This window comes from Ovis canadensis, chromosome X, assembly GCF_042477335.2.
Source record: "Ovis canadensis isolate MfBH-ARS-UI-01 breed Bighorn chromosome X, ARS-UI_OviCan_v2, whole genome shotgun sequence".
NCBI lineage: Eukaryota > Metazoa > Chordata > Mammalia > Artiodactyla > Bovidae > Ovis > Ovis canadensis.
Window position 1 is genome coordinate 121,553,947 of NC_091727.1, and position 144,179 is coordinate 121,698,125.

The 144,179-nt window shown below is 36.4% G+C and overlaps 1 protein-coding gene and 1 non-coding gene across 2 annotated transcripts; both read left to right on the forward strand.

The window, feature by feature from the left end:
• Positions 1-14,222: 14,222 nt before the first annotated feature.
• LRCH2 (leucine rich repeats and calponin homology domain containing 2) lies at positions 14,223-119,766 on the forward strand. Its single transcript, XM_070290869.1, has 21 exons — positions 14,223-14,618; positions 48,103-48,247; positions 51,961-52,087; positions 56,397-56,502; positions 56,585-56,721; positions 66,251-66,384; positions 73,235-73,322; positions 73,646-73,757; positions 74,200-74,297; positions 74,394-74,452; positions 79,336-79,443; positions 85,078-85,143; positions 94,787-94,835; positions 94,910-95,026; positions 104,668-104,712; positions 106,743-106,793; positions 109,033-109,090; positions 109,838-109,950; positions 110,123-110,260; positions 110,413-110,490; positions 117,024-119,766. Exons 1-21 carry the CDS (start codon positions 14,270-14,272, stop codon positions 117,141-117,143), a joined length of 2,298 nt encoding a protein of 765 aa, XP_070146970.1. The 5' UTR covers positions 14,223-14,269; the 3' UTR covers positions 117,144-119,766.
• On the forward strand, positions 107,124-107,252 carry LOC138931274 (small nucleolar RNA SNORA35). Its single transcript, XR_011446520.1, has one exon. It is a non-coding gene; the product is annotated as a small nucleolar RNA SNORA35 (small nucleolar RNA).
• Positions 119,767-144,179: the final 24,413 nt, after the last annotated feature.

Below are 144,179 nucleotides of genomic sequence, written 5' to 3' on the forward strand. Positions count from 1 at the left end.
GGAAATCCAACCAGTCCATCCTAAAGGAGATCAGTCCTGGGTGTTCATTGGAAGTACTGATGTTGAAGCTGAAACTTCCATACTTTGGCCACCTAATGGGAAGAGCTGACTCATTTGAAAAGACCCTGATGCTGGGAAAGCTTGAAGGCAGGAGAAGAAGGGGACAACAGAGGATGAGATGGTTGGATGGCGTCACCGACTCAATGGAGATGAGTTTGGGTGAACTGTGGAGCTGTTGATGGACAGGGAGGCCTGGCGTGCTGCAGTCCATTGGTTGCAGTCAGACACGACTGAGCGACTGAACTGAACTGAGAGGCAAGACCAGAAGCAGGGACACTAGTTAGGAAGCTGGTGTAATAATTCAAGGGAGAGACAACTAGGGTCTATTTCAGATGGCAGAAAGGGGACGGATTTGAGTTTGAGACTATTTAGTAAGAGTTTTGTTGTTGTTGCTCTTTTGTTTTGATCCAAGACTGAATTTGATCTTGAGGTCAAAGGGGTTAATGTGGTGGCAATAGGAAAAGAGTAATGGGATGGCGTGATGCAGCGTCAAAAAAGATTATTTCAGAGAAGATATTTGTTGAAAATTTCTTCTGAAAGTGTTATTTTCAAAAAATATTCTGCTCAGCTTTCGAGGTAACCATTTACTGGAGATTGTTGCTTAGACTGTTGAGGGTTAATAACTCACATGTTTTAGCCTGCTCTATGGCATCTGGTCCCATCACTTCATGGGAAATAGATGGGGAAACAGTGTCAGACTTTATTTTGGGGGGCTCCAAAATCACTGCAGATGGTGACTGCAGCCATGAAATTAAAAGACACATACTCCTTGGAAGAAAAGTTATGACCAACCTAGATAGCATATTCAAAAGCAGAGACATTACTTTGCCGACTAAGGTCTGTCTAGTCAAGGCTATGGTTTTTCCTGTGGTCATGTATGGATGTGAGAGTTGGACTATGAAGAAGGCTGAGTGCCGAAGAATTGATGCTTTTGAACTGTGGTGTTGGAGAAGACTCTTGAGAGTCTCTTGGACTGCAAGGAGATCCAACCAGTCCATTCTGAAGGAGATCAACCCTGGGATTTCTTTGGAAGGAATGATGCTAAAGCTGAAGCTCCAATACTTTGGCCACCTCATGTGAAGAGTTGACTCATTGGAAAAGACTCTGATGCTGGGAGGGATTGGGGGCAGGAGGAGAAGGGGACGACCTAGGATGAGATGGCTGGATGGCATCACGGACTCGATGGAAGTGAGTCTGAGTGAACTCCAGGAGTTGGTGATGGACAGGGAGGCACACGACTGAGCGACTGAACTAACTGAACTGAGGCTAAATTATACAGTGGGAATAAAGAAAGTTAGGGTTAGTATGAGGGAGCCAGGCTCTGCTAGCTGTCTCCTTTCCCTTTCTCGCAAGGCACAAATATCCTGTAAGCAATCTCATACACACACAAAAAGGAGCTTTCTGTGCCAGAAATGTTTATTTTGCAAAGGAAGAGTCTAGAAGACCATATGGAATCCAATTGATAATATATCACTTCAGAATGTACAAGAACAGTAAGAAGTAACTAGAATAAAAGGTAAATTGTTAGTGATTTACACTGAGTCACAGAGAATTAAGTTTAAAATATTAACTTTTTTGAGATACAGGTTGATTATACATTGGAAAATGAATCTTGTGTAAGAAAAAAGTCAGAATAAACAGTGTATCAGATTATGAGATAAGGTTATAGTAGAATGTAATTATACAAAGCACATCAATGAAAATGAACTCAGAATTCTTAATACTGAATAAATTAATCAGGAAGAATTAGATGATATATTATGCTTGGAAAAGAAGAGAAAAAATCCCAGGCTTAGATTACATAAATGTGACTATGCAATTATTATTGAATATAGATGTGAAAGGAGATGTAAATGTTAAATTAACACTAAATATCTATTAATGTCAAGGAAACAAGGAATAGAACTAGGGAATAAATGTTTAATCCATCTCCAAATCCTGTTAAGTCTTCCTGTAAAACCTCTCTTAAATTTGTCTCCTAAACATTTCTCTAACACCACTACCTTAGTCTAACATCACAATTAATTTCCCCCACTCCAGTTTCCTTCTGCCTAAACTCATTGAGCATAATCATGCCAGATCCTCTGAGAAATTTATCTAATGAATCCAACCTAATCACCTCTTTCTGACTTCAAGACCAACCATAATCCAGTTCTATCTTACTTATGTAAGCTTATTTTCCATTCTCCCCAATATGTGCCCTTTGCTCTGGTCAGGCCATGTTGAATACTGTTCCTAAAACACCACACGCTTATTTCTGTGTTTGCCCTTTCCTGAGGTGTCATATCCCTTCTGCTCTGTCTAGGCCATCACTCTTCAAGATTCAGATCAAGTTCCTCCATAAATATTTCCTTAACTCTATTCTCTGATTTCCCAGTACCATTATAAATGGAATCAATTATTACATGCAAGTCTTGCTTCCACAACTACATTGCAAACTCATCAAAGGGATATAATTGATGATTGCTTCAATAATCTCAATTGGAGCTAAACCATTTTTATTCAAATATTTTAGGCCATTTTGATACAGTAGATAGTTGGACTCTAAGGACATATTTATTTCCTAATTATATACAGACATTTAATTCAGAGTTATATTTCATTATTTTTGTCAAGAAAGCATACTGAGAGTAAATTCACATTGTTGTATGGCATAAACCAACACAGTACTATAAAGCAATTATCTTCCAATTAAAAATAAAAATTAAAAAAAGAATAAACTTAACTCACTCAATTTAATTCTTTGGTCAATTTATATTAAATGCCATTAAAACATTTAACTATTTTTTGTACTAACTTTGATTTTATTGAAATTTTATTCTTAAATCTTTTCCTTGTTTATTTTGCAATGAATAATTTGTCAATTTTAACATTTTTCTAGAGGTATAATTGACATCAAATAAATTGTACATATGGAAAGTATAAATTTGATAATTTTTGGCATATATACACACCCATGAAACCATTATCATGATTAAGATGTGAATATTCTTATTACCCCCAAGAATTTTTTAATGCTCCTTTGTGATTTCTCTGCCCATGATCCCAAGCTCTATATGCCTCCAGAAAACCACTAGTCTGCTTTCTGTCCGTAGAGATTAGTTGGCATTTTTTGAGTTTTATGTAAAGGGAATCATACATTATGTACTTTTTTTTCTGGCTTTTTTATTCAGCATATTTATTTTGAAATCCATTCACTTTGTTATATTGTATCAATAGTTCATTCCTGTCTATTACTGAAAGGTACTCCACTGTATGGAAATAATCCAATTTTTTTGTCCATTCTTCTATTGATATACATTTACGCTGTCATCAGTTTTTGACTATTTGACTAACAGTTTTTGACTATTCCAGACAAATACTCTGTTAACATTCATATGCAAATCTTTGTATGTCTGTGAGCTTTCATTTCTCTTGAGTAAATATCTAGGAGTGGACCAACTAAACCGTACAGTGGATGTTTGTTAAACATTTTAAGAAATTGCCATACTGTTTCCAAAGTGGTTTTACCCTTCTACATTTCCAACAGCAGAGTATGAGGGTTCCAGTTTCTCCATATCCTTGTTAACATTTGATATGGTCAATGTTTTTAATATTAGTAATTCTAATAGAGGTATGGTAGTATCTCATAGTTTTATTTTTCATTCAGTAATGAGTAATGATGTTGACCACTTTTTCATGAGCTTGTTTGCCATCCAGAGATTTTCTTTGGTGAAATGTTCAAATCTTTGGCTCATTTTTTTATTGGGTTGTTTTCTTAATATTACTTATGATTCTCATTACTCTGGAGAGTTAGGTACATAGTGTAATTACGAGTCTTTATCTTATGTATGGTTTGAAAATATTTTCTCTCATTCTGTGTGTTTTTTTTATTCTTTGAACAATGTCTTTCAAAGAGCAGAGGTTTATAATGTTGATGAAGTCCAATTTATCAATCGTTTCTTTTATGGATTGTGCTATTTGTGTTATATTTGAGAAGTCTTTGTCTAAATCAAGGTCAGAAATATTTTCTCCTTTGTTTTAACTTTTCAATTTTACGTAAGTCTATGATGGATTACCGGTAAATTTTTAGATGTAATGTGAAGTATGGATCCAACTTTGTCTGTTTTTTGCATATGGATATTCAATTGTGCTAGCACTATTTGCTAAAACTGTCTTTTTCCTACTGACTTGTCTTTACACCTTTGTCAAAAGTCATTTGCCAATAAACAAGAGATTATTTTTGGGCTTTCTATTCTGTGCAATTGACTTATGTATCTATATTTATACCAGTACAACACTATCTTAGTGTAGCTTTGTAGTAAGTCTTGCATTTTGATAGTCTTAGTCTTCCAACTTTGTTTTCTTTTTCCAAGTTGTTTCCACTATTCTAGAGTATTTGCATTTTCATATGAATTTTAAAATTAGCTTGTCAGCTTCTCCTAAAAAAAGGCCTGCTGAGACTTTGGAGAGAACTGGCACCATAGCAATATTGTCTTCTAATCCATGAAGATGATATATCTATTTATTTATTTATGTTTTATTTAATTTCCTTTAGCGATGGTCTGTAGTATTCAGTGTGCAGGTCTTTCACATCTTTGTCAGAGTTTCTATCCTTTACCTTTGCCAAACTCACTTATTTGTTCTTATAGCTTTATTATAGATTCCATTTATTTTCTAAATAGATGATCATATTATCTGTGAATAAAGACTCCTTTCCAATCTGGATGCCAGCCTCCTTCCCTTCCTTTTTTCCTTTCCCATTTCCCTTCTATCCTCTTACCCTTATTTCCTCTTTTCTCTACCTTCTTTCTCTCTTGCTTTCTTACTCCATCTGGAAACTTTAGTACAATATTCATGAATTGGACACTCTTGAACACCCTTGTCTTGTTCCTGATCTTAGAGAGAAAGGATTCAGTCTTTCGCAATCACAGCTCAGTGGTCAAGAATCTGCCTGCAAATGCTGGAGACATAAGAGAGGCAGGTTGATCCCTGGGTTGGGAAGATCCCTCGGAGAAAGGAATGGCAACCCACTCCAGTATTCTTGCCTGGAGAATCTCATGGATTGCAAAGCACAATGGGCTACAGTCCAGGGGGTTGCAAAGAGTCTGACACAACTGAGCATACACTCATGCACATTTCCACCATTAGGTTTATTTTTAGCTGTAGGTTTTTCATAGATCCCCTTTTTTCCAGCTGAAGAAGTTTCTGGAAACTCACTCAAAACAATAAGATTGGGCAGTTGCAGGCCTTACTTCTTTTGTGTCTCATACCAGTATTACTGTTTTTGTTGACTGATAGTATTTTGAAAGTCATCATTCTATATACATTGTCCAAATTTTTGATGGTCTCAGGTGAGAGGCTAAGTTTTGTCTTTAAAGCAGAAGAACTAACATTTTTTTTTCTGTGTCATATATAATATAGTAAAGATATTTAAAAACTGAACATTCCCAGTACTGGCAAAGGTATTTTTACTTAGAAAATTCCCTGGTGGTCTAGTGGTTAGGACTCTGTACTTTTACTAATGAGGGCATAAATTCAGTCCTCAGTCTGGGAACTAAGATCCCACAAGCCATGTGGTACAGCCAAAAAATTTTTTTCTTGCTTATATTGCTATTGACAATGTAAACTGGTACAAGACTTTTGGAAATAACTTGACAATGTTTATTAAGAGGATTAAAGTACTTCTACTCTATGATTGAATAACTGAATTTCTTAGGATCTAACATAAAGGAATAGTAAGAAAAATTCTTTATTAATAAGAATGTTAGTAGAAAGCTTATATATAATAAAGGAATATTGGTAAGAACCCAGCTATCCCATAGCAGATATACATATCAAGTGGTATGTGGTTATATAATTGGCCATCATCAAAAAGTCTACAAATAGTAAATGCTGGAGAAGGTGTCGAGAAAAGGGAAACTTTCTACACTGTTTGGTGGGAATGTAAATTGGTATAGCCACTATAAAAAACAGTATGGAAGTTCCCTAAAAAACTAAAATAGAGTTAGTTACCATATGATCTAGTAATCCCACTCCTGGGCAAAACTATAATTCAAAAAGATACATGTACCCCAATGTTCGTAGCAGCACTATTTACTATAGCCAAGACATGGAAGCAATGTAAATATCCACTGACAGATAAATGAGTAAAGAAGATGTGGTGTGTGTGTTTGTGTGTATGTATGTGTATGTATATATATATATATATATATATATATGCATGTGTGTGTATAATGGAATATTAGTCTTCTAAAAGTATGAAATAATGACATGTGCAGCAACATGGATGGACCTAGAGATTATCATACTAAGTGAAGTAAGTTAGAGAAAGACAAATATCATATGATATCACTTGTATATGGAAGCTAAAAAAATGATGCAAATGAACTTATTTTAAAAACAGAAATAGACTCACAGAAAAAACACTTTATGGTTACCAAAGGGGAGAAGTGGGGGGAGGGATAAGTTAGGAGTTTGGAATTAACAAATACACACACACACACACACACACACACACACACACACACACATATATATATATATATATATATAATTGTTAAACAATATGGACCTACTGTATAGCACAAGGAACTATATTCAGTATTTTGTAATAACCCATAGTGGAAAATAATCTGACAGAGGAGCCTAATGGGCTATAGTCCATATGGTTGCAAAGAATTGGACACGACTGAAGAGACTTAGCATGTGTGTGTGTGTGTATATATATATATACATATATTGTGTATATATTTATATGGTGTATATATACATATATACATAAAAGTCAGTCACTTTGTTGTACACTTGAAACATAAATTATATTTCAATTAAAAAAAGGGTTGATGTGAAACTTGATGAAAGTTGTTAATGAATAAACTTAATGATTTTATATAAGTTAACCAGGCAGCACTTAGCAACTGTTTTATGGAGATAGTTTGGAAGGAGTTAAACAGCTAAGAATTTTTGGACTGAGAAAAGATACAAGGCAAATATCAATAGATTACTGCCAGAAGTTACAGTGGTTAAGAGCCTCAGTTTAGCAGTCAGGTATATTTCTATTCAAATTTTTGCTGTGCCACTTCTCAACTGAGACCTTGAACTAGTTACTTAATTTCTCTGGAGTGTAGTATCCTCACATGTAAAATGGGGATAATACTGTCCACTGCATAAGACTCTTGTGCAATTAAGAGAGATAATTTACCTTTCACTGCTAGATATTATTAGCTAGTAGAAAATTTTAATGATAACAATAATGACAATGATACTAGCTAAAGTTCTTACCATATGCTAGACTTGTATTAATTTTAATCCTCATAATATCCCTATAAGGTAGGTAGTATTATCATTCCTATTTTTCAGATGAAAATGAAGTCATGAAGAAACTAAGGTTCTTGCCCAAGGCCACATAATTATTAAGTGGTAGAAGGGTAGAAGTAGAAAAGTCAATTAGGAGACAACTGTAGTAGTCCAGAGAAAATAGTGACTTGAGTTAAGGTTGTGGCAGTGGAGATAATGCTAGTAGTCAAACAGTATGGTGTATTTTTATCTTTGGTTTTGTCAGCTTCTCAGAAGTTTATTGTCTATGACCAGTAGGAGAAATCTCAACCAGCTCAGGAAATTTTAAAGTCCTCTGAAACTTTAAGTATGTATCTTGGAAAAAAAGAATTTATTCTAAGTAGAGGTATTTAAGATGAAGATTTTATTAAGGAGAGTTTAAGAAATACAAAATGGAAGAAGGGGATGAAGTCATCAAGGATAACCTAACACTTTACTAATTAGTACCTTAGAATTGGAGAAGGAAATGGCAACCCACTCCAGTATTCTTGCCTGGAGAATCCTATGGACAGAGGAACCTTGCGGGCTGCAGTCCATGGGGTCGCAAGAGTCGGACACGACTGGGTGACTTTGACTACTACTTGACTACCTTAGAATTATTTACTCCATTATTTAATGACTATGGCTAGCTGTTTTAAGAAAGAGATTTTTAAAACCACAAAAGAGTGGCAAAGTATGTTAGTTTCCTACATCAATACACCTATTAAAGCCTGGAAGTGTGAAACATGAGGTCATCAGAACCAATATATTTTCTCCTACTTTGTAGAATCATACCATAATTGTAGACAAAGTACTTAAGCAGAAGTAAGTGTCTTCTTAAGGGTCAGCATTGCCAACCTATACTTATAAGTGAAGGCTGAAATTTCTGACTGCCACACCAAAAAAAACCACATCTAAAATATTCTGCAATACTTCATAACACACTCTCTTATTGAGGGAACAGAGCTTTGACCCTTCTTCTGACAACCCACCAATAGGCTAACTGGGGTCATGATCATGACCATGGTTCAGAAGAAATAGTCTTATTGCTACATAGAGAGAAGCACTGGATTTTAAGGTCACGTGTGACCCAGTTATCGCTTGAGAGCTTCAGGTTAACAGATTCAGCCTTTTAAAGAAATTGCATCAAAAATTTAAAAAAAACAAACATAATTTAGGCACACTGCCACCAGGCCTGAAGTCACTTCAGTCACAGTCCCACAGAGATTTATTTCATATGTTTATTTGATTTAGAGAAAGAAACAAAACCCCATAAACCTCTAACAGACACACTTTGCCATATATAGTGATGAAGATTTGAAGCAAAATTTAAGGTAAACAAATATAATTAGACTTTGGTAGATGCCCAACTTGATTCTTCATCATTTCATTCCAACCTTCATTTTATACACAGATTTTGGTCCAGTATTTCTATTTCATTCTGTTTAAGGAAATACAGAATCTAAACCTTTTTGGGATTCATCTTTTCTCCTGGGGTTTTAATCTATCTTATATTGTAATTCTTTTAACATTGTTGTTCATAAGCTAAGTTGTGTACAACTCTTTGCAACCTCCTCTGTTTCTGGGGTTCTTCAGGCAAGAATATTGGAATGAGTTGCCATTTCCTTCTCCAGGGTATCTTCCCGAACTAGGGGTCAAACCTAAGTCTTCTGCATTGGCAGGTGGATTCTTTACCATTTGAGCCACCTGGGAAGCCCAATTCCTTTAACAGGTTTTACTGAAATGTCATTAACATCTTTTATTTTTTTCCCTTACACATGTATAGCCTGCCATGACAGTTGCCTAGGTCTTCCTTTTAGGAATTTAGATTTTACTTGAAAAGGCCCAATTTCATCATTTTCTCTCACATACTGCCAGCAGAGGAAGATAATTATACAAGATTGCCCAAAAGGCATATGGCTTGTTTCCATGTTTACCTATAAAAAGGAGACTTATAAAAAGGAAATAGGATTACTTTCCAATGTAATACCAAAGAAAATGAAAAAATCTTTCTCAGCCTTATATTTTCTAATTGGACATAAGAGTAGTCTGAATAATTTAATGTGATATTTTATTTACTTTCTTTTGGCCAAGCTAAACTAAGCAAAAATTCAGCAATCTGTATTTTACACACTAATAAGAAATTCTTCAGGATTTTTTAATAGACCTTTGTTGCTTCAGTTCAGTTCATTCACTCAGTCATGTCCGACTCTGTGACCCCATGGACTGTGGCACGCCAGGCTTCCCTGTCCATTACTAACTCCCAGAGCTTACTCAAAATCATGTCCATCAAGTCGGTGATGCCATCCAACCATCTGATTCTCTGTTGTCCCATTCTCCTATCTTCAATCTTTCCCGGCATCAGGGTCTTTTCTAATGAGTCAGTTCTTCATTACCTCCACCATAGTTTGGCCTCAGGTCAAATAACAGGGAGGGAACATAGCCCCACCCATCAACAGAAAATTAGATTAAAGATTTATGGAGCCCTGCCCATCAAAACAAGACCCAGTTCCCCCGACAGTCAGTCTCTCCAATCAGGAAGCTTCCATAAGCCTTTATCCTTATTCATCAGAGGGCAGACAGAATGAAAACCCACAATATCAGAAAACTAATCAAACTGATTACATAGACCACAGCCTTGTCTAACTCAATGAAACTATGAGCCATGCCATAGTTGTATGGCTCATAACAAATCCATTAATCCCAAAGTTAATATTTCTTAGCTCAAAAGGGATTTGGAGAAATATAGAACGATTACTATTACTTAAAAGAGACTATTATATAACTAATCTTTAATGGTGATGTCAGTAAAGCACTATTATGTTCTGTCTTGGTGAGAATCCCTGCTATGATGCATGTATGGCCACCCAAGACGGACAGGTCATGGTGGAGAGTTCTGACAAAACGTGGTCCACTGGAGAAGGGAATGGCAAACCACTTCAGTATTCTTGCCTTGAGAACCTCTGTGTTGTTTACATAAAGCAAAAACATTTAAGATATATTTTAAAGGAGGATTTGGAACAGATATTTAAATTGATTTCATGATATCAGGAGCCCCTTTTTTTGGGGGGCGGGGGCAAGAATACTGGAGTGGGTTGCTATTTCCTTCTCCAGGAGATCTTCCCGACCCAGAAATTGAACCCGGGTCTCATACTAGGAACACAGAGGTCAAAAACCTGGGATTGCATTAGAGACAGTAAGCAAGAATTGGAATCAAGTTACTGAATCACATAGTGAAAACACAAACGTTAGGAGAGGCAGAAACCTGGGGTGAATCAGTAAGGATGTAACTTCAAGAGCAACACAGAGGAAAAGGTCTATTAATACTGGTAGCACAGTAGTACAGAGGAATTTAAGAACTGCTGTGCTGATAATTCATCATTCACTTTGCTCAGTGTTCTACAGGCAAAGTAAACATAAAAAGGGTAACAATCATTATAATATATGTGCTTTGTGTAAATATCTCATGTAATCCTCACTAAAGTCTTCTGAGATAGCTAATAATGTTATGATCCTTGTTTTATAGACAAGAAATCTGAGACTTTGAGAGCTTAAATGACTTGTTTATCTTGCATCTTGTAAGCATCATACCAGGGATTCTAACCAAGACAGAACATAATAGTGCTTACTGACATCACCATTAAAGATTAGTTATATAATAGTCTCTTTTTAGTAATAGTAATCATTCTATATTTCTCCAAATCCCTTTTGAGTTAAGAAATATTAACTTTGGGATTAATGGATTTGTTAGGATTGGTTAAAGCAGTGCAAAGGGGGAATTACCTGGTGGTCCAGTAGTTTGGACTCAGTGCTTTCACTGCCAGGGAACCTGGGTTTAACCCCTGATGGGGGAAGATCCCATCCAGAAAGCTGTGTTTAGTTCAGTCGAGACTATACTCACTCCTCCGATGGTTCCATGCTAGAACAGGGATTTTGGAAGGGACTGAAGATCAGGTTACCACAGAGAGGAAGGCCAAGTAAATTTCTCCTTCTCTCATTTCTCTGATTATTTTAGGTGTACTTCTTAGGGCTTTGTCTAATTCAGGAACTTCAGAACTTCATATCACATTCCAGCAGCAGCTGTGGAATAGTTCAGTATGATATAAATAATATTTTCAGGGTTTCTAATATATGTCTTTTTAAAAATTTTTTAAAAATCTTAAGTGGAGTAGGTTGCCATGCCCTCCTCCAGGCGATCTTCCCGACCCAGGGATAGAAACCACGTCTCCTGCATTGCAGGGAGATTCTTTACTGCTGAGACACCAGGGAAGCACCCCTGATATGTCTTGACGATACTCAACATTTCACTGTTTCTTCTCTCCTGAGTTTAGTATTTCAATTCAGTTCAGTTCAGTTCAGTCGCTCAGTCCTGTCTGACTCATTGCAACCCCATGAATCGCAGCATGCCAGGCCTCCCTGCCCATCACCAACTCCCGGAGTTCACTCAAACTCATATCCATCCAGTCGGTGATGCCATCCAGCCATCTCATCCTAGGTCGTCCCCTTCTCCTCCTGCCCACAATCCCTCCCAGCATCAGAGTCTTTTCCAATGAGTCAGCTCTTTACATGAGGTGGCCAAAGTACTGGAGTTTCAGCTTTAGCATCATTCCTTCCAAAGAAATCCCAGGGCTGATCTCCTTCAGAATGGACTGGTTGGATCTCCTTGCAGTCCAAGGGACTCTCAAGAGTCTTCTCCAACACCACAGTTTAAAAGCATCAATTCTTTGGCACTCAGCCTTCTTCGCAGTCCAACTCTCACATCCATACATGACCACAGGAAAAACCATAGCCTTGACTAGACGGACCTTAGTTGGCAAAGTAATGTCTTGACTGCAGTCACCATCTGCAGTGTTCAGTACTTAACCAATGTTAAATACTAATATTTTCAGGAAACAAACTGCAGAGACTCCCTTGGCTTTTTCCTGCATCCTGATCAGAATTTTAACCTAAATTAATATTATAGTTCTGTCTAGTTCATCCCCAAGTTCACTGCCTTCTTCTAGATTCCAAGATAAAACATCTCACTTTTAATTTATTTATATGCTGATAAGAACATCCTGTAGTCTATCCCAATAATCTTGATCTCTAATAGAAGAATTTGGAGCTTTGGACTCTGCCTCTTCTTCTCTATATTATTTATAAATGTTGGGTAACTACCAATTTGCTTGGTTCTCTTGAATACAAATCACATTTGTAGTTTTCCAGTGCTTTATTCAATAAAGACTGCATATTTTGTTCAAAATTCTTTGTCAAAGAGCTTCAGAATGTGTTATTTTGCCTGATTTTCATGTATATCTAGCCTACCTTGAAGGCTTCTTGTTTTTTCTACTTAGACTATCTTTTAAATTCTTTGAAAGATTACTTTTCTTCTTAAATTGGTTGTATGAGGCCTTCATCTCTTGACAGGTATTCTGAGGACATACTTTTCCTGGAGTCCAATACATTGTTTTAAATAATCACTAATTTTTTTATTGCCTAGTTATTAAATGTTCCTTTCCTAATCTTATCTCTATCTAATGCATTTAGTTTCCCTTTCCATCCTTTTTGATTCTAGGAATTCTCAATTAATACCTAATTTGATTTGTGATGTAAGAAAGATGAGATATAAGGTAGAATGTTCTTTTTTGACACCAGTGAGTTTAAATAATTTGATTTCACTTCCTAATTCATTGTGGAGGTCTGATTTTCAGTCCTGGTCCTTCTGTGGGTCATGCATGTGGCAAATGTGATTTCTTGCACCATAGTTATCTTAGTTAACCTATATGGCCAGAAAGCAATTTAGACAAGTTGTAATTCTTTCCTGTATTTTTTTCCCCAAAGTAGTGATTTTTGTGGAGCTTTCTCCAAGAAAATGAGACTGTTGATAGATTGTTTAAACTGAAGTGGATGTAAAAGAGATGCACAAGATATTCTAATTAATGATAACTGAATATGATCAAGTATTCTGATAGTTTTATTGTGTAACTTTTCTACGAGGGAAAAAGATTTGAATAACTCTGAGTGGGAGTGGAGGGAAGGCAGTGACCTACCTAAATGGTTGGCTTCAGGTTCCAAGAATGAACTCCGAAAATCCAAGATTGATTAGCTTCCTATCCACAGCATTAAATCTTCAGAAAGGCTGTATATCAAAAATAAACTTTAAGGTTGTTTGATGATCAGAGTTTTCCATCAGCCATACTAACATGATAAGAAACTCGAGATATTTTGGAGACCTTGGCAGGACTTCAAAGAGTTATAGAACAGAATGCAGAGAACTTTTCCAAGTTTTGGAAGGCAGCAGTTTGGCTGAGACACACACACACACACTGAAACGAGAGGCTTCCTTGAAAACATTTTAAAAGGCTTTTCTTATTTTGGAATTCTAAATTATGGGAAAATTCATGCAGGCTTAAAAAACAATTCTGCACCCATATTCCTCCCCAAAGTTTCTCTCCGTGTTAACACTGCTAAAGGATTCCTGAGGCATTTGCAGTAAGCGTTTCAATCAGGTAGCTGATAGTCCTTCTAAATGCCGCTTCAAAATATTCTGAAACGAATCTCTTTCATCTCTAATATATTTACTTTTGTTTTGCAGATCTCAAAAGGTGAAGCAACTTAGAGATCTGGGGTCACATCCTTGACGACCTAGAGTTAAGCTGGTGTCGCTTCCCAAGATTTTGGTACCCAAAGCAGCGGAACCGGGGTTTAGCATCCTTCCTCTGATAGCACATTTCTTAAAGCAAGCATTCTGCACGTTTGAACAGCGTCTGTTCCATACCCAACACCTCCTCCCAGCCCGCCCCCTGGTTGCTTCCCACCCTCTACCTCGCACCCCCCACCTCCCGCCCCCAGCCTGCGCATGCGTCCTAAGAACCCCCTACACTCGCGGCACAGGCTCAGAGTATTGTCGGGGGCTATTCTCTCTCCCAGGAACATGGCGGCGAGTCAGGGAGGTGGTGGTAACAGTGGGGGCGGCAGTTGTGGTGGAGGTGGAAGTAGCGGTGGCGGTGGTGGGGCCGGAGGGGGAGGCGGCGGAACCGGAGTGGGAGGCGGCGGCTGCGGCGGGACCCTGGTGGTGCCCATCCCGGTACCGACTCTTTTCGGTCAGCCGTTCCCCAACGGGCCGCAGTGGAACCCGGGGAGCCTGCAGCCTCAACACACCGTGAGGAGCCTGGACCGGGCCCTGGAGGAGGCGGGCAACTCCGGCATCCTGAGCCTCAGCGGTAGGAAGCTCCGAGACTTCCCGGGCAGCGGCTACGACCTGACGGACACCACCCAAGCAGGTGACAGGGCGGGGAGGGGGAGGGGAAGCGGGGCGAGGAGGAGGTGGGGGCAGTGGGTTTCTGGGTGGCTGCGTGGCTGCGTTGTTAGACTCCGCTGGTCGGGGCGGGTGCGCGGGGGCGGCGAGACAGTCGCAGCAGCCAGCTCTGAATGTGAGGGGCAGAGCGGGGAAGTGGCGGCGGGGGGGTGGGCAGGAATGCTGACTGAAGGGTCTGTGGAAACCGGGTGGGATGTGAGGAGTGAAAGAGCATTATTGTTAAAGCGAGTTTCCCCCCTAAAGGGGTGGGGAGGGAGGCATTGACACCTTCCTGAATGCACTTCTTCCAACTCTCGTGAATGTTCCGGTCTTTCCTGGAGGAAAAAAAGACAATGCATAAGACCATAATCTATACATATTCTTTAAAGCCATGCGTGCCTGTAAGAATGGTATATCCCTTTTCCTAGTGCAGCAGCAATATTGCCACGGTTTTTTTCTGTGTTCTTATTTTGTGTGTGTTTTAATCATCCTAGAATAGTCTTGCCTTCTTGTCACGTATGGCTTTAAATACTGAGATTTGTCATTTTCCTGGTGTTGAGGTAGTGGCGCTTAAATTAGTATTTGCTGCAACGGCAAATTAAATCATCAATCACTTATGTGTCTGCTTTACTAAGGGAAAGAATCCTTGTTTTGAGTTGTGCTGGAGTCTTAATTTTCATTACAGATGTAACCAAAAATTGTAAGGGCATTTTTGAGAATCAAAATTAACTCCATTCTTTTTGGAGTTGTGGGTTAACAGTTTATCATTTTGGATGAGAAATTGGCTATTGTAATGTTCTTCATATACTCTCTGGTACTCTTTGTTGTGGATGGCATTTTTTTGTTATGAACAGTCTCCCCTCTGCCTTATAAGCCAAGGCTGATTATTTTAGGTGTGTTTTGATTTGATGAAGGACTTTTCACTTTTCATAATCTTCAAATTTGTTATTTATGTATCTGTTTTCATCTGCTTTGCTGAAAGAAATCGTAGACAAAATGATCTTAATAAATTTAGTGATTTTGAGGCAATGTAGTAAGTAAATTCACTCATAATGGGAGGTAATAAAAGATCTCTTATTTTCAGAATAACACTGTTTCATTGTATTGTGTTTCTAGGTATTAAATCAAGATGTGTGTTTGGATGAGGGTGGGGAGAGGAAGAGAACCTAAAATTGAAGCCTCCTATCCAGTTATTCTCTTAGGAGTTATCCTAAGAACCATCAATGATTTTGTATGTTGGAAAGCATATTTGAGTGTTTACTCTTTCACTCTGAACAGATTTCCTAAACAATATGTTCACATATTCAAGATATATTGGCAAGACATTGTACTACTAGGTATGTTCTTCAAAGGCTTCAAGAAAAATGGTTTCAGACTGCATCATTATAGGGATATGTTGTTTTGCTTGTTGTTAGCTATAAAAGATTTATCTATCTATAGCGCAGAGTTGAAGTATCCTAGGTTGGCATTCTGGCCTTTCACTGTCTGGCTCCAGTTTATTGTTTCAACCTTAAGTCCTCAAATGCTCCTACATAGAACCCTCTGTTCCAAGTAGGTCAGCTCCCAGTTCCTCAAACATAGTTTATGAATTTCGGCCTTATCTTTGTAGAAGATCCATATTCATGAGATTTCCTTTTCTCCACCTATTTAATTTTGTTCAAGCCCCAGCTTTTCCAAGATGCTGTCTCCAACTCCCTTAGTCCAGGGCAGTCTTCTGTTTCTTTGAATTCCCATGGTACTTAATGTCTTTACCACTTACGTGCTAGTGCTGGCTTTATTTTCTTTTTTATGTTTTGCTTTCCCTGGGAAGATGGAAAACTGCTTACAGTCAGGGAATAAGTAATGCACTTCCTTAGTTTTCTCATTATATACATCTTATATTATACTTAATATTTTTCATAAATATGAGTATCATCTTATGTGATTATAACCATTGGCTTTTAAGGCTTTAGTTTGTTTTCTGAGGCAAGTTTTAACACAAACCAGAACCGTATTTATTCTTGGTAATATTCATTCATCATAAATTTTATCAGTGTCTACAGTAACAGAGAACTTTTTAAAATAATTCCACCTCATTTTACTTTAAAAAAAAATTGAATTGGTGTTCCTTGTGGGAACAAGTGAGAATTTAAATTAGAGATCTGTGGGTGATTCATTTGCCATTCATTTTTGACCAAATTCAACCACAACTACTTAGGGGCAATAATCTTGTATGTAAAGAGACTAGTATCCATTATATATAAATGGAATTGAAGAAAAATAGAGCATGTTTGAGATTATACATACATACTTGTATATATACAAACATAAATATGTATATGCAATATAGTCTCTGCTCAATGAAAACAGTTCTGTTTGTTGTTATTGTTATATTTAAAATGACTCTCAGTGGAATAATGTTTCAGTACCAAATTGATTAGTTAGACAGCAATGGTTTATTGAGTTGGGAAGAGACTGGAAGAAGGGAAAATAGGTAGGAAACTATTTGTTAATCTAGGTGTGAGGTGGTGAGAATCTAGGTGTGAGGTGGTGAGAATCTAGGTTAAAACAAAATTGGATTAGAAGGGGAAATTGATACATTTAAAGGAAGGGAGATGGCTCTTCACATTGTTTGCTGTTCCTTTCCATGTACATAAAAGATGAAATAGACCTGTGGCTTTCCACCTTCCCTGCCAGTCTGTGTTTGATACAGGATATGGGATGCTTGGGGCTGGTGCATGGGGATGATCCAGAGAGATGATATGGGGTGGGAGGTGGGATGTGGCAGATTCATGTCAATGTATGGCAAAACCAATACAATATTGTAAAGTAAAGTTAAAAAAATTAAAAAAAAAGATAGCAAGGGAGTTTTTTTGTTTGCTTGTTTTTTAATCTATGCCCGGGCTCCACCCCAGACCAATTAAATCAGTCTCAGGGGCAAAGAGGTGTGTGTGTGTGTGTGTGTGTGTGTGTGTGTGTGTGTGTGTGTGTAAGTATTCCCAGGTGATTCTTCTGTGCAGTCAGGGTTGGGAAACTCTAGAATTTTTTAGACATTTAAGAAATATTTATTGTTTGAGTGAATGAGAACATTGATAAAAGTTTGGTGACTAACGCAAAGCTAATTGTCAAGAAGGTCAAAACCAAAGCTAGGAAGGAACTAAATGTTCAAGTTCTAGTTCAGTACTCTTTCTGATAGACTTGTGTAAAGCAGACTCATTTTTTTCATCATATTATGTCTTTAGTGACTAGGAACTTACAGGAAACTATAGTTTCTCCAGTTCCCTTGAATAACTGTTTTACATTTAACATTGTTGGATAAACTTGTGTTAAAATAATGACTGTAAAATATGTAGCAGCAAAATCTTAATTTCTCTATTAATAGTCTTCCTGTGAGGGAGTGTGGATTGTATGTAGCTAATGGCAAAGTTTATCTTTGGTATCTTTTTTATTTCTCTTTGCATTTCTGGTGTCTGTTCTTCTTCACCTGTCCCCTTCCTCCTGCTGCCCTCCTTATTTCTTTTTCCCTCTTCAGCCTCACTCCCTTTTCTTTGCTAGGATGGAGCTCAACTGCTAATAACTAATTATGGCAGCCTTTCTAGGCGATTAACATTTAAAAGGGAGAGTTTGCCAGTTTACTTGATTCTCCATTTGGTGGTTTGTGCTCATGACCTTTTTTGAATTGATATGCATTCCAGATACTTCTTAATTAAAATCCTCATGCATATAAAAACAGGAAATCAGGGATCTGAAAGTTTCAAGAAAATAGCTAACTCTGGTTGTAATGTCTTATCTTTGCTGGTCTGTGGGTAGACTTGGCAAGACAAAGGGAAACGGCCTAGAAAGTTTTAGTCTATTTGGATACTGTGATACTTGTTGACTTTAAGAGAGCTTAAAAATGATAATGGGTAATGGCTATGCAAACACATTTGGAAACTTTTCATATTTGACTGTCACCAGTACTACAGATAAGTCTCAGTCTATTTGCAGCTGCCCCCTCTGCTTCTTCATAGTTCTTTATGTCCATAAACAATAGGTCTGTGAAACAGATTTAGGAATTCTTTACATACATCAGATTGTGTTGTGTCCTGGTGAATCACATGTTTTCCTGTAAACCTGCAGTCAACTCTAGTATTTCCTACATGTGCTGGTTCACCTCTTCAACTGTGGAGCATGGTGTATTGTATCTGCTTGTAAAATGGAGCCAGTTAAACTTTGCAGCTTCTGATTTTGTTACATAGGTGAAGGCCATCTAAGTGCATTCGGTGGAATAAGCTTGTGATTTTGTGGCCGGAATCAAATATCTGCCTTGCTTTATGTAATAAATATCTTGCTGAAAAGTTGAATATTAAGGACATTTTTGTTAGTTGACTCATATTTTAATTGGTTCAGATTGAATTTGAGTTGCTAAACCTTGCAGTGTTTTATTCAGTGATGAATTCTTCTAGAGCATAAATACTTGCCCTTTAATTTCTTTCTTTTGCAAGTTCACATTTTAAAATGTTAAAAAAAAAATGAACCAACTCAAAACCCATGGTAAATAAGAAACACAAAATGAAAAAAAATGTTATCTTAAATCAGAGTGTATGGTTGTCATTAAACTCATACCATTTATACAGCTCCTTGTAAATTCTAAGCACTTTCATATATATTACCCTTTTGTATCCTAATAATAACCCTGTGGGCTTTGTAGAGTGCATAGTAATTACCCTTTGTTGTTGAGAGAGGTTAAGTGATTTGCCCGAAGTTAAATGGCTAGTATATGGCAGAGTGTGGGTCAGAGGCTAGATTTTCTAAATCTAACACTATTCCAGTGTTATTCCTGTTGCAACACTTTTTCTTCTTATAACAAAGCTATTAATAAACACTGTGCTAATAAATAGGTGATTTAATCTGAAAGATGAATGCTTATTTAGCTTCATAGACCATATAGTTTCTGTTTATGGTGCAGTGTGTTTTGTTTTGCACATGATATTTGCATAGCTTGTCTTCATGGTATTGGTTTTACAATAGGTACATTAAGCAAGCTTTTATTAAACTCTAACTATGGAAACATGATCCTATAAAGGTTTATAAAATAGGTGCATGTGTACAGTAATATATGTAATTATTAGAAAAGAGATGTAGCAATATTAAAAATATATATTTTAATAAATGATACAAATAAGTTATATGGAACTGTGGCATAAGGCTTAACTTTATTGGGAGTTAAGTTAGTTTGAGAAAATTTCCTATAAAGTTAACTCTTGCTGAATCTTGAGTTAAATGATCACTATGGGATCAGCTTCAGTTCAGTTCAGTTGCTAAATTGTGTCCGACTGTTTGCGACCCTATGCATGCCGGGTTGGTTAGGATTAAGCAGAAAGGGACAATTGCAGGCTTTCAGGGGAGAAATTACACCCATATGGCGTTGAGAATGGCATTGCATATTAAGGGCAGATGTTAACTGAAAGTTCACTCTGTATTTTCTCAAACATACTTGGAGGCTGAGAGGATGGAATTGGTGGAGAGTTCAGTGTTAAAGTACAAGAAGGGGAGGGAGGATCTTCATGGACTGGTCGTTAGCAATGGACATGGTCGTTAGCAGTGGACATGGTCGTTAGCAATGGAAGAGAGGGGTTACCTAGTTCTCTGACTTTTGCTAAGGTGGCGGGAATGTAGATCCCTGGGGGTAATGATGTCTTAAATTTTAGTGTTAATCAATGCAGTGTCATGGGAAAACAAGTTTATAAGCATAGGAATAGGTACTCAATAGAGCAAAATGCTTTAAGGAATCATTATGGAGAATAAGCCACAGTTTAAAATTAGGACTGTGTGATAAGCAGCTAGATTAATTGTATTTGAAAAATATGATCTTACCATGTTTTCTGGAAAAAATTACCATATATACTTCATGACAGGTAAAAGAACAGAAGTGGTTGATTGGAATATTTTGGAATTGGGATTAGAGACACTGGCTTAAAGTTTAAAATTTAATATTTTGATTTAGATTGTTTGTAACATAAACTCTGAAGTATTTATTTATCATCAAAAGCATAAAGATATACAAGATCCAGAACCTCATTGACAGCATGAGAAGTGATGTTCAGGACACTTTTCACAAATAAAAGTAATTGAAGACTTAGAGCATGTTGATTTCCTGGGAGGTGGTATTTAAGTTCCAAGGCATACAGTCACACTTTGCAAAAGGGTATATCATTCTCCTAGCCCATCCCAACAGTGCACTCTAAGGGATACTTAAACTGTGTGATGCCCACCCCCATGGTACAGAGACTGTTCATCATCATGAACAATTTAGAAGGGGAAACCTTTTACTTTTCTCTATACTTTGTGTATATTTAGGTAGTTCTTGAAGCATTGTAATACAATCAGTTCTCTGAAAAATTTCAGAAAGTTTTCTCTGCTTCCCTTTTTTTCCCCCATTTCCCTTTTATAGAAAAAAAAAAATACCTTATACTCCAGGGAACCATTTAATGTAATAAAAGAAAACCGTACAAGCGAGTTTTATAACAATAATTTAAGTTTGTGTTTAGTTTCATTTTAAACTAGTGTATTCAGTCTGCTAAAGGTCTAACTTTAAGTCTTTACATTTCTACTGTTTCAAATATATTATATATTGATAGCATTCCACTTATAGACTGCCAGTCAGGAGACTGTAATGGATAGTTAAACAATAGATATTGTCTAATATATGTTTTGATAAAAAATTTATTTTAAGTTTTTTTTTCCAAATAGGAAAATAAAGTCTTACCTATTTGTGGACATTGTTTATCTGTGTACTCTTATAATTTGAGGCATGGATTGGTGTTTAATTATGCTTCTTTCGGTGAAATTTTATGCATAATATTAGGGATTTAAGGGGACACGAGACAGAAATAAAATGATTGTGTATAAACTTTTATTTGAACTGTATGGAGACTAACCAATTCTAGAACATTTGTGAATTTGGATTTGATTCAAAAATGACTTCGTGAAATGCTTATGTCCCTAAGAGACTCCAGAATATGCAGCATAGAAATTTTCCCCTCTTAAAAAAATAATTCCAGTATATAAATCCTTAGTACTTTAGCTAATTGGTTAGAGATGCCTGTGTCAATGGGAAATCAATTACTTTTAAAGATATTTATAAATTTAAAAATAGTAAATCAAACATAGATAACTATCCCCTTAATCTACCTTGATGAGTATGTAAGAATACATTTGTCATATCTATTTTATATAAATGGGCAAAATGGTAAAGTTGCTGCCTTTAGGGAATTTATGATTTTAAGTGGTGGTATAAATTAAGTATTCATGTATCTATTATATAGGCTAGATCATGGTTTTAAGGAATGGGGAACTTGCCCCCAAGAGATATTTGGTAATGTTGGGGCTTCCCTGGTAGCTCAGACGGTAAAGCGTCTGCCTGCAATGCAGGAGATCTGGGTTCAATCCCTGAGTTGGGATGATCCCCTGGAGAAGGAAATGGCAGCCCACTCCAGTACTCTTGCCTGGCAAATTCCATGGATGGAGGAGCCTGGTAGGTTACAGTCCATGGGATCACAAAGAGTCGGACACGACTGAGCAACTTCATTGGTTTTTGGAAACAGTTTTGATTGTCATAACTTGGGGATGCTACTCACATCTAGTGGGTAGAAGCCAGGGATGCTGCTAAGCATCTTAAAATGAACAGGACTGCACACACAACAAAGACTTTCCAGGTCCAAAATGTCAGTGGTGCCAAGACTGAGCACTGCTTGGCTAAAGTAAGATGAATGTCATAAACAAAAACAAAGCAGTGTGCAGATTTGAAGAGGGAGTGGTGACATCGATTATAGGATAGGCTTTGAAGGGGAAAGGATCAGATTTTATACTTAATCATAAAAAGAGGATCCAATTCTCTGCGACCCCATGGACTATAGCTCACCAGTCTCCTCTGTCCATGGAATTTTCCAGGCAAGAATACTGGAGTGGGTTGCCATTTCCTCCTCCAGGGGATATTCCCAACCCAGGGATCGAACCCATGTCTCCAGCATCTCCTGCAGTGGCAGGTGGGTTCTTTACCACTGTGACACCTGGGAAGCCCATTAAAAAAAAAAAAAAAAGAGGATACTACATGAATATTGACATCCCAGAATCTCTTGAAACTCAAAATGTCCAAAAAAAAATCAACTTTTGTATTGACCCTAGGACCTCTGGTCTTGCAGACCGGAAACTTGGGAATTATTCTTGACTCGTCACCTTCCCTCACCATCTATATATGGTTGGAACTTAAGGGCTCTTGATCATAACTCTTTGAATAGCTTTCAATTCTGTTCCATTCCTGTCTAATCTCAGTGTCAGTTGTTGTTGTTTATGTCCTTCTCTCCTCACCTTTAACTGACCCTATCAGCGGTTTTTCCCAAATGATTTCTCTGCTTCACGTTCAGTTTGCTTCAAGTCCAATTCGTTCTTCATACTGTAGCCTGAGGACTCTTTCTCATGTGCAAATCTGCTTATCACTCATTGCTACTAAGACAGCTTCCAGCCAGTAAGCTTGCTCCTTAATAATACATTGCTTAGTTCTTGTTTTGAACTTTTAAAAAATGTAATACATAACTCTGCTTTATATAACTGGTAGTTTTAATATTATATTGCTTACTGCTAAGTTGCAAAGATACAAATTGTTGTATGAAACTATAGTTCATTCTTTTTGATGGCTGAATTATCTTTCATTGTGCAACTATAGCATACTTTATCCACTTTCTCACTGGTGGCCATAATATTGTTAACATATTTTTACTCTTGTGAACAGTACTACTATAAGCAGCATTATTCACGTGTCCTGTTGTAGATGTACAATAATTTCTTGTGTGTATACTTGTGAATGAAATAGCTGGGTTATATAATAATATTTGTTGTTGTTCATTTGCCAAGTTGTGTCTGACTTTTGACCCCATGCACTGCAGCATGCCAGGCTCCCTGTCCTTCACCATTTCCTGGAGTTTGCTCAAACTCATGTCCATTGAGTTGTTGATGTCATCCAACCATGCTGGATCATGGAAAAAGCAAGAGAGTTCCAGAAAAAACATCTATTTCTGCTTTATTGACTATGCCAGAGCCTTTGAGTGTGTGGATCACAATAAACTGTGGAAAATTCTGAAAGAGATGGGAATACCAGACCACCTGACCTGCCTCTTGAGAAATCTGTATGCAGGTCAGGAAGCAACAGTTAGAACTGGACATGGAACAACAGACTGGTTCCAAACAGGAAAAGGAGTACGTCAAGGCTGTATATTGTCACCCTGCTTATTTAACTTCTATGCAGAGTACATGATAAGAAACGCTGGACTGGAAGAAACACAAGCTGGAATCAAGATGGCCGGGAGAAATATCAATAACCTCAGATATGCAGATGACACCACCCTTATGGCAGAAAGTGAAGAGGAACTAAAAAGCCTCTTGATGAATGTGAAAGAGGAGAGTGAAAAAGTTGGCTTAAAGCTCAACATTCAGAAAACGAAGATCTTGGCATCCGGTCCCATCACTTCATGGGAAATAGATGGGGAAACAGTGTCAGACTTTATTTGGGGGGGCTCCAAAATCACTGCAGATGGTGACTGCAGCCATGAAGTTAAAAGACGCTTACTCCTTGGAAGGAAAGTTATGACCAACCTATATAGCATATTCAAAAGCAGAGACATTACTTTGCCAACAAAGGTCCGTCTAGTCAAGGCTATGATTTTTCCTGTGGTCATATATGGATGTGAGAGTTGGACTGTGAAGAAGGCTGAGCGCCAAAGAATTGATGCTTTTGAAGTGTGGTGTTGGAGAAGACTCTTGAGAGTCCCTTGGACTGCAAGGAGATCCAACCAGTCCATTCTGAAGGAGATCAGCCCTAGGATTTCTTTGGAAGGAATGATGCTGAAGCTGAAACTCCAATACTTTGGCCTGCTCATGCGAAGAGTTGACTCATTGGAAAAAACTCTGATGCTGGGAGGGATTGGGGGCAGGAGGAGAAGGGGACGACAGAGGATGAGATGGCTGGATGGCATCACTGACTCGATGGACGTGAGTCTGAGTGAACTCTGGGAGTTAGTGATGTACAGGGAGGCCTGGCATGCTGTGATTCATGGGGTCACAAAGAGTCGGACACGACTGAGCGACTGAATTGAACTGAACCATCTCATCCTCTGTTGTCCCCTTCTCCTCCTGGCTTCAGTCTTGCCCAGCATCAGGGTCTTTTCCAATGAGTCAGCTATCGCATCAGGTGGCCAAAGTATTCGAGCTTCAGCTTCAGCATCAGTCCTTCCAATGAATATTCAGGGTTGATTTCCTTTAGGATTGACTGGTTTCATCTTGCAGTTGAAGGTAGTCTCAAGAGTCTTCCCCAGCACCACAGTTCAAAAGCGTCAGTTCTTCACCACTCAGCCTTCTTTATGGTCCAGCTCTCACATCCGTACCTGACTACTGGAAAAACCGCAGCTATTACTATACAGACCTATTTTGGCAAAGTGATATCTCTGCTTCTTAAAAACACTGGCTAGGTTTGACATAGCTGTTCTTCCAAGGAGCAAGCATCTTTTAATTTCGCAGTCAACTTCTGCATTGATTTTGTAGCCCAAGAAAATGAAATCTGACACTGTTTCCACATTTTCCCCATCTATTTGCTATGAAGTGATTGGACCGGATGCCATGATCTTAGTTTTTCAAATGTTGAATTTTAATCCAGCTTTTTTCCTCTCTTCTTTCACCTTCGTCAAAAGGCTCTTAAGTTCCTCTTCACTTTCTGCCATTACAGTGGTGTCATATGCACAGCTAAGGTTATTGATATTTCTCCCAGCAATCTTGATACCAGCTTGTGCTTCATCCAGCCCAGCATTTCACATGATATACGCTGCATATAAGTTAAATAAGCAGGGTGACAATATATAGCCTTGACATACTCCTTTCTCAATTTTTTTCCATGTACAGTTCTAACTGTTGCTTCTTGACCTGCATACCTACCTCAGAAGGCAGGTAAGGTGCTTTGGTATTCCTTTCTCTTTAAGAATATTCCACAATTTGTTGTGATCCACATAGTCAAGGGGTTTAGCATAGTGAATGAAGCAGAAGTAGATTTTTTTTTAAATTTTTTTATTGGAGACTAATTACAATATTGTGGTTTTTGCCATACATTCACATGAATCAGCCTTGGGTGTACATATGTTCCCCATCCTGACTCTCCCCCTCCACCCTCCCCATCCCATCCCTCAGGGTCATCCCAGTTCACCAGCCCTGAGCACCCTGTCTCATGTATTGAACCTGGACTGGCGATCTATTTCACATATGATAATATACATGTTTCAATGCTATTCTCTCAAATCATCCCACCCTTACCTTCTCCCACAGAGTCCAACAGTCTGTTCTTTACATCTGTGTCTCTTTTGCTATCTGACATATAGGGTCATCATTACCATCTTTCTAAATTCCGTGTATATATGCTAATATACTGTATTGGGGTTTTTCTTTCTGACTTACTTCGCTCTGTATAATAGGCTCCAGTTTCATCCACCTCATTAGAACTGGTTCAAATGTATTCTTTTTAATGGCTGAGTAATATTCCATTGTGTATATGTACCACAGCTTTCTTATCCATTCATCTTCTGATGGACATCTAGGTTGCTTCCATGTCCTGGCTATTGTAAACGGTGCTGCGATGAACATTGGGGTACACGTGTCTTTTTCAATTCTGGTTTCCTCACTGTGTATGCCCAGCAGTGGGATTGCTGGGTGGTATGGCAGTTCTATTTCCAGTTTTTTAAGGAATCTCCACAGTATTCTCCATAGTGGCTGTACTAGTTTGCATTCCCACCAACAGTATAAGAGGGTTCCTTTTTCTCTGCACCCTCTCCAGCATATATTTTTTGTAGACTTTTTAATAGCAGCCGTTCTGACCGGCATGAGATGGTACCTCACTGTGGTTTTGATTTGCATTTCTCTGATAATGAGTATGCTGAGCATTTTTTCATGTGTTTATTAGGCATTTGTATGTCTTCTTTGGAGAAATGTCTGTTTAGTTCTTTGGCCCATTTTTTGATTGGGTTGTTTATTTTTCTGGAATTGAGCTGCAGGAGTTGCTTGTATATTTTTGAGATTAGTTCTTTGTCAGTTGCTTCATTTGCTATTATTTTCTCCCATTCTGAAGGCTTTTTCACCTTGCTTATAGTTTCCTTTATTGTGCAAAGTCTTTTATGTTTAATTAGGTCCCATTTGTTTTTAAGGAATTCACTCACTTTTTCTATGATCAGCGTATGGCAATTTGACCTCTGGTTCCTCTGCCTTTTCTAAATCCAGCTTGTACATCTGGACATTCTCTGTTTATGTACTGCTGAAACCTAGCTTGAAGGGTTTTGAGCATAATCTTGCTGGCATGTGAAATGAGTGCAATTGTACAGTACTTTTTACATTCTTTGGCATTGCCCTTCTTTGGGATTGGAATGAAAACTGATTTTTTGCAGTCCTGTGGCCACTGCTGAGTTTTCCAAATTTGTTGGCATAATGAATACAGCAATCTAACAGCATCATCTTTTAAGATTTGATATAGCTCAGCTGGAATTCCATCACCTTCTCTAGCTTTGTTTTTCAGTTCAGTTCAGTTGCTCAGTCGTGTCCGACTCTTTGGGACCCCATGGACTGCAGCATGCCAGGCTTCCCTGTCCATCACCAATTCCCAGAGTTTTCTCAAACTCATGTCCATTGAGTCAGTGATGGCATCTGACCATCTCATCCTCTGTTGTCCTCTTCTCCTCCTACCTTCAGTCTTTCCTAGTATTAGGGTCTTTTCCAGTGAGTCAGCTCTTCACATCAGATAGCCAAAGTATTGAAACTTCAGCTTCAGCATCAGTCCTTTGTAATGAATTGAATTACACCACTTTTGTTGTAATGCTTCTCAAGACCCACTTGACTTCACATTCCAGGACATCTGGCTGTAGGTGATTCACCACATCAATGTGGTTAACTGGGTGATTAAGAGCTGTTTTGTATAGTTCTGTGTATTCTTGCCACCTTTTCTTAATTTCTTCTGCTTCTGTTCCATCATTGCTATTTTATTCCTTTATTGTGCCTATCTTTGTATGAAATATTCCCTTGGTAACTCCAGTTTTCTTAAAGAGATCTCTAGTTTTTCCCATTCTCTGGGACTCTGCATTTAGTTGAATATACCTTTCCCTTTCTCCTTTGCCTTTCACTTCTCTTCCTTTCTCAGCTATTTGTAAGGCCTCCTCAGACAACCACTTTGCCTTCTTTCATTTCTTTTTCTTGGGGATGGTTTTGGTCATCACCTCCTGTGAAATGTTATGAACCTCCATCCATGGTCCTTCAGGCACTCTGTGTACCAGATCTAGTCCCTTGAATCTATTTGTCACCTCCACTTTATAATCATAAGGGATTTGATTTAGGTCATAATGAATGGCTTAATGGTTTTCCCTATATTCTTCAATCTGAGCCTGAATTTTACAATAAGAAGCTGATGATCTGAGTGACAGTCAGCTCCAGGTCTTGTTTTGGCTCACTGTATATGTCTTCTCCATCTTCGCTGCAAAGAATATAATTGGTCGATTTTGGTACTGACCATCTGGTGATGTCCCTGTGTAGAGTTGGCTCTTGTATTGTTGAAAAGGGGTGTTTGCTATGACCAGTGTGTTCTCTTGGCAAAACTCTGTTAGCCTTTGCCCTGCTTCATTTGGTACTCCAAGACCAAACTTACCTGTTATTCCAGGTGTCTCTTGACTTCCTGCTTTTGCATTCCAGTCCCCTATGATGAAAAGGGCATCTTTTTTTGGTGTTAGTTCTAGAAGATCTTGTAGGTCTTCATAGAACCATTCAACTTCAGCTTCTTCGGCATTAGTGGTTGGGGCATAGACTTGGATTACTGTGATATTGAATGGTTAGTCTTGGAAACGAACAGAGATCATTCTGTTGTTTTTGAGACTACACCCAAGTACTGCATTTCGGACTCTTGTTGACTATGAGGGCTACGCCATTTCTTCTAAGGTATTCTTTGACACAATAGTAGATATAATGGTCATCTGAGTTAAATTCACCCATTCCAGTGCATTTTAGTTCACTGATTGCTAAAATGTCCATGTTCACTCTTGCCACCTCCTGTTTGACCACTTCCAATTTACCTTGATTCATGGACCTAACATTCTAGGTTCCTATGCAGTATGTTCTTTCCAGTGTTGTTCTGGAAGTAAGTCGGACTTTACTTCCATCACTAGTCACATCCACAACTGGGTGGGTGTTGTTTTTGCTTTGACTCCATTTCTTCATTCTTTCTGGAGTTATTTCTCCACTCTTCTGCAGTGACATATTGGGCACCTACTGACCCGCGGAGTTCATCTTTCAGTGTCATATCTTTTTGCCTTTTCATACTGTTCATGGCATGAATACTGAAGTGATTTGCCATTCCGTTCTCCAGCATCCCATGTTTTGTCAGAACTCTCCACCATGACCTGTTTATTTTGGGTGGCCCTACATGGCATGGCTCATAGTTTCATTGAGTTAGACAAGGCTGTGGTCCATGTGATCAGTTTGATTAGTTTTTGTGATTGTGGTTTTCATTCTGTCAGCCCTCTGATGAATAAGGATAAGAGGCTTATGGAAGCTTCTTGATGGGAGAGACTAACTGTTGGGGAAGCTGGATCTTGTTCTGATGGGCAGGGCCATGCTCAGTAAATCTTTAATCTAATTTTCTGTTCATGGTTGGGGCTGTGTTCCCTCCCAGCTGTTTGGCCTGAGGCCAAACTGTTGAGCCATGCCTCCACTCCTGGACACTCACAGGCAAGTCTGATTCAGTCTCTTGTGGGGACACTGCTCCATTCTCCTGGCTCCTAGTGCACACAGGTTTGATTTGTGTCTTCCAAGAATCTGTTTCCCCAGTCCTGTGGAAGTTCTGTGATCAAATCCTACTGGCCTCCAAAGTCAAATTCCCTGAGGGTTCTCAGTCCCTTTGCCGGATCCCCAGGTTGGTAAATCTGTTGTCAGTCCTAGAACTTTCTTAACAGTGCAGGAATTTCTTTGATCTAATTGTTCTGCAGTTTGTGGGTCATCTGCCTGGTGGCTGTATGGTGCAGCTAACGGTGACCTCCTCTAAGAGGGCTTATGCCACATGCTGCGTGACCCAGTTCTGCTGCAGTTAGAGCCCCTATCCCCATGGCAGGCCACTGCTGACCAGTGCCTCTGCAGGAGACACTCAAACACTCAAAGGCAGGTCTGGCTGTCTCTGTGGTCCTGGTGTACATAAGGTTTTGTTTGAGCCCTCCAAGTGTCTCTGGTGGGTATAGGGTTTGATTCTAAACGTGATTTTCCCCCTCTTACTGTCTTTTTGGGGCTTCCCCTTTGCCTTTGGACATGAGGTATCTTTCTGGTGGGATCCAACATTCTCCTGTCAATGGTTGTTCAGCATCAAGTTGCAGTTTTGGAGTTTTCACAGAAGATGAGCGCACATCCTTCTCTTTGATTCCTGTGCTCATTTACACATCTGAAGGTTGTCAGGGGGCCAGCAGGTTCTAGACACTAGGGGGACCAGCAGCTTTTAGACACATTCCCTAAGGACGGGTCACACGCTTGTCATCAGTTACTTAAGCCAGACTGGTTCCTCCTCATCCTGCAGATCTTGGTGGCCACCACTTGGGATTCTGGCTGTGACAGCTATACCAACCCAGCTGGGGTTTGGAGTGGGTAGCCTATCCTTTCTCCAGGGGATGTTCCCGACCCAGGAATCGAACTGGGGTCTCCTGCATTTCAGGGAGATTCTTTAGCAGCTGAGCTACTAGGGAAGCCCCTGTAATATCTTTGAGAACCTTTAAAATGATGGGCAAATCATAGTGTCTTATTCTTTACTCTTCTTTTGATTAATAGTGAGGTTGAATGTATTTTCACATATATCTAGGTCATTAATAATTTTTATATTTGAATCTATTTATGTCCTTGGCCCAGGCTTTATATATGAACTGTTAGTATCATTTTGGTTAATTTTTTTTTTTTAATTTATTTCACTGCACTGGGTCTTACTTGCAGCACTCTGAATCTTCAATTTTCGTTGGTGGCATGGGGATCTTTAATTGCAGCATGTGAACTGTTAGTTTCAGCATGCAAGATTTTTGTTGTGGCTTGTGAACTCCCAGTTGGTGCATGTGGGATCTAGTTCCCTGACCGGGTATTGAACACAGGCCCCTGCATTGGAGCACAGAGTCTTAGCCACTGGACCACCAGAGAAGTCCCTCATTTTGCTCTTTGATAGACTGTAGTTTTCTTTATGTAAAACTTATGTAGCTAAATCTAGAAATCTTTTCATTTGTGAATTATTTCTTCATTCGATGCTTTGAAAGTCCATCCCCAATTCTAGAATTGAGTGACTGTTCACTAAAATGTTTTTCTAGTTTTCTATGATTCATTATTATATTTATCTTTTTCTTCCATCTGAAACTTATTTTAGTAAAAGTTATGTGATGAGGCTATAACATTTGTCTTTTGAAAATAAAAAGTTTTTGAGAACCACTTAATAATACAACATGAGTTCAAAATGCTAAATTTATAGTATAATAGATTTTATAGGGGTTGAAGTAGAGTGCCATTCTCAAACATCACTTTGATGTTTGAATGTCATTATACTGCATTATTTTTTTGTAAAATTGAAACAATATGTAGAATTTTCTACATACAGCTGTGCATAGAGCTTCCCCTTCCCCCCTTACAAAATAAAGTCTTGTCTTTCCACGTGGCTTAGGAATTGTATGACTCAAAGTCCTTTTCTCACTGAGCATGCATGTAATCTGTCCTTTGGTTAGCAGCTGTGCTTTCTCCTTGCAGCATCTGTTTTTGTTTGCACCCTTGTTTCTCAAAGCGCCTGTGCTCAAAAGGAGTCTTCCATTGTTGGTTGCTGCAGGTCACTGAGGTCTGCTTGTTATTGTTTCTCATAACTGTTGGCTTTAAAGCATTTTTCTTCACTTTTTTGAATATCTACATCACTTTTTTCTCTCCACTGTACTTATGGTTAATACTTTAACTCATGAAGTAGCTTAGAAATTCTTGAGCTGTGCATCTTATTCAATGAGGCTTCAGTGCTATAGCGGAGAAGGCAATGGCACCCCACTCCAGTACTCTTGTCTGGAAAATCCCATAGATGGAGGAGCCTGGTAAGCTGCAGTCCATGGCGTCACTAAGAGTCGGAGACGACTTGAGCGACTTCACTTTCACTTTTCACTTTCGTGCATTGGAGAAGGAAATGGCAACCCACTCCAGTGTTCTTGCCTGGAGAATCCCAGGGATGGGGGAGCCTGGTGGGCTGCCATCTATGGGGTCACACAGAATCGGGCACAACTGAACTGACTTAGCAGCAGCAGCAGCTATAGACTGATTTTTCATTATCTTGTTCTGAATGACAGCACAATACCTTTTTAGGGAATACTGAATCAAGAAATCACCTGTCTTTGCTGAGGACATCTGTTGAAAGCAGATGCCAGAGCCATGGGGTTGTCATTTCCCATCAAGTTCCAACATCAGAGTCTTAATACTTCAAAAATATTCTCCATTCTTTTATTGACAGACAGCTGTGGTGCCTCATGTTTTCTTGTTGCTTTTGTTTCTACGCCTAACATTTCTTTTAGATGAGAAAATAGATAATGAAGCATTAATATTTTAGAGCATATCACTCAGATTTTATGTACACCAATTACTGAAAAGCACAGAAAATTTATTTTTTTCATTTTCATGTTGGGAAATAAGTATTTAAGCTAGTTGATTTTATGCACTTTCCTGAAGACATATAATTCTAGCATATATTTTTAATGTAAATAAGAACTGAATATAATAGTCAGTTTTCAGCATTTTATTTTGTACCTTTATGAACATTATACATCATTGGCTGCAAATTGATAATTTTCCTTTTATTTCTTTTGTTTATTTCCTCTAGGGATTTAAGAATGTTTACTCATTTCCAGTAGCTCTGAGGTAGTGAGGAGCAGTAATTAAGTGATTTGGACAATCTTTTATAGGTAATCATGAGTAGAATTAGAATATAGTTCAGATACAGTCTAGTGCTCATCTACTAAATAACAGTTATACCGCATTTTTCAGTCTACAGGACTTCTGTAAACTGTGAGATAAACCCCAAGGATGATGAAGTATTGGTCCCATCACAGCATGTTTGTACAAATCACAATTTTAGTCAAACTAAGTGGGAGTAATTTTTTTTTTTTTTTTGCATAGTTCCTTTCACCGAAGTGTTAGGGAACACTAATTAGAATTTCTTAGAGGTGATATCTGATTTGCTTTTAACCTACCCTAACATGTAGTACCTGATTTGGTCCTTACGGAATTTTGAATGAATGACACAGGTTATGATTCAATTTAGGATGCTGCCTGGGAAATAAGAATGAGACTTGGAAGGTGAGAATGAGGATTTGCCTGCCTCTGTCTCAGACTCTGAGTGCAGAACTACAGAGAATTTGGTGCTCATAATATTTATTTTACCTTGTATATTTTCTGTGGTGAGGCTGCAACTTCCAATCTCTGGTCAATAAGGAATGTACATGGTAGAGCTGGGAGATAATATTCCATGGGTCTCATGTTTTTATACATCTTGCCAGTGAAGCACTAACAGCCCTTTGTTCAGGACCATCTTTGGGAAGAATGAGATAATTTCTGTCTCGAGAGCAAAGGACAATTATGCTTATTATCAAGAAAAACAATGTTTCCGTTTGAACACAGTGCAGGCATATGTACTGTCTATTATAAAAGATTTGAGTTCCCTTAATTCGAAGCTCCTCTTCTGTAATGTGGTGTATTGTATGTGCAAGTATCCATCTATACCCATATATGTTGCCCCTGTGAGATACTGGGAGAAAGACGAACTGCTACGGATATGCTGGTCATGCCACTTGCTGTGCTGTGAGTAATTAAGTCCTTTGACTCACACAGGGGTTTCATGCCTTCTGCCAGCACCCGTTAAACTGTTAGGTTAGCTTGTTGGCTGACAAGTAGGTTGAAGTCTCAGATCCTTTAGAATTCTTGACAAGTACTCAACAGAATGGTTTTGCCTATAAGATGTTACAAACCTTTTGAAGAAACTTGTTTAATTTTCTTTAATCCTTGTTAATTGAGTTGGTTAAAATATTGAAAAATTAATAAGGGTCCTCTCTTTTAAGGAGCCAAGAAAGCTGTGTGTTGGCTCAGACTAAGCAGTTCTGAAATGCTAAATTGGGAACAGCTGAAAGTTTTTTAATGTTCATTATTTTCTTAACTGAAAATTGGGGCTTGAAGTAAGATTTTTGTTCCGCTTCCTGTTGCAAGAAGAAACCTAGGATATGAATGTAGTTAGGAGATTTAGAATTTCTTTGACTCTACTTTGGGGTTCCAGTGGAACAGAATATTTGAAGTCTGGGACAGGAAGTCACAATGCATAATGTGTTGGAGGAATGGACAAGCACACATAAAACATGGACTTTGAAGTCACATCTGAGTTGGGAACCTCTGTGCTGTCAATTACTACTAGTTGTTTTTTAACATTAGACATGCCATTCAATATGTCTTTGATTCATGTGTATAATGAGGGGTAGTGGCTACCTCATAAGATTGTTTTGAAGATTAGAAATTGTGCAAAGCCTATAGCCTTCAGATCTAGCATATATGGAAGGTGCGTGTTTATGTTCACGCGCAAGTGTGTGTATAAGGTATTTGCTTTAGTTCCACTTAGCTTATTGTTGATGTGATTTTACAATTCTGATTTCAAATTATTTCTCTACTTAACTGTCATATTTCTTCAAGCAGAAAATTCTCTATCTCTGTTAATGATGAGCCTGTGTTCTAACAACACCCATCATTTGTTAGACATTTTTCCATAGGTGAAAATGTGACAGTTTTTCAGTTGATCTAGGATTTTTTTTTTTTAATAAGAGGAACTATAGCAGCCTGTACTATTAAATACCACCCAGAGAAGACTCATGTATCAGTTCATTTTAACAATATGTGACAAAAGTCATACAGCCTTTTGTACAGTGAATAAAACAAAACTGAAATTAGTATAGTATAATAGTATACGTTCTGAAAATAATTTGCTATACCTTGGCAGAAATGATAGCCAGTGGGCCAAGAATTGTACTTGGTGACAGATGGACCCATCTGTGGCTCTTGTGGCTGCAGCTTGGGAGGCAGCAAACAGATTTCCATTCCATCTGACTCCTTTTCTCCCTTCTCTAGCTTTTTTGACCTCTGAAACTTGAGTGATACAGAACATAATTTAGATCAGATTATTTAAAATGATCTGTTAACGTCTTTAACAGGCTCCCAGCAGTTTTACAAGGAGCAGTTTGAAGGAAGGCAAGAAACAGTACACAGTCTGTCTACTGTTGAGTTATTGCCAATACTACTTGATATGATTTATAATAAAAACTAAGATGAAACCTAGTTCACTGGTGATACAGGTTTTTATCCTCAAGGATACTAATTAATTGAGTTATCACCTTACTACTAAAGAAAAAAATGTACAACTATTAAAATATTTTTGCAGGCATTTTCTCATTAATTTTGATAAACTATTTTTGAGAAATGTGTTTGTTTCCTGTGGCTGCTGTAACAAATGACCCATAAACTTGGTGGTTTGAAACAACAGAAATTTACTCTCTTATAGTTCTTGAGACCAGAAGTCCAAAATAAGTCTTTTGGAGCTAAAATCAAGGTTTCAGCAGGGATATAAACCCTCTGGAGACTTGAGAGAATCCACTCCTCACCTCTTCCAGCATCTGGTAACTGCTGGCATTCTGTGACCTCATCACTCCAGTGTCTTCCTCCATCTTTCACATGGCCTTTTCCTCAATGTGCATCTTGTTTCCCTCTGTTGTCTTCCTGTAAAGATATGTGCGATGGCACTTAGCACCCACCTGGATGGTGCAGAATATTCTCCATTGCAAGACACTTAATTATATCTGCCAAAAAATTTTACCATATAAGCTAATTCCTTGACAGGTTCCAGGAATTATTAGGACCTGATATCTTTGAGGGCTACCATTCAGCTCACTACAGGAAGATAAAGAGCAGAATTTAATTTCTTTTCTTGTGTGTATGTGGGAAAGGTGAAACATTTTTACAATTGTCATTTCCCAAGTCTTACTTGTCCCCTAAGAAGGTAGACTTTAAAGCTGTTGTGAAATGAATCTCACCATCAGGAAGAAATTAAAAGTTTGTTTTCCATCTTTAGATGGAACCATATTAAATAAAATACCAATTTTGCATGTATTTCTTGAGTATAATGTGTTCTTTTTTAATATTATTCTAGTTGTCTTACTGCATGTGTTCATTAAAAGATTTTTAATGTTATAAAATCTATTTAATTGTACATCACAAGGTAAAAATATTAAAACAGAGTTTAAATTTTATCCATTATATCTATGTGAAAGTTAATTTTTACTTTTTTGAAGGAAAATACGAGATGCTGTTAGTGTGAGATAGATCAAGAAATTAAAATACAGATTGTTACGTGTTATTGGCCACCTTTGTCTCTATGGTTGTATTTTTCTTTTGGCACTGTTCTGTTTACCCCATTCTTAGAAAAGATGTTTATACAGATTTAAAATATTGGAAAAGCCAAACAAGTAAAGAAATAATGCAATGAGCCCCCTAAAATAAAAAACGAAAAAGAAAAAAAAATATCTGAAAAAGCTTAGAACAAGATTTTCTTAGAGGCTTTATAATGGCTTGAGTTTTAATTTTGACTTTATTATGCTTTATTTGCTTTACTCAATTATACCTGAAAAATAATTGTAATTTAAAGTGGTGTTTACTAAATAAATATATTAGCTCATTCAGAAAATAGTTTATGAATGAAAATTCATTTAGATTCCCTAAGGGAACTCATAATATTACTTTGTAATTTAACCAAGTCTTGTTTTTGGAGGGGAAGGAAGATAAAGCATCACACAATAATAAATCTATAAATTATTAAAATAATATTTTGATTTTATTTAAATTATTGAAACCATTGGTTATTAATACTGATACTTTTGCTTTTTCTCCAGTTGCTTCTTTGAATGTTCTCTTTTTTATGGTTCTTGTATTTTCTCTTGACTGTTAGTTTTAGTCTCCTCTGCTTGCTTTTTTTTTTCTATGCTTAACTTTTAAACATTGGTCTTCTGAATGGCCCAGTCTTGAATTTCTTTTTGACTTAGTACTCTGATTTTAGGTGATGTCTTCCATTTCTATGATTTTATAGTGCTAACCATATTCCCACAACTTTCAATTTTATGTATCCATCCCAGACCTCACGTATGAAATCCAGAATGATCTGATTAACTGGCCATTTCACAATCCCTTATCTTTCAGATATCTCAGTTTGTACAAATGTAAAATTGAACCCTTGATTCTATCCTCTTCAAAAAGCAAAAGAAAACTGTATAGCAAAAATAAGAATAAAAATCCTGTTCCACCTCTCACTTTTCTGTTAAGTAGCATCATTTAGTTGCCTAAGCCAGAATTCTGGATTCCATTCTTTTAAAAAAAAAATTATTTTTTAATTGAAGAATAATTACAGAATTTTGTTTTCTGTCAAATATCAACATGAGTCAGCAATAGGTAAACATATGTCCCCTCCCCTTTGTACCCCTCTAGGTTAATACAGAGCCCCTGTTTGAGTTTCCTGAGACATACAGCATATTCCCATTGGCTATCTATTTTACATATGGTAATGTAAGTACTCTCTCTATACATCTCATCTTCTCCTCCCCTCTCCCCGTGTCCTTAAGTCCTTTCTCTATATCTGTTTCTCTATTGCTGCCGTGCAAATAAATTCTTCAGTACCATCTTTCTAGATTCCGTATATATGCATTAGTATATGATATTTATCTTTCTCTTTCTGACTTACTTCATTCACTCTGTATAACAGATCTACTTATTTTGAAAAATACTCCTTTATGTTGTGGTGAGTGCATATCATGAGATCTATCCTTTTAACATGAGATCTATCCTTTTAAGATAGATAGGTTCATCTACCTCATTAGAACTGACTCAAATGTGTTCCTTTTTATGGCTGAGTAATATTCCATTGTGTATATGTACCACAACTTCTTCATCCATTCATCTGTTGATGGACATCTAGGTTGCTTCCATGTTCTAGCTATTGTAAATGTTGTAAATAGTGCTGCAGTGAACATTGGGGTACATGTGTCTTTTTCAGTTTTGATTTTCTCAGGGTTTATGCCAAGGAGTGAGATTGCTGGGTCATATGGTGGGTTTCTTCTTAGTTTTTTAAGGAATCTTCATACCATCTTCCACAGTGGCTCTATCAATTTGCATTCCCACCAGCAGTGCAAGAGGGTTTCCTTTTATCCACACCCTCTCCAGCATTTATTGTTTATAAACTTTTTGATGATGGGCATTGTGACTGGTGTGAGGTGATACTTCATTGTAGTTTTGATTTGCATTTCTCTAATGATGAGCAATATTGAGCATCTTTTCATGTGTTTGTTAGCCATCTGTATGTCTTCTTTGGAGAAATGTCTGTTTAGGTCTTTTTCCCACTTTTTGACTGGCTTATTTGTTTTTCTGGTATTGAGTTGTATAAGCTGCTTGTATATTTTGGAAATTAATTCTTTGTCAGTTGTTTGATTTGCTGTTACTTTTTCCCATTCTGAGGGTTGTCTTTTCATCTGGCTTATAGTTTCCTTTGCTGTGCAAAAGCTTTTAAGTTTAATCAGATCCTACTTGTTTACTTTTGTTTTTATTTACATTCTTTAGGAGGTGGGTCATAGAGGGTCTTGCTTTGATTTATGTCATCAAGTGTTCTGCCTATGTTTTCCTCTAAGAATTTTATAGTTTCTGGTCTTGCATTTAGGTCTTTAATCCATTTTGAGTTTATCTTTGTGTATGATGTTAGTAGTTAGTGTTCTAATTTCATTCTTTTGCATGTAGCTGTCCAGTTTTCCCAGAACAACTTAAAGAAGAGGCTATCTTTGCCCCATTGTATATTCTTGCCTCCTCTGTCAAAAATAAGGTACCCATAGGTGTATAGGTTTATTTCTGGGCTTTTTAACTTATTCCATTGGTCTATATTTCTCTTTTTGTGCTAGTACCATATAGTCTTGATGACTGTAGCTTTGTAGTATAGTCTGAAGTCAAGAAGGTTGATTCCTCCAACTCCATTCTACTTTTGCAAGACTGCTTTGGCTATTCAAGTTCTTTTGTGTTTCCATATGAATTGTGAAATTTTTTGTTATAGTTCTTGGCAATTTGATAGGGATTGCATTGAATCTATAGATTGCATTTGGTAGTTATAGTCATTTTCACAATGTTAATTCTTCCTACCCAGGAACATGGAATATCTCTCCATCTGTTTATGTCATCTTTGATTTCTTTCATTAGTGTTTTATAATTTTTTGTATGGAGTTCTTTTGTCTCCTTAGGTAAGTTTATTCCTAGATATTTTATTAGTTTTGTTGCAGTGGTGAATGGGATTGATTCCTTAATTTCTTTTTCTGATTTTTCATTGTTAGTATATAGAAATGCAAGTGATTTCTGTGTATTGATTTTGTATCCTGTGACTTTGCTAAATTCACTGATCAGCTCTAGTAATTTTCTGATAGTTTCTTTAGGGTTTTCTATGTATAGTATCATGTCATCTGTGAACAGTGAGAACTTTACTTCTTTTTTTCTGATCTGGATTCCTTTTATTTCTTTTTCTTCTTGATTGCTGTAGCTAGGACATCCAAAATTATGTTGAATAATAGTGGTGAGAGTGGACACCTTTGTCTTGTTCCTGATCTTAGGGGGAATGCTTTCTGTTTTGCACCATTGAGAATAATGTTTGCTTTTGGCTTATATATGGCCTTCACTATGTTGAGGTAGGTTCCTTCTGTGACCATTCTTTTAAGAGTTTTAATCATAAGTGGGTGCTGGATTTCGTCAAAAGCTTTTTCTGCATCTATTGAGATTATTATATGCTTTTTATCTTTCAGTTTGTTAATTTGGTGTATCACATTGATTGATTTGCATATATCAAAGAATCCTTGCAACCCTGGGATAAACCCAACTTGATCATGATGTAGCTTTTTAATGGTGAGCTTTTTAATGTGTTGTTGAATTCTGTTTGCTAGAATTTTGTTGAGGATTTTTGCATCTATGTTCATCAGTGATATTGGCCTGTAGATTTCTTTTTCTGTGTTGTATTTGTCTGGTTTTGGAATCAGGGTGATGGTGGCTTTGTTGAATGAGTTTAATAGTGTTCCTTCTTCTACAATTTTTGAAAGAGTTTTAGAAGGATAGGCATTAGCTTTCCTCTAAATGTTTGATAGAATTCACCTATGAAGCCATTTGGTCCTGGGCTTTTGTTCTTTTGGGAGATTTTTGATCAAAATTTTGATTTCAGTGCTTGTAATTGGGTTGTTCATAATTTCGATTTCTTGCTGGTTCAGTCTAGGAAGAGGTCATGTATGGATGTGAGAGTTGGACTGTAAAGAAAGCTGAGCACCGAAGAATTGATGCTTTTGAACTGTGGTAGAGATCCAGCCAGTCCATCCTAAAGGAGATCAGTTCTGGGTGTTCATTGGAAGGACTGATGTTGAAGCTGAAACTCCAATACTTTGGCCAGCTGATGGGAAGAGCTGACTCATTTGAAAAGACCCTGATGCTGGGAAAGATTGAGGGCAGGAGGAGGAGGGGACAACAGAGGATGAGATGGTTGGATGGCATCACCAACTCGAGCGACATGGGTTTGGGTGGACTCTGGGAGTTGGTGATGGACAGGGAGGCCTGGTGTGCTGCGTTTCATGGGGTTGCAAACAGTTGGACACGACTGGGCGACTGAACTGAACTGAAGAATCTGTTTCTTCCAGGTTATCCATTTTGTTGCCATATAGTTGTTCATGATAGTCTCTTATAATCCTTTGTATTTCTGCATTGTCTGTTGTAACCTCTCCTTTTTCATTTCTAATTTTGCTGATTTGATTCTGCTCTCTTTTTTTCTTGATGAGTCTGGCTAAAGGTTTGTCAATTTTATCTTCTCAAAGAACCAGCTTTTAGTTTTATTAATCTTCACTAATTGTTAGTAAACCTTTACTAATTATTAAATTATTAATTATATAATTAATAATCTTTACTTATTTTTCCTTTATTTCTTTTTTCTTTTTCATTTATTTTTGCTCAGAAATTTATGATTTCTTTCCTTCTGCTAATCTTGTTTTTTTTTTTTTTTGTTCTTTTTCCAGTTGTTTTAGGTATAAAGTTAGGTTGTCTATTCGATGTTCTTCTTGTTTCTTGAGGTAGGGTTGTATGTCTACAAACTTCCCTCTTAACTGCTTTTGCTGCATACCATAGGTTTTGAACTGTCATGTTTTCATTGTCATTTGTTTCCAGGATATTTTTGATTTCCCTTTTTTATTTCCTCAGTAACCTGTTTGTTATTTAGAAATGTATTTTTTAATTTCCCTGCATTTGTGTTTTACAGTTTTTTTTTTCTTGTAATTGGTATCTAGTCTCATAGCATTTTGGTTGGAAAAGATGCTTGATACGATTTCAGTTTTCTTAAATTTACTGAGGTTTGATTTGTGACTCAAGATGTAGTCTATCCTGGAAAATGTTCCATGTGCACTTGAGAAGAAGGTGTATTCTTCTGCATTTGGATGCAATATCCTGAAGATATCAGTGAAATCTATCTCATCTAATGTATCATTTAAGACATGTTTCTTTATTAATTTTCTGTTTTGGTGAAGTGTCCGTTGGTAAGTGGGGTGTTAAAGTCTCCTACTATTATTGTGTTAATGCCCATTTCTCCTTTTATGTCTGTTACTGTGTGTCTTGTGTATTGAGGTACTCCTATGTTGGGTGCAGAGATATTCACAATTGTTATGTCTTCCTTTTCGATTGATCCCTTGATCATGATGTAGTGTCCTTCCTTATCTTTTGTAGTATTCTTTATTTTGAGGTCTACTTTTTCTGAAATGAGGTTTATTACTCCTTTATTACAGCTTTCTTTTGCTTTCCATTTGCATGGAATATATTTTTTCATCCTCTCACTTTCAGTCTATATGTGTCTTTAGGTCTGAAGTCAGTTTCTTGTAGACAGCATGTATATGGGTCTTGTTTTAGTATCCATTCAACCAATCTGTGTCTTTTGGTTGGAGCATTTAATCCATTTACTTTCAATGATATATTTGTTCCTATTTCCAGTTTCTTAATTGTTTGGGGTTTGTTTTTGTAGATCTTCAATTTCCTGACTACATAAGTCTCTTTATCATTTGTTGTAAAGTTGATTTGGTGGTACTGAATTCTCTTAACTTTTGCTTATCTGAAAAGCTTTTAATTTCTCCATCAGTCTTGCATGAGATCCTTGCTTGGTAGAGTAATCTTGGTTCTAGATTTTTCCCTTTCAGTACTTAAACTATATCCTGCCATTCCCTTCTGGGGTGCAGAGTTTCAGTAGAAAGATCAGTATAACCTGTTCAAAAATTTTGTCATACTCTTTCTTTTTCTCTTTTTTTTAATGGGACTCCTGTAATTCAAATTTTGGTGTGTTTAATATTGTCCCAGCAGTCTCTGAGTCTATCTTCAGTTCTTTTCTTTTTTTTTTTTTTTTACTTTATTCTCCTCTTTAGCAGTTATTTCCACCATTTTATCTTCTAGGTCTCTGATCTTTGCTTCTGCTTCAGATATTCTGCTATTGATTCCTGCTAGAGTATTTTTAATTTCAATTATTGTGTTCTTTGTCTCAGTACATTTTCTCTTTAATTCTTCTAGGTCTTTGTTAATTGATTCTTGCATTTTCTTCATTCTATTTTCTAGGTTTTTGATCATCTTTACTATCATTATTCTGAATTCTTTTTCAGATAATTTGCCTATTTCCTCTTCATTTATTTGGACTTTTTTGTTTCTAGTTTGATCCTTCATTTGTGCAGTATTTCCCTGCCTTTTCATTATTTTTTTAAAAACTTACTGTGTTTGAGGTCTCCTTTTCCCAGCCTTCAAGGTTGAATTCTTTCTTCTTTTTGGTTTCTGCCTGTCTAAGGTTTGTCCAGTGGTTTGTGTAGGCTTTGTGTAGCATGAGGTTTGTGCTGAGTTTATTTTTATGTTTTTGATGGGCAGGGCTGAATGAGGTGATAATCCTGTCTGCTGATGATTGGGTTTGTATTTTTGTCTTGTTTGTTATCTGGATGAGTAGTAGCACAGGGTGCTACTGGTAGTTCGGTGATATTGGGTCTTGTATTCAACTGGTTTTCTTTGTGGGAGTTCTCACTATTTGATATTCCCTTGGGTTAGGAGTTCTCTGGTAGTCTAGGGTCTTGGAATCAGTTCTTCCACTCTGAAGGCTCAGGGCTTGATCTCTGGCCAGGAACAGAGATTCCACAAGTGGTTTGTTATGGCATTAAGTGAGATTAAGACAAATACCCAAAAATGAGAAACCCAAGATGATCCCCAGACAAATGGCAGTTACAAAATCATGCAAATAATAATTAAAATAATGGAATATACACATATACACATAAACAAAATCAAAATAGTCCAACAAAAATAAAGTACAATAGATTGACCCCACAAACACTGGAAACCAAAAATGATATCCACCAGTGAAGAACAAAACTAACTGAAACACAAGCTGAAAAACAAAACTAAAGCAAGGTGCCAACTGGGGAATAAAGCAATGAAAACAAAACTAACAAATATGATGAGAAAAAAGAAAAGAAAGAAGGAGTAGATATGCAAAGTTAAATAGAGGTAGATAAAGAAAATTTATATATATTAAAAAGTAACTGCAAGGGGAAAGGAACAGTAGAAAAAGCAAACAAAGGAATAAATGTAGAAAAAATAATAGGTTTAAGAAATTTAAAAATTAAAATTAAAAAAAGAGGGAAAAAAAAAAAGCACCACAGAACTGCAAAAGGCCAATGTAGAGATAGAGGTTTATAACAGGAATAAAAAGTGTGATTAAAAAAAACTCAAAAGCTTAATTATATTTCATAGTGCTTATAAAATCAACAACTACAACAGAGGGGAAAAAAGGAAAGAAAAAAAAACCCAAAGAAACTACAGGATAAGTCAAAATATAAGAAAAATAAATGTTTTTTCTTGAGTCACTGCTGTCAGGGTTCTTTCCCTTGCTGGGAGTCACAGTCTAGCTCGCCTACCTAGGATGCCCTCCAGCACTGTTCTGGTCTCCAGATCTGCAGTGAGGGCAGCTCAGACTCTAATCTGGTCCTACTCCTTTGTGTTCTTGCCTCCAATGTCCACAGCTATCAGAACTAGTACGTTTTCTCTTGTGGGAATTCTCAATGTCCTTTTATATATTCCATAGACATAGGCTGCCTAGTTGATCATGTGGATTTAATCTGTAGCTTGTACAGCTGGTGGGAAGGTTTTGGGTCTTCTTCCTTAGCCACACTGCCTCTGGGTTTCAATTGTGGTTTTATTTCTACCTGTGTATGTGGGTCGTCCACTGGGGTTTGCTCCTGAGGCTGCCCTGGAAGACTTGTGTCTGCCCCAGTGAGGGTTAAGCATGAAGGTGGCACAGCTGCTTGGGTTGCAGGGACCCTGGCTGTGCCAAGTGTGCAGGGACCCAGACTGCCTCAGCCACAGGATTTATGGCCCTATCAGAGTCTTTTTTTTTTTTTTCAAGCCTCTGGTAGCTGGTGATCAGAAGGCCTCTTTGGCTAGTCTTTCTCCATAGCCCCACCTGTTCAGGCACTTAGAAGGCTCCGTTGTCTGGGGTCCTTCTCTGTTGTTGGGTGCATCAGGTGCTTGATGGGCCAGCCTCTCTGTTGTTCAGTTACCGGTGCTGGCCTGTGGGGAGAAAGATTGTGGTGATGGCTCCACCCCCTATGCATGACTCGCCTTGCTTCCATGGCTTTCCTCCACAGGCATTTCCCACCACAGTCTCCTCCCTCAGGTCCCCTTGGTCCATCTCTCTGCAGTCAACAGCATCCCTCATCCTGGGATTGCTCTACAATCCCTACGCTCCAGCTCCCAGCTGCTGCGCCTTCTAGGGGACCTGCATCCCTTTCTGGGGTACATATGGCTGTGGCAAGGACTGTCTGATTCTCATTCCATTTAGGCTACCACAGATCAGCTGCTTCACTTTCAGCCTTAAATGTTACTCTTGTGACCCAGACAATTGCCTTGATGTGGGAATTGGACCCCTGTTTCAGTTCCCCCACCCACCAAGGGCAGGTCCAGTCCTACTAAAACTCCTGTTTTCCCCCCTAGTTCCTTCATCCTACTGAGTTTTGCTTGGTTCTATATATTCTTTTCTGGTGGTCAGGTACTCCTGTCAGCTCTCAGCTGGTATTCTGCAAGCACTTCTATCCTACTTTCTGCCATCTTGTTCTCCTTCTAGTCTTCTCTGGATTCCATTCTTGATTACTGTCTTTTATTTATCCCACATAGACAATTACATACCCAATTCCTGTAAGTACTAATATCAAAATATATTTCAAATTCTATTTTTTATCTTTATTCTTGCCATCTCCACGCAAGCTACCATCATCTAATTCTAGGGCCACTAGAATTTACGTATTATATGTGAGTACTTACTAAATATTATACAGAATAACAAACTGGGCAGAATTTGTTTTTAGGATTTCAAATTAACTGTAAGCAGTAATTTTCAACTCCTAGAGTTCTGACGTTATAAGGATAAGAGATAAAAGTCAAATGTAAAAGAAATATTCTAAACTAAAAAAAAAGAAGTCTTCATTTTTCTCCCTCAATAGAGCTGCATGATGCCTGGGTATCTAGAGGAGGTGAGCCAGTAAATTGAAAACTTCTATTTCAGGTTCAGATTTTGATTTCTAATAATTCCATCTATCCTTTTATTTAGCTATTCAGAGTCTTCTGGTGAGAAGAAAAAGAATCCAAATTAACTTTTATATAATCATAACTAATATATTCTTCAGCCAGTTACAAAATTTTGCATTAGGTGAATGAATGTGTGCATGTATACACACATATGTAAAAACATACATGGATATTAATATTCTGATTAGCAAATTATTATGCTGCTAAATAAATAGGTGTCATCCCTCAGAGTGAGAAATTTTAATGTTGGTAGGAAGCTGTTCTTGTGTGGGCAGACCAGATGAGGTACAGTGGCCTAAGATACACCATAGATGTTCTTCTTTTAACTTTTTATTTTATATTGGAGTATAGCCAGTTAACAATGTTATGATAGTTTCAGGTGGACAGTAAAGGGACTCAGCTGTACATATACATGTATCCATTCTTCCCCAAACTCCTCTGCTATCCAGGCTGCTACATAACACTGAGCAAAGTTCTCTGTGCTATACAGTAGGTTCTTGGTGGTTAACCATTTTAAATATAGCAATGGAGAAGGAAATGGCAACCTACTCCAGTACTCTTGCCTGGAAAATCCCATGAATGGAGGAGCCTGGTAGGCTACAGTCTATGGGATCGAGAAGAGTTGGACACGACTGAGAGACTTCACTTTCACTTTTCACTTTCATGCATTGGAGAAGGAAATGGCAACCCACTCCAGTATTCTTGCCTGGAGAATCCCAGGGACAGAGGAGGCTGGTGGGCTGCTGTCTACGGGGTCACACAGGGTTGGACACAACTGAAGTGACTTAGCAGCAGCAGCATCAGTGTGTACATGTTGGTTCCAAACTCCTTAACTGCATAAATGTTTTTCTTGATAAAGGTAAATGATAGTCTTATGTTTTTAACCAAATAAGTATAATGAAGTAGTGTTAGCAAAGTATGTGTGTGTGCGTGCATGCTAAGTTGATTCAGTCAGGTCTGACTCTTTGTGACCCTGTGGACTGTAGCCCTCCAGGCTCCTCTGTCCATGGGATTCTCCAGGCAAGAGCACAGCAGTGGGTTGCCATTTCCTTCTCCGGGGAATCATTCCCACCCAGGGATTGAACTTGCATTTCTTAAGTCTCCTACATTGCCAGGTGGGTTCTTTACCACTAGCACCACCTGGGGAGCCCTTGCTGCTGCTGCTAAGTCGCTTCAGTTGTCTCCGACTCTGTGCGACCCCATAGACAGCAGCCTACCCGGCTCTCCCATCCCTGGGATTCTCCAGGCAAGAATACTGGAGTGGGTTGCCGTTTCCTTCTCCTATGCATGAAAGTGAAAAGTGAAAGTGAAGTCGTGTCCGACTCCTAGCGATCCCGTGGACTGCAGCCTACCAGGCTTCTCCATCCATGGGACCTTCCCGGCAAGAGTACTGGAGTGGGTTGCCATTGCCTTCTCCCTTAGCAAAGTATATTCTGATGGTAAGATAGCTAATTTGATAATTGTTCAGGCAGAAGTTCTCAACAGGGGTAGGAGGGTTTATATTCCATGGGATGTTTTTTGATTACTATGACCAGAGGGTGTTAACTGGCATCTAGTAGATAGATGTTAGGGATGCTGCTAAATATCCTACAGTGCCTATGATAGCCCTATACAACAAATAGCTATGCAGTGCAAAAAGTCAATAATACTTTGGTTGAGAAACTCTTTTAGGGTATTTTTTTCCTGCCACATGATATCGTAAGTATTTTTCAAAATTTCATTTAACAAAGTATCAATAGATGTATAATACTTATAATCTGTTTTTGTGTATGTATGTGTGTATGTCTGTGCGTGTGCATGTGAAAAGTGAATAGAATTATTTGTTTGTACTTGGAATAGTTTAGGAGAGGAAGAAATCAAGTGTAAATGCTAAGTTTCTGGCTTGAGCAGCTCATGAGGAGTATGTTGGTGACATTATATAAAGTGAAAGAAACAGATACGTGGAAGGAGATCTTCAGTTAAGATTTTGCACTTGCAGAATTTGAGGTACTTGAGAGTTACAAAGAGGAAGTCCTAAAGATTAGCACATAAGTGTTCAAACATATATTTAATTTGAAATTGTCAGTATATGAATAGTAACCCTAGTTTGGGACTAAATCATCTAATAGAGTATGTCTTAAGGAAAGAGTACCTTATATCAGAGTCCTTAGGAACAAAAACATTTACAGTATGGGTAGAGGAGAATCTAGCAAGAGACTTAGTAGCAGCCAGGGAGACAACAGGAAATGATCCAGAAGTGTAGTTTTCCAGGCCCAGGGAAGAGAAACATTTCCAAATGGATGAGTGGCGGTTGATATGGAGGCTTAGTGACCTTGGTAGACATAAAAATGAATAGAAGGCAAATTATAATGGGTTGAAAAGTCCATGGTAAGTATGAAATATAGTTATGTTGTAGATTTATTTAAGTTTTACTGTAAATGAGGAAGAGGTGGATGGAGTGGGATCAGGGAAGGTTTTATTCATATTTTTAAATATCAGAGAGAATTCTTCATTGGTATTTTAAAAAATAATATTTAAAGATATTGAAGTGCAGTTTGTTAATGAACAGACTTTCCATGAGTATATTTCTATATATTTTTTGCCTGGTGAAGGCAAAAGGTCAAGGTCAGTATTTTGAATAGTTGGTTGGATTCTCAGTGATTTAGCAAGTATGTAAATAGTTCTGTTAATTACCACAAATGTAGGTATATGTTTGACATGCAGATGTTACTTTTATTTTTCAGATCTTTCAAGAAATCGTTTTACAGAAATTCCTTCTGAGGTCTGGTTATTTGCACCTCTTGAAACATTAAATTTATATCATAATTGCATCAAAATCATTCCTGAAGCCATTAAAAACCTGCAGATGTTAACATACCTTAACATTAGGTAAGGAAACAATTTTGGGGGGAATAAATCTTGTTTTTTAATACAGTTCTAATTCTTTAGTTGCAAAGGAATGTAATTGGTTTGGCTATGTAACCTATGTCTCAACAGCATCTTATTTGTATTTTCTATATGTCCACATTACTTTATAGGTTTTTGGTCTTGTTCTTGAGAGCAGTGCTTCTCAAACTTCAATGCCCAAAGGAACCAGATGCAGATTCTGATTTCATAGGCCAGCATTTCTAACAACTCTCTGGTAATGCCCATGCCTGCTGGTCCTTAGGTCAGTTTGAGTACCAAGGCTTTAGACCAGAAATATTTTGTTGAAATCATAGTACCACAACACAGGTTTATTTATTAGCACCCCCAATTAAAGTGGAACATTATAAAGAAATAGTTCTTGAGTTTTATTTTTCACTCTTGGGACTTCTTGTTGCTACTTCAAGGATGGATAGATTGGGATGGGATTATTGGAAGGTTAGGAAGTGGATAATAGTTGATGTTAATAATAAGTTCTTACTGTGTGCCAAGCAGTGTCAGAAATACTTTACCCATATTACCTCATCTCATCTTCACAACATTTTCAGATATATAGTTATTATCCCTGCGTTGCAAATGAGGAAATTGAAGCACGTAGGTTAACTATTTGCTCAAAATTACACACACTGCAACTGGTAGAGACAAGATTCGAATCAAAGCAGCCGTATGGCTGTAGAACTCTCATTCTTAGCTTTATGCTGTTTTTATAATAGACTGAACATTGAATAAGTATAAGAAAATAATTGCCCTACCGAATGAGTGACAGTGAATGGAAACTGGTATATTGTGACTTAATTTTAGAAGCTTGTTCTTATTTTTGTTTTATGTTTTGAATTATAAGGGAAAACTTCTTCCTTAATGAAATTACTTGTCTAAATTCTCAAATAGGGAAGTAGTAAATATAATTAATATATGTAAATGATAGTGTTCCTTTTTGTGATATTTATTATGTATATCTCCCTCAGTGGAATCACCTGGCAGTACAAATCACTTTAACTGAAACCATTTTAACCTAAAATGTGAGAGTATTTTAATTTCCTTCCATAGATATTGGTCATTTGGGTTGCTCCTTTCTTTAACTGGGTACATAATCTCCTTGGCCTGGCTTGGGAAAGGTTTGAGGGAAGTGAGGTATTTTTAAGTTTTTTGTCTTTATTATCATTTTATTTTGTTCTTTTATGGAAAAACAATTTGTCAAAAATTGTTGCATTTATATATTAACCTTTATGGTACATCTTAGAATAGTTTTACTAAAACTATGTGTCATTCTTTCCCATTTTGATCTCTAAAAGTTGACTTGTAATTTTTGTTTACAGACACAATATTAACGTAACACTTGTTCTAATGACTGGCTTCCTTAGGCTATCTCTAAAGCATGTGGAAAAAGTGAAGATTTATGATTATTATCTATGTATAAAGAAATAGAGAGCTGACTGCTAACTCAATAAACTTGCTTCTTAAGGGAAGAAGAGAAACCAATTTTTAAACTTTCCTGGTATGAGGGAGATTAGATTGAATTTGTATGTGCCATTCTTTTTCCTATTTATTTATTTTTTATTTTGGTGAAAAGATTTTGAGAAACTTGTAAGATAATTTTTAGCTTATTCTTTCTTCCTGTATACTATGCTTCTTTTCAGTAGAATCCTCAGGAAGACCCTTTGTGCTCCAGACAGACCACTTTCTCAAGGATTGTACTTGATCCTTAAAGTGCAAGAGTTTTGACAAACACCTAGCATATTTGACATTCCAACAGTCTGGCTAGGATTTTTGGTCTTGGGGCATTAGCCTTTTTTATTAAAGTCTGTGCCATGTGATTAAACCAGTCTAGTGTTTCTGAACATCCTCTGCAGGCATAAAATGGGGCAGAAGGGCTTGAAGTCCCTCTCTTGGGGTAACACTGGAGTTTTATTACTGTGTATGTTATATAAAATGCTATGTACAAGACTATAAATATCACTTTGAAAAGCAGGGAAAATAACAGCAAATTGCTAATGAATGCTTGATAGTATCTAAATGTAGTGGTACACTTTATATATATTTTGGTAGTAGAATTGTCTTAGCCCATTCATGGCACTATAACAATACCATAGACTGGGTGGTTATAAACAATAGAAATTTATTTTTCATAGTTTTGAGGGCTGGAAATTTGAAGATCAAAGTGCAAGCTGATTTAGTGTCTGGTGAAGACCAGTTTCCTGATTTATATAGATAGATGACTCTCTTCTAGCTGAGTCCTTACATGGAGTAAAGAGCAAAGGAGCACTCTGAGGTCTCTTTTTAAGGCCACTAATCACCTCCCAAAAGCCCTACCTCCATGTACCATCACACTGGGGATTAGGCTTCAGCATTATAGTTTTGAGTGGGGAGAACACAAACATTTAGTCTACAGCAGGGATAGTTTGGGTCAGTCTACAATGGCATGCAAATTTGGCCAAAATTAGTTTGAGGGTAAGGGACCCAAAGCCAAATCGCCTGGATTTGAATCCTGGTTCTCTCACTTACCAGCTCTGTGACTTTGAGCAGTTTACTTAATCTCTTTTAGACTTTTTCTTCGAATGTAAAATGGGCATTATGATAGTATCTATCTTCCTAAAGTAGGTTGTTGTGGGGATTAGTCAAGTTAATTCATGTGAGGTGCTGTGAACATGGCCTGCTGCTGCTGCTGCTAAGTCGCTTCAGTCATGTCCAACTCTGTGCGACCCCAGAGATGGCAGCCCACCAGGCTCCCCAGTCCCTGGGATTCTCCAGGCAAGAACACTGGAGTGTGTTGCCATTTCCTTCTCCAATGCATGAAAGTGAAAAGTGAAAGTGAAGTCGCTCAGTCGTGTCTGACTCTTAGCGACCCCATGGACTGTGGCCCACCAGGCTTCTCTGTCCATGGGACTTTCCAGGCAAGAGTGCTGGAGTGGGGTGCCATTGCCTTCTCCGGAACATGGCCTGCTCCATAGTAACAAATGTTAGGTGTCCTTATATTTTAATATATCTGCAGAGACAGGAATGATGTATCAACTGTGAGCTGAAAAGAAAGTGCTAGTAGACTGTTCCACCATAAACCTGCAACAAAAGAGAATGGGTTAAATACAATATTGTAAAGTTAAATAATAATAATAATAATAAATAAATTTTTTAAAAAAGAGAGAATGGGTTACGGTTACTACATTTTAAAGGTATAATTCTATTCATTCTTTCATAAATTTGAACACACTGCATGCAAATTTATCCTTGGAGCCTTCCCCTAGTGAGAGGTGTAGAGGTATTGAATATAGTGAAATTATACCAAAGAGCAAGGTTCTGGCAGTTCTTTAGCTTGGAAGAATTTTGAGAATTCTGAGTTAGAATTTTCTCTAGCTCAGAGAAATTTTGAGTTTTGAGAGCTGGTGATGTGTAGGACAATATTACAGATCACAGTGCAGGCTTGTGCCTGGGCAAGTGAGTTAACCAAATTTAACCTTTAATTTTATTTGTATAATGCAAGTAATACCACCTGCCTTGTTAGGTTAATATGAGGATTTAATGAGACAGTGCATGTAAAAATATTAGCCTGTTACAAAGTAAGCATTAATTAAATAATAGTTGTTATTTAGTGAAAAATTCTTAATTTTGAAGTGATTTGTTCTTTTTCAACATACTTCATTTCAGACTTATTTCTCATAATGAGACTTTCTTATTCTTTTCAGTCGAAATCTTTTATCAACATTGCCAAAATACCTATTCGATCTTCCCCTTAAAGTTTTGGTCCTCAGTAATAATAAACTGGTATCCATTCCAGAAGAAATCGGAAAGTTAAAAGATTTAATGGAATTGGTGAGTAAAATAGTTGTATCGATTGTGTGTAATGTGTATAACACATATGTTTATATTTTGGGAGATTAATTCCTTAATGGAATTTCACTCTAATTAAAAAAAAAATCTTGGTATTTGCCTAAGTTCTCTTTAGTGATATTTCGAGATACCCTTGCTTATGTCTGATTTTAGCTCACAACTACAATAAAAACCTTGGTTGTTCCTTACTCTTAGTGAGACCAGAAGACTTGCTTACAAATCTTAAAAAATACTTTTGGACAAATAACCAATTGTCTATCCTTTTCGTGGACAGTAAAGTTCTTAGATCAGGAAAAGGTAAGTTTTTTTTTTTTTTTTTTTTTTTTTTAAGGTTTTACAGGACTTCAATGAAGGCTTCAGAGAGAGGAGATAAGAAAGAGAGTACAATGCCTACGTGCAGTAGAATTAATAAAATGAGCTTCTTCTATATCCCCATGTAATTTTATAACACTTTGGAAATGAAGATAAATGGAAAGAGGCTTTTATATATAATTGATTGTAGAAATAGAAGAATAATTTAAAGTCATTACTTTGAACATATCATTTTAGGTATTATAGGACAGTGAACTTAGAGAAACATAATCAAATCTTCAAAACTGAGCTATTTTCACATCTTTCTGTTACTTCTACCTTACACAATATACTATGCTGTTTATTTTTTTATTTTCTATTTTATCTTGAGTAATGCTTTTCTAATCATAGATTTTTTTCAAGTGTTCATAAATATGATTTTTTATGTGTGGAGGGTGAAAAGTTTTCTTGAGGAACTTATGTACTAGTTTATAATGGGAAATTAATGTACAAATAGAATGTAATGAACAGAAATTTCAGAAATACCTTTTTTAAAATTCATAAGCATATGTAGTTGTAATGCAAGGAAACTTCCTTGAGCTTAGTCTTGTTATGTTGTAGAACCACATAATTTTATTATTGTAAGAAATCTTGTAAGTAGTCAGATAAAACCACTTCCTAATGCAGGAATCCCTGACACATCTAGTTGTATATTTTCAATGGTGGACAAATCTTTGTGTTTGTGCATCTGAGGCAGCCCTAATTCTCTTTTGTAAAATTTTGTTAACTTTGTTATTTTAAACTAAGATACATGCCCCACCACTTTTATGCATTGGTCTAGAGACTATCATGTGAAGAAGTATAGATAATGATAACTTTTCTTCCCTTCAGATATTTATAAATTGTTGTGTGTGTATTCTCCATTTTACCAAACTCTTAAGACCTGTTTTTCTGTGGCTTAAATATTTTTATTACCTTTGTTCCTTTTTTTAGTTTCTATATTTCTATTCTTTATTGCCTTTTATTTTTAGCTATTTCTATCCTGAAAATGCTCCCTTTTATTATAGTCTCTTTTAACGTAACACTCAGAAATGAACAGAAGATGCCAGATGTGATCTAACAAATTCATAATACAAGGGGCTCATTGCTTTCTTTGACATGCACACTGTTAATGTTTTTAAAGATTTTATGCATATTCTCCTTTAAGATTCTATGAGTCTGGGACTTCCCTGATGGTCCAGTGGTTAAGAATTCACCTTGCAATGCAAGAGATGGAGGTTCCATCCTTGATCAGGAGACTAGGATCCCATATACCATCAAGCAACTAAGCCCACTTGCCACTAGAGAGCCAGAGTGCTGCAAGGGAAGATCCTGCATGATGCAACAAAGATCTTGTGTCTGCAAATAAGATTGGATGCAACCAAATAAATATTTTTTTAAAAAGATTCCGTGGCTCTGTAATTTCTTTTTTCTTTCTTTTTCATTCAGTTTTTGACCTATGTTTTAAATTATATTACATGAGATAGTTTTTGGATAAATGAAATTTCAAAAATATTTAGAATTTTGAGATTTAGTGTAGTATTTTTATTTAAACAGAATATTAAAACATATTAATCATTATTTTACTAGCACTGTAAAATTATTGCACTTTCAACTTTCAAAATCAGTAACTGGATAGGTTGCATTAGCGTGGCTAATTGATAATCTTATTTTTTATTTTTTTAATTGACAATTTACATCACAGAATTAATTTGTGGATATTACCTGTCATTGGAATGTTTTCCCAGGACAGTATATCCTAGGAATGTCATAGCCAGCTATAGTGAAGTCTGTCATTAGATCTAGGAAATACTCTCAGGTCTTCAAATCCCAGCTGAGTATTTTGTAGAGTACCCATTGGTGAGTAGTTCAGTATCCTGTGCCGGGTTTGTTTCTTCTATGAAGTGGCAGCTTCCTGTCAAATTTTTATTAATTTTTTGTACGGACATCTTCAGTATTAGGCACCTTTGGGAGGGAGCCATAGTATCTACTTTAATGGATGTTTTTCCGAAGTTTTTTTATCCATCATTTGGACTGTCCTCAACACAATAGCTAAGATGATGTTTGTCAAAACGTAAGTTAGATTGTGTCATACCTGTGTTTAAAAGTTTCTGGTACCTGACCACATTTCTGAGTAAAAGCCAAAACTTTTCCCTCCATACTAGTCTTCCCCTTGCCCACTTTTCTCTAGCTACACTGGATTCATTGCTGTTCTTAGTACATGTTACATATGCTTTGCTTAAGAGCCTTTACATTTATTGGGCCTTCTGTCTGGAATATTCCTTTCTTATGTATTGGCATGGCTCATACTCTCACTTCTGATAATAGTGCTCAAATATTAACTACTTTATGAAACAATCTAAATCCTATCCTTCCCCAATATTACTAACACTACCATTTTCCTTTACCCTGCTCTGTTTTTTGCCTCCATAGCACTTCTAGTATATTGTGTAATCTGCTCCCTTTGCTATAATGCAGTATCCATAAGGAGCTACGAGGGCAGGACTTTTTGTTTGTTTTATTCATTGATACGTCCCCAGCACCTAGAACAGTGCCCAGCAAATAGTTTGTATTTGATAAATAGTTGTTAAATGAAGATGGCATGTAGATACATTTTAAAATCTATACATGATTAGATATTATTTAATGTTCTTTAGGGGCTTCCCCGATGACTCAGTGGTAAATCCACTTGCCAGTGCAGGAGATGAGGGTTTGATCTCTGGGTTGGAAAGATCCCCTGAAGAAGGGGATGGCTACCCATTCCAGTATTCTTGCCTGGGAAATCCCATGGACAGGAGAACCTGGCAGGCTACAGTCCATGGAGTTGCAAAAATGTTGGACACGACTCAGTGACTAAACAACAATATTCTTCTTTTGAATTTACCCTCCTGCCTTTTTTACTTTTGATAAAACAATACATGTATGTGCCACACCTTTCGTTCCAAGCTAAATGTCGTTTCCAGTCAAAGTTGGAAATTGGGGACAGTTGCAGTAGAGTATGAATTTCATTTGCAGTTTGTCTAGAATGACTACTGCCTGAGATCTTGCAGATTCTTCTTCCCTTTCTGTTGATGTGATAAGAAAGGGGGAGAGGACTGCACAGTTTAATAACAAGCTATTCCTTTCTTCTGTTATTATGGAAATGTGGTATTGTTTACCTTTAAATTGAGGTTTGCATTTTAACATAACCATGAGGCAGTTCTGATCAGATCCCTTAGAATGTCCTTGGGTTATGATGTGAGCCACCAAATTTTGAGCCTGTAATCCCTCATAGAAACAGGTTTTGTTAAATTGATTCTGACCATGGGCTTTGATTCTCCAGCTCACATCTGTAAATCCTTGACCTTCTCACCTCCTGCCCAACCAGGTATCTCAAAACAACTACTTTTTGTGCTTAGTCACTCAGTCATGTCTGACTCTTTTGAGACCTCATGGACTGTAGCCCACCAGGCTCCTCTGTCCATGGGGATTTTCCAGGCAAGAATACTGGAGTGGGTTGCCATGTGCTCCTCCAGGGGGTCTTCCCAACCTAGGGATCAAACCCAGATCGCCTGCATTGCAGGCAGATTCTTTATCATCTGAGTCACCAGGGAAGCCCAAACAGCTACTATAATTGACAAATTATCCCAGTGATTGATAGTTATCTTTCATTTTACCTATGAATGAAGAGCACCTTCTGGTTTTAGTTGATAAGAGTGGTCTTTAGTTGAGATTTTCAAAATGCTGACTTGTGTATTACTAAGTTATAACCTCACACTTTTACACACAAAAAAGTTAATGTTAATTGTGCTGGATTGATTTCATGATGTAATATAAATATAAATCTGCCTGATAATCCATATTTAGAGAAATGACATTGAAGGTGACTTGCTAGCTATTAGCCATGTGCTTTAATTAAAATTAGAAATATATCTCTATTTCTCCATTAGTTTGTTATAATTTTATTTTCTTTTTTCCTTAGGATATTAGCTGCAATGAGATTCAGGTTCTTCCCCAACAAATGGGAAAATTACAATCACTTAGAGAGCTAAATATAAGAAGGAATAATCTTCAGGCATTACCAGATGGTAAGATGCTCACTGTTCTTACTCACATGAATAAGAGAATAACTATATAGAATTTAATTAAATTATTTTTGTTTCTGAACAGAATTAGGAGATCTTCCCTTAGTCAAGCTGGATTTCTCTTGTAATAAAGTGACTGAAATTCCAGTTTGTTACAGGAAGCTGCATCATTTACAAGTAATAATTTTGGATAACAATCCTTTGCAAGTACCACCAGCACAGGTTTGTAATTTAAAACAATGATACTTGCTTCTTTCATTTTTATTCAAAATTACATGTTTCTGGTAAATACAAAAGCATCAGAATTAGCAGTCAGTTTGCTTTTGAGGTATTACTCTCAAAAGTGTTTTTTTTTTTTTTTTTCTGGGAAGTGGCTGTTTCACTTTGGTAGGAGGTTTAGCTTTGTTTTTAGACAATAGGATTTGGATAACCCAGATACCAACTTTCTGCTTGTGAACTGATAATTCTGGTCGTTTGTGTTATTTTAAAAGGATCGACTAAGGATTCTGTCTACCTCTGTCCTACTCAGGTATATATTTACTTAAGATTTGTTGTATGATTGATTGAAATATATTTTTAGCACCAATAGGTGGAATCATAACAGAAAGATTCAAGTTAAAAATATTAATTCCTACTGTTTTGTTCAGTCACTCAGTCATGTCTGACTCTTTGCAACCCCATGGTCTGAAGCATGCCAGGCTTCCCTGTCCCTTATTGTCTCCCAGAGTTTGCTCACTCGTGTCCATTGAATCAGTGATGCCATCCAATCATCTTATCCTCTGTTGCCCTCTTCTCCTCCTGCCTTCAATCTTTCCCAGCATCAGGGTCTTTTCCAATGAGTTGGCTCTTCGCATCAGGTGGCCAGAGTTTTGGAGCTTCAGCTTCAGTATCAGTCCTTCCAATGAATATTCAGGGTTGATTTCCTTTGAGACTGACTGGTTTGACTTTAAGTTTGAGAATTAATTCATGTGGAATCCACTAAAATGATAGTAAAGGAGTACACTAAACTTTAAACCCATGAAGACAAAGATTGAGAGAGAAGAGGACAGCAGGGGAGAGATGGCAACAGAATTTTGGAAAATGGAAAATAGGTGAAATAGTGGTAACTAGGATCTCCACTTACATTGCACAAGAGTATCTGATTGAGGAGGCACATGGTAGTGAAGTGCCAGCCTGTACTCTATTTCCAAGCTATGTGCCCTGGCACTGGGTTTTTATACATCCGGAAGAGTTGCCTTTTTTCTCTCTTTTCCTACTAAGGTGCATTCCACTCATTGCAAACGAGTGCCTTTTTTCTAAATTCAAATACTAAAAGCTGACTGCAGTCCTGGCCTGGTAGTAGCTACCATAGCAGGATGTGGAAACCCAAAACCTGTGTCTGCTATGGGAGAAGGCAACAAGAAGCGAGTTGATTTTTACTGTGTTAAATCTGGGAATGGCTTGGGTGTTTCTTTGGTGATTATTGAATGAAACATGTAACTAAATAGAGGGATGAAAGACTGAAAACATGGAGGTCTGTAGAGCATCTCAGGGTCTGCTATTTAATAGGACTCTCTAAATAATGGAAATGTATAATCTGTGATGTCCAGTATTATTGTTCATTCGCTCAGTCATGTCAGACTCTTTGTGACCCCATGGACTGTAGCATGCCAGACTTCACTGTCTTTCACCATCTCCCAGAGCTTGCTCAAACTCATGTCCATTGAATCGGTGATGCCATCCAAACATCTCATCCTCTGTTGTCCACTTCTCCTCTTGCCTTTAGTCTTTCCAAACATCAGAGTCTTTTCCAATGAGTTCACTCTTCACATCAGGTAGCCATATATAGGAGCTTTAGCTTCAGCATCAGTCCTTCCAATGAATATTCAGGATTGATTTAATTTAGGATTGACTGCTTTGGTCTTTTTGCTATCCAAGGGACTCTCAAGAGTCTTCTCCAACACCACAGTTCAAAAGCATCAATTCTTTGGCACTCAGCCTTCTTTATGCCATGAACTTACAGATGTTCAAGCTGGATTTAGAAAAAGTAGAGAAACCAGAGATCAAATTGCCAGCATCCGTTGGATCATCGAACAAGCAAGAGAGTTCCAGAAAAACGTCTACTTCTGCTTTATTGACTCTGCCAAAGCCTTTGACTGTGTGGATCACAACAAATTGTGGAAAATTCTGAAAGAGATGGGAATACCAGACCACCTGACCTGTCTCTTGAGAAATCTGCATGCAGGTCAGGAAGCAACAGTTAGAACTGGACATGGAACAACAGACTGGTTCCAAATCGGGAAAGGAGTACGTCAAGGCTGTATATTGTCACCGTGCTTATTTAACTTATATGCAGAGTACATAATGAGGAACGCTGGTCTGGATGAAGCACAAGCTAGAATCAAGATTTCTGGGAGAAATATCAATAACCTCATATATGCAGATGACACCACCCATATGGCAGAAAGTGAAGAACTAAGGAGCCTCTTGATGAAGGTGAAAGAGAAGAGTGAAAAAGTTGGCTTAAAGCTCAACATTCAGAAAACTAAGATCATGGCATCTGACCCCACTTCATGGCAAATAGATGGGGAAAGAGTGGAAACAGTGGCTGACTTTATTTTTGGGGGCTCTAGAATCCCTGCAGTTGGTGATAGCAGCCATGAAATTAAAAGATTCTTGCTCTTTGGAAGGAAAGTTATGACCAACCTAGACAGCATATTAAAAAGCAGTGACATTACTTTACCCACAAAGGTCTGTCTAGTCAAGGTTATGGTTTTTCCAGTAGTCATGTGTGAATGTGAGAGTTGGACTGTGAAGAAAGCTGAGCGTCGAAGAATTGATGCTTTTGCACTGTAGTGTTGGAGAAGACTCTTGAGAGTCCCTTCAAGGAGATCCAACCAGTCAATCCTAAAGGAAATCATTGCTGAATATACATTGGAAGGACTGATGTTGAAGCTGAAACTCCAATACTTTGGCCACCTGATGCGAAGAGCTAATTCATTTGAAAAGACCGTGATGCTGGGAAAGATTGAAGGCAGGAGGAGAAGGGGACAGCAGACGATGAGATGGTTAGATGGCATCTCCGACTCAATGGACATGAGTTTGAGCAAACTCTGGGAGTCAGTGATGGGCAGGGAAGCCTGGCATGTTGCAGTCCATGGGGTCGCAAAGAGTTGGACACAACTGACTGAACTGAACTGAACTTCTTTATGGTCCAACCCTCAGATTTACACATGATTACTAGAAAAACCATAGGTTTGACTAGATGGACCTTTGTCACTGAAATAATGTCTTCCCTTTTCAATATGCTGTCTGCTGCTGCTGCTGCTAAGTCACTTCAGTCGCGTCCGACTCTGTGTGACCCCAGACGGCAGCCCACCAGGCTCCCTCATCCCTGGGATTCTCCAGGCAAGGACACTAGAGTGGGTTGCCATGTCCTTCTCCAGTGCATGAAAGTGAAGTCACTCAGTCATATCCAACTCGTAGTGACCCCATGGACTGCAGCCCACCAGGCTCCTCCATCCATGGGATTTTCCAGGCAAGACTACTGGAGTGGGGTGCCATTGCCTTCTCTGCAATATGTCTAGGTTTGTCATAGCTTTTCTTCCAAGGAGCAAGTGTCTTAATTTCATGGCTGCAGTCATCATCTGCACAGATTTTGGAGTCCAAGAAAATAAAGTCTGTCACTGTTTCCACTGTTTCCCCATCTATTTGCCATGAAGTGATGGGACTGGATGCCATGATTTTAGTTTTTTGAATGTTGAGTTTGAAGCTAGCTATTTCACTCCCCTCTTTCACTTTCATCAAGAGGCTCTTCAGTTCCTTTCTGCTTTCTGCCATAACGGTGGTGTCTTCTGCATGTCTGAGGCTATTGAGATTTCTCCCGGCAATCTTGGTTTCAGCTTGTGCTTCATCCAGCCCAGCATTTTGCATGATGTACTCTATATATAAGTGAAATATGCAGGGTGACAGTATACAGCCTTGATGTATTCCTTTCTCAATTTGGAACCAGTTCACTCTTTCATTTCCGTTTCTAACTGTTGCTTCTTGACCTGCATAGAAGTTTGTCAGGAGGCAGGTCAGGTGGTCTGATATTCCCATCTCTTTAATGTTCCACAGTTTGTTGTGATCCACACAGTCAAAGGCTTTAGCATAGTCAATGAAGCAGAAGTAGATGTTTTTCTGGAATTCTCTTGCTTTGTCTATGATCCAACAGATGTTGGCAATTTGATCTCTGGTTCCTCTGCCTTTTCTAATTCCAGCTTTGAACATCTGGAAGTTCATGGTTCATGTACTGTTGCAGCCTGGCTTGGAGAGTTTTGAGAATTAATTTGCTAGCATGTGAGATGCTTGCAGTTGTGCCATAGTTTGAGCATTCTTTGGCATTGCTTTTCTTTGGGATTGGAATGAAAACCGACCTTTTCCAATCCTGTGGCCACTGCTGAGTTTTCCAAATTTGCTGGCATATTGAGTGCAGCACTTTCACAGTGTCATCTTTTAGGATTTGAAATGGCTTAGCTGGAATCCCATCACCTTCACTAGCTTTGTTTGTAGTGATGCTTCCTAAGGCCCACTTGACTTTGCACTGCAGGATGTCTGGCTGTAGGTGAGTGATCACACCATTGTGGTTATCTGGGTCACTAAGATCTTTTATGTATAGTTCTTTTGTGTATTCTTGCCATCTTTTCTTAATATCTTCTGCTTCTGTTAGGTCCTTAACATTTCTGTCCTTTTTGTGCCCATCATTGTATGAAATGTTCCCTGGTATCTCTCATTTTCTTGAGGAGCTCTCTAGTCTTTCCCATTCTGTTGTTTTCCTCGATTGCTATTGAGTACTTGATATATGACTAGTGTGACTAAGGAATAACATTTTCCATTTAATTTCATTTTGATTAATTGAAATTTCAATAGTTTTACATGACTAGTTGTTAATATATTCAACAATACAGATCTAAATTTGCACTGATTTTGCCCTTAGTTCCGCAGCTACATGACTTCCACTTCTTGCCTTAGCAGAAACCTAGGGTTTACTCTGAGGAGTAGGTGGATTCTCTTAGATTCTCTTCCTCAGCTCATCAGCCAAATGAGTATCATTCCTTCCCTCAACATAAGCCTGGAGTTTACTCTTTAGAGCAGTGCTGTCTATTAGAACTTTCTGTAATGATGGAAATGTTCTATATTTGTACTGTCCTGTATTGTAGCCACAAGTGGCTATTGAGCACTTGAAAGTATATAGTGTGATTGAAGAATTGCAGTTTTAGTTTTATTTAGATTAAATAGCCACATGTGGCTAGTGACTACTATATTGGATAGCATAGCTGTAGAGAGACTCAACCAGAGTTAGGGGCTGCAGGTACAGCTATAGGTACTAATGAGATCCCATACTGACAACAGTGAATGCATATGTACTGAATATTGGGAGTGTCAGTAGACCTCTCTTGCTTGGCTCCCAGAATGCTGGCAGCCTCTCTTATGTGACTTAGGATGGATGATTTCTCTCTTGGTAGACTGATGGAACTAGGAGAAAAGACCTATAGGTATACTGATCATTGGCAGTCCCCTGAAGCACAAGTCACAATCTGTTCTCTAGACATGGGCTGGCCATTGATAAACTTCTCCCTCTTACATAGAGCTTCCATTTGACTTATCATTTTTCTTTTGAAAATGAACAGACAGCCATGGATCACTAGACATTGTAGAAATAATTTCTAACATGAAAGAGACTGAAAGGCTTCCATGAAGACAAAATGGGTCATATTCATAGCAATGGTAGTCAGAATGACTTCTCAGCAGCACCATGGGGAACTAGAAGATGTTAGAATGATGCCTTCAGTGACTGAAGGAATATTCCAAAATTTGTAAAGTCAAACTATCAGTCAATTGTAAGATAGAAAAAAAAAAAAAAACCAGTTTCAAACATGCAAGATCTCAGAAATTTTAGCTGTCCTGCACACTTTACTAGAAAGCCAGTAGAGGGTGTACTATATCAAGATGAAGGAATAAATTAAGAAGAATTCTTCATGTCTAAGATAGACTGGTATGCATGGACCTAGAGTCTAGCAACCAATCAGTTTGGTGGGGGGAGGGTTGTCTCCCAAAAGAAAACAGAAAAATAATAAAGAAGTTAACAGTTGACTTGATGTACTTGTCAGTATGGAGAGACGTTTTACAGTTCTGTCAGAGTCAGGAATGAATTAGTAGCAGGCACACAGAAAATTATCAGTTCAGTTCAGTTGCTCAGTCATGTCCGACTCTTTGTGACCCCATGGGCTGCAGCACACCAGGCTTCCCTGTCCATCACCAACTCCTGGAGCTTACTCAAAGTCATGTCCATTGAGTTGGTGATGCTATTCAACCATCTCATCCTCTGTCGTCCCCTTCTCCTCCTGCCTTCAATCTTTCCCAGCATCAGGGTCTTCTCCAGTGAGTCAGTTCTTTGCATCAGAAAATTAAACAAAGGAGGAAAATGGGGCAAGTAGTCACTTTAGGAAAAACAAAAACTTACAAGAGAAAGGAAATGAATCTAACTAACCTCTGTGACTACTTTCTTGGTCATATTGTTGTAAATACTAGATTTTGATTTAATGAAAAATTGTGACATAGATGTAATAATAACAAAGATTTATATGGCATTTACCATGCTCCAAGCATTGTATTGAACATGCTTTACATACATTCACTCATTTCTTATAGCAACCCTATAAAATAAGTACTGTCATTATACTTCATTTTATAAAAGAGAAAACAGAGCTGTAGCTGTTTCCTGTCTTTTCCAAGGTCACATGACTAGCATGTGGTGGAGCCTGGTTTCAAACCAAGGCAATCTTAACTCCAGAGTTCATGTTCCAACCACTATGTTATGCTTCTGAAGAGGGAGCAAGTATGTTTATATGAGTTGATATAAATTGGTGAGTTGATATGGATTGGTGATGGGAGAATGGTGGTTTTATGATATGTGATAGTGGCGGTGATCTCATGCAGATGGCAGTGAGCAGTGGCTTGAAGCAAGATCTTAGTTCCCTGTCTAGAAATTGAACCTCTGCCTAGAGGCTAGAAGCAAAATTTAGCTAACTCTTGCCCCTGTTTGAAAGTAAGAATGTTTCAAGGAGGCAAAAACTGGAAAAACAGGTACATAGTATATTATAGAGACACAGCACTTCACTGGTAGCTCAGACGATAAAGAATCTGCCTAAAATGCAGGAGACCCAGGATCGATTCCTGGGTCAGGAAGATCCCCTGGAGAAGGGTATGGCAACCCACTCCAGTATTCTTGCCTGGACAAGTCCATAGACAGATGAGCCCAGTGGGGTACAGTCCATGGAGTTGCAAAGAGTTGGACGCAACTTAGCGACTAACACAAGTCGGAGAGCACTCAGAGAAACAGTTTGTTTAAGAGAGAAGCAAGGCAGAGATACATACCTGGAGAGAAAGTGTGTGTGGTCGACCCTTAGCACCACCCCCCCACACCCCCTTCCCCAGCCAGTGAGGAGGAGCACACCAGCCCTAAATCATTCATAGAGGGCACTTTTTCCGAGTCTCGTTTGGCCAGTCATCTGGCTTTTACCTGGCTCTGAATCCCTATTTGGTTTAACTCAGGGTCCTCCCCTGTGTGTGTGTGCATCTCTTAGCCAAGATGGATTCCAAGGCAAGGGCTTCTGGGAAGAAGAGCATATTATGGTCTGGTGCCCCCTTCCTTCTCTGACCTACTGAGGAACCTTTCTGCACATGTGTAGTTAGAGAGGCCTCTTTGACCTTAAGAATGAGAAATATGTGGTCTCTTTATCTTCTATCCAAGTTCAAGCAGGACTCGGCTCCTCCTTTTTCCTGCCATTATCTTTATCTTGAAGTATCTGTCCACAGGGGACAGATTTCAGCTGCTCAGCCTGGGGCCCATCTATCTGGTACGTCAGTGGTGTTGATAACACAAGAAATCTAAGTCCTCATCCTCCTTAGTAAGATCTTGATAAATAAAATCTATAATTGAAAAATAAAAAATACCACTAGAGCCATGTTATTTATAAATATGAAGATAAAAAGCAGAAACCAACTGAAAGAGTTAAATGTGGGGACTGGGTCTCAGTTGTGTCTGACTCTTTGTGACCCCATGGACTGTAGGCCACCAGGCTCCTCCCTCCATGGGTTTCTCCAGGCAAGAGTACTGGAGTGGGTTGCCATTTCCTTCTCCAGTGGATCTTCCCGACCCAGGGATTGAACCCCGGTCTCCTGCATTCCAGGCAGATGCTTTAACCTCTGAGCCACCAGGGAAGCCCAAAGAGGTGGAACAGGGGATTAATTTTTTGTTAACTGTTTGATAATTCTCTTTGATTTTAAAACTATATGTGAATTATGATGATATAAATTAAATTTACCAAAGTAATTTTTCAGCATTTAACTTGGAAATAGATAATTTTTACAAATTTGGATAGATAATAGGATATATTTTAATTGGTAATATATTTATGTTCTAAAGCACAAATGGTTTACATTTTCCTTTTAAACGAAATTTTTCAGTGGTTAGGTCAGATCTGGTAACCATTAGATTTACCTAAGAACCATTTTTCCTTTCTACCTGAAATGATAATTATGTTTTAATGTGCTATTTCTATTGTTTTCTTTATTGATTGTTTTTCTGTGTTGCTATGTGCTTCCATAAAACAATGTTTTCTCTTCTAAATTTTGAGAAATACTTATTTGATAACATTTATGGTGACTGCAGTTATCCTTTGTAAAGCAAAATTATTGTTTCCCTAATGCTCATTGTCCATCTTTTTTATATAAAATACTTTCTTTCACACAGTATTTTCCCCCTCATTATTCTTTTTCTTTATTGCCAATGAAAATAATTTTCCTGGATATTATATTAGTTGAATTGACCATTTAAAAATTTGTTTTGTTTTATTTTAAGTGGCTTACCATTACACCTTTCAACAAATTTATCCTGTATTTGCATTCTTTTGATTAACTTTCTTCCAGTGTTTAAACTTAGTGGTTCTGATGAGGTTACTTTAAAGAATTACGTGGGTTATTTTTTTTTTCTTCTGTTCTTACCACTACAATGAATATATTTCTTTTCATTTTTTTCTGGAGAAGGCAGTGGCAACCCAATCCAGTACTCTTGCCTGGGAAATCCCATGGACGGAGAAGCCTAGTGGGCTACAGTCCATAGGGTTGTGAGGAGTCGGACATAACTGAGTGACTTCACTTTCACTTATCACTTTCATGCATTGGAGAAGGAAATGGCAACCCACTCCAGTGTTCTTGCCTGGAGAATCCCAGGGATGGAAGAGCCTGGTGGGCTGCCGTCTATGGGGTCGCACAGAGTTGGACATGACTGACGCGACTTAGCAGCAGCAGCAGCATTTTTTCTAGTGAAGGCAACTTTTATGAATTATAAATTTTATATTGCTTAGTGGTTTGTACTTTGTGCTTTTAACGAAATAGTTCAGGGAAATACAGAAAAATTAACTTAGTTTTTTCTAATAAGAACAGAGACCACAATCAGTTCAGTTCAGTTCAGTTCAGTTGCTCAGTCGTGTCCGACTCTTTGCGACCCCATGACTCGCAGCACACCAGAATAGTTTTAGTTATTGTCAGTGCTGTCAGATTTTTTCACCTAGTGTCAGAAGTACAAAGTATTTAAATATGTAAAGTATCTATCATGATATCATGATTATTATATCTCAGAGTAATTTGAAGTTATTAAAATTTATTAATAATTTGGTAAATGACTTTATATTTGGAACTATAATCTTACTGTATTATTTATTGACAGATATGTTTAAAAGGTAAAGTACACATATTTAAATACTTAAATATCCAAGCGTGTTGCAGAATGGATAAGAAACCAGATTCTCTGGATCTTCCATCATTGAGTAAAAGAATGCCATCCCAACCTCTCACAGACAGGTAATGTAATATTCTGTAATATTCTAATTTCATGACGATGGTGTCTTCTCTCTATATATAGATGATATTTGTTTATTTTGAGTGAACTGAATATACTTAGGATGATTGGTCTAGTGTTAAAATCAGTAATTAGCTGAAGTGAAATATCACCATCATAGAGTGAACCTCTGATGGTAGAATAAATTTGGAGTTTTCTCAAAAAATTTATTATTAAAGCTTTTAGTAGTAAAATGTAAAGTAAAATATATTTATGACATTCTAGTACAGAAGAACTAATTTCTCAGCACTTGACAACTATTAATGTTCTACTGTAATCACTGTGCTGTACATTTGGAATAAGTAGAATTTGACTTTGAACTGAGGTTAGTGGAAGAGTAAGATGTGTGGTTGGTTACCTTTCACCTCCATTTTCTTGATGCATTTCTATATGGATATTTTTTGATTCATTTCTGTATGGATCAGGGATGATTTATCATTGATATTGTTTGATATTGGTTTTTTTTTCCTTAAAAGATTTTGAAATGTTAGATTTGATATATTTTTTTAATTCATCCTTTTGAGACGTAGATTGGTCTGAAAGATTTTATGAAAACATAATTCCATCCAATAGTATGGAAACTAATTTGGAGAAGGATGAGACTATACAAAGGGAGACTGTCCCTGACTAAAATATTTAAAGATTTGTTATTGTATTTATGGCATAGTTTAGACTACATGGAATGCCAGCGTAGTAAGTATTATTGTTAACAGTGCAAGTTTTTGAATCCGAAATAGGATTTTTCTCAAATATTTTTGTTGCCTTAGAATGATTAAGAATCTGAGCATTAAATTTAGTTGCCAAAGGATTAGTTTGCTTAATATTATAAATGATAGTTCAGTTCAGTTCAGTTCAGTCGCTCAGTCGTGTCCGACTCTTTGCAACCCCATGAATCGCAGCATGCCAGGCCTCCCTGTCCATCACCAACTCCCGGAGTTCACTCAGACTCACGTCCATCGAGTCAGTGATGCCATCCAGCCATCTGATCCTCTGTCGTCCCCTTCTCCTCCTGCCCCCAATCCCTCCCAGCATCAGAGTCTTTTCCAATGATAGTAGACCAAACAATTCTACAAAAATTAAAATTAATTCATATACTAATCTCTATTAATATGTTTTTATATTTATTTCAAAATTACTTTAGTAATGACATACATTATATTAGTCATTTATTTATTTAAGTTGAGTGCCTACCACTAGATTCAGGGTTTGTTGAATTACATATTGGCCGCGGCCCTCATGGAGCTCACATTCTAGTGGACGAGTTGGTTGTTAAATAAAACAAGAACATAGACACACACACATAATTTCAAGTTTTGGTGAGTGCTTTGAAGGGAAGGAACATGTTTCAGGAGTGTGGTTGAGGAGTGTCTCTTTGGGAAGGTGAGATTTTAAGTCAAGACCTGAAAGGAGAAAAGCTAGCTGTGGAGCGAGTGAGGGAATGAGCATTTCAGGCAGAAATAATGGCATGTGCAACGGTCTTAAGTTAGGAAGAAACTTGGTATGCTAAAACAACCTGAGAGGAGGCCAGCATTGTGGTACAAGTTGACTTTGGAAAGTTAGTCAGGGCTCAAGTTATATGGGGGCTTTGGAGGCTGTGGTAAGAAGTTTGAATTTTATTTAAAGTACAGTAGGTAGTCATTGGACAATTATAAACAGGAGGATAACATGATTAAATTATTTTTAAAGAAACTATTGTGGCTCTTATAGAGAAAATACATTGGAAGCAAACAAGTAAAAACACGGGGACTAGTTAGGGTGTTGTGGTACTACCAAAAGATCAAGGGGTCTAGAATAGGGTTATTGCAGTAGAGATGAAAAGGAGTGGACAGAATTGAGATAGATTTTGAAGATGGTATCTAGCAATGCTGTCCAATTGAAAGGCAATATGAGCCACATTGGTAATTTTTAAATTTTCTTGTAACCCATTTAAAAAATAATAAATTAATTTTAATAATGCATATTACATTACCCAATATATTAAAAATGTCATTTCAGTATGTCAGTTCAGTTCAGTTGCTCAGTTGTGTCCAACTCTTTGTGACCCCATGGCCTGCAGCACGCCAGGTTTCCCTGTCCAGCACCAACACTTGGAGCTTGGTCAAACTCATGATCATCGAGTTGGTGATACCATCCAGCCATCTCATCCTCTGTCGTCCCCTTCTCCTCCTGCCTTCAATCTTTCCCAGCATCAGGGTCTTTTCAAATGAGTCAGTTCTTCTCATCAGGTTGCCAAAGTATTGGAGCTTCAGCTTCAGCATCAGTCCTTCCAATGAATATTCAGAACTGATTTCCTTTAGGATTGACTAGTTTGATCTCCTTGCAGTCCAAGGGACTCTCAAGAATCTTCTCGAACACCACAGTTGCAGAAGCATCAATTTTTTGGCACTCGGCTTTCTGGTCTAACGCATCCATACACGACTACTGGAAAAACCATAGCTTTGACTAGATGGACCTTTGTCAGCAAAGTAATGTCTATTTTTATATACCTTTTTAATATGCTGTCTAGGTTTCTCATAGCTTTTCTTCCAAGGAGCAAGCATCTTTTAATTTTGTGGCTGCAGTCACCATCTGCAAGGATTTTGGAGCCCAAGAAAATAAAGTCTGACACTGTTTCTATTGTTTCTCCATCTATTTGCCATGAAGTGATGGGACCGGATGCCATGATTTTAGTTTTTTGAATGTTAAGTTTTAAGCCAACTTTTTCACTCTCCTCTTTCACTTTCATTAAGAGGCTCTTCAATTTCTTTTCACTTTTTGCCATAACGGTGGTATCATCTGCATATCTGAGGCTATTGATATTTCTCCTGGCAATCTTGATTCCAGCTTGTGCTTCATCCAGCCTGGAATTTTGTGTGATGTACTCTATATGTAAGTGAAATATGCAGGATGTCAATATACAGCCTTGATGTACTCCTTTCTCGATTTGGAACCAGTCTGTTGTTCCATGTCCAGTTCTAAATGTTGCTTCTTGGCCTGCATAGAAGTTTGTCAGGAGGCAGGTCAGGTGGTCTGGTATTCCCATCTCTTTCAGAATTCTCCACAGTTTGTTGTGATCTACATAGTTAAAGGCTTTGGCATAGTCAGTAAAGCAGAAGTAGATGTTTTTCTGGAACTCTCTTGCTTTTTCTATTATACAATGGATGTTGGCAATTTGATCTTTGGTTCCTCTGCCTTTTCTAAATCCAGGTTTGAACATCTGGAAGTTCATGGTTCATACACTGTTGAAGCCTGGCTTGGAGAATTTTGAGCATTACTTTGCTAGCATGCGGAGAAGGCAATGGCACCCCACTCTAGTACTCTTGCCTGGAAAATCCCATGGATGGAGGAGCCTGGAAGGCTGCAGTCCATGGGGTCGCTGAGGGTCAGACACGACTGAGCGACTTCACTTTCACTTTTCACTTTCATGCATTGGAGAAGGGAATGGCAACCCACTTCAGTGTTCTTGCCTGGAGAATCCCAGGGACGGGGGAGCCTGGTGGGCTGCCGTCTATGGGGTCACACAGAGTTGGACACGACTGAAGTGACTTAGCAGCAGTAGCAGTTGCTAGAGTGTGAGATGCTTGCAGTTGTGCCATAGTTTGAACATTCTTTGTCATTGCCTTTCTTTGGGATTGGAATTGAAACTGACTTTTTCCAGTCCTGTGGCTACTGCGGAGTTTTCCAAATTTGCTGGCATATTGAGTGCAGCACTCTCACAGTGTCATCTTTTAGGATTTGAAATGGCTTAGCTGGAATCCCATCACCTTCACTAGCTTTGTTTGTAGTGATGCTTCCCAAGGCCCACTTGACTTTGTACTGCAGGATGTCTGACTGTAGGTGAGTGATCACACCATCGTGGTTATCTGGGTCACTAAGATCTTTTATGTATAGTTCTTTTGTGTATTCTTGCCACCTTTTCTTAATATCTTCTGCTTCTGTTAGGTCTTTAACATTTCTGTCCTTTACTGTGCCCATCTTTGCATGAAATGTTCCCTTGATATCTCTCATTTTCTTGAAGAGATCTCTAGTCTGTCCCATTCTGTTGTCTTCCTCTATTTCTTTGCATTGACCACTGAGGAAAGGTTTCTTACCTCTCCTTGCTATTCCTTGGAACTTTGCATTCAGATGTGTATATCTTTCCTTTTCTCCTTTGCCTTTAGCTTTTTTTCTTTTCTCGGCTATTTGTAAGGCTTCCTCAGACAACCATTTTGCCTTTTTGCATTTCTTTTCCTTGGGGATGGTCTTGAATACTGCCTCTTGTACAGTGTCTTGAACCTCCATCCATAGTTCTTCTGGCACTCTATCAGATCTAATCCCTTGGATCTATTTGTCACTTCCACTGCATAATCGAAAGGGATTTGATTTAGGTCATACCTGATGGTCTAGTGGTTTTCCTTACTTTCTTCAATTTAAATCTGAATTTGGCAATAAGCAGTTCATGATCTGAACCACAGTCAGCTCCCGGTCTTGTTTTTGCTGACTGTATAAAGCTCCTTCATAATTGAAATTTCAATGTATAATTACAAAAAAAAAAAAAACAAAACACTAGTGAGTTATTTCACTTTCTTTTAAATCTTTGAAATTTAGCGTGTATTTTACATTTGTAGCATGTCTCAATTTGGACTAGTTACATTTCAAATGCTCTGTTGCCAAGCATGACTAGTGGCTACTGTATTGGACAGGACAGATCAGTAGAGTTTATTTGTGGCTCTTGGGTGCACTTATCTCTCACACAGAGCTGGTATTGAATTACTCAATTCTTGTATGTACTTTCTAGTTTCTCACTCATGTTCTTGGCTATATGGTTCTTGCTACTTAGAATACCTTTCCTTGATATTTTGTAAACTCTTTATTCTATATAGGCATTGTAGTAGTTATACTTATCTTCAGCTTTTGGAGTCAGACATAATATCTTCGTGAAGCTCTTCTCCAACTCTTAATAACTGTATGTCCTTGTATCATATGATCTCTGGTTTTTAGCTTTTTTGTATGTAAAAAGGAAAATAATCATATGGATGTTGTCAGGATTGAATGAAATAATGCATATAGAGTATTTATCACAGTGTCTTATTAATTCCTCAACAAATAGCTTATTATTATCATTGTCATCTGTTTCAAACACGCCATTGTATGTTAGTATAGTATAGTATATGGATGTATTATTGGGCGGTGGAGTTAGATGGATTTCAGTTCTAATCATGGTTTAACCTCTTAATTCCTTCTTGGCCTATGTAAGTTATTTAATCTCTCTGAGCCTGTTCCTTTATTTAAAATGTTAACAATACATATTTCAAAAGCTTGTTGTGAGAATTAAATGTGTGCCTAGCAACTAGTTCAGTAAATGATACTCTGTAAATGTAATAATATTTCCCTTTGGGAAGTTAACTTTTATTAGCTTTATTTCTTCGTTTGTAAGAAGAAATAATAATTCATAAATCATACAATTTCATTATAAATAAAATATGAGGTGCACCTGGCATAGTATCTAACACAATGTAGACACTCAGCAAATGCTAGCAATTGTTGTTTTTCATCCTTCAAGATTAATCTCAAATGCTTCTTTCTTGGGTGAAGCCTTTCCTCACCTTCCCAAGGAGAAATTTATATTTACCTTTGTTCTTGTTGTTTATTTGGTAAGTTGTGTCTAACTCTTTTGCGACCCCATGGACTATAGCCTGCCAGGCTCCTCTGACTATGATTTCTCAGGCAAGAATACTGGAGTGGGTTACCATTTCCTTCTCTGGGGATCTTCCCAACCCAGGGATCAAACCCCCGTCTCCTCCTTGGCAGGTGGATTCTTTACCACTGAACCATCTGGGAAGCCATATTTACCTTTGTCATATCTTTCAGAACAGATAAGCATATTCCCCCTCTGGGCTGAGAAAGCTTTGAAAGCAAACATTAAAATTCATCTCATCTCAGGTGTTCAGCATAGTGCCTTAACCCTTGGTAATTGCTTCCCTAAGTTTGTTGATATACTCCTGAAAAGTATAAAATCAGTATTTGGGGAAGAAATATAGCAGATCAGGGACTTCAGTGTTAGATAATCTTGGGATAAAACTTAGACTGCCATTTGCAAGTTATATGTCATTGGGTCATTTTTTCAGCCCCTTCTGGCCTCAGTTTCCTTTTCTGTAAAACGAGAAAGCACCAATAACCTGCTAGAATTTTCACAAGGAATGTGAAGTATTATCTTTAAAATACTTAAAAAAAAACTTAGCCCAGTTCTTGGCATATAATCAGTGGTCAATGTACAGTATATGGTAAATTTGCAAATTAATGTGAAAACTATTTTGCAACTTGGGTGGCATACTGTAATTCAGAAATTTACAAGGACAGCTCTTTCCTCACACCAAAACAATTGCTTATTCAATGTTTTACACGTGTTTTTTTGGCCTTTTTTCTCTTAATTACTTAATGGTCCTTATTTATGAAGCTAAATATATTTTTAGAGATAATGAAGAAGAAATGATTGTATTAAGGTTAAAAGACATTTCAGCATTGTATGGTGAAATTTGACAAACTCATAAGAAAAATAGGTCTTTATCAAGATGATTTTCTAGCAGGACTCTCTGCTTTTCTGAATCTCTCAGAAGAAATAATAGGCTATTGTTAAGGCTATTGTAACCTATTTTACAACAAAGCACGTGAAACTATTACATGAGGGACATGAATAAAGTGTTTTATATGATCCAGTATTTTTTCCTCATGTTTTTAAGGATCTTACATATCAAAAGTATATATTTTATATTATCTAGTGAAATTTTAGGTCAATTATGTATTATCTATTTAAGAAGAAAACCTTAACTGCCCTTAGAATTTGTATTTCCATAGTATGGAAGATTTTTATCCAAATAAAAATCATGGTCCTGACTCTGGAATTGGAAGTGATAATGGAGAGAAACGATTGTCTACAACAGAAGTGAGTCTTTTCTATTACTGAACTATTTTAAGATTTTAATAGAAAAACAAAAAAAAAATTTACTAGAGCTTTGAAGTAGATAGGCACTTGCACACATTTCATTTATTTTGCTTAAAAATGTGATCAGCATTGCATTTTATGACCTCAAGTTAAACAAAAGACGTGCAGTTTTAAAAGCAAAACAGTAAACCTCATATTAATTTTTGGTTTTAAAACTGGAGATTTGAATCAGGTATTCTGTACTTCATATATGTAATTAAAGTAACTAATCCTTATCATATGTTTAAAATGCTTAATTTTTACTTTTTACTTATTGCATTCAGCCATCAGATGATGACACAATCAGCCTTCATTCTCAAGTCTCAGAATCAAATAGAGAGCAGACATCAAGAAATGACAGTCACTCAATAGGAAGTAAACCTGATTCTCAGAAAGGTAATTCATAAGGTGTCTGCTGTTTTTATGTCATGTATTATATCCCTTTTTAAAATGAATATATTTTTTAAAGTGGGCTTTAAAAATAATAGTATGTGCATGCTTGCTAAGTTGCTTCAATCATGTCCAACTCTATGCAACCTATGGACGATAGGCTGTAAAGCTCCTCTCTCTGTGAGATTCTCCAGACAAGAGTACTGGAGTGGGTTGCTGTGCACTCCTCCAGGGGACCTTCCTAACCAAGGGATTGAACCAATATCTCTTGCATCTCCTGCATGGGCAGATGGGTTTTTTATCACTAGCGCCACCTGGGAAGCCCCCAAATTATAGTATCTTTGATAAACTCATTTATTGAGAAAAATATACTTTTTTCTAAGCACTGCAGTGTCAGAGCACACTGTTTACTATTTGTGTTTTCTAATAAGTATTAATCTATACTTAGACCAGGAGGTGTATGATTTTACTGATGCCAACACAGATGATGTAGTAGTTCCTGAACAAGGAGATGCACATATTGGATCATTTGTTGCTTTCCTTAAGGTAAAGAAAACTTTGTACAAATATCAATAGCATGTTCTCCTTAATCTCACAAAAGTGAACCATACAATTTAAAATGATAACTTTCTTTTATGTAAGGGAAAAGAGAAAGGTCCTGAAAAATCTCAGAAAAATGAAGAATTGGGAGATGATAAAAGGTAAGCACACCTGAATTTGCAAATTGAAGTATTGCTTATTAATCCTTGAAATATCATTAGATATTTCTGCTTGAATGAATAATTTTTTGTTCATTTACCTGTTAATTTCAGATAGTTAATTTGTGAATATTTCATCTGTCTGCTTTCCTCAATGAAGCTGAAAATTATAGTAAACATATAAGCTGAATGTAGTATACACACTGTTTTTCTCCATAAGTGTGATTATAATGTCTCCTATTACTATTATTGAAGAAAATTATACTTTCCCATACATTGCCTCATTTAAGCTATTTAGCTGTTCTTTAAAACAGATAGTATTGGTATAATTTGACTGATTAGGAAACTAAGACCTGGAGTTTCAAATGTCTCAAACTGAGGTGTTCTGACTCTTGGCTTAATAAACTTTACATTACATGAGACTGGTTATGGTAATTTTAAGGGTATTTACCTCTCTATTTTATTAACATGATTTGCTTTGGATCTTCCCTGTATCCTTTATCTTATGAAATGATAGAAATTGACCTACCATATTTTTTCAGAAAAGAAAGAGTATTTGTTGAATACCTACCATCTACCAGGATCTCTGCTACATGCTTTCCTGTTTCTTAAGTTCAGTTCAGTCGCTCAGTCGTGTCTGACTCTTTGAGACCCCATGAATCGCAGCACGCCAGGCCTCCCTGTCCATCACCATCTCCCGGAGTTCACTCAGACTCACGTCCATCGAGTCTGTGATGCCATCCAGCCATCTCATCCTCTGTTGTCCCCTTCTCCTCCTGCCCCCAATCCCTCCCAGCATCAGAGTCTTTTCCAGTGAGTCAACTCTTCTCATGAGGTGGCCAAAGTACTGGAGTTTCAGCTTTAGCATCATTCCTTCCAAAGAAATCCCAGGGCTGATCTCCTTCAGAATGGACTGGTTGGATCTCCTTGCAGTCCAAGGGACTCTCAAGAGTCTTCTCTGACACCACAGTTAAAACGCATCAATTCTTTGGCACTCAGCCTTCTTCACAGTCCAACTCTCACATCCATACATGACCACAGGAAAAACCATACCTTGACTAGACGGTCCCCAGTCGGCAAAGTAATATCTCTGCTTTTGAATATGCTATCTAGGTTGGTCATAACTTTTCTTCCAAGGAGCAAGCGTCTTTTAATTTCATGGCTGCAGTCACCATCTGCAGTGATTTTGGAGCCCCCCAAAATGAAGTCTGGCACTGTTTCCACTGTTTCCCTATCTATTTCCCATGAAGCGATGGGACCGGATGCCATGATCTTCATTTTCTGAATGTTGAGCTTTAAGCCAACTTTTTTGCTCTCCTCTTTCACTTTCATCAAGAGGCTTTTTAGTTCCTCTTCATTTTCTGCCATAAGGGTGGTGTCATCTGCCTATCTGAGGTTATTGATATTTCTCCTGGCAATCTTGATTCCAGCTTGTGTTTCTTCCAGTCCAGCGTTTCTCATGATGTACTCTGCATAGAAGTTAAATAAGCAGGGTGACAATATACAGCCTTGACATACTCCTTTTCCTATTTGGATCCAGTCTGTTGTTCCATGTCCACTTCTAACTGTTGCTTCCTGGCCTGCATACAGATTTCTGAAGAGGCAGGTCGGGTGTTCTGGTATTCCCATCTCTTTCAGAATTTTCCACAGTTTATTGTGATCCACATAGTCAAAGGCTTTGGCATAGTCAGGAAAGCAGAAATAGATGTTTTTCTGGAACTCTCTTGCTTTTTCCATGATCCAGCGGATGTTGGCAATTTGATCTCTGGTTCCTCTGCCTTTTCTAAAACCAGCTTGAACATCAGGGAGTTCACGGTTCACGTATTGCTGAAGCCTGGCTTGGAGAATTTTGAGCATTACTTTACTAGCATGTGAGATGAGTGCAATTGTGTGGTAGTTTGAGCATTCTTTGGCATTGCCTTTCTTAGGAATTGGAATGAAAACTGACCTTTTCCAGTCCTGTGGCCACTGCTGAGTTTTCCAAATTTGCTGGCATATTGAGTGCAGCACTTTCACAGCATCATCTTTCAGGATTTGAAACAGCTCAACTGGAATTCCATCACCTCCACTAGCTTTGTTCATAGTGATGCTTTCTGAGGCCCACTTGACTTCATATTCCAAGATGTCTGGCTCTAGATTAGTGATCACATCATCATGATTATCTGAGTCGTGAAGATCTTTTTTGTACAGTTCTTCCGTGTATTCTTGCCACCTCTTCTTAATATCTTCTGCTTGTGTTAGGTCCATACCATTTCTGTCCTTTATCGAGCCCATCTTTGCATGAAATGTTCCCTTGGTATCTCTAATTTTCTTGAAGAGATCTCTAGTCTTTCCTATTCTGTTCTTTTCCTCTATTTCTTTGCATTGTTCGCTGAAGAAGGCTTTCTTATCTCTTCTTGCTATTCTTTGGAACTCTGCATCCAGATGCTTATATCTTTCCTTTTCTCCTTTGCTTTTTGCTTCCTTTCTTTTCACAGCTATTTGTAAGGCCTCCCGAGACAGCCATTTTGCTTTTTTGCATTTCTTCTCCATGGGGATGTTCTCGATCCCTGTCTCCTGTACAATGTCACGAACCTCATTCCATGGTTCATCAGGCATTCTATCTATCAGATCTAGGCCCTTAAATCTATTTCTCACTTCCACTGTATAATCATAAGGGATTTGATTTAGGTCATACCTGAATGGTCTAGCAGTTGTGCCTACTTTCTTCAATTTGAGTCTGAATTTGATAATAAGGAGTTCATGATCTGAGGCACAGTCAGCTCCTGGTCTTGTTTTTGTTGACTGTATAGAGCTTCTCCATCTTTGGCTGCAAAGAATATAATAAATCTGATTTTGGTGTTGACCATCTGGTGATGTCCATGTGTAGAGTCTTCTCTTGTGTTGTTGGAAGAGGGTGTTTGCTATGACCAGTGCATTGTCTTGTCAAAACTCTATTAGTCTTTGCCCTGCTTCATTCCGCATTCCAAGGCCAAATTTGCCTGTTACTCCAGGTGTTTCTTGACTTCCTACTTTGCATTCCAGTCCCCTATAATGAAAAAGACATCTGTTTTGAGTGTTAGTTCTAAAAGGTCTTGTAGGTCTTCATAGAACTGTTCAACTTCAGCTTCTTCAGCGTTACTGGTTGGGGCATAGGCTTGGATAACTGTGATGTTGAATAATTTGCCTTGGAGATGAACAGAGATCATTCTTTTGTTTTTGAGATTGCATCCAAGTACTGGATTTCGGACTCTTTTGTTGACCATGATGGCTATTCCATTTCTTCTGAGGGATTCCTGCCTGCAGTAGTAGATATAATGGTCATCTGAGTTAAATTCACCCATTCCAGTCCATTTTAGTTCACTGATTCCTAGAATGTAGAGATTCACCCTTGTCATCTCTTGTTTGACCACTTCCAATTTGCCTTGATTCATGGACCTGACATTCCAGGTTCCTATGCAATATTGCTCTTTACAGCATCAGATCTTGCTTCTATCACCAGTCACATCCACAACTGGGTATTGTTTTTGCTTTGGCTCCATCCCTTCATTCTTTCTGGAGTTATTTCTACACTGATCTCCAGTAGCATATTGGGCACCTAATGACCTGGGGAGTTCCTCTTTTGGAGTTTCTTACTTAATCTTCACTAAATCCTGCTTCTGCTGCTGAATCGCGTCAGTCGTGTCCCACTCTGTGTGACCCCATAGACGGCAGCCCACCAGGCTCCTCCGTCCATGGGATTTTCCAGGCAAGAGTACTGATACGGGTTGTCATTGCCTTCTCTGTCACTAAATCCTACAGGGTGGATATTGTCCACATTTTTACAGATAAGGAAGGTGTTTCTTCTCTAAAACCACTTAGCTAGTGTCCACTAGAACCTTGGGTGTGTGTCTAGCTCTCTGATCCCCACGTTTTTCTCTTTTCTCTGTATTGTGCTTCCCTCAAATGACCTCATTGGTAACTTTTTAATAGACATTAATAAATCATCTCTGGTGCCCCGTAAGGAGATACAGTGCTTTGCTTTACTCTCTGTGTTTCATCTTTCTCTTACTTTCTCATGTTATTGCATGAAGACAGTTGTCTTACCTTGAGAGACTCCAGTAGCATGCACGATATGGTAAAGATACAGAGTCTTAGGTTTGATACCATTGTTTGTTTATTTACTTAATTACTTACCTTACCATGCAGCATGCATGATCTTAGTTTCCCCACCAAGGATTGAATCTGTGTCCTCTTCAGTGAAAGTGTAGAGTTTTAACCACTGGACTGCCAGGGAAGTCACTGACACCATTTTTTAAATGAAATGCCTTTGGGATAAAATTACTAGAGTTTAGAGAATAGTTTTAAAATTTCTTTGTTCTTTTTAAATGACAAAAAAGATACATATATTTTAATGAATTTTTTGGGCAGATTTTCCAATCTTATCTGAATCTATTTGCGTTTCTACTACTTAAACATTTTATACAGAGATTTTAAAAATCAAAATAAATGAACTGATAAAAGCAGAGTGGTGATAAAATAAAAAATTTTCATAACATTTTCTATTTTTTCCTAAAGATAGGCCAAATAGAGCTCTGTGGTCCTTATTATACTCAAGATGGAGAATATGCATTGTTTTACTGTGGCCATTTCACATTTCAGAAATTACAAAATGGTAATGCAGTTTACTTTGTTAGCCATTAATTATATTAATATAACCAGAATGTGACATTTCCTATTGAGTAGAGAGGATAGATATTAATATGTTTTTATATTCCTTCAATATTCTTTATTTCTTATTTTAACATTTTAAATAAAAGAACATTTCACATGCTAGTAAAAACAAAAAATGGTTTCTCCATCTGAAAGCTGGCATAAAATATCATCTGCCTTACTTTTTGGATAATCACGTTTATGTTACCTTTCAGACTTGGGAAAGAACAACTACTTGCTGAGGAAGAGGATGATGGTTTGAAGGAAGTAACTGATTTGAGGAAAATAGCTGTTCAGTTATTGCAGCAAGAGCAGAAGAACAGGTATTTTTTTCAGTAATGAGATTTATATGGGAAAATTTTATAATCATTAAATTTTATATTTAAAGATTGTCAAATAAACAGTAAACAAGAAGACCATCTAGTAAAAGACAATAGGAAATACTTAGGAAAGAAATATAAAATTACATATATAATTAACAGAATAATTTATACTCATATAGTCATTCTATTTATTGCTTAAGTATCTTTTTTATTCCTTTGTACTAAATAATAATAATTGATATTCATCTTAGCTAACAATAGCATTATATGTTATAAGCATTTTTTCTAAGTACATGTCACAAGTATATAGTGTGCTTTTTATCTGATTTTGAGTTACTCAGGATATGTGTAAACTCCTTAAAATTGAATTACATAATCACTGATTAAATCAGTGTGACAGTTTGAGAATCACAGGTTCACTTTAGTCTGTGTCTTGGTCAAGGAGCATTTCTCCCTCTGGCTAGGCATGTTATTGGCAATGAGCAGGACCTTGTGTTAATGAGTATAAAATCAGTGCAAGTCCATTTTTTATACAGAGAAGGTTCTGCGTGCTGCTGAGGGTTGGCTGTTATTGCCATCTTCATGTACTGAGAGTGCTACATTTATGTTAATAATTTTGAAATCATAAAGCAGAATTGAGATTTTGTTTGTTTGTTTTGAGAAAATTAAAAGAATAATTTTGGTGCCTTTAACTTGGATAACTGTTATATTTTTTACATATTCAAAGCAATAAATGTTTATGGATCACAGGACCATGTTTTAGGATGTTTAAAAAAGTATGTTGGCATTTGCTTAAAGATGTTTTGAAAAATAATTACTATTAAAACTTATTCAATGACTGATGTGTGGTATTAGGGGCCACTATAATAGTTTTTAAAATGACCACTATGTATCTCTTTTTGCACTGCTACTACATGTATAGAATTAAAAACCATACTAGAAAATATCTTTATCCCTTCTATATCTAATGGACCCTCATTCCCAATTGACATTGTTCTTCTGTCATAACTTTCTGTCATGCTTTTCTGTCATCCTTTTTGAAGCTTATCTTTTAATCTTTCCTGTGTTTCATTTCTAATGGGCCTTTTTAAAAATTGACTACTTATGAGGTTGTATGTATTTTCCTCCCTTAAGTAAAATTAAAGTATTGATGGTCCCGTTGGTTTAAGAGGTATGATGAAGCAAGCCACCACCTGCTCTATGTAGCTTATAAAGTAGTTAAATTTTCTACCTCCCCTACTTGGCAGGTGAAAAAATTGCATTTATCATTATGAACAGAGAATATTGATTTTATAAGAACCCACAACAATATGTATTTCCCTCATGTCCAGAATTGCATTTGCGTGTATAATTTTAGATTTTAATATAGCCATATATATCATTTCTATATTTTCAGTTTTCTCCTATTGTATAGTTTTACATCTATCCCTCTGACTTAAATTACTCTTTCAACCTAAATATATCAAATGATGTTTCATAGGTCTTGGTTTTTGATAGTTTGTAATAAGTACAAAGCAGTACCTAGCTCTGCCTTGTACATAGTAGGTATTTGTTAATACTGTTACTGGTTAATTACTTGAAAATGAGATCAAATTTAAAGCTAGTATGAACCATTAACTTAGTTAATATGTTCTCTGTACATAATTTTTGTTATTTTTGAAATTTATGCAAAATTAATTTCTTTCTCTGAACTGTTTCTCCATTCCTTTTCAGATGTTAGTGCATATAAATATAAGAGCTTTTTGGATTAATAATCAGTGACATTAATATTATAATAACTATGTCTAATTTTTGAAGGCATTAAAATTTTATGATATCTGGACATAAAGTAAGGAGTACATTTTACTTTTAAAATGTGTAATCTATAGACAATTTACATTCCTAACCAATTCTGTTCATGGCTAAACTTAAACTGGGCTCAGAATTATCTTATGCTGAATCTATTATTTTCTCCATTAAATCATATCATCCTTCCTTCTAAAATATCCTGCTATTGCTTATATCTCTTAGATTTAGATATTAAATTGTTGTTTACTGTTACAACACATAAATTTGAGTTAGTCTAAAAGACAAAAGTAATCTTTTAAAAGAATATATTCCTTAGAGGATTTGAGTTTTTATACCTTCTCTGGTTGTAGATTTCCCCTTTCACAAAGTATCATTTTAGATTCTAGCTTTATTAGATGAAGAATCTGAAATGCTATTTAAAATTGCAAATCAACCAGAAGTTTTAATATTTCTTTTTAAGTTTTAATATAATCATTGCAATATTTTTGTTTATTTATTGTTAGTATTGATTTAAAATAATTTATCTGGGGTAAGATTATTCTTGTATAGCAAGAAGTACCACTTAGGATTTCTACTTTGACTGTATGCTTACTGTTTAGCTGTTCTTAGCTAGCTATTAATGGAAAGTAAATGCAGTGTTAACTCTCAGCTAAATCTAAAAGAAGCCAGCCATTGTTTCAAAATTAGAGGGAATTTAAAAACAGCTTATGTTGAGTTCAGTGATGACTTTCTTAGAGCAGCTTTGCCACTTTAGTTTACACTTTTTTTTAAGAGATATATGTAATTCTTTTATAAGGTTTATACTAGTACTTGGTAGATGGAACTATCCTAGGAAAATAACAAGAGAATGTTGCATAGAATTAGTAATCAAAAAGGGTGGGAAAAGAGATCACCAAGTAAACCATCAAGTAGATAAATCCTAAGTGTTCAAAGTCTGAAGCCTAGTTATTTAGAAGACTGCCCTTCTTTGTCTAATTGAGATGCATATAGTAAACTACTTAATATTGACAGTTTATTGTTAAATTTTTAAAAGCTAATCTTTATCCTCTTTCTTAAAAGATTGGATTATTTTTACTTGTATTTGAGCGTGTTGAAGTCCCCTTGAGTCAGTGACCTTGTCTATATTAAAATAGTTGTTCCACAAATCAAAATTTTATTTTTACTATAATTTTGGAAGTTAAATAAAAAACTATTATCTTAAAATAATATTGCTCTGTAAATTATTTAACCAATTCTTCAAATTTCCACCAACTCTACTTATGTATCTTAGTATTAGAGAAGTGGGTATCTTAGTATTAGAGAAGTGGCTGCTGCTCTTTCTTATACTGATTTTCTTACTGTGTGGCTTATTAAGTAAATGTTTAGCTGGCTTCTTAAAATTTAATTTTCATGCTAAAGAAACGATTATATGAAGACTTTTGCAATGAATAGCTTCAGTTGATTGGTTCCCCATAGCATGTTCATTCCTGTTAGCTTATTCTGTAGTATTTTCTAATACATATTTACTTTTAATAAGTATTTGATTTGCTTTTATGTGTGTCCTGAGAGTTTTTACTTACTGTGGAAAGATGTACTTCTGAGTACTATGTAATACAGTTCAATTTTAAAAAGTAATTATGAAAAGTTATATTGAAGTATAATTAATTATGGATCATGTAAAGCAAAATCAGATTTTGAGCAGTTTAGTATTTTAGTTTTGAATTATAGAAATTATGTACATTACTTTTTCATGTGATTTTTTTTCTTTTTCTGATCATATGAACTCTTAATTTGAGGAGCATCATGTTAACTTCTAGCTTGTTATAACTAATTAGGTAGTTCTCTCAACCCTTAAAATCTATCCATTCTTTCTTTTCTGCTTGCTTTACTAATGACTTCCCTATCCTCTCCCAAAACATCTTACTTCTTCCATCTTTTGGTTTGGTTGATGTACGTGAAATATGAATACAGACGGAGGCCTTTATGTTATAGAGCATCATTCAGTGAAAAATTCTTCCAGAGGACCAGAGCAGCAGGACGTGCATCAAGGTATCTAGAGTTTGTGGACACCTTAAGTATTAAGTGGCCAGGTTGATGCAGCTGAATTATATATATACTCTTTTACCTAAAATTCAGTATTGGTACCTGGATTATGGAAGTGTTTTAATAATCTAGAATAGATATTTAGATAAAACGAACATTTCTTTTGACTCTGAGTATCACACAGTAAAACATTAAATATCAATGTACAGAGTAAAATTTTTCAGAGAATTTTCAATATAAAATATATTTTATCAGTAAGTAGAGCTCAACATTTTTCTTTCTCCTCTAATGTGACTCATGCACATCAGTAGTCACACACTACTAGTGTGTGTGGTGTGGGGAGAATTCCAAATTTACTGCAGTGGAGGGCATTGTAGTTTGACGCCCCCTTCCAAGGGAATAATTCTGACCCTCACCCTCTCCAAGGATACTTTGCAGTGCTAAAAAGGATACATTTCCTTTTTAAATCAATTTTTTACTCTTTCAGTTTTATCGAGATATAATGAACATGCAGCCTTGTATAAGGTGTTTGGTATAATGATTTGACTTCCATAAATCATGAAATCATTATCATAAGCAGTTTAGTGAACATCCATCATTTCATACACAGAACTAAAGAAACAGAAAAAATATTTTTCCATGTGAAGAGAATTCTTAGGATTCACTTCCTCTTTAAAAAATTACTCTTTAATGATGTATTTTTTTCCTGATGTTCTTAGATATTTTATTATCTAAATTCCTCTGCATTTGGGGATTCAATACAATTTTAGTGCCTGTCCACACAAAGAAGGATAAAGGTGTCAGTAATCTAGAAATTACTTGGTGCAAAGCTACACTGCTTTGTGTGTGATACTGGTCATTTGCCTCTCGCTGTAGCTTCCTCCTGTTGAGGCTCTACTAGATCTTAGCTAGTGAGAAAAAACTGGGGTGATGGAAATTGGTTTCTTTATGAAACCATCTTTCTGGAGTTATGAACATATTTATTTCATTATATATTTTAATAGTCAATATGCGTCTTTAATTTGAAATTCTCTTCTTCTCTGTATTCCTTTGATAGTTGACATCCGATTATATTATTTTGAATAAAAGGCAGATATTCTACTCCTTATAAAACTAAACTTTAAAATTGAAAATTAACATTTATATCCATAGTAAATAGATAAATATTAACTCAAATATATTAGTTACTTATATTAAAGATAGATCATTGTTCATTGCTTTTGACTTTGAGATCAATACTTAGAATTATATAAAATTATGAACAAATGGTTCTCTTATGTAATGGTTTATCACTCTTTATTTTTCTTTCTTTTTTTGATTTTCTTCAAATATATTGTTTCATTCTGTTATTAAAAGTTTTATAGACTTGTGGATTTTTTTAAAGAATTGAACTTTAGCACTGGCTTTGCATTTGGAATTAAGGTTTATTATTTGGCAAAATGATTGTTTATTATATCTACATGGCCGTATCATTTGCTATGCTGGGAAAAATGAAATCAGTTATGATGATACTTAAACAATCTGCATCTCTTTATTTTCTATCTCAGCCAAAAGTTAGATATGCACAGGAAAATAACATGGCTGGAAAATATCCAAGCCTCGAAAAAGGTTTTATAAAAGAAAATGCATGGAAGAATTGGTGAGCTTCATTCCTTCATAATAGCCAGTGAACTTATGGGCATCTGATCTAAATAATATTTAAATATTGTTTTCTAGCAAAGATCTTCATGGACCAGATGCAGTTTATTATCAACATTTTTATATCATGTATATATACTATTCTCTTTAATATATTATGAAATTAATGTGCTGATTTATTTCTAGGATTCTTAATCATTCAACTTATGTCATAAGAAACAAGCCAAAACAAACTATGGAATGCGAAAAGAGGTATAAAAATATCTTAGTTCTTATGGTTAATATTATATAATGAGAGTTGATCATTTGACAGTAATGTTCCTATATGTAGGCTTTAATAGAATAATTGATATCAATTTAATATAATGAGATAATTTAAAGAAGAAATGGCTTTTAAAATGTTTTTTTAATGTATTATACAACACAAGTTAAATTGACTTTTGATGTAAACAAATGCAAGAATGCCAACTTAAACTTTTTGTGCGCATACCTGCATTTTGTTTTGATGACAGAATCATTTATCCATTTATTGTTGTTGTTCAGTCGCTATGTCCTACTCTTTGAAATGCTATGAACTGCACTACACCAGGCTTTCCTGTCCTTCACTATCTTCCTGAGTTTGCTCAGACTTGTGTCCATTGTGTTGATGACACTATCCAACCATCTCATTCTCTTACCTCCTTCTCCTCTTGTTCTCAATATTTATCCATTTAGCAGACATTTATTGTATTACTGTTATGGTCAGGAATAATGTATTATCATTGATTGTATTTGTTCTCTATGTTATAGTTCACTTTTTAACTTATTTTTAATTAGGTTTTATTTACTTCTTCTGTATGAATACATGGTCTAAATCCAGGTATATGAATTCCAGAGAACTAGAAGACCTTGAAAGTTTCTATTTATTCTTTTTGTTGGTTTGAAAATTTGCACCAACCTCAACTTCTGAGTTATTCCTGTGGGAATATAAAAGTTGAAGGCTAGGGTATGGGTACAGAATAACACAGAGAGAGAATTAACATTTGTTAAATGGTTGTTGTATGTATACTCTTCTTAGTGCTTTAGCTGTATGATCTCATTTAATCCTCATAATAACTTATGAAGTTGTTGCTATTGTCATCCCCATTTTATAGGTGAGAAACTGAGGCTCAGAAATTGCCATAGCTTTTCAGGGTCACACAGCTAGTAAATGGTATAGTGAGAATTTAAACCCAGGATGTCTGGCTTCAGAACCCCAACTTTTAATGTTTGGAAACAAGAACAGCTTGCTTTCTCCAGATGCATACATTTCACTGATGTCTTTTCCAAACTACCTTACAATCCAAACTAGACTTACTTTTCCCAAATCTATTTCTTCTCCTGTATAGTGCACCTTGAGTGAATGTGCCACTGTTTATATAGTCAACTTTGGAATCATTGGAAATTGCTTTCTCTTACACATTCTTCCCAATCCAGTCAGTCACAGAAGACTTTAGCTTCTTAACGTTATTTGCATCTTAGCTTCTTAACATTATTTGCATCTGTCTCAACCTCTCCATTCCTGTTGCAGTTATGTTGGCTCAGGCCCTGTCTTTTCTGCCTGGACTACTGCAACAGTTCGCAGCCAAACCTTGTTTCTCAAGTTTGGCCTACCTTTAAATTTGTTTTCTGTGCTAATGGTGTAAGAGTGATGGTTCTAAAGTACAGGCCTGACTATGTGTTTCCAAGTTATTAATCTTCTTTTTCTAACTTTTAGGATAAAGCTTAAAATGTTTGGCTTAACCCATAAGATTGAAGTGAGTTTCTGCCTAGCTTGAAAGCCTCAGCCTGTGTACTCTTGCACTGGCACCTTTTACAGCTAGGAACCGTAGTGCTCCTTCCTTTATTCCAACATGATTTCACATCTCTGTGTTCTGTGTCCTGGTGTTTCTGCTGGAATTTCCCCTTCTTCTTCCATTTTTCACTTAGGCTTTTAGAATTCAGTTCAGGCATAAGATAACTTTTTATACCCAAATCGAGAAACATTCAGCTGTCTCAAATTTCACTTGTGTGCATGTGTGTGCTCAGTCACTCAGTCATTTCCAACTCTTTGTGACCCCATGGATTGTAGCCCACCAGGCTCCTCTGTCCATGGGATTCTTCTGGCAAGAATGCTGGAATGGATTGCCATTTCTTCCTCCAGGAGATCTTCATGACCCAGGGATTGAGCCCTCATCTCCTATATCTTCTGCATTAAACTGGATTTAACCCACTCTCTCCCTTTTTGAATACTGATTCTTTATCTTACATGTTTTTGTCCTTGAAGTTTCTGTTATTACCTTCCTTCCCAGTTTCTTTCTTTTTTTAATTTAGTTTAATTGGAGGCTAATTACTTTACAGTATTGTAGTACTTTTTTCCATACATTGTCAGTTTCTTTCATTTCTATCTTAAGCTTTTTCACCAGGTTCCTAACATTCTCTTGAGAAAGCCCCAATTACCCAAACTTCAAAATGGTGATTTTCAATCTTGGCCTTTTCTTTACAGAACTCTTACTGTCACTTTTCTCATTTTCAGAACAGTCACCTAATTTCTTCTTTAAAAACAAAACAAAATTTTAGTTTTTTCCTGTTTATAAGAATAATGTAGCTTTATTGTTTAAAAATAGGAAAATTTTGTCATAAAGGAAAAAAAGAATCATCTGTTATCCTACTCCCCAGAGATGACAAGTCTTAATATTTTGGTATTTTCCCCTTAAACCAGTTTTCTATATATATGCATGAACATTTGCATGTGCATGTGTATTTCTGTGTGCATATGTATGTATATACATACACACACACAGCAGAGTTGCATTGCCTGTTACCTACTCAACAGCTCCGCTAGGATGTATGATGCATTTGAGACTTAACCTTCCCAAATAGCACTTTTAATCATTCACTTTGTCCCTCAAAACTTAACTCTTCTTGCATTTTTCCCCATTTCAGAAAATGTCAGCTCCATCCTTCTATTAATAGTTGCTCAGCTCAAAGACCTCAGAGTCATCTGTAACTTGTCACTTTCTTTCACATTCCATAACTAATCCTTTAGCACCTCCTGTTGACTCTACCTTCAAAATATGCCCAGAATCTTATCATGTCTTACCACTTCCACACGTATCACCCCAGCCCTAGAAATCTCTTACTTCAGTTCTAACAGCCTTCTATCAAGTCTCCTTTCCATCTTTGCTTTTCTCTAGTCTGTTTTCAATTGAAAAAAAAGAAGAATCAGTTTGATATTTTTAAAATGTAAGTTACATCATGTCGTTCTTCAGAATTTTCTAATGATCTCTCATTTCATTCAGAATGAAAACCAGGGTCCTTTAAGGACTTGTGAACCTCTGCATTATTTGGCTCCCTACTGTGTTCCTCTTGCCTTGTTCTTCCTGCTTGTTAATCCTTCTCTAGTTATGCTGGCCTCCTTGTTGACTCGCAATACACCAGGTTTCCCACCCTCTCAAAGCTTTTGCCTCTATTGAAATGATTTCCTCTCAGAAAATCATATGGCTTATTCCCTTGTCTTTACGTTTCTGCTCAACTTTCATTGCTTCAGCAAGAGATTCCCTGGACAACTTAGATAAAAGAGCATCCCTTCCCCATTCCTTCTTCCCTTTTTGCATGCCCTGCTTTACTTTTCTCCACAGAACTTAGTACTGTCTGACATTGTAAATATATACTTTTTTACCGTCTGACATTCTCAGTACTTTATTATTTATATCTCAGACTTCTTTATTTGTTCATTGTTTGTCTTCACCACCCCACCACCACCTGGGTGCATTACAGTGTTGTTTTTATCAATTACTAAGAGGAGACTATTTGAAATTTCCAACACTGTGGATTTGTCTTGCTCTTTAAAGTTCTTTCATTTTTCCTTCATATATTCTAAAGCTGTTATTAAATACATAAATGTTTAGGATTATAATGTCCTTTTGGTGAATTTACATCTTTGTCTTTATAAAATGACTTTTTAAATATTCCTGGTTAGGGTGGCGTTTTTGTGTGTGGTGTACAGGGTCTTAGTTCCTCAATCAGGGATTAAACCCATGCGTGCTTCAAAGGATGCACAGACTCTTAACCATTGGACCACCAGGGAAGTCCGCTGGTTATATTCTTTGCTCTGAAGTATACTTCCCTGATATTATATAGTCACCTCAGCTTTCTTCTAGTTTAATTTCTTTCTTAGTGTTTATATGATATATCTTTCTTCTTCCTTTTACATTTAACCTATTTGTGTCTTTATGGAGAAAGGCAGTTTCTTATTGTTAGCATATGGTAGTATCTTTTCTATCAAATCTGACAATCTGATTTTTAATTGCACTCTTAGGATTTTTAATATTTAATTGAAACTACTTATATTAATGGATTTAAGTCTACTGTATTATTAGGTGTTTAATTTTTGTCTTATGCATTATTTTTAGATATCTTCCATCTTTTTCTCCTGTCTTTTGAATTATATTTTGAAATTCCTATTTATCTCTGTTGTGGGCTTATTAGACATAACTAGTTGTTATGTTAGTGATTGTTTTAAGGTTTAAAGTATATGTAATTTATGACAGTCTACCTTTAAGTGCTATTATGCATATATATATTGGATAAGAAAAAGAGTATACTTCTATTTCTTCCCTCCTGGCCTTTGCAATATTGTTGCCATATGTTTTACATTTGTGTTAACATCAGTTCAGTTCAGTTCAGTTACTCAGTTGTGTCCGACTCTTTGTGAACCCATGAATCGCAGCATGCCAGGCCTCCCTGTTCATCATCAACTCCTGGACTTCACTCAAACTCACATCCATCGAGTCAGTGATGCCATCCAGCCATCTCATCCTCTGTCGTCCCCTTTTCCTCCTGCCCCCAAGCCCTCCCAGCATCAGAGTCTTTTCCAATGAGTCAACTCTTCACATGAGGTGGCCAAAGTACTGGAGTTTCAGCTTCAGCATCATTCCTTCCAAAACCACCTAGGACTGATCTCCTTTAGAACAGACTGGTTGGATCTCCTTGCAGCCCATGGGACTCTAGAGTCTTCTTCTCCAACACCACAGTTCAAAAGCATCAATTCTTCGGTGCTCAGCTTTCTTCACAGTCCAACTCTCACATCTATACATAACTACTGGAAAAACCATAGCCTTGACTAGACGGACCTTTGTTGCCAAAGTAATGTCTCTGCTTTTCAATAAGCTATCTAGGCTGGTCATAACTTTCCTTCCAAGGAGTAAGTGTCTTTTAATTTCATGGCTGCAATCACCATCCGCAGTGACCCTGGAGCCCAAAAAAATAAAGTCTGTCACTGTTTCCACTGTTTCCTCATCTATTTCCCATGAAGTGATGGGACCAGATGCAATGATCTTCGTTTTCTGAATGTTGAGCTTTAAGCCAACTTTTTCACTCTCCTCTTTCACTTTCATCAAGAGGCTTTTTAGTTCCTCTTCACTTTCTGCCATAAGGGTGGTGTCATCTGCATATCTGAGGTTATTGGTATTTCTCCCAGCCATCTTGATTCTAGCTTGTGCTTCTTCCAGCCCAGCGTTTCTCATGATGTACTCTGCATAGAAGTTAAATAAGCAGGGTGACAGTATACAGCCTTGACATACTCCTTTTCCTATTTGGAACCAGTTGGTTGTTCCATGTCCACTTCTAACTGTTGCTTCCTGACCTACATATAGGTTTCTCAAGAGGCAGGTCAGGTGGTCTGGTATTCCCATCTCTTTCAGAATTTTCCACAGTTTATTGTGATCCACACAGTCAAAGGCTTTGGCATAGTCAATAAAGCAGAAATAGATGTTTTTCTGGAACTCTCTTGCTTTTTCCATGATCCAGCGGATGTTGGCAATTTGATCTCTGGTTCCTCTGCCTTTTCTAAAACCAGCTTGAACATCAGGGAGTTCACGGTTCACGTATTGCTGAAGCCTGGCTTGGAGAATTTTGAGCATTACTTTACTAGCATGTGAGATGAGTGTAATTGTATGATAGTTTGAGCATTCTTTGGCATTGCCTTTCTTTGGGATTGGAATGAAAACTGACCTTTTCCAGTCCTGTGGCCACTGCTGAGTGTTCCAAATTTGCTGGCATATTGAGTGCAGCACTTTCACAGCATCATCTTTCAGGATTTGAAATAGCTCTACTAGAATTCCATCACCTCCACTAGCTTTGTTCGTAGCGATGCTTTCTAAGTCCCACCTTGACTTCTCATTCCAGGATGTTTGGCTCTAGGTGAGTGATCACACCATCATGATTATCCAGGTCATGAAGATATCTTTTGTACAGTTCTTCCGTGTATTCTTGCCACCTCTTCTTAATATCTTCTGCTTGTGTTAGGTGCATACCATTTCTGTCCTTTATCGAGCCCATCTTTGCATGAAATGTTCCCTTGGTATCTCTAATTTTCTTGAAGAGATCTCTAGTCTTTCCCATTCTGTTCTTTTCCTCTATTTCTTTGCATTGTTCGCTGAAGAAGGCTTTCTTATCTCTTCTTGCTATTCTTTGGAACTCTGCATTCAGATGCTTATATCTTTCCTTTTCTCCTTTGCTTTTCGCTTCTCTTCTTTTCACAGCCATTTGTAAGGCTTCCCCAGACAGCCATTTTGCTTTTTTGCATTTCTTTTCCATGGGGATGTTCTCGATCCCTGTCTCCTGTACAATGTCACGAACCTCATTCCGTACTTCATCAGGCACTCTATCAGATCTAGGCCCTTAAATCTATTTCTCACTTCCACTGTATAATCATAAGGAATTTGATTTAGGTCATACCTGAATGGTCTAGTGGTTTTCCCTACTTTCTTCAATTTAAGTCTGAATTTGGCAATAAGGAGTTCATGATCTGAGCCACAGTCAGTTCCCGGTCTTGTTTTTGTTGACTGTATAGAACTTCTCCATCTTTGGCTGCAAAGAATATAATCAATCAGATTTTGGTGTTGACCATCTGGTGATGTCCATGTGTAGAGTCTTCTCTTGTGTTGTTGGAAGAGGGTGTCTGCTATGACCAGTGCGTTCTCTTGGGAAAACTCTATTAGCCTTGCCCTGCTTCATTCCATATTCCAGGACCAAATTTGCCTGTTACTCCAGATGTTTCTTGAGTTCCTACTTTGCATTCCAGTCCCCTATAATGAAAAGGACATCTTTTTTGGGTGTTAGTTTTAAAAGGTCTTGTAGGTCTTCATAAAACCATTCAACTTCAGTTTCTTCAGCGTTACTGATTGGGGCATAGACTTGGATTACCATGACATTGAATGGTTTGCCTTGGAAATGAACAGAGATCATTCTGTTGTTTTTGAGATTGCATCCAAGTACTGCATTTCAGACTCTTTTGTTGACCATGATGGCTACTCCATTTCTTCTAAGGGATTCCTGCCCACAGTAGTAGATATAATGGTCATCTGAGTTAAATTCACCATTCCCGTCCATTTTAGTTCACTGATACCTAGAATGTCGATGTTTTCTCTTGCCATCTCCTGTTTGACCGCTTCCAATTTGCCTTGATTCCTGGACCTGACATTCCAGGTTCCTATGCAGTATTGCTCTTTACAGCATCAGACCTTGCTTCTCTCACCAGTCACATCCACAACTGGCTATTGTTTTTGTTTTGGCTCCATCCCTTCTTTCTTTCTGGAGTTATTTCTCCACTGATCTCCAGTAGCATATTGGACACCTACTGACCTGGGGAATTCCTCTTTCAGTATCCTATCATTTTGCCTTTTCATTCCGTTCATGGGGTTCTCAAGGCAAGAATACTGAAGTGGTTTGCCATTCCCTTCTCCAGTGGACCACATTCTGTCAGACCTCTCCACCATGACCCGCCCATCTTGAGTGGCCCCCCAGGGCATGGCTTAGTTTCATTGAGTTAGACAAGGCTGTGATCCTAGTGTGATCAGATTGACTAGTTTTCTGTGAGTATGGTTTCAGTGTGTCTGCCCTCTTGCAACACCTACCGTCTTACTTGGGTTTCTCTTAGCTTGGATGTGGGGTATCTCTTCACTGCTGCTCCAGCAAAGTGTAGCCACTGCTCCTTACCTTGGGCGAGGGGTATCTCCTCACCGCTGCCCCTCCTGACCTTGAACGTGGAGTAGCTCCTCTCGGCCCTCCTACGCCTGCGCAGCCACTGCTCCTTGGACGTAGGGTTGCTCCTCTCGGCCACCGCCCTGACTTTGGGCATGGTGTAGCTCCTCTTGGCTGCTGCCCCTGGCCTCGGGCAGGAGGTAGCTCTTCCTGGCCGCTACCCCTGACTTCAGACACGGCGTAGCTCCTCTTGGCCGCTCCTGTGCCATCGCAGCCTGGCACTCATGGCCGTCGCCCCTGACCTTGGACACAGGGTATCTCCTCTCGGCCACCACCCCTGACCTCGGATGTGGGATATTACGTGGTTATTATTCTTGCTTTAAATAGTCAATTGTTTCTTTAAAGAGATTTAATCAGAATAATGTCTTCTATCTTTACCCCTTTAGTTACCATCTCCAGTAGCCTTCGTTCCTTTGTGTAGCTCTGTATTTCCATGTATATCATTTTCCTTCTATCTGAAAGAACTATTATCACATTACTTTTCCTGCTGGTCTGCTGATGTTGAATCTTTCAGTTTCTGTAATGTTTTAAAAAGTCTTGGAAATTCCCTGGTGGTCCAGTGGTTAGAACTTGGTGCTTTCACTGCTGTGGTGCTGGGTTCAACCCCTGGTCAGGGAATTAAGATCCCATAAGCCACGTGGTGTGGCCAAAAAAAAATGTATTTCACTTTCATTTTTGAAATATCTTTGCTAGTATAAAATTCTCATTTGTTAATTTCATTTTCTTTTTGTACCTTAAAGAGGTTTTTCTCCTGTCTTCTGGATTGCGCTGTTTCCTGTGCGAACTCTCTTGTCAGTTCACTGAACCTAATGTGTATTTTTTTCTCTGGCTGCTTTTTAGATTTTATCTTTATCATTTGCTTTTAATTTAATTGTGATGTATCTTATTGTAGTATTCTTCATTTTCTTTTTTTTTGCTTGGAGTTCATAGTGCTTCTCAAATTTGTGTGTTCATTGTTTTCATGAAATTTGAAAATTTAAGTCTTTATTTATCTTCATCTTTCCTATCACATAGCATATATTATTTTGGAACTCCAGTTATATTAGGTCACTTGAAGTTTCATGCAGATCATCTAAAGAAATTGCTTTTTTTTTTTTAGTTTTTGGTAATGAATTAATATAATAAATATCCTATAATATTTTTTGACTATATGTCTCTAGATACTACATTTCTTTTGGGCTCAATTGGAGTTCTTTTGAACTCCAATTATATTAGGTCACTTGAAGTTTCATGCAGATCATCTAAAGAAATTGTATTATTATTATTTTTTTTTAGTTTTTGGTAATGAATTAATTGACGAGATTTGGGAGCTTCCTTGGTGGCTCAGATGGTAAAGCATCTGCCTGCAGTGTGGGAGACCTGGGTTCGATTCCTGGGTTGGGACGATCCCCTGGAGAAGGAAATGGCAATCCATTCCAGCACTTTTTCCTGGAAAATCCCATGGACGGAATAGCCTGATAGGCTACAGTCCATGTGGTCGGAAAGAGTCGGACATGAGTGAGCGACTTCACTTTCACTTTAATGAATTAGTATTATAAATATCCTATAATATATCTTGACTATATGTCTCTAGATATGGCATTATTTTTGAGCCCAAAAGAGCCGAAATGCTCTATGCATAGGGTGTGATTAAATAATAAATGCATTTTGATGTTTTTTAAAGGAGCATAAGTTATTCGGAATTGAATACATTTTGTGAAAGTTTTATGTTATTAGTTCAAAGTATAGGCATGGGTAAATTCTTTAGATTTCTGGTAAAAAGAAAAAACTGATAACTTTATAATGTTAATAATGTATACTTAAGGTATACATTCTAAATATTTTAAATATTAAGGCATTTTTAATTTTTCAGTGTCTCAGCAGATGAAGTTAATTCACCATTATCACCCCTCATATGGCAGGTAAGAAATTAAATTGCTGTTATATCTAATATTTTTTATCATTTATCTCATTAAAAGAAATTATCATTTTACAGCCCTTAGAAAATCAAAAGGATCAAACAGATGAGCAGCAATGGCCAGAATCTCACCCGATAATCTGGCAGAGTGAAGAAAGGAGGCGGAGCAAACAGATTAGAAAAGAATATTTTAAGGTACTTTATTCAGTTATAAAATGTACTTTGTAATTATTAGCTTTGATTTTATCCATTTTGTTTTACATTAATATGACAGAATATAACTCTCTAGTTAAATATAGTAAATGTGTTATCTTGATTTCCTACATGCATGTGGTATAATTATATGATCCAGTTATTTCCATAAAATTTCAGCAATTCAGAATAATTAAGAGTAGATCAGAGTGAATTGTGATTTGCCAGATACTTTACAAGAAATATGAATGTTTACTACACTGATTGTTGTAGCAATATCTAATAATGTTTTAAAAGAATTGCCTAAAAAAGGTCTTTCATTCAGTTTGTTTCAATAAAGAGTTGACACATTTTCACAATTAGCGTTTAACTGTTTCAGTGTAAATAAATGCTATTTATATTATCCTAAAAAGCCTCTCCCCCATTTTCTTATTACCTTAATATATTTCTTAGGATGATGTTTCGTCTTGGCTCAATTAAAGGCTCAGGCCATCTGCATTATCTCAAATTTCTAGTTAGCAGAATTTTAATGAAATTTCATTGCATACACCTTCGTAAACATTGTAATATTTTTTGTCTATTTGTGATTCAGGTCTGCTGTATTGTAGTGACCAGTCATTAGAATTGGAGTACTCTTGAATTTGTTATTGGGATTTCTGATTCAAATGAACAGTGAAAAGAAGTTCCTGCTCTATTCAGCAAATTTTGTTGTCTTTGTGAACTTTTTCTGTTTCCCCAAACCTAATTTTGTCTAATAATAAATACATATATAAGTACGTAGTTCTTATTTCATGCTGTTATCAGTTTGGTAAAAGTGAATCTCTATGCACATTGATCAGTTTTCTTTTTATGGATGTGTAACATATATTTGGAAGTAGTATCATATGCCCAAAACAAAAATGTTATATGTCTTAGTCTGTGTAAGTTTATGCTGTCAACAAATAACTGCTGGATCCTTTTAATGAGCCTCATGTTACCTGGTCAATATGAGAGATAGTGAAGAAATAAAAGACACAAGGAAAAAGGGAAAGACATTCTAGATAGAACCCTGGTCAATACCCTTTACAAATCTGTAGTTATATTTACATTCTGGCATTTATTAATTTAAAGTCCCCTCTTTTTGTTTATGGAACTTGAATAAAGGCACTAAAGGAAATTTGTTAACAGATAAGACTTGATGAATAACTGATGATGTGGTATAAATTTTAATATTTTTAACTAATAAAAGAGATTTGATATTTATTTGATCATTAGTATAGTAAAAGCATACAGATTCTGTTTGTCAAAATACTTATATATGGCAGTTAGTAAGTGCCAGGCACTGTTCTAAGTACTTACTTTACAAATATCAACTCATTTAATCTTTATAACAACCCTATGAGTAAGTACGTTTATTACCATGTTTACTTTATAGATGGGCAAATTAAGGCACAGAGAGGCTAAGTAATATCCTCCAGGTCACTTAGGATAACAAACGTCTGAGTTCATTGAACCCAGAGCCTATGCTGTGCTGCCTGTTGATCTACTGTGGATAGCCTAATACCAAATGAACACTTTTGTGTTTTTAATTTATTGTAACTCAAGTAAAACTCTCAATAAAAGTCTTAATGGAAGCCTCAATGAACCTTAAAAAATAGTTGTTTGATTTAATTAGAATAATTTTTGTTTAATATTTTGTTTTCTATGGCTTAAGTATACCTTCCACAATATTACCATTTTATAAGTTGCTAAGGGATCAAATAAGATAATATTTGAAGAGTCCATAATCATCATTCAACAAATGCGAATTTCTACTATAGTTAATAAAGTAGGTGCAAAGATAAGCTTCAATTACTGGGAAATGTTTTAAGCAATTATGTAGTTCTCCTCAATAGTCAGAAGATGTCAGTGTTAGGACAGTGTAAAAAATTGAATGTCAACAATTTTTTCCTAAGATGTTAAAAAAACTGTAAAATTGAGATACTACTAAGTGAAGTCAAAAGTGTTATTCAGATTTGCCAATGTTTTCATGATTAAAATATCGTCGATTTCTGTGAAGTTTCTTTCTTTCAAAAAGAAAATTTCTTTTAATCACTTATCCCTCAGGAATCAAAAGGCTTACTCATAAGATATAATATTGAACATAATTTTATAGAGATTAACTATATATCTAAATTAAGTTCAATATTATATCTTATGAGTAACCCTTTAATGTATACTACTATAGAGATGGCTTCCCTGGTGGCTCAGAGGTTAAAACGTCTGCCTCCAATGCGGGAGACCTGGGTGCGATCCCTGGGTCGGAAAGATCCCCTGGAGAAGGAAATGGCAACCCACTCCAGTATTCTTGCCTGGAGAATCCCATGGACAGAGGAGCCTGGTAGGCTACAGTCCACAGGGTTGCAAAGAGTCGGACATGACTGAGCGACTTCACCTTGACTATAGAGATACATATCAAATTTTCACTAAACTCACTCAGTGATGGCTCCTTTAACTTTGCTTTGTTGTGAAACATAGAGCTTTTGTGCACCTTTACCCCAGCACATATAAATGACTGAACCAGAGGATTTCTTTGTTTGTTTCCCATGATAAATTATTCATGATGCTGTTATTTAGGAAATTTATTGAAAATGTGTGTGTGTAAACTCTAGCTCTCCGGTTTCTTAGTTGCTGGGACTGGTTTGGGGAGGTATGTTTTTCAGGTAAGCCCCTGAAATGAAATTAAAAAATGTTTCAACATAATTGGCCAGATGATGTGATTAAGAAGATAATCTAGGTCAAACTATATGAGTAAGTAGATCATTGTAGGAGAGTTATATTAGCTCTTTTAGACTCTTGGCCACCCTTGTTCAGATTACAATTCTAGTAAATAAAATTTAACGTCATTGTTACTGAAATAAAATCACTGCATTTCTCAAAGTAAGGATATTCCAGAAAATACATTACCTTAAAAAAGAAAATCTTAGAGAAATGTGTTAGTATATAAACAAAGTATGAAAATTTAACCTTTTTTTGATAATGTTCAATGTAAATTAGTAGCTTTCATTTCGTGTAGGAATGACAATACAAATTTCTAAATGCGTTTGATGATTCTTTTCTAAATAAAGTTAAAAACACTAGATAACTATGCTAAATTAGTTTTTTAACATAATTTTATTTATTTTAATATAAATTTATTTATTTTAATTAGAGGCTAATTACTTTACAATATTGTATTGGTTTTGCCATACATCAACATGAAGGATTATTTGATTTATTTAAATGCCAAATATATTTGTCTTCAAATGTATCTCGTTACTTTTGTGATAAAGCATTATGACTCTTAGAATACCTATTTAATTTGTAAATATAGTATGATATTTTAATTAGGCTTAACATGAAGGAAAATATTTTCGTGTGTTTTCTCTGACCATATTTAACTGTATACCGGAATAGGGAAGCCACCTGGGCTTGTGAAGTGAATTGATTTGTTCTGAGTCAGTTTGTGCACAAGTACTGTCTTTCCTGTGAAGTTAATATGAGCTTCAGAGATGAACGAACTAATCTTTGTCTCCTAAATAGACCTTCATTGTATAGTATTTGAATTTAGAATTAATGAAACTTCAGTTTTTCAAACTAATATTAATTGAGGACAGCTGAGGTGAATTAGTAACAATTTGGACTTACAGAATATTTTAAATCTATGTATATATTCAAATTTGAGTTTTAGGATATTTAAATATGTACAGTAATGCAAAATAAGTATCTTTCTAAGTTTTTGTGTATAATGGATATTTTAAATTAGAATAGTACTTGAGTAACAATAATACAAGTCTCATCAAGTTTTTGACTGCATCATCCTCTGTTTCTTTCCTTTATCAATTATCTGCTCACTCTTCTATGTCCTGTCTCTTTACCTTCCATCTTATAAATGTGCTCAGACCTCTACCGTTATCCCTGATTCCCGAACAGCTGTTGCCTTGTTTCTTTGTTTTCTTCTGGGACCAAACTTACCTTTGCTAGATCTGCAGTTTTTAATCACTCCTTAACTCACTGTGGGCTTTCCTGGTAGCTCAGCTGGTAAAGAATCCACCTGCAATGCAGAAGGCCCTGGTTTGATCCCTGGGTTGCGAAGATCTCCTGGAGAAGGGATAGGCTACCCACTCCATTATTCTTGGACTTCCCTGGTGGCTCAGACGATAGAGAATCTGCCTGCCATTCAGGAGACCTGGGTTCAATCCCTAGGTTGGGAAGATCCCCTAGAGAAGGGAATGACAACCCACTCCAGTATTCTTGCCTGGAGAATTCCATGGACAGAGGACCCTGGCAGGCTACAGTCCATGGGGTTTCAAAGAGTCGGATACAACTGAGCGACTTTCACTTCACTTAACTCACTGCAGTGCAGCTTTTACTTCCATTTCTCCATTAAAATAGTCTCACTACTGCTGCTGCTGCTGCTGCTGCTAAGTTGCTTCAGTCGTGTCTGACTCTGTGCGACCCGATAGACGGCGGCCCACCAAGCTCCCCTCTCCCTGGGATTCTCCAGGCAAGAACACTGGAGTGGGTTGCCATTTCCTTCTCCAATGCATGAAAGTGAAAAGTGAAAGTGAAGTCGCTCAGTCGTGTCCTATCCGACTCTCAGCAACTCCATGGACTGCAGCCTACCAGGCTCCTCCGTCCATGGGATTTTCCAGGCAAGAGTACTGGAGTGGGGTGCCATTGCCTTCTCTGAAATAGCCTCACTGGAGCGTAACATACCTACTAATGGCAAAATTCAGTTTAGCGTTTGACAGTGATGAGACCTCTTTCTTCTCAAAACCCCTTGCTTGGTTTCTTCCTCATTTTCCTTCCCCAATTCTTCTTTTTTCTTTTTGATACTCCTGGCTAACTTTTCTTCTGATTTTTCTCCTACTTGATTTTAGGGTCTCATCCTCTTTCCTTACTCTCTCTGAAGCTTTTATGATTTCAGATGTCTCATACTCTCCTGGGTCTAAATTTACATCTCATAACTTTTTTTCACTTGTCTCTGTACCTGTGTTTCTAATTGTCTGGATACCATGTTTTTCATACTCATCGTGTCTCCCTGTCCCATCCCACCACCATGGAACTTGCTCCTCCTCTCTATTCTTTATTTTAGTTAATAGCAGTATTACCCACCCAGTTTTCTAAGCTCTGTACCTCAGTCTTCCTTGATCTTGCTCTCTTTCTTTCTCCTCACCTACTTGTTCACCAGAATGCTAACTATACATCTTTCTCCAGTTCATTACCTCTTCTCCATATCTACTGCCCTTGCTTGTGTCGGAACCCATATTCTTTCTTTTATTGGCAGTTGTGTTAATAATAACTTCTTAATGGTTCCACTTTCTCTAGTTTCACAGGTTGTAGAGAAATCCCTGGCTTAAAATTCTTTATTGGCTCCTCATTAGCAATAACAAAATATGGACTTTTTGAAAGCATCATGTCCATCTTTACCTAAGTTCTGTTACCTGACACAGTCTCAGTAGCAACTCTTTGACTTTTTCCTAGGCTGAACTTTTTGTCCTTTGTGCTCTCCTTCTTCTGAGCATGCTCATTTTCTTATTCCTGAAAAATCCCTACTAATCATTTAGGATTTAGGGATGAGAGTATAGCACAGTGGTTAAGAGCCTTGTCCTCAGAAATCAAACCACTTTGGTTCCAGTTCTCACTTAGATATCTAATTGAGTGATTTGGTAAATCTGGTAAATTACCTAATCTTTCTGAGCTTATTATTTTTATTTTTTCTTCAAATGACTCTTTTGGTATCTTCCTTCACAGGATTATTGTAGCTACTGAATTATTTAATGAATAATGAATTATTTAATGAATAATGTAAAGTGCTTAAAACAGTACTTGCCACAGAGTGTATACTTAATTAGTGTGTGTGTTATTCACTCAGTCGTGTCCAACTCTTTGCGACCCCACGGACTATAGCCTGCCAGACTCCTCTGTCCATGGGATTCTCCAGACAAGAACTGGAGTGGATTGCCATACCCTTCTCCAGACTTCAGTTCAGTTCAGCCCAGTCACTCAGTTGGGTCCAACTCTTTGCGACCCCATGGACTGCAGCTTGCCAGGCTTCCCTGTCCATCACCAAACTCCTGGAGCTTACTCAAACTCATTTCCATCGAGTCAGTGATGCCATCCAACTATCTCACCCTCTGGCGTCCCCTTCTCCTGCCTTCAATCTTTCTCAGCATCAGGGTCTTTTCCAATGAGTCACTTCTTCTCAGGAGATGGCCCAAGTATCAAGAGTTTCAGCTTCAGCATCAGTCCTTCCAATGAATATTCAGGACTGATTTCCTTTAGGATTGACTGGTTGGATCTCCTTGCAGTCCAAGGGACTCTCAAGAGTCTTCTCCAATACCCCAGTTCAAAAACATCAATTCTTCAGTGCTCAGCTTTATGATCCATCTCTCACATCCATACATGACTACTGGAAAAACCATAGCTTTAACTAGACGGACCTTTGTTGGCAAAGTAATGTTTCTGGTTTTTAATATGCTGTCTAGGTTGGTCATAGCTTTTCTTCCAAGGAACAAGCATCTTTTATTTTATTTTTTTTCTTAAATAGATTTTTATTTGCTCTTTTATTTAACAAATATTTTCAACATTGAACTTTCTCAAATTTATGAGCATCTACCTTATGCTGAGGAAAGGAAATATTTTCAGATATAATTTTCTTTTTTTTTAATTTTTAAATTTTTTATTTTTTTTTATATTTCTTTTTCTTTCTTTCTTTCTTTTTTCTTTTTTCTTTTTTTTTACTGTATTGGTTTTGCCACACATTGACATGAATCCACCACGGGTGTACATGCGTTTAATTTCATGGCAGCAGTCACCATCTGTAGTGATTTTGGAGCCCAAGAAAATAAAGTCTGTCACTGTTTCCATTGTTTCCCCATTTATTTGCCATGAAGTGATGGGACCAGATGCCATTCTTAGTTTTCTGAATGTTGAGCTTTAAGCCAACTTTTTCACTCTTCTCTTACACTTTCATCAAGAGACTCTTTAGTTCTTCGCTTTCTGCCATAAGGGTGGTGTCATCTCCATATTTGAGGTTATTGATATTTCTCCTGGCAATCTTGATTCCAGCTTGTGCTTCATGCAGCCTGACATTTCACATGATGTACTCTGCATATAAGTTAAATAAACAGGGTGACAATATACAGCCTTGACGTACTCTTTTCCTGATTTGGAACCAGTCTGTTGTTCCATGTCCAGTTCTAACTGTTGCTTCTTGACCTGCATACAAATTTCTGTATGTATTTCTCCAGACTTAATTAGCTTATTATTTACTAAAATGTCATTCTTTTGTGTTTGGTTTGTTTTTCTACTAGTCATCTTTTATCAGGTGTTAATTCTCAAATAAAATATGAAAGGATTCAGTAAAGATCAGGGCTTTTGGGCAAAGGTAGTCACAGTCAGGAATGCAGATTGTGTCCTCTTCAGTGGGTACTTGTATAACTGCTCATGTTTGAGTTCCTTGTAAGAAAGGCAGCAGTTGAAAAGCATGTAAGCATAGAAACTCCAGTGACATGCTTGTAATACCTTTTTGAAAACCTTTTTGTAATACCTTTTTGAAAACCTTTTTGAAACTCTTCAACAGTGCCTTTAGAGGTGAAATCTTGCAGCAGTAACAAGCTTGGGCAGTGCCCTTGTTTTGACATCCATGAATTTCTTCTCCTTCAATATTATGACTGATGCTTTCTTGGGGTCCTGGTGTTCACTCTCCAGGTGTCACTCTATTATTGAAATAGAACAAGTACCATCAGTGACATCATGCTTAAGGGTGGAAAATAGGTTTATTCACACATGCCAGCTCTGTTTGATGGCTATCTGGAACACTGGGTTGAAAGTGTATTGAGGCTTTGTCTGGGATTGGCTGCCAAGAACACCTTGGTAGATTACTGATAGTTTTTGTAAGCCACAGGAGAGACAGTAGAGGAATTTAGGTCTTATATTTATAATCCCTGATACTGTTCATCCTCCAGTGTGTGGATGAGTTACCAGGTAGGTTAGCTGTTTTTTGAACAGTTTTGGAAGATAATTCTGCATAAGTAAAGGGGGCATTAAATAGAACCTTGAATGCCAGCAGAGAAATCTGGACATAATTGGAAAGTTAGTTTTTTTTTTTCAGTAGAAGAGTTAGTGTTTTGAAAAAGGTCAATCTACCACTGATTTGCAGGAAAATTTCTGTGATGGCAGAATCAGAAGAACTTTCAGTTCAGTTCAGTTCAGTTCAGTCGCTCAGTCGTGTCCAACTCTTTGCAACCCCATGAATTGCAGCACGCGAGGCCTCCCTGTCCATCACCATCTCCCGGAATTCACTCAAACTCACGTCCATCGGGTCAGTGATGCCATCCAGCCATCTCATTCTCTGTTGTCACCTTCTCCTCCTGCCCTCAATCCCTCCCAGCATCAGAGTCTTTTCCAACGAGTCAACTCTTCGCATGAAGTGGTCAAAGTATTAGAGTTTCAGCTTCAGCATCAGTCCTTCCAATGAACACCCAGGACTAATTTCCTTTAGAATGGACTGGTTGGATCTCCTTGCAGTCCACGGGACTCTCAAGAGTCTTCTCCAACACCACAGTTCAAAAGCATCAATTCTTTGGTGCTCAGCTTTCTTCACAGTCCAACTTTCACATCCATACATGACCACTGGAAAAACCATAGCCTTGACTAGATTGACCTTTGTTGGCAAAGTAATGTCTCTGCTTTTCAGTATGCTCTCTTTTTATAACTTTTCTTCCAAGGAGTAAGCGTCTTTTAATTTCATGGCTGCAATCACCATCTGCAGTGATTTTGGAGCCCCCAAAAAAGAGGTCTGACACTGTTTCCACTGTTTCCCCATCTATTTCCCATGAAGTGATGAGACCAGATTCCATGTGTCAAAACTGTATTTCCTTGATTATTGATCCTAGTAAAAGCACTTTTTACATTCTAGCATTTGTGATATTAAGCATATTACCTCTGTTCCTTGTATAAAATGGAGATAACAGTATTTACCTCAGAGTTGTTAAGATTAAGTGGGTCCATACATACAAGACACTTCAGTCAGTGCAAAGTGTATATTAATAGTAAGCACTAGTATAAGTGTTAGCTATTATCACTGTTACTATTATTGTATAGTCAATATATACATGTAATATAGTATTTCTTAACCTAAAATCAATAGGTTTCTTAAAAATGAATGACATTTTGAATGGTAAGATTGCAGACTAAGCATGAGGTAATAAGGCCTAGAATAGACTAATAGTTTAATAGTTGAGAGAATTCAGAAGTCTGAGAGACTTTTCAGAAAGAACTGACCTGATGTTTTGTATATAGTGGATTAAGAAAAAGGAGGATTTAAGACAAGACTCAGCAAACCTGAATGAATGGGAAATAGATTGGTTTAGGAAATAAATGTTACTTGATGTATGTACTTAGAACAATGCCTTGCATGTAGAAAGTATTACTTGTGTTAGCTATTATAGTAGTAGGACTGTTTAAAATGGTTATGAAATTAAACAGTTTAAAGATATTTACATACAATTTACATTTTACATGTAATATAGATAATTTAAAAGTATCAAAATGTAAATAAACCTTATATATATAAAATTTACTAGTTAGAAAATTCACATCTAAGGAAAAATAAAGTATGTGTTTTAAATATTTTTCAGTATAAATCATCAAGGAAGAGTTCAAGTGGCAATGAAAACAATGAGGTGAGAAAAGAGGGTAATATTAACAATTATTTAAAACATTTATTTTCATATGTAGTTGGCTCAATCAGGGTAAAATATAATCCATCTTGTTATTGATTTAATGTGTGGATTTTCTCCAATAATAAAAAAATTAGCATGATTAGACTGGTATTAATTTGATTATATAATTTCCACATGTTGTTAGTAGTTTGGTCTTAGAATTTTATTAACATTCATATTAAAACTGTAACTAAAATTCTTGCATATTTTATCTTCTTAAATCAGCATGGTGGTCAATTGAGATTTTTCCTTTGAAACTTACTAATCTCGTTTCACAACTCTGTATACTATTTTAACATTTAAAATTAGATTTCTACAGTTTGAGCATTACTATAAATTTTTCTACCTCATCATTTTAACTTGTACATCAGCCTGGCATTTTTGAAATGATACAGTCTCATCACCATAAATACTTAAGTAACTCTATGTACTTTAGTTTGGACAGATTGGTAATTAATTTGATGTTGAATACTTGGGAGGACTTCTGAAAACTCTTTTAAATTTAAGATATGGAATCACCCAAAAAGTGTGTGTTGTACTGTAGGTTTGAGGTTCAGCTTGGATGATTTCTTTGTTCCTTTTTATGTTTAATCCACTTTGGTTCTGCATGCTTCAATATCTAATCAGTTACCAAAACCTACTCTCTTTTTTTCTGGATACAGAAATATTTTGAATACATTCCCCACCTGCATTTCTGCTCTGGCACAAGCCCTTATCATTTCTGGCCTGCACTACTGCAGTAGCATACTTAATCTTCTCCCTTTCTCCAATCCATTTTCCTCTCTGCTGCCAATGATTGTTTCAAAGAACGCAAATATGATCAGGCCATTCCCTTGCTTAGAAACCTTCTCTGTCTCCTCATCACTTAAAAGGTAAATTTAGGGTTCTTCTTGATCAAGCTTCGGCTGCCCACATCAGCCTCAATTCACGATTTACCTTCCTTTCACCATACTCTTCAAAAATACAGAACTACAAGATTTTCTACTAAACACAGCACAGCACAAGGTTTTCTGCACTCATCCTTACATTTATTGTTTCTGTGCCTTTGTCCTTGTTGTCCTCTCATCTTGGAATATTGTTAAACATCTACTCAGTTTTTAGTTTCTCAGGAAACTTGCCTTTACTTATCAGCCCCACCATTTCCCCAAGTATCCCTTATCTGTGCCTAATAATATGTCATGCATAGCTCTATTATTGTTCTGAGAAGTTTGTATTACTTCTGTAAATGAATCTATTTTCCCCCCTAGACTGAGAGATCCTTGAGTGAATGATATTTTACTAAGTTTCAATATTCCCAGGGTCTAGCACCAGTGTCTGACATATAGTAGACAGTCAGTAATCATTTGTTGATGATGAATGTATACTTTATCTTGTATGTATATTCAAGGTTAAAAGTTAAGATTTTCGTATTTGTTTAGTAGTAGTCATTGAGAAAAAAACATGAACCATTTAGTAGTAGTTTATGCAGTTCAGTTCTTTGTCATTATTTCTAAGCTTATATTAGATAAACGTAATTTTCCAGGTAAATGTTATTATTTGGGGTGATGGAATTTTTGCATGCGTCCATGTGTCTGTCTCACATTAGAATATATTGCTGCCATTTCTTATCAGGAATTAATCTTAAATTGTGGCTATTTTCTAAGAAATATAGAAAGATTTTTCATTAGTAATATTTAAAGGAAATAAACTTGTAAGAAAATATTTGATGTAAGTAGACACTAGTTATAAACTCTAAATTGCTTATGAATCACCTGGGGATTTTACTGAAATACAGATTCTGATTCAGTAGGTCTTGGGTGGGGCCTGAGATTCTGCATTTCTAACAAGCTTCCAGAAGATACTGATGCTACTGGTCTACAGACCACATTTTGGCAAGGTGGTGGATGGTATTTTCCAGATCCTTCTTTAGTAGTTTCAGTTTTCCTTTTACATGTCTGAATCATCATTCATATTTTAATTTCATGTTTCATGTTTTTATTTTTATATTTTAGCAAGACAGTGATAATGCTAATATGTCACCACAATCGCCAGTATCATCTGAGGTACAAGTTCTGTTTTTTAAATGTGTTTACATAGGTTTTCTTTGTCGCTTCTCTCTAACCTCATCTTTCTTTTGTAAATGTAGTTTATTCGCCCATATTTAAAAATCCATAGTAGGTTAATTTGTACAAAACTAGCTTACAAAAACTTCTAAGAACACCATGTTTTGGTACAAATATTCATAATGAATATCACTTAAATTACTTATTGAAAAATGCCTATAGATCACATGAAATAATTCACTTTATAAATTTTTATGTTTTATAATTCATCAATATTTTGAAATAAATGACAAGAGTAGCTTTCAGATTTTAAATTTGAAAAAAATACTTCAGCATTGTGCAATGGCCTTTGGTTTTTCTCATAACCAATTAGGTCTGAAAGCAATGCAAGAAAAACTTCCTTTTTCCACGAGAAACATCCCTGTAGTGGGTTGTTCCTATCGACAAGAGGGTACACTTTTCCTAGCATCTTAGACCTAAGGAGGGGCCATGGGGAAAAGGGGTAGATGAAAGTTAAGAGTTTCTGAGATCTCAACCAAATATTCTTTTGGTTTGAATGATTGACTCTTCTAATTTAGTTAAACTTGTTGCTTTTAATATGTTATGAGATAAATTTTAAAAATCCTAAACAATAGCTCTTTTACTTCAGATTACTTAGTATTCTAAAACTGTACTGGCATTAGTAAATAGATGATTTTTTATTTATTTGGTGAATTCAGGACTTTGTCTAAATATTTGGATAATCCAAAATCACAATATAGTTTTGGTTAATTAGACAATATTTCATTTTATATAGGTGGTATTAGTTTTTTTAAAGCCAGAATTGTTTGTGTATTGTTTTGGGTCAGTTGCATTATAAAACTTTAAGATGGACTTGGACATTAGTTTTCTAAACATGTTTCTAAATTACTTATATGGCAGGTAAACTGGTTTACATTCTTTTTTCAAAACAGTTTAGGATATGCTAAAATTCGTCTCTGTCACATGCTTTTGTAAATCCTTTCTTTTACTTTCAGTTATAACAAATGTAGGTGATAACTTATTTTCTTAGATTTTTTGTGATTTTATGATCTATGCTCAATGAGAAGAGGATCAGTGCCAATTTTCTCAAATTATATTGCTTTTGTAACACATTTTCCTTACATTTGGATAAATTAAATTTTTGTCTGGAAATTCATAGTACTTTAACTGAAATAATCAAGACAAACAGGCTTGTGGATAGATAGGTGGTCAGCATGTGTTTTGGTAGCTCAGCTGATGTTCAACTTGAATTGCTTATCCCATGTTAATCAGAAAATTAAGACAGTCACCAGAATGCTGATTGTTTCAGTTTCATCAGTGAAAGGAAAATGGTAAAAACAATTAGTTTAGTGCTTTACTATTACCAAAGTGCTTGCCTGTACATTTAAACCTAAGAGCAGTCCCACTAGCTGGGTATTATCCTCATCCTTTTACAGCTCAAGAGTGATAAGTTTTCCTAAAGACTTCAGTCAATAAATGGTAGAGGAGTGACTGAAGCCCAAACTCTTAACAACTTCATAGTTGTTGTACAGATTAAATAAGATGCTATTAAAATTGCATTAGCTTTCCATTTTATAATTTACAAAGTGCTTTCTTTTAGTTATCTCAGTTAATTTTTACAGCAGCCTATTTTAAAGGTGAAAGGATAGTTACAGAAAAATAAAATGTTTTGCTTAAAACTTAGTCTAAACTTTCTGACTCTACGTTCAGATTTTTTAAATATACCACGTTTCTTTTCACAGTACAGTACTGTTTGAAAGCACTTTGAAATAATGTGAATTCAGATAGAAGAAATAATGCTTTATTCTCTATCACTCTGCAGCCACTGTTAGTTTGAATGTGTATATTTGCCTCAGGTTATCCACTAAGGGTCAAGTCCATAGTAGATAGTAAGTAAACGTCACTAATTTCACTTATCTCTTCATTGAAACTTTTTTCCATTTTTCAGGAGACTTTAATCTGGTTCTTCATTAAAAAAAAAGAGTATATGTTTATTTGATTCACTTCAATAACTTTCATTTCCCTTATACTAAGAGAGAAGTTAATTAGCAAATATTTGTAGACCTTTTAAAAATGAAACATTATCTGTTTGAATTAAACTGCAGTTTACCTTTCTCTACTCCACTAATTATGGAAAAAAATACTTCTCAAAATTGGCATGAATATAACTACTTTATTTTGAAAGAAAAAAGATTTTATTTGTTTTTTTTGTTTTTAGGAGTATGATAGAACTGATGTTTTTTCACATGGTCCCTTTGGCTTGAAGCCTAGATCAGGTAAATATATATTCTGCAAATACAATCTATTGGTTATATACAAAACTAGAGTTTCTCAGCTTAAATGGGATTGATTCCTTAGTTTTAAGTACACGTAGATTCATTCTTTCCCCTCTCCTAAAAGTAATTTTCTCTTAACCTTATTTGTCTTTCCAATTCCCATTCCCCATTTCTTTCTTCCTCTTTACCTTCAAGCTCCTGAAACCTCAGCTTTTTGCCTTAGATATACTGCAGTCTTATTTCTACTCTACTGTGACTGCTATTAGAATGACCACTCTGCCAGCAGACCAAACACTGTTTGAAATTATAGCACTCCATTATATTGTGGTTTTAAAAAGGGATCTTTTCGCATTTGGCAAGCCCAAAAGAAAATGGATCCATGTTACTTGGCAAGGTATTGAATTATAGTTTTTATTCCTGAATAACTGTATTGACCTTCAAGAATAATTTCCTATTTCTTTAAAGATAATAAAGGCTGATTTCTTAACCTGGATCATGTTTCTAATATATGTTTAAGTAAGAACATCTATAGGTGGTAGCAGTTGTTACACTTGTCTTCCCTGTTGTTTTCAATTATGCAGATAAGTAAATTTCAATTATATTCTGTAAAAAAATATTAGAATTCATTAATAATGAAAGTGCTTTATGTCATTTTGTTCTAGTTCTTTGTATCATGCCTCTTTCCCTGCCAATGGTTGATCCTTCTGATTAGCTTTATAATAAGCTAGGAAATTTCTGTTTTTATAGCTTTCAGCCGCTCATCTCGCCAGGAATATGGGGCAGCAGATCCAGGTTTTACAATGAGAAGAAAGATGGAACATCTACGGGAAGAGCGAGAACAAATACGACAGCTTCGCAATGTAAGTCGCATTGACCTTTCAGGTCTGCTTTATAGAAATGGGTTTAACTTGGAAAATTAAAAAAGAATATATTATTTTCAGTACTCTTTAAAATTTTAGATTATGTAATGATTAGTTATATACATATATATTTAAATAGAATGTCTGTGATTTATACCCATTTCTTTTACAGAATCTTGAATCCAGGTTAAAAGTAATTTTGCCTGATGACATAGGAGCTGCACTGATGGATGGGGTTGTTCTTTGCCATTTAGCCAATCATATAAGGCCACGCTCTGTAGCTAGTATTCATGTGCCATCACCAGCAGTGGTAAGTTTTGGCTACAGTTTGTTAGTTCTCTAAAGGAAGATAAAGCTGCTTGAAACAATCTTTAAATAATATTCTTCAATAAATATAATTTTCGGTTTTTATAAGTTTTGTACAAATATACCTGAAAATATACTATTTTTCTTACTTTACAGCCTAAACTTAGCATGGCGAAATGTCGAAGAAATGTAGAAAATTTTCTTGATGCTTGTAAAAAGTTGGGTGTCTCGCAGGTAATTATTTTTCTAACAAAATGATCTTTTAAATATGAATTTATTACATACAAACTGGCTTCTTCACAGTAGGCAAGAATAATGCTTTTTGAACATGAAAATGAATACCTTCCTCTTCACCTTCTACTGAATTCCATATTTAAATGTAAAAGCTGCCTATTGAATGATTTTTAAGCTGCTTTTAAAGTAATTGTAAAATAGCTACATATGTAGAAAAATTTACTAACCATGCACATCATCGAATAAACATAACTTACTGGTCATATGACAGGTTGATTGTGATGCTGTTGCTACTCTTATTTTTCCTGATAGAGAATATTTGGATTCCTTTAATCTAAGAATAGACTCTGATTGGAAGATTTGCATTCAGTGTGAACAACATTTAAAACTTTATTTAAAATGTCAATTTGGAAATCTTAGTAACATTATGATAATACCTCACTGGATAAACTTTTTCTGACATTTGTAGAAATTAGCTTATGTTTTATGTAATAATTGTAATAGTATTAAATTAACAAAGCAATATTATAAATATATAATGAAAATGAAAAATCAAAATATTGCTTTTTTGATAACATTATAAACTTAACAACATGATGAACTGTTGAGAGGACTTGGAATTATTAGCAGATCACAATGTAGTTGTACTTTTTTCCTTTTATTTTTTAAAGTATATTTTATTGAGATATCATTGACATAACATTTTGTAAGTTTAAGGTGTACCATGTGTTGTTTTGATACACTTAAATATTGTAATTATTAAGTTCTCTTTTCAATAGTGTCATAATAATCTGGTTTACAAATTCTACTGTGACCTCTTCCTACAAATGAATAAATATAATTTATATAGAGAGAATCAGTTGATACTGTTTAATTTGGAAGCTATATGCAAGCTAGTTACTTCTTGTCTATGCTTGACATGATGTTTTGAAATTTTAATTCCTAAGCATCTTTATGTTAGTTCTTTCTTTATATACTCACTCTTAATCTCTTAGTGAGAAAGAAAAATTAGGATGGTTATTTTTCTAGTTTGTTATTGCGTTGTGTATATTTTCCTGTTTTGTCAGTTTTTAAGAGTTTTTTGATGAGGGGTTCTCAGTCAACATTTATTAAATGAATGACATTTTACAGATGAAGAAACTGAGGCACAGAGAGCTTAGAAAACTTATCCAAGTTTGCTAAACTTTACTTTTACTAAAACTTTAGTAAACGTGGAAGCAAACTATGAACCCCAGTGATCTAATTCCAGAACCCACCCTCTAACTTGGATATTCTCTATTTCTGTTCTTTTACATGAATTGAAAGACAATCTAACTTACTCCTGACACTTTCTTTATACATTAGGCAAGGAGAATGACAGGAAAGGTCTTATGAAAACCATTCTACTTAGCATGCTCTCATCTTCTTTCTCCTGTTTGTTCTATGACAGAGTTAGTGACTCACCTGTCCTCACCATAAAGGTGGCTCATCAGCTTTCATTTTCAAAACTCTCTAGGTATTGGTAACAAAAGGAGAGATTTTATTTTTAGCTTCAATTTGTTTTTCCCTGACTTGAAAATGATCATATATAGTCAGTTTTTAAATTTACCTTTTTAGGATATTTTTCTATTTTTAACAGTTTTATTGAAGTATAATTGACATACAATAAAGTTCATATAAGTATACAGTTTGATGAATTTTGACATATGCCTATACCATGAAATCATTACCATAGTCAGGATAATGAACATGTCCATTACCTTCAAAAGTTTCCTTTTATCCCTTTGCAATCCTCTAGTCAACCACTAAAAGCTGTTTTCTGTTATTATAGTTTAGTTTGCATTTTCCATCTGGAGTTATATATAACTGGAATGATAAAATATGTATGATTTTTTTTCTGGCTTCTTTTGCTCAGTGTAGCTATTCTAAGACTCATAATATTGCATGTATAAAAAGGTCATTCCATTTTATTATTGTGTAGTATTTTATTATATGAATATATCACAATTTGTCAGTCCATTGACCCATTTGTTGATGGCCATTTGGATTGTTTGCAGTTTTAGGGACTACTGTAAATAAGGCTGCTATGAATATTTATGTACCAGTCTTTGGATATATACATTCTTTAATTTTGAGTAGGTGCATGAAAGTGGAATGGCTAGAACATACAGGAGGTATATGCTTAACATTGAGTATAAAACTTTTCCAAAGTGGTTATATCATTTTACATTCCCATCAGCAGCGTAGGAGAGTTCCAGTTCCTCCACATCCTCAGTAATATTCAATATGGTCAGTGTCTTTTTAAATTTATTCATTTTAATAGGTATGTACAGTTTGTCAGTGTGGTTTTAGTTTCCATTTGTCTGAAGACTAATGATGTTGATCATTTTTTCAAGGTCTTATTTTCCATTTGTATGACTTTTATGAAGTGTTTGTTCCAATCTTTTGTCTATCTTTTGAGTTGTTTTCTTACTGAGTTTGAGATTCTTTATAAATTGTAGATAACGTCCTTTATTGGATGTGTGGATCAAGTCCTTTATCAGATACAATATATGATTTACAAATACTGTATCCCAGTCTTTGCCTTGTCTTTTCATTCTCATTATAGTATCTTTCAAAGAGCAGAAATTTTAAATTTTTTGTAATTTGTCATTTAAAAAAAGTGATTGTACTTTTGGTGTCAAACCAAAGAAATCTTTGCATAAATTAAGGTCACAAAGATTTTCTCCTATATTTATTTCTAGAATTTTTATGGTCTTAATTTTTACATTTAGGTCTATAATCAAATTTTAGTTAATTTTTATACATGTTGAAAGGTATGGATTGAAGTTATCTTTTTTTTAGGCCTGGGCACACACATTGTTTTTTATTTTAAAAAATATTTAATATATCATAAAATTCACCCATTTAAAGTGTATAATTCAATGGTTTTTAGTATAGTCACAGAGTTGGACAGCAAACTATTAATGAAGGTAGAATATTTTTATCACCCCAAAAGAAACCTCTTAGCTGTTAGCAGTCCCTCCTCTTTTTTATCTGTATGAATTTGCCTATTCCTTGACATTACATATTAATAATGTCATATGATATGGAGTCTTTTGTGTGTGGCTTCTTTCATTTAGCATAATGCTGTCAAGGTTTATCCATGTTGTAGCATAAAGCAGTACAGACATACTCAGGTTTATTGCACTTCACTTTATTGTGCACCACAAATACAGCATTTTTTATGAATTCAAGGTTTGTGACAGCCCCGCACTGTCAGATGATGATTAGTATTTTTTAGTAATATTTTTTAATTGTTTTTTTAAAAGATGTAATGTTATTGCACGCTAAGAGACTAGAGTATAATGTAAATATAACTTTTATATACATTGGGAAACAAAAATTCATGTGACTTACTTTATTGCAATATTTGCTTTATTTTGGTGGTCTAGAACTAGAGTCTCACTATCTCTGAGGCATGACTGTACTTCATTTTTTGGGGTTGAGTAATAGTCCATTGTATGTATGTACCACATTTTGTTCACCATTCGTCAGTTGATGGATATTTGGGCTGTTTCCACTCATTGTTTATTATGAATAATGTTACTGTGAACATTCATGAACATGTGTTTGTTTGAATGCTTGTTTTAATTCTCTTAGTTAACAAGGTTATGTGGTAGGTTAAATGGTTGCTCTGTGCTGGGTTATATCTGTTATATCTGCTCTCTGTTTATCTTTTTGAGGAACTACTAAATTATTTTCCAGTTTACATTCACAGAAGCAATGTATGTGGGTTCTAATTTCTCTGCATCCTCACCAATTATTCTTGTCTACCTTTTTGATTCTAGTCATCCTAGTAGGAGGTCTGAAGTGGTCTCATTGTGTGTGGTTTTTTAAATTATTTATTTATTTTTTTAATTTAAATGTTGATTAGCTTTTCCTTAATGGCTAATGATGTTGGTCATCTTTTTGTGTGCCTGTTAACTATTTGTATATATTCTTTGGAGAAATGTCTTTTCAAATCCTGTGCTCATTTGTTAATTGAATTAGTCACCTTTTATTATTTCTTTATATATTCCAGATACAAGTTCCTTGTGAGATACATGATTCTAGTTTGCTGAGAGTGCTTACCAGGAATGAATGTTGAATTTTGTCAAGTGCTTTTTCTACATCTACTGAGTTAACATTTTTTTCTTTCACAGCATTGTTAATTACATTGGTCGGTTTTCAGATATTAACTCAAACCTGGACTCCTGGGATCAACCCCACTTGGTCATGATGGATTTTGTTGTTGTTACTTTTTTTATGTTGTTGGATTCAATTTGTTAAAATTTTGTTTAGCCCTTTTGCATCTATATCAATAGGGTTATTGTTCGTTAGTTTTCTTTCTTTTAAAGTTTTTGTCTGGTTTTGGTGTCAAGATAATGCTGACCTTATGGAACATGTTAGGAAGTATTCCCCACTCTTCACTTTTATTGAATATTATGGATAGAATTAATATTATTTACTCATTAAATATTTAGTCACAGTCATTATTGAACTTTGAATCCATCTAGGCAGGGGGTTTTCTTTGTAGGAAATTTTTTAACTACAGTTTCAATTTCTTTAATGAATATAGGGCTATTCTAATTTTCTATTTCTTGTATGAGCTTTGATATATGGTGTCTTTCAAAGAATTTGTCCTTTTCATCTAGTTTGTCAAACGTGTTGCTATAATGTTGTTTATAATGTCCCCCTTTTTATCATTTTAGTATTTGTAGACTCTCCTGTGGCATCACTTCTTTTATTCCTGATATTGTTAATTCGTGTATTGTTCTATCTTTTTCCTGATTAATCTAGCTAGGGATTTTGTGAATTAAAAAAAAAATTCTCAGTGAACTAACGTTTGGTTTTATTGATTTTTTTCACTAATATTTTGTTTTTTAATTTTATTGGTTTCCTCTCTCAACTTGATTATTTCCTTCTTTCTGCTTACCATTGGTTTAATTTGCTCTTCTTTATCTAGTTTCTGAGGTGGGAGCTGATGCCATTGATTTGAAACCTTTTTTAGTTTCTGATATATGTTGGTGATTATTTGAATAAACAAGCGAAATATTAGGAGGGCAATAAATGTTGCAGTGAAATTGGAGTGAGAAGATAGTTTTTGAGAACTATGATAAATGAGATAGTATCAGTAGTATTCGATGACTGAGTCAGGGGAATAAGGAAGAAACACGATTATGATTCCCAGGTTTATGTTGAGAGAGACTGAATAGTGTATTACTGACTGAGGTATAGAACACAGACAGGAAAGTTAATTTAGTAAGGAAGTAGTTCTGTTGTGGACATAGTGATTTTGATATGTCTGTTGGACATCCATTTGGCTGTATCAAGTTGACGTTTGTATCTGGAGCTCAGTAGAGAGATCTTGGCAGGAAATAAAGATTTGAAAATTATCAGGATGGAAGATATAGTTGTTACTCATTGGGATTAGGGGCCCTATCTTGCCAAAGTTTCCAATGTTTCAAGAAACACTGGATTAAAAAAAGTAATGTTGTAAAACACTATGCTAGTCACCTAAACCAAATCATGGACCATATGGGACCTATAAATGGTCTGTTTGCCGTCTACTCTATCCACTACTAGCTTATTTTCCTGAGATTAGTGAGTGTTCCAACTGAAGCAGTAGACTGTATCATTTCTTCAAAAAATGCTACCGAATTTATTTGATGCTGTGCACATTCATGCATATCTTCAATTAAAATCCTTGTGATTTTGATGAGGCTTTGAGAATACCAAGGAGAGAATACAGTATAGAAAGAGAAGAGGGTGAAGACAGAACCCTTGGAAACATTAAGAATGTTAAAAGAGGATCACTGAAAGCTAATGAAACCTAATGCAAAGTTGTCTCTAAACCTTCTTTCTCATAGAATTGTGAAGAAATGACATATATAATGACTTAGAAGAGAAGACAGTTGTTATTTATCAAATTCTAGACTATTTGAACTAAGAAGCAACACAACATCACTAGAAGCTGGAGGGAAGTCATCTTATGACAAAAAAAGTACTGAAGTGCTATATACATCACAGACCATGGAACCTAAGAACTGGTAGAAGGAACCAGAGTGGCTAGTTTTGTATAGGACTGAGCAGGTTACAAGATGTTTAAAATGCTTCCATATATAGATTCTTCTATTTGTTTCTCATACAGTTCCATTTTCAGGATGAAAAAACAGTATCTCAGGGAATTTTAGTACCTTTAGTACTCCATATGACCCTTAGATCTCTTGGCTGGAAATATAGTGCTCTTTCTGCTCTAGCACAAGGGCTTAGGGAACATCTAGCACCGCCGTCTCACTTAAAAATATTTTCTTATTGTGTAGATCAGATCAACCTCAGATAAAAATACAGCCCATGAAATAGAATTCCATACCATAAAAATCTACTGAAGCAGACATCTTAAAAGTTTATTTCATTAGAATGGTATAATTTTTACCTGGAGTTTTATAAAAACTCAGTTCTGACTTACTGAGGTTTTGCTGTACTATTAAAAAGCACATGTTTAGATATCATTTTTTTTTTGTTTTTTTCAGGAAAGACTCTGTTTGCCTCATCATATTTTGGAAGAAAGAGGTCTTGTGAAAGTTGGTGTCACAGTTCAGGCTCTTCTTGAATTACCTACAACCAAGGCATCTCAGCTTTCTACGGCTTGACATAACATTAAAAAATCCTAAATGTCTAGTTTCATTTATTTGAAGTGATTTCAGATATCTCAAATTTATGAATAAGGATGTCTAGTCAAAAATACTTTTATTATTCAAGCTTTAGATTTAAGAAAAATCATGTTAAAACATCAAAATTCAATTTTGAATTGCCCAAACTTCTTTTGAGGGAAAACTAGATCCACTTAATAAGAGTTTTTGATAAATTCAAATTCTCTTTTTACTAAGTTAGCTAATAATCTTGATTATTTTTCAATAATCAGATTAATACTAAGTTTAAAATGTGATTTCAATATAATAATCACATTAGGTTTAATTTTTTATCATAGCATACTGGTAAACATCTGGATAAGGTAATCATTTTTTTACCAATTTAAAACTAATTCTATATTTGAGTTATTTAATATACTTGTGATTCTAGTTTATACATAATTTCTTCAGTCTTTGGTCTTAGTTTTATAGAAAAAGTGAGTAGAAATTACAGAACTCTGGCTTTATATTGAATTCTTTTAGTATTATAGGTTGGTGCCAAAATATTTTCAGTTGTACTGTAGATTGTTTACATGTGAAGTGCCTGTGTAATTCATGACTCTCCTATAGTCTTAAGCATTTTTGCAGTTTTTTAAATGTAATAATGGAATTTGAAAATATTTTAGTAGATTTTGTAACTTCAGTAATATGTGAGGATAAATGTGCCTCACATTGTGACATTTGTGTTTTTTATTTAGTCCATTGCAGTTTTCTTAAACTGGTTATTTCATGTTGTCAGAAAAACGATGTTAATATGCTTAATTTATACTATTTAATTTTGTAAAACTTAATCATCTTTTGAAATGTATTATTTGAAGAGTATTTTATTTCTGTATTGAAAATGTTACACAAAACAGTAAGGTTTTTGAGAACTAGCAGAGTATTTAATTATCAAGGAAATTTTGATAAAACTGCCAAAGTTTGGGTTTATGTCTTGACTTTCAGGAACGTTACTACATCAGTATGCTGCCTTTGGTTATATTCAGATTCAGAGCGCAGCAGCTGAGGAGTAGGTTTTTATTAGAAAATATGTCCATTTGTGGATCCTGTAAATCTTAACTGATCCTCAATTAACATGATGAAATAAATACAGACCACTCTATAAATCTTTTCATTAGCATACTATTATATAAAGCCCTTGTTTAATTTAAAGATGGATAAATTTACATTTTTAGTAGTGCAGGAATTTTTCAAAAACATTACTGTAATGAATAACTCAGTTTCCTATAGAAAAACTTAAGTATAATTACTTTTGTAGTAGTCAAGCAAGTATCATATCTTAAGTATGTGATTATTTGCACTTGTTACCTCTTAATATGGATGCAACTTACTAGAAATGTTGGCCTGGGTGTTTCAATGATATATAAAAAAGGTAAAAGCTATTGTGCCAAATGATATAATAAGGATTGGTTTAAGAGCAACTCTACTTTTTTTGATCTGTTGGCATGAAGCCATATAATTAAGTTTTGGCTTTAGGATACAGATGTGTTTTTCACATTCCCTGAGGGTCAAATCGGAGCTTTTAAAGAATTAAAGCTTTTTATGACTAAAAGTTTTAAAAATTAAATTATTGATAATTTATTACTTTAAATATTTGAGCTAATTAGTTATTTTTTAGTTGGATCTAAAAAAAGTCATTGACAAAAATCTCTCTTTAGTGAAAACTTGGGTAATAAAGTAAGAAATTACAAATATGTACCTTAGTTATTAGTTTTTAATGTAAAAATTTGACAGTGTTACAAATAAAGTGATCATTAAAAAGCTACAGCAATCATTCATACTGCTTTCATAGTTATCATGCTGTAGAATTCCTCTTGTTAATTAATCTAGATGTTAATTATTTTACAAGTATTTTCATGTTTTGTATCATTGAAATATTAGTGAAATTATAGGTCATTTCCTTATTGCATTTCACTTACTTGTCCATTAATTATTACTTTAAAGAAAAAATACACCAGAACCTCTGTAACATTCTTTATTGTAAAGCAAAGTTCCATTTAAGATGGGTCTATCTGAAGTCCACCATGGCAGTTTTATTTACTGAGTGACAAAAGGAACGCTTCTCTGGCAGTTTCACAGCATAGTCCCCAAGCAAACATTATACCAAGTCTCTGATGTATTCCTTTTAGTAGTTTTTGAGTAAGTATAAAATTTATTCAAAATAGTTTTTATGGTTATTATATATTTACTTCACCAGTTATTGAATAAGGAATGATTATCATTATTTGAATTGGATTTGTGTTTTGAAGAACGTTAAGTAATCAAACTAAAATATTTTATTAGGCCCTAAAACATACAGTAGATAGCTTACTTCCTGCTAAATTTTATTCCTATATGGCACAAGAAAGAAGTGATGTTGGATATGTTAGAACTGAAATAAGGAGTAAATATACGTTACCATTGTTTAATAATTATCTTTACAGAAGTGCTAGTTTATTGACTTTTCTAACTGAATTTTTTGAATTCAGAAATGTTTGTATTGGTCACAGATCTATCATGATTGATTTTCTGATGCATTTAAAAATAAATGGAACACTAAATGTATATTACCGATGCAAACTGTGTATAAAGTTGAGCACAAAAATTAAAGGCTGAGATTTCTTTTTTTCCCCTTTCTACCTCTTCTCCTAACATCACAGCATCCATTTTCTGTAGGTATTTGATAACTTGTGTCTATGTTCCCTAGTATGGAAAAATAGACTTTGAGAGGATATTCAAAGTAAGTTTAGTCCAGATTTTCTGTACATCATGATATTTTTAGTAGGCAATGTTTTCTTTAAAAAAAATGGTTTCTTTGGATATCTTTAGAAAATGATGTCATCTTAATCCTGTAAAGGACTCTCTGTGCTTCCTGTCATTCAAAGTTAGAAATAAATTTATTTTTACTGTGCTCCATTAGTATCCATCAAGTAGCTACCTAAATAAATAAGAAATGTATTATGTACATGTGTAAATACATGAAAAAAAAATAGATTTTTCAGTTAGCAAGTTGAATTTTCTGGAACTTTGTTTAGATACCTCAGTCACTTCTAATGCAGAGAAATACAAAGCAGTGTTGTATAATTTATAAAGTAGTAATTGAAATTATACCCTAGGGCTATTATTCTTTTTCATTATATAAGTTTCAGGTATACAGCATTATAATTCAACATGTATACATATACTACAGATTGGTCACCACCACAAAGCTGGTTATCATCCATCACTATACAGTTTACCCACTTCAGCTATATTGCCTTTCCCCTACCCCCTTACCCTCTGATAAACTGCTAATCTGATCTTGGAATCTATCAGTTTGTTTTTGTTTTATTTTCTTTTAGATTTCACTTGGCATAATACCTTCAAGGTCCATCCTTGTGTAAATGGCAGAATTTCATTCTTTTTTATGGCTGAGTAGATTTTATTGTGTATAAAACCATATTTTTAGTCATCCATCAATGGATGCTTAGTTTATTTCCATATCTTGATTATTGTAAATAATGCTGCAGTTAACATAGGGGTGCATATATTTTTTTTAAATTAGTGTTTTGTGTTCTTTAGATAAATACCCAGAAGTGGAATAGCTGGGTCATATGGTAGTTCTAGTCTTAATTTTTTGAGGAATTTCTCTGCTGTTTTCCATAGAGGCTCTATCAATTCACTACTCCACCAACAGTGTACAAGGGTTCCCTTTTCTCCACATCCTTGCCAACACTTATTATTTTTTGTCTTTTAAATAATAGCCATTCTTACAGGCAGGTGATATCTCATTTTGGTTATGATATGCAGTTCCCTAATAATTAGTGATGTTGAACATCTTTTCATGTACTTGTTGGTTATCTGTATGTCTTTGGAAAAATGTCTATTTAGATCCTCTTCACATTTTTAATCAGTTTTTTTTATTGTTGTTACTGTTGAGTTGTATGTGTTCTGTATTTATTTTGAATATTAACCCTTTATCAGATATGTGATTTACAAATATCTTCCCCAGTCAGGAGATTGCCATTTTATTTTGATTATGATTTCCTTTGTTGTGTGAAAGCTTTTTAGTTTGATGTAACTCATTTGTTTATTTTTGCTTTTGTTTCCCTTGAGTCAGATCTGCAAAAACATTGCTAAGACTGATGTCAATGAGGTTGCCACCTGTTAAAATTTAATTGTTTTTCATGCTCATATTTTGCAAGTTTAATTTTTGAAATTTACCTCTCAGTACTACGTTTGTCATTGACTATTCATTTCTGCTAGTTGGCTCTGACAGTCATATTTCTTTAAAAAATAATTATTTTGAATGATTGTATGCTATATTTTCATGGAGAAAATTGACATATCCCATAGATTCGTAAAATATTCTATGTAGAAAACAATCTATTTCATTAAGTTTTATATATTTTTTCAACTTTTCAACTATTTTTTTTCATATATGATATTATACATGTTTCAGTGCCATTCTCCTAAATCATCCCACCGTCTCCCTCTCCCACAGAGTCCAAAAGCCTGTTCTATACATCTGTGTCTCTTTTGCTTAAAACAGTTTATTTCTAAAGCAGTTAACTCTGAAATCTTTCTCTGTGTTTTAGAATATTTCACATTAGCTTAAATATAATGCTTTTATGTTTATGGTTCTGTTGCAGATAAATCATTAATATTACTCAGAAGCTCTGGTAATTTTGGCCTATGAAAATGTTAATCAAAAGTATTTTTTAAAACAAATTATAAAGTAGGAAAATTTTCACTTTTTTCTGTGCTTGTTTCTAGGTACTTTTGATATTATTTGAAAATTAGTTGGTAAGATTTATATCAGTTGTTTAGTTGCTAAGTCATGTCTGACACTTTGCAACCCCATGTACTATTACAGCCCACCAGGTTCCTCTGTCCATGGAATTGTCCAGGCAAAATTATCAAAGAACCCAGGATCAAGCCTGTGTCTCCTATGTTGCCAGGCAAATTTTTTACCACTGAACCACCAGGGAAGCCCCATGCATAGTTCATCGATGGCTCCAATCTATAAACTCACAGTCAAAAGTTTTTCATTATTTTCTGTAAAATTCTTATGTAGTTATTAAGTCTTCAATTTTATGAAAATAGAGAGTTAAGTAATAGTTAAAAGAAAGCCATTTCTATTTTTTAAAGAGCATTTTTGAGAGGTTGAGAGAGAAAAGAGAGAAGAAAGGACAATTTGGAGATATTTAGAAAATTGATAAATTGTAATCTTGGAGAGGTAAGGCTTTAAGAAATGGGATAAGTATTTGTTGCAAAAAGATCACTTTTTTAAAAAGTAAAAATGTTATTATGGCTCTTCATCTATCTTAAGGTTGGCATAACAATTTGTGGGCTTTTATTACACTGTGTACATTTTTCTTACATTTATTTACTTTCTTTAAGAATCAGCTGAAATTTTGGTTGAGATTACATTGAATTTAAATATTAATGTGGAGACAATTGATATATTTATAATAAGTCTTCCCATTCAAGAGCATGGAATATATCTCTATTCAGCTCAACTGTTTCCTATGTTCAGTTCAGTTCAGTTCAGTCGCTCAGTCGTGTCCGACTCTTTGTGACCCCATGAACCACAGCACGCCAGGCCTCCCTGTCCATCACCAACTCCTGGAGTCCACCCAAACCCATGTCCATCAAATCGGTGATGCCATCCAACCATCTCATCCTGTGTTGTCCCCTTCTTCTCCTGCCCTCAATCTTTCCCAGCATCAGGGTCTTTTCAAATGAGTCAGCTCTTCGCATCAGGTGGCCAAAGTACTGGAGTTTCAGCTTCAACGTCAGTCCTTCCAATGAACACTCAAAACTGATCTCCTTTAAAATGGACTGGTTGGATCTTCTTGGAGTCCAAGTGACTCTCAAAAGTCTTCTCCAATACCACCTATATTTCCTATATTAGAGTTAATAATTTTCTCCATAAAGGTATTAGGCCTTCCTGATTAATGTAATGCCTAAGATATTTTTAAATTTTGATACTATTGTGAATATTATATTTTAAATTCTATTAATTGGTTGTTGCTGGCATGGGAAAATGCTATTGATTTGTATCTGGAAGTCTTGCTTAACTGTTCATAGTTTTAATGATTTTCTAATTCTACACATTCTTCTATGCAAACGATCGTATAATTTTCAAATAATAGTTTTAAGGTCTTCCTTCTAATCTTTAAACTTCTTTATATTTTATGTATTTTTTATAACATTGTCCAGAACCTGCAATACTATGTTAAACTGCAGTGATAGCTGGCAGCTTTGTACTCATTTTGGTTTTAATGGAAATATAACTAATGTTGTTCTATTAAGTATAATATTTTCTATAAGTTTTTGAACATTTATCAAGTAACCAGCTTTCATGACTTTTAAAAATAATCATAAATAGATGTGGAACCTTACCAAATATATTTTTGCATCAATTGTAATTTAATCCAATAGTCTGTTATACAAAGATTTATATTAACAGATTTTCTGATGTTGACTCAACTTTGTATTCATAGGATAAATATTTCTTTATAATAATTTTTTTAAACCTCATATTTTATTTGGCTAGCTCTATGTCATGCGTATTTCAAGGAGATGCAGACTAGAGACAAAACCAGAACATAAACCTTTTCTTTTCCTAACCGTTCCCCTCATTGCTGCCTCCAGCTAACCTTTGCACCAGACTTCAGCCTCTTGTCACACCTTCACAAGGGGTTTTCAGGAATTTCTTAAAATTAGTTATTTGGGTCTATGTTTACCTGTATAGTTTCTTGAAAATTAATGGGGAAAAAAGCTAGTAATCTTGCTCGTTTTCCATCATTGACAGGACCTTTGGAAGTCTTGTTTAGGTATTTTATATATGAGCTACTATTAAACCAGAGTCTCCTCTTTTGTATTTGTACAGTTTAGTTTTTGAACCTTTACATTTCTTCTCAATACATTTTATCTTGTTATTTGTCAGACCTTTCCAAAATATTTTTTGAGTTTTGATTCTGCAGTTCAAAATTTTATAATCACACCATTTATGTCTTCATCTAAGTCTTTATATATTGTGATGTTCAGCATTTTATGAATGTGGTAGTCTGGTTGAGATCTTATTCACTGTTGATAGCAATCAACACTGTGAATGTCATTTGTCAACCAGTTACGAACCTACCAGAGTCACCTAGGTCAGTGCTTCTCAAACTTTAATGTGCACACAGATTACCTGGGAATCTTGTTAAAATGAACCGATCAAGTAGGTCTGGGGAAGAGTCTGAGATTTTGCATTTATAACAAGCTTTTATGTGAGGTTGTTGCTGATGGTCTGTGGAACAGACTTTGAGTAGCAAGGACCTAGGCACATTTCTTAATCACAAATAAAGTAATCATGAGCAGCTTTGTAAATAAAGCTTTGTAAATATTCCTTATTCTTCAGGAATAAGATACATTAAAAATAAGATTTTCCCTGACTTGCCTGCCAGGAAAAACCATAAAAAGAAATTAAATTTGCTCTATAAACTGCCACAGGAAGCTGCCTACTAATCTCTCTGTACATTGCCAGGATCCTGAAAACACTGAAGATGCAGTTTTTGGTTAATAGTATTATTAGTAATAAGCCCTATTTTGGACCAGCTTAGTTTCTGCCAAGTCTTCAACAAACTCAGACCGACTGACAAATTAGACCAAAATACTTAGAAATTCTCATTCGCTTGCTTCCATCTATTTGCCTGCATGTTTCTAGGCTCCTGGTTATGATGAAAATTTGGAGGAATGCTTGATATACAGATATGATTGATTTAAAAATCATCTAGATAATGGTAAGTAGGTGTTTCTAAAGTTTCAGGGTGTGTGTAATTAGTTTCTACATATTTTAGACATGCCATGAAAAGCTACTTTTGCTTACCTTAATTCATTTCAATTATTTATGAAAAATATTAAGCAAAAATAAGAGTTAAAATTTTGTCTGGAATTTTGATATCAGTGCAGTTCACATATTTTAATGAGATGTAGATGTTTAGAACAGTACTTCAAGATAGTCTGTTTCCTATGTTATTATAAGTGAAATAACATGAGAACCATCCACCTCCTTAAAAGTGCTTGATTTTATATATATATATATATATATATATAGTTATGAGGTCATACTACAAAAATAAAATATATTGCTGAAGACATTGCTGAGCTGATAATAAGGCACCATAGCTGCAGATTAGCCTGATGTTTTCTGAAAATATTGTGTTTTGACAGTTGCATGGGACTTGAGGATAGGAGATAAAATCTGAGATTTTTTCAAAGTTGGCATTCCAAAAGAGAATGTGGCATAAAGCTTAAACTTCAAAAGGTTGTGTAATAAGAAGAAAAAGGAAATTGCCTTGCTTGACTTTGACATTAAGTGGAAAAGAAAAAAAAAATCTCTCATAAGTATTTAAAACCTCAAATTAACCATCTCCAGCATGGCTTGTAACTTATTACACATTTTTTGTGTATATTCCAAAAGCCTCACGCATAGAGTTTAATTGAAGTGTACTCAGATTGGTAATGTTTTCAGGTAACGTACGTCAAGGCTGTATATTGTCACCCTGCTTATTTAACTTCTGTGCAGAGTACATCATGAGAAACGCTGGACTGGAAGAAACACAAGCTGGAATCAAGATTGCCGGGAGAAATATCAATAACCTCAGATATGCAGATGACACCACCCTTATGGCAGAAAGTGAAGAGCAGCTAAAAAGCCTCTTGATGAAAGTGAAAGAGGGGAGCGAAAAAGTTGGCTTAAAGCTCAACATTCAGAAAACGAAGATCATGGCATCTGGTCCCATGACTTCATGGGAAATAGATGGAGAAACAGTGGAAACAGTGTCAGACTTTATTTTTTGGGGCTCCAAAATCACTGCAGATGGTGACTGCAGCCATGAAATTAAAAGAGGCTTACTCCTTGGAAGAAAAGTTATGACCAACCTAGATAGCATATTCAAAAGCAGAGATATTACTTTGCCAACTAAGGTCCGTCTAGTCAAGGCTATGGTTTTTCCTGTGGTCATGTATGGATGTGAGAGTTGGACTGTGAAGAAGGCTGAGTGCCGAAGAATTGATGCTTTTGAACTGTGGTGTTGGAGAAGACTCTTGAGAGTCCTTGGACTGCAAGGAGATCCAACCAGTCCATTCTGAAGGAGATCAGCCCTGGGTGTTCTTTGGAAGGAATGATGCTAAAGCTGAAACTCCAGTACTTTGGCCACCTCATGCAAAGAGTTGACTCATTGGAAAAGACTCTGATGCTGGGAGGGATTGGGGTCAGGAGGAGAAGGGGATGACCAAGGATGAGATGGCTGGATGGCATCATGGACTCGATGGACGTGAGTCTGAGTGAACTCCGGGAGATGGTGATGGACAGGGAGGCCTGGCATGCTGCGATTCATGGGGTCGCAAAGAGTCGGACACGACTGAGCGACTGAACTGAACTGAACAAAGCAAAGGAGTGTCTGTTTTGGAGGAGTGAATCTTCAATGACAAATTCTCGGAGTTTTATAGAATATAAACTCACAGTCAAATTTCAAAAACAAACCACAAGAAAACAAGGGTTCAACAGAGATAGTAGAAAATAGACTAAGAAGTGAAAAGACTTTAGATGTTGAAATTACTGAGCACAGAATATAAAAGATTTTTGAAAGTGTTTGGAGATATTAAATATGGAAATTGATAGTATGAATAAAGGACCAAAGACTATAAAAAAGACCAAGCAGATGTTTTTAAAACTATCAAAATGATCCAGAAATAACGTTATAATCACTAAATTTAAAAAATTCAGTGAACAGATTTTGGAGCACAGAGGTAGCTGAAGAGAGAATGAAGAAGAAATTACCTGGAATTCATCAAAGTGAGGAAGAGAGAAATTTAGATATGGGAGATAAAAGGGGAAAGGTCTAATCTCTATAATGGGATTTCCAAAAGAAGAGGTGAAAGAAAACGGGCGAGAGAGAATATTCGAATAGAAGAAACCTGAAATTTACCAAAATGGAATAAAAAATAATTCTTAAAGAGACCAACCAATCTCAAGCAAAATAAAAAATATTCAAACTTAGAAACAAATATAGAATGCCAGAGGTAAAGCAAAAGACAAAGCACTAAGAGTGAAATGAGCTACAAACCATCAGTGATTATGCTGATTACTTATTTTTCTAAAACAATGAAAGCTAGAAGACGGTAGAATAATATCCTCAGTATCTATTAGAAAATCATTATCAACCTAGAATTGTATAGTCAGACTGGTTTTTCAAAACTAGGACAAAATATTTATAAAGGAAATCAACTCTGAATATTAACTGGAAGGACTGATGCTGAAGCTGAAGCTCCAATACTTTGGCCACCTGATGTGAAGAGCTGATTCATTGAAAAAAACCCTGATGCTGGGAAAGATTGAAAGCAGGAGGAGAAGGGGACAACAGAGGATGAGATGTTTGGATGTTATCACCAACTCAGTGAACATGAGTTTGAGCAAACTCCGGGAGATGGTGAAGGACAGGAAAGTCTGCATGCTGCAGTCCATGGGGTCCCAAAGAGTCAGAAACGACTGAGTGACTCAGCGACAACAACAACTAAGATTGTTTACCACTAATAGAATCACATTAATGAAAAATTTAGAAGAAGCACTTTAGGCAGAGGGAAAATGATGTGAGATCATCTGAGATTCAAGAACAAATGATAAATAAGAGTAAAGCTAAACATATAGGTAAATCAGAATAAACATTGACTATTAAATTATAACAGTGATGGCTAAAAAGACTATATATGATAAAATACCTGACCATATTTAGCATACCTTGAGAGGAAATTGTTATATTAATGTTCTATGATGCTTATCTTTTCAGGAGAAGGTAAGATTTTTTTTTTTAACTTTGGACTTTAAGCATGTATAAGAAAATACAGTAACAACTAAAAGATTAAAGAAAAATTATTCTAAAATAGGAGGAATGAATGGTTTGAGAAAAAGAGTCAATCAAAATAGAAATATGATGAGAGAAGCACTTCCACATTGGTAGTGTATGGACCTCTGGAAATCAGTTCCTTCATAGAAGAAATGAGAACAGCAAAATTTGTTGAAATTAACTCACAATTCTGAAAATTTACCAAAGCCTTGTGACAATACAAGGAGCACTTATTTAAGAGAAATGAATGAATCTCAGTAAAATAGTAAGCGTTATGAAATTTTGACTTGCCCTGTTTCCATTCTCCTTTTGTGAGCTCTTGGGTAGCCTTGAAAACCAACAGTCTCAGGACCATGTGAGCTGTGAATAACTACAGCCTCACATATATAAAAAGGAACAGAATGGATTTGGAGTTCCCCAAAGAGCCTCATTCCCAGAACATTTGACCTTTTGGTATTTCTCTGGGAAATCCTTGTTATCAGAACTGGCTTTTGTTTGACCTGACTCTGGGCTTGCTTGATGAGGAAAGTCTATCCTTAGAACACTTTTCATTAAAAAAAAAATTAGAGGCAGTTGTTTAACATCACAGTCTCTTCAGGGGGCATCAATGGATGGGACAAACAGGCAGCAAGCCAAAAACTTAAAAATCTGGGGAATGAAGTGTCCATAGGAATCTGAAAAGTTCTGATGTATCCCGGGGGATCTAGGTGGCCATGAACATGTGCACGTGTGAGCAAATACCCAAGAAAGAACTGAGAAGACCTAATCTCTTATCTGGCTGACCTTGAAGTTCTGCAAAAGCAGGAAATAAAGGCTAAGATGCGATTGTAAACTGCCAATATTGAAGGCATTTGTCAACAAACCACCTACCTCAGTAAAAGATAGGAGGCTTACTAGTTTGAGATGGTTGAGGTAACTGCTGTTCAGTCATTAGCTGACCACTCAGCTATCTGAACAGAGACTTCAGTAGCCACAAAAAGCTAAGAATATAATCTCTGAAGAATTGGTTAAGGGAAGACACTAAACAAATATCAACAACACACCCTGGGGAAGGAAAATCTGATTTCCAGAGTTGCCACATTATATTATTTAAAACATCCAATTTTCAACAACAAAAAATCACAAGACACAAAGAAATGGGAAACTATGGTGCATACACTTAAAAAATGTAGTCAGTAGAAACTGTCCCTGAGGAAGCCCTGAATTTTGATATACCAGTACTATTCAATGAATACAAATAAGCAATTATAAATGTGTTCAAAAAATTAAAGGAAGCCATGTATCAAGAGTTAAAAGAGGTATGAAAATGATGTTCACCAAATACAGAATATCAATAAAGAGTATTTATAAGGCAGAACCAAATAGAAATTTCACAGTTGAAAAGTGCAGTTCATTAGAGTCAGTCTCAAAAGCAGATTTGAGGTAACAGAAGAAATAATCAGACATGTTTAGGATAGGACAATTGAGATTATCCAGTGTGAGAACAGAAAAAAAAATGAAAAATATGAATAGAGACCTGTGGGACACCATCAAACATACTTACACATAAAACTTCTCAAATTTGATGAAAACATTATTCTATACATCCAAGAAGCTCAACAAATTCCAAGTAGGATAAACTCAGAGATACACTCCAAGACAAATCATGATCAAAGTGTTAAAAGAAAATGAGAGAAACTTGAAAACAGCAAGCAAAAAATGACTGATTATGTGCAAGGGAACCTTGATAAGATTCACAGCTGATTTCTCATCAGAAAGAATAGAAGCCAGAAGGCAGTGGGAGTCTGGTGCCACGAAACGTGAGAATTGAAGATAAGTGACAACAGAAGGTTGAAGTGTTAGAACATGAAATCTAAATTTTATGGGAAAGAAAAGCAAAGACAAAAGGTTTATATGGATTAAGTAGATGGGTCTGTGAGGTGGTTGAAGAACTGATGTCTCGATATTGGTAGGGTGAGAATCCTGAAAGTATTCTCAAATGGTATAGTGACAAATTTATTTCAGAAGTAATTAGTTCTGGGTGACTGACTGCAAGGTCCAGAGGGTTGTCGTGGAAGTGCACAACTGAAATGGGATAAAAGTTACGTAAGACAGAGATTAAGGTCCCATCACTTACCCAGAGGTAAATTGAATATGGCAGAAATAATAGCCTCTACTTGACAGTATAGCAGGAGAAATATCCAGAGATAAACCTGTTTAAATCAGAGTTAGAGAAGGAAATTGCAGTCAGTGAAGAAGCTTCAGTTGTAGCACAGTTAAAATATTCTGAAAGTTTTGAAGTAAGAGATAGAGATCAGTGGTAGATTCAGTCAGGTGAAAAGAATAGGTAGAAGGTGAATAGAGAGCTGAATGAACTTAGGTTCATACAGAAATGACAGATGTGTGAATTAAGCTGCTTGACAGTTATAAGAAATCCTGACTTCCTTTAGTGGATGTTGACAAATAGCTGTAGGTTCTTTGCACTTCTAAGAGGATTTGAGTCTTGGATTCAAGGGAGGGAGTTATTTTCTGGCTTGAATTTCTAAGGGGTCTGGCTCATAGCTCTAAAGATTCAGAGTAGATGTGAGGCTCCCATTACCTCTATTTCATTTCACTAATTCTTTTGAAGAGTCCAGATATTCTGGATGGAAGAGTCCAGTAGATGTTCTGTAGAATATCTTACATTCGGGATGTGTTTGAACTTTTTCTAATGATTACTTTCAGGTGAAACATCTCTAGCGAGAAGATGACATGTGTTAGTTGCTCAGTCGTGTCCGACTTTTTAATAATACTATGGACTATAGCCTGCCAGGCTCCTCTGTCCAAGGAATTCTCCAGGCAAGAATACTGGAGTAGGTAGCCATTCCCTTCTCCAGGAGATCTTCCTTTACTGTCTGAGCCACTGGTGACACATATCTAGTGAGAAGATAACATGAGCAGTGTGTATAATTCTCACAGCATCACATTAGGATGCATATCATGTCAAGCCATTCCATTATTATTGAGGTCAAGCTTTACCACCAGGGTAATGTGGTGACCACCAGATCTGTCTGTTGTAAAGCACTATTTCCCTTTTGGTCTAATCAGCCACAGCTTGAGGGTGAACAAGGTCATTTGGTATAGACTATGGTGATGTATACCCAGCAGGGATGTGAAAAACAGGCAATAAGCCATCACTGGTATATATAAATAATCCAAAGATGATAATCAATAGATAAGAACTGTAAGAGAATTGCTTATAGAAACATACACAAGGGAGCAATCATTTATGTGTGCCTAGAGTGGAGATGGAGGCTGTGGAGGAAATAAGGGAAAACTGTGGAGCAAAGGTGATATTTGAAAATTAAGTCTTTCAAGATAAGTTGGGGTTTATTAGTGGTTGAAAGTGATGGGGGGAAACAGCATGAGGGGAAAAAAGGTAGAGACCTGAAATTATATGGTTTAGCTGTGAGGAAAAAGTCCTGAGTGCTAGCATGTAAGATGCATGTAAATGAGTGACTGAGAGATAAGGTTGGAAAGGTAGACTAGGATAGGTAGTGAAAAACCCTGAACTCCACGCTAAGGAATTTAGCCATGATTCTGTAAGAAATGATGCTAAGGAACGGTTCTAAGCAAAGGAATATTCATATTGGGCTTTTGGAGACAAGATTGACAAGAAGTCTGAGACAGGTTTTTGTGAGAAATGTTGAGGACACAGATTAGGTCAGTGGCAGTGGGTAGGAGAGGAAATGACTAATATGAGAGAGATTTTAGGGTGAAATCAACAGAATTTGATGAGTGGTTACATATAGGCATTGGAGGGAAAGTCAAGTATATTTTAGGCTTTCTGACTTGAATCATATTAATGGAGATGCCCTTACCAATATAAGGAAGGGAATAGGAGAAGCAGATCTGGAACAGGACAGTTAAGTCCCACATATATTGAATTTGAGTTACTTACAGTTTTCTATTGTAATTTCTGTTGATTTTTTCTTCTTTCTAAGCTTTTTTCCTCTATTTTATTCCATATTCATATTTGGATCACAGGGAGTAAATTGGAGTGATGTGAACAACACAACTTTCAAGTAGGCCTGCAAGATATGTCCTTTGGGGCTGGTGCACTGAGATGACCCAGAGGGATGGTAAAGGGAGGGAGGAGGGAGGGGAGTTCAGGATGGGGAACATGTGTATACCTGTGGCAGATTCATGTTGATGTATGGCAATACAATATTATAAAGTAATTAACCTCTAATTAAAATGAATAAATTTATATTTAAAATAAATAAATAAATAAATAAAAGTCAAAAATATAACCAGGAAGGAATCAATCAATTGTTCCCTGGGGGTGTACATTGGCATATCTGAACAAACTTGAATTAAAATCTAGGAAAGACCTGTTCTTAAAAGATTTGTGTACCTACTCATTGATATGCTTTATGAAGTGACTAGAACCATTTAATTTTGCAGTCAAATGAGAAAATCAACCCACAGATCGAACCTTAAGTAGCAGATAAAATGTTTCTCATTCTTGAGAAGCCAAGGATTTGCTATATTAGCCCCAATTAAGACAAATCAAGTGTTTTCTTTTTCTTGAACTTCTTTGTTTTTCTGACAAGCTGTTTTTATTTATTATATCCAATTCCACTGAACTTTCTGATTTGAATAGATGCTAAAAATAAATTCCCTAGAGAAGAAAAAACTAATGAACAAAGAAAATAAGCCAACATTATGACATGGAACTGCATGCACAGCTGGTGCACACTAATAAACAACATCCAAAAAGACTTGTGTTCTGAAGAACATTTCCTTAATTATGGTCATGATCTGTGCCTTCCAAGAATAATATAGTGTATGTAGTATTTTAACAAGGGTAGAAAAGATGTTAGTAACAAGATCTCTATTTTTATTAGAATTTTTCAGGTCATGACATATATAAAAATGCCTATCATATATTTCTAGGAAAGTAGGATAAGAAATATTTAAGCTGTAAAATGTTGATAATTTTGAAAATATTTTAAAATGGGAATGGTAGATTTATGAAACTTTAAATAAAACCTCAAGATTTCTAGAATGCTCAGGAGTTTCAAGGCATGGGTGTCCCCCCCACCCCCCATTAAAGCAAGTTCCTTCTTTGGAAGTTTCACTGCCAATTTCCTTTTTGTTTAATTTCGGATATGTTGTGTAATGGGCAGGGTTTATAACTCAATTTTCCCAGATATATTTTAATTTAATGTTCTTTCTCTGGACTATGTCCTAGTTTTTTTCTAGTCTAACAATTGTCTAATATAACTTTGACTGTGAATGTCACTTGAAGTGTGAAAAGAAACTGAGATTAAAGCATTCTAATGGGAAAAAAGAGCCATAATACATGTTTGCCTGTACTCCATATTTTCTTGTTTATTATTTGGCTTTCATTTTTGTATACTTCCCCTATTTGTGCCCAGAAATTACACACTGATTCTATATCTTCTAATCTACTAGATCGATCTTGTCTGGATTAGAAATTAATGAACAGTGATTAGGAAATGAAGTATAGAATGAGAAATCTGCAGAACAAAGGGAAACTTTAAGATTTGGAGATAGACCTAATCAAACTTATGAAGCAGACAAACATGTTTCTTTTGCAGCTTCTGTTCTTGTTCAGCCTCTCTCCCCATCTCCATTATCTTACTTTTGCTCTTTCATCACCTTCCTGTCTTGCTTGATTTTACTTCCTATAGGGCCTTGCCCTTTGCTAGCTTGACAGCTGTGTCCTTGAAGATAATAATGGATGCATCTAAAAGTATCCTTTGTACAAGTATTTGCATTTTGCTAAAAAGAAGTCAGTCCTGAATATTCATTGGAAGACTGATGCTGAACCTGAAGCTCCAGTACTTTGGCCACCTGATGTGAAGAACTGACTCATTAGGAAAGACCCTGATGCTAGAAAAGACTGAAGACAGGAGGAGAAGGGGATGACAGAGGATGAATTGTTTGGATAGTATCACTGACTTGATGGACATGAGTTTGAGCAAGCTCTGGGAGTTGGTACTGGACAGGGAAGCCTGGTGTACTGCAGTCCCTAGGGTTGCAAAGAGTTGGACACTACTGAGCCACTGAACTGAACTGAACTGAACTGAAAAGTCTGTTACAGAGTGGAATTCTCTCTAGGTTCAGTAATGAGTTCCTATGTCTTAATGGAATTTGCTCCACCATTTGTATATGGGTGTACTTCGTGCTCCTAATTTTCATACTTCTCACTTTCATATCTGCTTCCCTCTCAAACTTCAGTCTTCTAGCTACCCCAGTCTGACAAGGCTTTGTACATGTTCAGTTCCCAGAAGATATTGCTACTCTTACCAGGAGAGTCAAAGTGAAGTGTGATGAATATGTGTATGAGGAGAGTGAACTATACCTAAATGTGTATACACAAACATGCAGGGACAGGTTTGCAGACTTTACTGAGAACTATAATTCCAGTCTGTAAGGAATGAAGACTCTTCCAATCAATATAAATAACAATATAAGAACCTCTTTCAATGGGGACATCTGCTTGACTACTGCATACAGGGAAAGGGGATTTTATCTATTTCAGGAAATCTTTTATCTGTCATTATTATTATTTTTGAATTTTCCAGTGAACTATGTCAGATCTGTGATACAGGCTTAAAAATGATCTTTTTTATTAGTTACTCTGAAACTACTTAATAAGTGTCTCTTTCTACATCTCTGTCTCTGTGTATTCCCTTTGAATTAGCTTTTCTCTCCTTTTCCATGGGAATAGTATGTATTTTCAGGGATCAAAACTATTCCCTGGTGCTCTAGGGAACATAAGACATAGCTAAGATGGCCTTGGGAAATATGGGATGGAAGAGAGAATACATAAAGGCTTTATTCTTTTGAAGGCCACTCTGGTCATAAAGACAGACTAGGGAAAAAAGAAAAAAAAAAGTCTAAACCTTGCCATGCCATGAAGAAATCATCTCTTTTAGTATGATGTTCTACAATTCCTGTGGAAAACAGTTTGAATGAACAAAGGTACAGATGGGACTATAGACATACCAGTTTTTTTGTGTTTTGCAGATACTGTGTGTGTGTGTTTTTTTAATTAATTCAGTTAGTTCAGTCATTCAGTCGTGTCCAACTCTCTGCGACCCCATGAACTGCAGAACGCCAGGCCTCCCTATCCATCACCAACTCCCTGAGTTCACCCAAACCCATGTCCATTGAGTTGGTGATGCCATCCAACCATCTCATGCTCTGTTGTCCCCTTCTCCTCCTGCCCTCAATCTTTCCCAGCATCAGGGTCTTTTAAAATGAGTCAGCTCTTCGCATCAGGTGGCCAAAGTATTTCAGCTTCAGCATCAGTCCTTCCAATAAATATTAAGGACTGATTTCCTTTCGGATGGACTGGTTGGATCTCCATGCAGTCCAAGGGACTCTCGAGTCTTCTCCAACACCACAGTTCAAAAGCATCAATTCTTCGGCACTCAGCTTTCTTTATAGTCCAACTCTCACATCCATACATGACCACTGGAAAAACCATAGCCTTGACTAGACGGACCTTGTTGACAAAGCAATATCTCTGCTTTTGAATATGCTGTCTAGGTTGGTCATAACTTTCCTTCCAAGGAGTAAGTGTCTTTTAATTTCATGTCTGCAATCACCATCTGCAGTGATTTTGGAGCCCAGAAAATCAACCATTGTCTCCACTGCTTCCCCATCTCTTTGCCATAAAGTGATGGGGTCAGATGCCATGATCTTAGTTTTCTGAATGTTGAGCTTTAAACCAACTTTTTCACTCTCCTCTTTCACCTTCATCTAGAGGCTCCTTAGTTCTTCACTTTCTGCCATAAGGGTGGTGTCATCTGCATATCTGAGGTTATTGATACTTCTCCCAGCAATCTTGATTCCAGCCTGTGATTCCTCCAGCCCAGCGTTTCTCATGATGTACTCTGCATATAAGTTAAATAAACAGGGTGAAAATATACAGCCTTGACGTACTCCCTTTCCTATTTGGAACCAGTCTGTTGTTCCATGTTCAGTTCTAACTGTTGCTTCCTGACCTGCATACAGGTTTCTCAAGAGTTAAGTCAGGTGGTCTGGGATTCCCATCTCTTTCAGAATTTTCCACAGTTTATTGTGATCCACACAGTCAACTGGTACTCTCTTGCTTTTTTGATGATTCATCAGATGTTGGCAATTTGATCTCTGGTTCCTTTGCCTTTTTTAAAACCAGCTTGAACATCTGGAAGTTCACAGTTCACGTACTGCTGAAGCCTGGCTTGGAGAATTTTGAGCATTACTTTACTAGTGTGTGAGATGAGTGCAGTTGTGTGGTAGTTCGAGCATTCTTTGGCATTGCCTTTCTTTGGGATTGGAATGAAAATTGACCTTTTCCAGTCCTGTGGCCACTGCTGAGTTTTCCAAATTTGCTGGCATATTGAGTGCAGCACTTTCACAGCATCATCTTTCAGGATTTGAAATAGCTCAACTGGAATTCCATCACTTCCACTAGCTTTGTTAGTAGTGATGCTTCCTAAGACCCATTTGACTTCACATTCCAGAATGTCTGGCTCTAGGTGAGTGATCACACCGTCGTGACTATCTGGGTCGTGAAGATCTTTTTTGTACAGTTCTTCTGTGTATTCTTGCCACCTCTTCTTAATATCTTCTGCTTCTGTTAGGTCCCTACAAATTCTGTCCTTTGTTGAGCCCATCTTTGCATGAAATGTTCCCTTGGTATCTCTAATTTTCTTGAAGAGATCGCTAGTCGTTCCCACTCTATTGTTTTCCTCTATTTCTTTGCATTGATCACTGAGGAAGGCTTTCTTATCTCTCCTTACTATTCTTTGGAACTCTGCATTAAAATGGGTATATCTTTCCTTTTCTTTTTTGCTTTTTGCTTCCTTTCTTTTCACAGCTATTTGTAAGGCTTCCTCAGACAGCCATTTTGCTTTTATGCATTTCTTTTCCGTGGGGATGGTCTTGCTCCTTGTACAATGTCACAAACCTCCGTCCATAGTTCTTCAGGTACTCTATCAGATCTAATCCCTTGAATCTATTTGTCACTTCCACTGTATAATCATAAGGGATTTGATTTAGGTCATACCTGAATGGTCGAGTGGTTTTCCCTACTTTCTTCAATTTGAGTCTGAATTTGGCAATAAGGAGTTCATGATCTGAGCCACAGTCAGCTCCCAGTCTTGTTTTTGCTAACTGTATAGCGCTTCTCCACCTTTGGCTGCAAAGAATATAATCAGTCTGATTTCAGTGTTGGCCATCTGGTGATGTCCATGTGTAGCATCTTCTCTTGTGTTGTTGGAAGATGGTGTTTGCTATGACCAGTCCGTTCTCTTGGCAGAACTCTATTAGCCTTTGCCCTGCTTCATTCCGTACTCCAAGGCCAAATTTACCTGTTACTCCAGGTGTTTCTTGACTTCCTACTTTTGCATTCCAGTCCCCTATAATGAAAAGAACATCTTTGGGGGGTATTAGTTCTAGAAGGTCTTGTAGGTCTTCATAGAACCGTTCAATTTCAGCTTCTGTGTTTCTGGTCAGGGCATAGACTTGGATTACCGTGATATTGAATGGTTTGCCTTGGAAACGAACAGAGATCAGTCTGTCGTTTTTGAGATTGCATCCAAGTACTGCATTTCGGACTCTTGTTGAAGATGATGGCTACTCCATTTCTTCTAAGGGATTCCTGCCCACAGTTGTAGCTATAATCAATTTGTTTTAATTGGAGGCTAATTATAATATTTTGGTGCTTTTTGCCGTACATTCACATGAATCAGCCATGGGTGTACATGTGTTCCCCATCCTGAATCCATCCCTCCTCCCTCCCCATCCCATCCCTCAGGATGTTTTCTTTACAAACTTTTTTTGTTTGTGACAACTCTGCTTCAAGCAAGTCAATTGGTGCCGTTTTTGAAACAGCATTTCCTCGCTTTGTGTTTCTGTCACATTTTTGTAATTCTCACAATATTTTAAACTTTTTCATCATTATTACATCTTTTATGGTGGTTTGTGATCAGTGATCTCTAATGTTACTATTGTAGTTGTTTTTGAGTGCCATGAACTGCACTCATATAAGATAGTGAACTTAAATTGATAATCATTGTGTGTGTGCTGAGTATTCCATTGGCCAGCCATGCCCATATTACTCCCCCTGTCCTCAGGCCTCACTATTCCTCCCTATAACAATATTGAAAATAGGCTAATTAATAATCTTACAGTGCCTCTGAGTGTTTAAGTGAAAGAATGAATCACATTTCTCTCACTTTATTTATTTAGTTATTTAGTTAGTTATTTCCCCTACCAGGAATGGAATCTAGGCCCTAGGCAGTGGAAGTTCAGAGTCCTAATCACTGGACCAAATTTCTCACACTTTAAATAAAAAGTTAGAAATCATTAAACTTAGGAAGATGTGTGTTGAAAGCTGAGACAAGGCTAAAAGCTAGGCCTCTTGTGCCAGTTAAGTTATGCATGCATATGAAAAATTTGTGAAAGAGATTGAAAGTACTACTCCAGTGAACACATGAGTGATAAGAAAGCAAAACAGCTGTGTTGCTATGCAGATGTTTTAATGACTGGATAGATGGTCAAACCAGCCACAATATTCCTTTAATCCAAAGCCTAATCCAGAGCAAGGCTCTAAATCTATTCAATCCATGATGGCTGAGAGAGTTGAGGAAGCTGCAAAAGAAAAGTTTGAAGTTAGCAGAGATTGGTTCATGAGGCTGAAGGAAAGAAACCATCTCTATAACAAGTGGTGCATCAAGTTATCCAGACCATCTAGCTAAGATGCTTAATGAAGTTGGCTCAACTAAACAATAGATTTTCAATGTAGATGAACCAGCCTTCCATTGGCAGATAATACCATCTTGGACTTTGATAGCTAGAGAGAAGTCAGTTCTTACCTTCAAAGGACAAGGTGACTGTCTCGTTAAGGGCTAATGCAGCTGGTGACTTTAAATTGAAGCCAATGTTCATTTACCATTCTGAAAATTCCATGTATGTTATATCTACTTTGCCTGTGCTCTGTAAATGGAATAGCAAAACCTGGCTGACAGCACATCATGTTTTCAACATGGTTTACTGAATATTTTAAGCCCACTGTTGAAACCTACTGCTCAGGAAAAAAGATTCTTTTCAAAATATTCCAGCTAACTGAAAATGCACTGGGTCACCCAGAAGCTCTGATGGAGATATACAATAAGATTAATGTGTTTTCATGCCTGCTAACATATCAATTCTGCAACCCATGGAGCACGGAGATAGACTTTCAAGTCTTATGATTTAAACATTTTGTAAATCTATAGTTAACCATAGTGATTCTTCTGTTGGATCTGGGCAAAGTCAACTTAAAACCTTCTTGAAAGAATTCACCATTCTAGGTACCATTAAGAACATTCCTGTCATGGGAATGGCAAAATATCAGCATAAACAGCAGTTTGGGTAAAGTTGATTCCAACCCTTATGGATGACTTTGAAGGGTTCAAGACTTCAGTAGAGGAAGTCACTACATATGTGGTGAAAATAGCAAGAGACCTAGGATTAGACATAGAACCTGAAGATGTGAGTCGATTGTTCTAATCTCATGATAAAACTTTAATAAATGAGGAGTTGTTTCTTATGGATGAGCAAAGAAAGTTGTTTCTTGAGATGGACTCTACTCCTGGTGAAGATGCTGTGAAGATTGTTGAAGTGACAGGAAAGAATTTAGAATATTACATAAAATTAGTTGATAGAGCATTGTCAGGGTTTGAGAGGACTGACTCCAATTTTGAAAGTTCTACTGTGGGTAAAATGCTATCAGGCAGCATCACATGTTACAGATAAATTGTTCATGAAAGGAAGAATCACTTGATGTGGTAAACTTCATTGTTGTCTTATTTTAAGAAATTGCCACAGCAGTCTTCAGCAAACACCACCCTGATCAGTCAGCAGCCATCAACATCAAGGCAAGACCCTTCACCAGCAAAAAATTGTGACTTGCTGAAGGTTCAATTGATGGCTAACATTTTAACAAATAAAATATTTAAAATTAAGATATATACAGATTCAATATATATTTTTCAGATGTAATGCTATCACACACTTGATAAACTACAATGTAAACATAACTTTTATATGCACTGGGAAATTTTTTAAAGTTTGTATGACTAGCTTTATAGCAATACTTGCTTTACTGTGGTGGTCTGGAACCAAACCTGCAATATCTCCAAGGTACGCTTATATAATAAATTGGAAGATATGTAAACACAGTGATTTGTTTGAGAATTTTTTCTCCAATAGCAGTAGTGTATGTTCCCCCAGCCTTTCTATAAACTCTGATTCCCTATACATACTGTACATTGTTGTCTTTTTTATGTTTGTTCAGAAATCAACTGCAAACTGGTAACTATCTACCAAAGTCTGTTCTACTCTCCTTCTTGGGCACCTAACTAGATTATATTTCCCAGCTTCCCTTGCAGTTAGGTTAGGCCATCTGACAAAGTTCTTTCCAGTGGAATGGGAGCAGAGGTTACAAACACCAGTTCCAGGACTTGCCCATAGAACCTTCATGTGTACACTTCCAAATTTTGTTTGCTTTTCCAAAATTGCCAAATTTTATTTCCAAATTTTATTTTATTACTTTCCATGGGAAGGAATGATGACAACCAAAGGAACCTTGGAAACAATATGTTGAAAAGTTTTTTTTTTGTTGTTATTTTTATTTTATTTTTTATAATTTTAAAATCTTTAATTCTTACATGCGTTGAAAGTATTAATAGAAGGATTTCTTGGTGACCTGAATACCCACTCTGGATTGTTTAGTGAACAAGAATTAAGCTTTTGTTACATTTGAGCAATTATATGTTTGTGTTTATTTGTTAATAGCAGCGTCACCTACAAATTTATGTTGTAGTTCTTCCCTGGTGTAGTTCTTCTCAGGAAGTTGTAGAGCTTCCATGATGACTCAGTTGGTAAAGAATCTGCCTGTAATGCAGGAGACCTGGGTTCAATCCCTGGGTTGGGAAGATACCTTGGAGGAGGGCATGGCAACCCACTCCAGTATTCTTGCCTGGAAAATCCCCATGGACAGAGGAGCCTAGCAGGCTGCAGGTCATGGGGTCGCAAAGAGTCAGACATGACTGAGCGACTAAGCACACACTATGTTGTAATAGAAGACTGTATTCCCCATAAAATGTGGCACAATGCTGAGCATGGAGTTAGTACTCAATAAGTATTAGTTGAATGAATGAGCCAGTTGTTGAGTCAGTGAGTTGTATCCAACTCTTTGTTACCCCATGGACTGCAGCACACCAGGCTTCCCTAAAGTGAAGTGAAGTGAAGTCAAAGTCACTCAGTCGTGTCCGACTCTTTGCGACCCCTTGGGCTGTACTATCCATGGAATTCTCTAGGCCAGAATACTGGAATAGGTTGCTGTTTCCTTCTCTAGGGGATCTTCCCGACCCAGGGATTGAACCTGGATCTCCTGCAATATCCATTCCAGTATTCTGGCCTGGAGAATTCCAGTATAATCCATGGAGTCTCAAAGAGTCAGATATGATGGAGCGACTTTAACTTTCTTTTTCTTTTTTTTTTTTTCGACTTTAACTTTCACACCTGCAATATTGGCAGGCGGATTGTTTACCACTGAGTCACTAGAGAAGCCCTAGACTGTTAATAGAACCATTTAATTAGTATGGGACCCAGTTTTTGACAATCTCTTACACTCATTCTTCCTAAATGAGCTTTAACATTATAGAGTAGATATAGTAAAAGCTCAGCTAGAAAGCATAGGGATTGAATTTGAGATACCATGACTAGACAGTTTTCTAGTTAGGGATCATAAAGCAACAGAAAACATTTTTTAGTGCTTTTTGGATAATATTTGAAAATTTTGAAATTCCTTTTCTGACTGTTGCATGGACCAGTACAGTGTTATCTCAAGTTAGAGAAATATACTCTAGGGGTTGTTTTAGGTGGACATTGGTGTTGAGTATACATATAAGAATGTCTATTTTAATCAAAAATAATGAATCTGTTTTATTATGTATAATAAAAAATACTATGTATAATTACTTATATATAATGTCATCACATGGTCTGTTTGATAACAGAGGGTCACATGTGATGTCATATAATCTCTGATGTATCCCAGAGTAAAAGTATAGAGGAATGCATCAAAACAGTTACTTAATGGTTTAATTTCACAATAGTACAAGATGTTGCACATTACATTTTCCCAGTTAGATTTCTTTATCATGTTATTTAAATTTTAAGCAAACTAACCCTCACAAAGAATATTGATGATATTGCTAATAATGTAAACATGATGAAGAAATTGACAGTATTCTTTGTCAACTGTATTATTAGTTTAAATACAAAAGAAATCCAAGAAACATGATGATCTAATAAGTCCTGCTGAAATGATGGCCTACAGCATTCAAAGTTAACAAGACTCTGATATATGAATGTATTAATATATCCTGTATAGTAATAGTGAACTTCACCTTCAAAATGTTTTTTGCCTTAAGAGATTAGCTAATTATGACACTATGTGTATAACTTATAATTGAACATATATACTGAGAGACTGTATTTAAATAAGAAAACGTAGTGGATTTTATTATCTATGAGCTTGGAGATCACCATCTTAATACAACTTCTTACCATATTAGCAATTTTTATTCACATGTCTGTTTTCCATTCAGTTCAGTTCAGTCGCCCAGTTGTGTCTGACTCTTTGCGACTCAATGCACTGCTGCACACTAGGCCTCCCTGTCCGTTAGCAACTCCCGGGGTCTACTCAAACTCATGTCCATTGAGTCGGTGATACCATCCAACCATCGCCTTCACCTCCCCACTTCAATCTTCCCCAGCATCAGGGTCTTTTAAAATGAGTCAGCTCTTCACATCAGGTGGCCAAAGTATTGGAGTTTCAACTTCAACATCAGTCCTTCCAATGTATATTCAGGACTGATTTCCTTTTGGGTGGACTGGTTGGATCTCCTTGCAGTCCAAGGGATTGTCAACAGTCTTCTCCAACACCACAGTTCCAAAAGCATCAATTCTTCGGTGCTCAGCTTTCTTTATAGTCCAACTCTCACATCCATACATGACCAATGGAAAAACCATAGCCTTGACTAGACGGACTTGTTGACAAAGTAATGTCTCTGCTTTTTAATATGCCATCTGGTTGGTCACAACTTTTATTCCAAGGAGTAAGCATCTGTTAATTTCATGGTTACAGTCAGCATCAGCAGTGATATTGAAGGCCCCCAAAATACATACAGTCTGTCACTGTTTCCACTGTTTCCCCAATTGTTTGCCATGAACTGATGGGACCAGATGCCATGATCTTAGTTTTCTGAATGTTGAACTTTAAGCCAACTTTTTCATTCTCCTCTTTCACTTTCATCAAGAGGCTCTTTAGTTCTTCTTTGCTTTCTGCCACAAAGGTGGTGTCATCTGCATATCTGAGGTTACTGATATTTCTCCCGGCCATCTTGATTCCAGCTTGTGCTTCATCCAATGCAGCGTTCCTCATTATGTACTCTGCATATAAGTTAAATAAGCAGGGTGACAATATACAGCCTTGACGTACTCCTTTTTCTATTTGGAACCAGTCTGTTGTTCCATGTCCAGTTCTAACTGTTGCTTCCTGACCTGCATACAGATTTCTCAAGAGCCAGGTCAGGTGGTCTGGTAGTCCCATCTCTTTAAGAATTTGTGATTCATACAGTCAAAGGCTTTGGCATAGTCAATAAAGCAGAAATAGATGTTTTTCTGGAACTCTCTTGCTTTTTCCATGATCCAGTGGATGCTGGTATTTAGATCTCTGGTTCCTCTGCCTTCTCTAAAACCAGCTTGAACATCTGGAAGTTCACAGTTCACATATTGTTGAAGCCTGGCCTGGAGAATTTTGAGCATTACTTTACTAGCGTTTGAGATGAGTGCAATTGTGCAGTAGTTTGAGCATTCTTTGCCATTGCCTTTCTTTGGGATAGGAGTGAAAACTGACCTTTTCCAGTCCTGTGGCCACTGCTGAGTGTTCCAAATTTGCTGGCATATTGAGTGTGGCACTTTCACAGCATCATCTTTCAGGATTTGAAACAGCTCCACTGGAATTCCATCACCTCCACTAGCTTTGTTCGTAGTGATGCTTCCTAAGGCCCATTTGACTTTGCACTGAAGTATATCTGGCTCTAGG

Excerpts from the sequence above, each read along its gene's own strand:
- LRCH2 (XM_070290869.1), top strand. The coding sequence starts at position 14,270 with ATGGCGGCGAGTCAGGGAGGTGGTGGTAACAGTGGGGGCGGCAGTTGT. Across the intron at positions 73,758-74,199 it reads TAAACCTGATTCTCAGAAAG|ACCAGGAGGTGTATGATTTT; the intron begins GTAATTCATAAG and ends ATCTATACTTAG. Across the intron at positions 74,298-74,393 it reads CATTTGTTGCTTTCCTTAAG|GGAAAAGAGAAAGGTCCTGA; the intron begins GTAAAGAAAACT and ends CTTTTATGTAAG.